The 141,747-nt window shown below is 36.6% G+C and overlaps 5 protein-coding genes and 2 pseudogenes across 13 annotated transcripts; 3 read left to right on the plus strand and 4 right to left on the minus strand.

Moving 5' to 3' along the window:
* Nucleotides 1-32,105: 32,105 nt before the first annotated feature.
* Nucleotides 32,106-34,525, minus strand: LOC135686560 (uncharacterized). Of its 2 annotated transcripts, none has more exons than XM_065202814.2 (2): nt 32,818-34,525; nt 32,106-32,254 (listed from the first exon to the last, which is right to left on the minus strand). In XM_065202814.2, exons 1-2 carry the CDS (start codon nt 34,054-34,056, stop codon nt 32,243-32,245), a joined length of 1,251 nt encoding a protein of 416 aa, XP_065058886.2. In that variant the 5' UTR covers nt 34,057-34,525; the 3' UTR covers nt 32,106-32,242. The 2 variants fall into 2 exon arrangements, with proteins under 2 accessions (XP_065058886.2, XP_088966096.1); XM_089109970.1 differs by lacking the exon at nt 32,106-32,254 and having other exon boundaries at nt 32,823-32,962; nt 33,445-34,056.
* Nucleotides 34,526-37,760: 3,235 nt separating this feature from the next.
* On the plus strand, nt 37,761-38,285 carry LOC148959752 (uncharacterized). The gene has a single exon (XM_089110363.1). It carries the CDS (start codon nt 37,761-37,763, stop codon nt 38,283-38,285), a length of 525 nt encoding a protein of 174 aa, XP_088966489.1.
* A 436-nt stretch (nt 38,286-38,721) lies between these two features.
* LOC135693670 (uncharacterized) lies at nt 38,722-43,066 on the minus strand. Its single transcript, XM_089110364.1, has 4 exons — nt 41,489-43,066; nt 40,996-41,068; nt 40,579-40,650; nt 38,722-40,347 (listed from the first exon to the last, which is right to left on the minus strand). Exons 1-4 carry the CDS (start codon nt 41,730-41,732, stop codon nt 39,459-39,461), a joined length of 1,278 nt encoding a protein of 425 aa, XP_088966490.1. The 5' UTR covers nt 41,733-43,066; the 3' UTR covers nt 38,722-39,458.
* A 144-nt stretch (nt 43,067-43,210) lies between these two features.
* Nucleotides 43,211-85,993, minus strand: LOC135693741 (uncharacterized). 8 transcript variants are annotated; one of them, XR_016144004.1, is made up of 6 exons: nt 77,465-85,993; nt 77,051-77,236; nt 76,501-76,738; nt 76,031-76,202; nt 73,564-75,885; nt 43,211-65,369 (listed from the first exon to the last, which is right to left on the minus strand). XR_016144004.1 is itself a non-coding variant. In XM_089109974.1 (6 exons), the coding sequence occupies exons 2-6, from the start codon at nt 77,831-77,833 to the stop codon at nt 75,738-75,740; spliced, it is 1,113 nt and encodes a 370-aa protein (XP_088966100.1). In that variant the 5' UTR covers nt 77,834-81,499; nt 82,316-85,993; the 3' UTR covers nt 43,211-75,737. The 8 variants fall into 8 exon arrangements, 6 of the variants coding, with proteins under 6 accessions (XP_088966100.1, XP_088966101.1, XP_088966099.1 ...); XR_016144003.1 differs by having other exon boundaries at nt 43,211-71,518; XM_089109974.1 differs by having other exon boundaries at nt 43,211-75,885; nt 77,465-81,499; nt 82,316-85,993.
* Nucleotides 85,994-87,870: 1,877 nt separating this feature from the next.
* Nucleotides 87,871-90,546, plus strand: LOC148959753 (uncharacterized). The gene has a single exon (XM_089109962.1). The coding sequence runs from the start codon at nt 87,871-87,873 to the stop codon at nt 90,532-90,534; it is 2,664 nt and encodes an 887-aa protein (XP_088966088.1). The 3' UTR covers nt 90,535-90,546.
* Nucleotide 90,547: 1 nt separating this feature from the next.
* On the plus strand, nt 90,548-92,160 carry LOC148959754 (uncharacterized; annotated as a pseudogene).
* Nucleotides 92,161-133,022: 40,862 nt separating this feature from the next.
* LOC148959755 (uncharacterized) lies at nt 133,023-134,466 on the minus strand (annotated as a pseudogene).
* Nucleotides 134,467-141,747: the final 7,281 nt, after the last annotated feature.

Below are 141,747 nucleotides of genomic sequence, written 5' to 3' on the forward strand. Positions count from 1 at the left end.
CTTTGCTTGTCCCCTCCAATTTTTTTAAAAACAAATTTTTATTGAAACATCAAGATTTCTTTCATAGCTTTTCAATTGTTTTTTTACTTTGATAGGGGTCTTTCTTTTTTTTCTGTCCCCCAGAAATGGAATGGCCCCCAAAACGTTTCTTTGCCCTTGCTTGCCCCCTCCCAGTTTTTTAAAAAAAATTTCTATTAAAACTTCAAGATTTCTTACATAGCTGTTCAATCGTTTTTTGACTTTGTTTGGGATCTTTCTTTTTTTTCTGGCCCCCAGAAATGGAATGGTCCAAAGAAAGTTTCTTTGCCCTTGCTTGCCCCCTCCCAGTTTTTTAAAAAAAAATTCTATTAAAACTTCAAGATTTCTTACATAGCTGTTCAATCGTTTTTGACTTTGTTGGGAATCTTTTTTTTTCTTGCCCCCAGAAAGTTTCTTTGCCTTTGGTTGCCCCCTCCCAGTTTTTAAAAAAAAATTCTATAAAAACTTCAAAATTTCTTCCATAGCTGTTCAATCGTTTTTTGACTTTTTTGGGAATCTTTTTTTTTCTGGCCCCCAGAAAGTTTCTTTGCCTTTGCTTGCCCCCTCCCAGTTTTTTTAAAAAAAATTTCTTTTAAAACATTAAGATTTCTTCCATAGTTCCTCAATCGTTTTTTGACTTTGGTAGGGATCTTTCTTTTTTTCTGGCCCCCAGAAAGTTTCTTTGCCCTTAACTGCCCCCTCCAAGTTTTTTAAAAATTTTTCTTTTAAAATTTCAAGATTTCTTACATAGCTGTTCAATCGTTTTGTGACTTTGTTAGGAATCTTTCTTTTTTTTCTGGCCCCCAGGAATGGAATGGCCCCCAGAAAGTTTCTTTGCCCTTGCCTGCCCCCTCCAAGTTTTTTAAAAAATTTTCTATTAAAACTTCAAGATTTCTCACATAGCTTTTCAATCGTTTTTTGACTTTGTTGGGGATCTTACTTTTTTTCTGGCCCATAGGTATGGAATGGCCCAAAGAAAGTTTCTTTGCCCTTGCTTGCCCCCTACCAGTTTTTTTAAAAAAAATTCCTATTAAAACATTAAGATTTCTTCCATAGTTCCTCAATCGTTTTTTGACTTTGGTAGGAATCTTTCTTTTTTTCTGGCCCCTAGAAAGTTTCTTTTGCCTTGCTTGCCCCCTCCTAGTTTTCTTAAAAAAATTCTATAAAAACTTCAAAATTTCTTCTATAGCTGTTCAATCATTTTTTGACTTTGTTGGGAATCTCTTTTTTTCTGGCCCCCAGAAAGTTTCTTTGCCCTTGCATGCCCCCTCCCAGTTTTTAAAAAAAATTTCTATTAAAACATCAAGATTTTTTCCATAGCTGTTCAATCGTTTTTCAATTTCATTAGGTTTACTTCTTTTTTTTCTGGCTCCTAGAAATGGCACGGCTTCAAGAAACTTTGTTTGCCTGTGCTTCCCCCTCCCAGTTTTTTTAAAAAATTTCTATTAAACATCAAGATTTCTTCCATAGCTGTTCAATCGTTTTTTGACTTTAATAGGGATCTTTCTTTTTTTCTGGCCCCCAGGAATGGAATGGCCCCTAGAAAATTTCTTTGCCTTCGCTTGTCCCCTCCAAGTTTTTTAAAAAAAATTTCTATTAAAACATCAAGATTTCTTTCATAGCTTTTCAATTGTTTTTTCACTTTGATAGGGGTCTTTCTTTTTTTTCTGTCCCCCAGAAATGGAATGGCCCCCAAAACGTTTCTTTGCCCTTGCTTGCCCCCTCCCAGTTTTTTAAAAAAAATTTCTATTAAAACTTCAAGATTTCTTACATAGCTGTTCAATCGTTTTTTGACTTTTTTGGGATCTTTCTTTTTTTTCTGGCCCCCAGAAATGGAATGGTCCAAAGAAAGTTTCTTTGCCCTTGCTTGCCCCCTCCCAGTTTTTAAAGAAACAATTCTAGTAAAACATCAAGATTTTTTAAATAGTTCCTCAATCGTTTTTTGACTTTTTTAGGGATCTTTTTTTTCTTGACCCTAGGAATGGAATGGCCCCCAGAAAGTTTCTTTACCCTTGCTTGCCCCTCCCATTTTTTTTAAAAAAAATTTCTATCAAAACATTAAGATTTCTTTCATAGTTGCTCAATCGTTTTTTGACTTTGGTAGGGATCTTTCTTTTTTCTAGCCCCCAGGAAAGTTTCTTTGCCCTTGCTTGCCCCCTCCCAGTTTTTTAAAAAAAATTCTATAAAAACTTCAAAATTTCTTCCATAGCTGTTCAATCGTTTTTGACTCTGCTGGGAATCTTTTTTTTTCTGGCCCCCAGAAAGTTTCTTTGCCTTTGCTTGCCCCCTCCCAGTTTTTAAAAAAAAATTCTATAAAAACTTCAAAATTTCTTCCATAGCTGTTCAATCGTTTTTTGACTTTTTTGGGAATCTTTTTTTTTCTGGCCCCCAGAAAGTTTCTTTGCCTTTGCTTGCCCCCTCCCAGTTTTTTAAAAAAATTTCTTTTAAAACATTAAGATTTCTTCCATAGTTCCTCAATCGTTTTTTGACTTTGGTAGGGATCTTTCTTTTTTTCTGGCCCCCAGAAAGTTTCTTTGCCCTTAACTGCCCCCTCCAAGTTTTTTAAAAATTTTTCTTTTAAAACTTCAAGATTTCTTACATAGCTGTTCAATCGTTTTGTGACTTTGTTAGGAATCTTTCTTTTTTTTCTGGCCCCCAGGAATGGAATGGCCCCCAGAAAGTTTCTTTGCCCTTGCCGGCCCCCTCCAAGTTTTTTAAAAAATTTTCTATTAAAACTTCAAGATTTCTCACATAGCTTTTAAATCGTTTTTTGACTTTGTTGGGGATCTTTCTTTTTTTCTGGCCCATAGGTATGGAATGGCCCAAAGAAAGTTTCTTTGCCCTTGCTTGCCCCCTACCAGTTTTTTTAAAAAAAATTCCTATTAAAACATTAAGATTTCTTCCATAGTTGCTCAATCGTTTTTGACTTTGTTGGGAATCTTTTTTTTCTAGCCCCCAGGAAAGTTTCTTTGCCCCTGCTTGCCCCCTGCCAGTTTTTTAAAAAAAATTCTATAAAAACTTCAAAATTTCTTCCATAGCTGTTCAATCGTTTTTGACTTTGTTGGGAATCTTTTTTTTTCTGGCCCCCAGAAAGTTTCTTTGCCTTTGCTTGCCCCCTCCCAGTTTTTAAAAAAAAATTCTATAAAAACTTCAAAATTTCTTCCATAGCTGTTCAATCGTTTTTTGACTTTTTGGGAATCTTTTTTTTTCTGGCCCCCAGAAAGTTTCTTTGCCTTTGCTTGCCCCCTCCCAGTTTTTTAAAAAAAATTTCTTTTAAAACATTAAGATTTCTTCCATAGTTCCTCAATCGTTTTTTGACTTTGGTAGGGATCTTTCTTTTTTTCTGGCCCCCAGAAAGTTTCTTTGCCCTTAACTGCCCCCTCCAAGTTTTTTAACAATTTTTCTTTTAAAACTTCAAGATTTCTTACATAGCTGTTCAATCGTTTTGTGACTTTGTTAGGAATCTTTCTTTTTTTTCTGGCCCCAAGGAATGGAATGGCCCCCAGAAAGTTTCTTTGCCCTTGCCTGCCCCCTCCAAGTTTTTTAAAAAATTTTCTATTAAAACTTCAAGATTTCTCACATAGCTTTTCAATCGTTTTTTGACTTTGTTGGGGATCTTTCTTTTTTTCTGGCCCATAGGTATGGAATGGCCCAAAGAAAGTTTCTTTGCCCTTGCTTGCCCCCTACCAGTTTTTTTAAAAAAAATTCCTATTAAAACATTAAGATTTCTTCCATAGTTCCTCAATCGTTTTTTGACTTTGGTAGGAATCTTTCTTTTTTTCTGGCCCCTAGAAAGTTTCTTTTGCCTTGCTTGCCCCCTCCTAGTTTTCTTAAAACAAATTCTATAAAAACTTCAAAATTTCTTCTATAGCTGTTCAATCATTTTTTGACTTTGTTGGGAATCTTTTTTTTTCTGGCCCCCAGAAAGTTTCTTTGCCCTTGCCTGCCCCCTCCAAGTTTTTTAAAAAATTTTCTATTAAAACTTCAAGATTTCTCACATAGCTTTTCAATCGTTTTTTGACTTTGTTGGGGATCTTTCTTTTTTTCTGGCCCATAGGTATGGAATGGCCCAAAGAAAGTTTCTTTGCCCTTGCTTGCCCCCTACCAGTTTTTTTAAAAAAAATTCCTATTAAAACATTAAGATTTCTTCCATAGTTCCTCAATCGTTTTTTGACTTTGGTAGGAATCTTTCTTTTTTTCTGGCCCCTAGAAAGTTTCTTTTGCCTTGCTTGCCCCCTCCTAGTTTTCTTAAAACAAATTCTATAAAAACTTCAAAATTTCTTCTATAGCTGTTCAATCATTTTTTGACTTTGTTGGGAATCTTTTTTTTTCTGGCCCCCAGAAAGTTTCTTTGCCCTTGCATGCCCCCTCCCAGTTTTTTAAAAAAAATTTCCATTAAAACATCAAGATTTTTTCCATAGCTGTTCAATCGTTTTTCAATTTCATTAGGTTTACTTCTTTTTTTTCTGGCTCCTAGAAATGGCACGGCTTCAAGAAACTTTGTTTGCCTGTGCTTCCCCCTCCCAGTTTTTTTTAAAAAATTTCTATTAAACATCAAGATTTCTTCCATAGCTGTTCAATCGTTTTTTGACTTTAATAGGGATCTTTCTTTTTTTCTGGCCCCCAGGAATGGAATGGCCCCTAGAAAATTTCTTTGCCTTCGCTTGTCCCCTCCAAGTTTTTTAAAAAAAATTTCTATTAAAACATCAAGATTTCTTTCATAGCTTTTCAATTGTTTTTTCACTTTGATAGGGGTCTTTCTTTTTTTTCTGTCCCCCAGGAATGGAATGGCCCCCAAAACGTTTCTTTGCCCTTGCTTGCCCCCTCCCAGTTTTTTAAAAAAAATTTCTATTAAAACTTCAAGATTTCTTACATAGCTGTTCAATCGTTTTTTGACTTTGTTTGGGATCTTTCTTTTTTTTCTGGCCCCCAGAAATGGAATGGTCCAAAGAAAGTTTCTTTGCCCTTGCTTGCCCCCTCCCAGTTTTTAAAGAAACAATTCTAGTAAAACATCAAGATTTTTTAAATAGTTCCTCAATCGTTTTTTGACTTTTTTAGGGATCTTTTTTTCTGGACCCTAGGAATGGAATGGCCCCCAGAAAGTTTTTTTACCCTTGCTTGCCCCTCCCATTTTTTTTAAAAAAAATTTCTATCAAAACATTAAGATTTCTTTCATAGTTGCTCAATCGTTTTTTGACTTTGGTAGGGATCTTTCTTTTTTCTAGCCCCCAGGAAAGTTTCTTTGCCCTTGCTTGCCCCCTCCCATTTTTTTAAAAAAAATTCTATAAAAACTTCAAAATTTCTTCCATAGCTGTTCAATCGTTTTTGACTCTGCTGGGAATCTTTTTTTTTCTGGCCCCCAGAAAGTTTCTTTGCCTTTGCTTGCCCCCTCCCAGTTTTTAAAAAAAAATTCTATAAAAACTTCAAGATTTCTCACATAGCTTTTCAATCGTTTTTTGACTTTGTTGGGGATCTTTCTTTTTTCTGGCCCATAGGTATGGAATGGCCCAAAGAAAGTTTCTTTGCCCTTGCTTGCCCCCTACCAGTTTTTTTAAAAAAAATTCCTATTAAAACATTAAGATTTCTTCCATAGTTGCTCAATCGTTTTTGACTTGGTTGGGAATCTTTTTTTTTCTGGCCCCCAGAAAGTTTCTTTGCCTTTGCTTGCCCCCTCCCAGTTTTTAAAAAAAAATTCTATAAAAACTTCTAAATTTCTTCCATAGCTGTTCAATCGTTTTTTGACTTTTTTGGGAATCTTTTTTTTCTGGCCCCCAGAAAGTTTCTTTGCCTTTGCTTGCCCCCTCCCAGTTTTTTTAAAAAAAATTTCTTTTAAAACATTAAGATTTCTTCCATAGTTCCTCAATCGTTTTTTGACTTTGGTAGGGATCTTTCTTTTTTTCTGGCCCCCAGAAAGTTTCTTTGCCCTTAACTGCCCCCTCCAAGTTTTTTAAAAATTTTTTTTTTAAAACTTCAAGATTTCTTACATAGCTGTTCAATCGTTTTGTGACTTTGTTAGGAATCTTTCTTTTTTTTCTGGCCCCCAGGAATGGAATGGCCCCCAGAAAGTTTCTTTGCCCTTGCCTGCCCCCTCCAAGTTTTTTAAAAAATTTTCTATTAAAACTTCAAGATTTCTCACATAGCTTTTCAATCGTTTTTTGACTTTGTTGGGGATCTTTCTTTTTTCTGGCCCATAGGTATGGAATGGCCCAAAGAAAGTTTCTTTGCCCTTGCTTGCCCCCTACCAGTTTTTTTAAAAAAAATTCCTATTAAAACATTAAGATTTCTTCCATAGTTGCTCAATCGTTTTTTGATTTTGGTAGGGATATTTCTTTTTTTCTGGCCCCCAGAAAGTTTCTTTGCCCTTGCTTACCCCCTCCAAGTTTTTTAAAAAAAATTTCTTTTAAAACATCAAGATTTTTTTCCATAGCTGTTCAATCGTTTTTTGACGTTTTTAGGGACCTTCCTTTTTTTCTGGCCCCCAGAAGTGGAATAGCTCCCAGAAAGCTTCTTTGACCTTGCTTGCCCCCTCCCAGTTTTTTAAAAAAATTCTAGTAAAACATCAGGATTTCTTCCATAGCTGTTCAATTGTTTCTTGACTTTTTTGGGATCTTTATTCTTTTTCTGGCCCCCAGAAATGCAATGGCCCCCAGAAAGTTTCTTTGCCCTTGCTTGCCCCTCCCAGTTTTTTAAAAAAAATTTCTATTAAAACATCAAGATTTTTTCCATAGCTGCTCAATCGTTTTTCGACTTTATTAGGTTTTCTTTATTTTTTTCTGGCTCCTAGAAATGGCATTGCCCCCAGAAACTTTGTTTGCCTGTGCTTGGCCCCTCCCAGTTTTTTAAAAAAATTTCTATTAAAACATCAAGATTTCTTCCATAGCTGTTCAATCGTTTTTTGACGTTTTGAGGGAACTTCCTTTTTTTCTGGCCCCCAGAAATGGAATGGCCCCCAGAAAGCTTCTTTGTCCTTGCTTGCCCCCTCCCAGTTTTTTAAAAAAGTTCTAGTAAAACATCAGGATTTCTTCCATAGCTGTTCAATCGTTTTTGACTCTGCTGGGAATCTTTTTTTTTCTGGCCCCCAGAAAGTTTCTTTGCCTTTGCTTGCCCCCTCCCAGTTTTTAAAAAAAAATTCTATAAAAACTTCAAGATTTCTCACATAGCTTTTCAATCGTTTTTTGACTTTGTTGGGGATCTTTCTTTTTTCTGGCCCATAGGTATGGAATGGCCCAAAGAAAGTTTCTTTGCCCTTGCTTGCCCCCTACCAGTTTTTTTAAAAAAAATTCCTATTAAAACATTAAGATTTCTTCCATAGTTGCTCAATCGTTTTTGACTTGGTTGGGAATCTTTTTTTTTCTGGCCCCCAGAAAGTTTCTTTGCCTTTGCTTGCCCCCTCCCAGTTTTTAAAAAAAAATTCTATAAAAACTTCTAAATTTCTTCCATAGCTGTTCAATCGTTTTTTGACTTTTTTGGGAATCTTTTTTTTTCTGGCCCCCAGAAAGTTTCTTTGCCTTTGCTTGCCCCCTCCCAGTTTTTTTAAAAAAAATTTCTTTTAAAACATTAAGATTTCTTCCATAGTTCCTCAATCGTTTTTTGACTTTGGTAGGGATCTTTCTTTTTTTCTGGCCCCCAGAAAGTTTCTTTGCCCTTAACTGCCCCCTCCAAGTTTTTTAAAAATTTTTTTTTTAAAACTTCAAGATTTCTTACATAGCTGTTCAATCGTTTTGTGACTTTGTTAGGAATCTTTCTTTTTTTTCTGGCCCCCAGGAATGGAATGGCCCCCAGAAAGTTTCTTTGCCCTTGCCTGCCCCCTCCAAGTTTTTTAAAAAATTTTCTATTAAAACTTCAAGATTTCTCACATAGCTTTTCAATCGTTTTTTGACTTTGTTGGGGATCTTTCTTTTTTCTGGCCCATAGGTATGGAATGGCCCAAAGAAAGTTTCTTTGCCCTTGCTTGCCCCCTACCAGTTTTTTTAAAAAAAATTCCTATTAAAACATTAAGATTTCTTCCATAGTTGCTCAATCGTTTTTTGATTTTGGTAGGGATATTTCTTTTTTTCTGGCCCCCAGAAAGTTTCTTTGCCCTTGCTTACCCCCTCCAAGTTTTTTAAAAAAAATTTCTTTTAAAACATCAAGATTTTTTTCCATAGCTGTTCAATCGTTTTTTGACGTTTTTAGGGACCTTCCTTTTTTTCTGGCCCCCAGAAGTGGAATAGCTCCCAGAAAGCTTCTTTGACCTTGCTTGCCCCCTCCCAGTTTTTTAAAAAAATTCTAGTAAAACATCAGGATTTCTTCCATAGCTGTTCAATTGTTTCTTGACTTTTTTGGGATCTTTATTCTTTTTCTGGCCCCCAGAAATGCAATGGCCCCCAGAAAGTTTCTTTGCCCTTGCTTGCCCCTCCCAGTTTTTTAAAAAAAATTTCTATTAAAACATCAAGATTTTTTCCATAGCTGCTCAATCGTTTTTCGACTTTATTAGGTTTTCTTTATTTTTTTATGGCTCCTAGAAATGGCATTGCCCCCAGAAACTTTGTTTGCCTGTGCTTGGCCCCTCCCAGTTTTTTAAAAAAATTTCTATTAAAACATCAAGATTTCTTCCATAGCTGTTCAATCGTTTTTTGACGTTTTGAGGGAACTTCCTTTTTTTCTGGCCCCCAGAAATGGAATGGCCCCCAGAAAGCTTCTTTGTCCTTGCTTGCCCCCTCCCAGTTTTTTAAAAAAGTTCTAGTAAAACATCAGGATTTCTTCCATAGCTGTTCAATTGTTTCTTGACTTTTTTGGGATCTTTATTCTTTTTCTGGCCCCCAGAAATGCAATGGCCCCCAGAAAGTTTCTTTGCCCTTGCTTGCCCCTCCCAGTTTTTTAAAAAACAATTCTATTAAAACTTCAAGATTTCTTTCATAACTGTTCAAACGTTTTTTGATCTTTTTTAGGGATCTTTCTTTTTTCTGGCCCCCAGTAATGGAATGGCCCGCAGAAAGTTTCTTTGCCTGTGTTTGTCCCCTACCAGTTTAAAAAAAAAATTTCTATTAAATCTTCAAGATTTCTTTCATAGCTGTTCAATTGTTTTTTCACTTTGATAGGGATCTTTCTTTTTTTTTCTGGCCCCCAGATATGAAATGGCCCCCAAAACGTTTCTTTGCCCTTGCTTGCTCCCTCCCAGTTTTTTAAAAAAATTCTAGTAAAACATCAGGATTTCTTCCATAGCTGTTCAATTGTTTCTTGACTTTTTTGGGATCTTTATTCTTTTTCTGGCCCCCAGAAATGCAATGGCCCCCAGAAAGTTTCTTTGCCCTTGCTTGCCCCTCCCAGTTTTTTAAAAAAAATTTCTATTAAAACATCAAGATTTTTTCCATAGCTGTTCAATCTTTTTTTGACTTTGTTTGGGATCTTTCTTTTTTTTCTGGCCCCCAGAAATGGAATGGTCCAAAGAAAGTTTCTTTGCCCTTGCTTGCCCCCTCCCAGATTTTAAAGAAACAATTCTAGTAAAACATCAAGATTTTTTAAATAGTTCCTCAATCGTTTTTTGATTTTTTTAGGGATCTTTTTTTTCTGAACCCTAGGAATGGAATGGCCCCCAGAAAGTTTCTTTACCCTTGCTTGCCCCTCCCATTTTTTTTAAAAAAAATTTCTATCAAAACATTAAGATTTCTTTTATAGTTGCTCAATCGTTTTTTGACTTTGGTAGGGATCTTTCTTTTTTCTAGCCCCCAGGAAAGTTTCTTTGCCCTTGCTTGCCCCCTCCCAGTTTTTTAAAAAAAATTCTGTAAAAACTTCAAAATTTCTTCCATAGCTGTTCAATCGTTTTTGACTTTGTTGGGAATCTTTTTTTTTCTGGCCCCCAGAAAGTTTCTTTGCCTTTGCTTGCCCCCTCCCAGTTTTTAAAAAAAAATCCTATAAAAACTTCAAAATTTCTTCCATAGCTGTTCAATCGTTTTTTGACTTTTTTGGGAATCTTTTTTTTTCTGGCCCCCAGAAAGTTTTTTTGCCTTTGCTTGCCCCCTCCCAGTTTTTTAAAAAAAATTTCTTTTAAAACATTAAGATTTCTTCCATAGTTCCTCAATCGTTTTTTGACTTTGGTAGGGATCTTTCTTTTTTTCTGGCCCCCAGAATGTTTCTCTGCCCTTAACTGCCCCCTCCAAGTTTTTTAAAAATTTTTCTTTTAAAACTTCAAGATTTCTTACATAGCTGTTCAATCGTTTTGTGACTTTGTTAGGAATCTTTCTTTTTTTCTGGCCCCCAGGAATGGAATGGCCCCCAGAAAGTTTCTTTGCCCTTGCCTGCCCCCTCCAAGTTTTTTAAAAAATTTTCTATTAAAACTTCAAGATTTTTCACATAGCTTTTCAATCGTTTTTTGACTTTGTTGGGGATCTTTCTTTTTTCTGGCCCATAGGTATGGAATGGCCCAAAGAAAGTTTCTTTGCCCTTGCTTGCCCCCTACCAGTTTTTTTAAAGAAAATTCCTATTAAAACATTAAGATTTCTTCCATAGTTCCTCAATCGTTTTTTGACTTTGGTAGGGATCTTTCTTTTTTTCTGGCCCCTAGAAAGTTTCTTTTGCCTTGCTTGCCCCCTCCTAGTTTTCTTAAAAAAAATTCTATAAAAACTTCAAAACTTCTTCTATAGCTGTTCAATCATTTTTTGACTTTGTTGGGAATCTTTTTTTTTCTGGCCCCCAAAAAGTTTCTTTGCCCTTGCATGCCCCCTCCCAGTTTTTTAAAAAAAATTTCTATTAAAACATCAAGATTTTTTCCATAGCTGTTCAATCGTTTTTCAATTTCATTAGGTTTACTTCTTTTTTTTCTGGCTCCTAGAAATGGCACGGCTTCAAGAAACTTTGTTTGCCTGTGCTTCCCCCTCCCAGTTTTTTTAAAAAATTTCTATTAAACATCAAGATTTCTTCCATAGCTGTTCAATCGTTTTTTGACTTTAATAGGGATCTTTCTTTTTTTCTGGCCCCCAGAATGTTTCTTTGCCCTTAACTGCCCCCTCCAAGTTTTTTAAAAAATTTTCTATTAAAACTTCAAGATTTTTCACATAGCTTTTCAATCGTTTTTTGACTTTGTTGGGGATCTTTCTTTTTTCTGGCCCATAGGTATGGAATGGCCCAAAGAAAGTTTCTTTGCCCTTGCTTGCCCCCTACCAGTTTTTTTAAAGAAAATTCCTATTAAAACATTAAGATTTCTTCCATAGTTCCTCAATCGTTTTTTGACTTTGGTAGGGATCTTTCTTTTTTTCTGGCCCCCAGAAAGTTTCTTTGCCCTTAACTGCCCCCTCCAAGTTTTTTAAAAATTTTTCTTTTAAAACTTCAAGATTTCTTACATAGCTGTTCAATCGTTTTGTGACTTTGTTAGGAATCTTTCTTTTTTTTCTGGCCCCCAGGAATGGAATGGCCCCCAGAAAGTTTCTTTGCCCTTGCCGGCCCCCTCCAAGTTTTTTAAAAAATTTTCTATTAAAACTTCAAGATTTCTCACATAGCTTTTAAATCGTTTTTTGACTTTGTTGGGGATCTTTCTTTTTTTCTGGCCCATAGGTATGGAATGGCCCAAAGAAAGTTTCTTTGCCCTTGCTTGCCCCCTACCAGTTTTTTTAAAAAAAATTCCTATTAAAACATTAAGATTTCTTCCATAGTTGCTCAATCGTTTTTGACTTTGTTGGGAATCTTTTTTTTCTAGCCCCCAGGAAAGTTTCTTTGCCCCTGCTTGCCCCCTGCCAGTTTTTTAAAAAAAATTCTATAAAAACTTCAAAATTTCTTCCATAGCTGTTCAATCGTTTTTGACTTTGTTGGGAATCTTTTTTTTTCTGGCCCCCAGAAAGTTTCTTTGCCTTTGCTTGCCCCCTCCCAGTTTTTAAAAAAAAATTCTATAAAAACTTCAAAATTTCTTCCATAGCTGTTCAATCGTTTTTTGACTTTTTGGGAATCTTTTTTTTTCTGGCCCCCAGAAAGTTTCTTTGCCTTTGCTTGCCCCCTCCCAGTTTTTTAAAAAAAATTTCTTTTAAAACATTAAGATTTCTTCCATAGTTCCTCAATCGTTTTTTGACTTTGGTAGGGATCTTTCTTTTTTTCTGGCCCCCAGAAAGTTTCTTTGCCCTTAACTGCCCCCTCCAAGTTTTTTAACAATTTTTCTTTTAAAACTTCAAGATTTCTTACATAGCTGTTCAATCGTTTTGTGACTTTGTTAGGAATCTTTCTTTTTTTTCTGGCCCCCAGGAATGGAATGGCCCCCAGAAAGTTTCTTTGCCCTTGCCTGCCCCCTCCAAGTTTTTTAAAAAATTTTCTATTAAAACTTCAAGATTTCTCACATAGCTTTTCAATCGTTTTTTGACTTTGTTGGGGATCTTTCTTTTTTCTGGCCCATAGGTATGGAATGGCCCAAAGAAAGTTTCTTTGCCCTTGCTTGCCCCCTACCAGTTTTTTTAAAAAAAATTCCTATTAAAACATTAAGATTTCTTCCATAGTTGCTCAATCGTTTTTGACTTGGTTGGGAATCTTTTTTTTTCTGGCCCCCAGAAAGTTTCTTTGCCTTTGCTTGCCCCCTCCCAGTTTTTAAAAAAAAATTCTATAAAAACTTCTAAATTTCTTCCGTAGCTGTTCAATCGTTTTTTGACTTTTTTGGGAATCTTTTTTTTTCTGGCCCCCAGAAAGTTTCTTTGCCTTTGCTTGCCCCCTCCCAGTTTTTTTAAAAAAAATTTCTTTTAAAACATTAAGATTTCTTCCATAGTTCCTCAATCGTTTTTTGACTTTGGTAGGGATCTTTCTTTTTTTCTGGCCCCCAGAAAGTTTCTTTGCCCTTAACTGCCCCCTCCAAGTTTTTTAAAAATTTTTTTTTTAAAACTTCAAGATTTCTTACATAGCTGTTCAATCGTTTTGTGACTTTGTTAGGAATCTTTCTTTTTTTTCTGGCCCCCAGGAATGGAATGGCCCCCAGAAAGTTTCTTTGCCCTTGCCTGCCCCCTCCAAGTTTTTTAAAAAATTTTCTATTAAAACTTCAAGATTTCTCACATAGCTTTTCAATCGTTTTTTGACTTTGTTGGGGATCTTTCTTTTTTCTGGCCCATAGGTATGGAATGGCCCAAAGAAAGTTTCTTTGCCCTTGCTTGCCCCCTACCAGTTTTTTTAAAAAAAATTCCTATTAAAACATTAAGATTTCTTCCATAGTTGCTCAATCGTTTTTTGATTTTGGTAGGGATATTTCTTTTTTTCTGGCCCCCAGAAAGTTTCTTTGCCCTTGCTTACCCCCTCCAAGTTTTTTAAAAAAAATTTCTTTTAAAACATCAAGATTTTTTTCCATAGCTGTTCAATCGTTTTTTGACGTTTTTAGGGACCTTCCTTTTTTTCTGGCCCCCAGAAGTGGAATAGCTCCCAGAAAGCTTCTTTGACCTTGCTTGCCCCCTCCCAGTTTTTTAAAAAAATTCTAGTAAAACATCAGGATTTCTTCCATAGCTGTTCAATTGTTTCTTGACTTTTTTGGGATCTTTATTCTTTTTCTGGCCCCCAGAAATGCAATGGCCCCCAGAAAGTTTCTTTGCCCTTGCTTGCCCCTCCCAGTTTTTTAAAAAAAATTTCTATTAAAACTTCAAGATTTCTTTCATAACTGTTCAAACGTTTTTTGATCTTTTTTAGGGATCTTTCTTTTTTCTGGCCCCCAGTAATGGAATGGCCCGCAGAAAGTTTCTTTGCCTGTGTTTGTCCCCTACCAGTTTAAAAAAAAAATTTCTATTAAATCTTCAAGATTTCTTTCATAGCTGTTCAATTGTTTTTTCACTTTGATAGGGATCTTTCTTTTTTTTTCTGGCCCCCAGATATGAAATGGCCCCCAAAACGTTTCTTTGCCCTTGCTTGCTCCCTCCCAGTTTTTTAAAAAAATTCTAGTAAAACATCAGGATTTCTTCCATAGCTGTTCAATTGTTTCTTGACTTTTTTGGGATCTTTATTCTTTTTCTGGCCCCCAGAAATGCAATGGCCCCCAGAAAGTTTCTTTGCCCTTGCTTGCCCCTCCCAGTTTTTTAAAAAAAATTTCTATTAAAACATCAAGATTTTTTCCATAGCTGTTCAATCTTTTTTTGACTTTGTTTGGGATCTTTCTTTTTTTTCTGGCCCCCAGAAATGGAATGGTCCAAAGAAAGTTATTTTGCCCTTGCTTGCCCCCTCCCAGATTTTAAAGAAACAATTCTAGTAAAACATCAAGATTTTTTAAATAGTTCCTCAATCGTTTTTTGATTTTTTTAGGGATCTTTTTTTTCTGAACCCTAGGAATGGAATGGCCCCCAGAAAGTTTCTTTACCCTTGCTTGCCCCTCCCATTTTTTTTAAAAAAAATTTCTATCAAAACATTAAGATTTCTTTTATAGTTGCTCAATCGTTTTTTGACTTTGGTAGGGATCTTTCTTTTTTCTAGCCCCCAGGAAAGTTTCTTTGCCCTTGCTTGCCCCCTCCCAGATTTTTAAAAAAAATTCTGTAAAAACTTCAAAATTTCTTCCATAGCTGTTCAATCGTTTTTGACTTTGTTGGGAATCTTTTTTTTTCTGGCCCCCAGAAAGTTTCTTTGCCTTTGCTTGCCCCCTCCCAGTTTTTAAAAAAAAATCCTATAAAAACTTCAAAATTTCTTCCATAGCTGTTCAATCGTTTTTTGACTTTTTTGGGAATCTTTTTTTTTCTGGCCCCCAGAAAGTTTTTTTGCCTTTGCTTGCCCCCTCCCAGTTTTTTAAAAAAAATTTCTTTTAAAACATTAAGATTTCTTCCATAGTTCCTCAATCGTTTTTTGATCTTTCTTTTTTTCTGGCCCCCAGAATGTTTCTTTGCCCTTAACTGCCCCCTCCAAGTTTTTTAAAAATTTTTCTTTTAAAACTTCAAGATTTCTTACATAGCTGTTCAATCGTTTTGTGACTTTGTTAGGAATCTTTCTTTTTTTCTGGCCCCCAGGAATGGAATGGCCCCCAGAAAGTTTCTTTGCCCTTGCCTGCCCCCTCCAAGTTTTTTAAAAAATTTTCTATTAAAACTTCAAGATTTTTCACATAGCTTTTCAATCGTTTTTTGACTTTGTTGGGGATCTTTCTTTTTTCTGGCCCATAGGTATGGAATGGCCCAAAGAAAGTTTCTTTGCCCTTGCTTGCCCCCTACCAGTTTTTTTAAAGAAAATTCCTATTAAAACATTAAGATTTCTTCCATAGTTCCTCAATCGTTTTTTGACTTTGGTAGGGATCTTTCTTTTTTTCTGGCCCCTAGAAAGTTTCTTTTGCCTTGCTTGCCCCCTCCTAGTTTTCTTAAAAAAAATTCTATAAAAACTTCAAAATTTCTTCTATAGCTGTTCAATCATTTTTTGACTTTGTTGGGAATCTTTTTTTTTCTGGCCCCCAAAAAGTTTCTTTGCCCTTGCATGCCCCCTCCCAGTTTTTTAAAAAAAATTTCTATTAAAACATCAAGATTTTTTCCATAGCTGTTCAATCGTTTTTCAATTTCATTAGGTTTACTTCTTTTTTTTCTGGCTCCTAGAAATGGCACGGCTTCAAGAAACTTTGTTTGCCTGTGCTTCCCCCTCCCAGTTTTTTTAAAACATTTCTATTAAACATCAAGATTTCTTCCATAGCTGTTCAATCGTTTTTTGACTTTAATAGGGATCTTTCTTTTTTTCTGGTCCCCAGGAATGGAATGGCCCCTAGAAAATTTCTTTGCCTTCGCTTGTCCCCTCCAAGTTTTTTAAAAAAAATTTCTATTAAAACATCAAGATTTCTTTCATAGCTTTTCAATTGTTTTTTCACTTTGATAGGGGTCTTTCTTTTTTTTCTGTCCCCCAGAAATGGAATGGCCCCCAAAACGTTTCTTTGCCCTAGCTTGCCCCCTCCCAGTTTTCAAAAAAAAAATTCTATTAAAACTTCAAGATTTCTTACATAGCTGTTCAATCGTTTTTTGACTTTGTTTGGGATCTTTCTTTTTTTTCTGGCCCCCAGAAATGGAATGGTCCAAAGAAAGTTTCTTTGCCCTTGCTTGCCCCCCTCCCAGTTTTTAAAGAAACAATTCTAGTAAAACATCAAGATTTTTTAAATAGTTCCTCAATCGTTTTTTGACTTTTTTAGGGATCTTTTTTTTCTGGACCCTAGGAATGGAATGGCCCCCAGAAAGTTTCTTTACCCTTGCTTGCCCCTCCCATTTTTTTTAAAAAAAATTTCTATCAAAACATTAAGATTTCTTTCATAGTTGCTCAATCGTTTTTTGACTTTGGTAGGGATCTTTCTTTTTTCTAGCCCCCAGGAAAGTTTCTTTGCCCTTGCTTGCCCCCTCCCAGTTTTTTAAAAATTTTTCTTTTAAAACTTCAAGATTTCTTACATAGCTGTTCAATCGTTTTGTGACTTTGTTAGGAATCTTTCTTTTTTTCTGGCCCCCAGGAATGGAATGGCCCCCAGAAAGTTTCTTTGCCCTTGCCTGCCCCCTCCAAGTTTTTTAAAAAATTTTCTATTAAAACTTCAAGATTTTTCACATAGCTTTTCAATCGTTTTTTGACTTTGTTGGGGATCTTTCTTTTTTCTGGCCCATAGGTATGGAATGGCCCAAAGAAAGTTTCTTTGCCCTTGCTTGCCCCCTACCAGTTTTTTTAAAGAAAATTCCTATTAAAACATTAAGATTTCTTCCATAGTTCCTCAATCGTTTTTTGACTTTGGTAGGGATCTTTCTTTTTTTCTGGCCCCTAGAAAGTTTCTTTTGCCTTGCTTGCCCCCTCCTAGTTTTCTTAAAAAAAATTCTATAAAAACTTCAAAATTTCTTCTATAGCTGTTCAATCATTTTTTGACTTTGTTGGGAATCTTTTTTTTTCTGGCCCCCAGAAAGTTTCTTTGCCCTTGCTTGCCCCCTCCCAGATTTTTAAAAAAAATTCTGTAAAAACTTCAAAATTTCTTCCATAGCTGTTCAATCGTTTTTGACTTTGTTGGGAATCTTTTTTTTTCTGGCCCCCAGAAAGTTTCTTTGCCTTTGCTTGCCCCCTCCCAGTTTTTAAAAAAAAATCCTATAAAAACTTCAAAATTTCTTCCATAGCTGTTCAATCGTTTTTTGACTTTTTTGGGAATCTTTTTTTTTCTGGCCCCCAGAAAGTTTTTTTGCCTTTGCTTGCCCCCTCCCAGTTTTTTAAAAAAAATTTCTTTTAAAACATTAAGATTTCTTCCATAGTTTCTCAATCGTTTTTTGACTTTGGTAGGGATCTTTCTTTTTTTCTGGCCCCCAGAATGTTTCTTTGCCCTTAACTGCCCCCTCCAAGTTTTTTAAAAATTTTTCTTTTAAAACTTCAAGATTTCTTACATAGCTGTTCAATCGTTTTGTGACTTTGTTAGGAATCTTTCTTTTTTTCTGGCCCCCAGGAATGGAATGGCCCCCAGAAAGTTTCTTTGCCCTTGCCTGCCCCCTCCAAGTTTTTTAAAAAATTTTCTATTAAAACTTCAAGATTTTTCACATAGCTTTTCAATCGTTTTTTGACTTTGTTGGGGATCTTTCTTTTTTCTGGCCCATAGGTATGGAATGGCCCAAAGAAAGTTTCTTTGCCCTTGCTTGCCCCCTACCAGTTTTTTTAAAGAAAATTCCTATTAAAACATTAAGATTTCTTCCATAGTTCCTCAATCGTTTTTTGACTTTGGTAGGGATCTTTCTTTTTTTCTGGCCCCTAGAAAGTTTCTTTTGCCTTGCTTGCCCCCTCCTAGTTTTCTTAAAAAAAATTCTATAAAAACTTCAAAATTTCTTCTATAGCTGTTCAATCATTTTTTGACTTTGTTGGGAATCTTTTTTTTTCTGTCCCCCAAAAAGTTTCTTTGCCCTTGCATGCCCCCTCCCAGTTTTTTAAAAAAAATTTCTATTAAAACATCAAGATTTTTTCCATAGCTGTTCAATCGTTTTTCAATTTCATTTGGTTTACTTCTTTTTTTTCTGGCTCCTAGAAATGGCACGGCTTCAAGAAACTTTGTTTGCCTGTGCTTCCCCCTCCCAGTTTTTTTAAAACATTTCTATTAAACATCAAGATTTCTTCCATAGCTGTTCAATCGTTTTTTGACTTTAATAGGGATCTTTCTTTTTTTCTGGTCCCCAGGAATGGAATGGCCCCTAGAAAATTTCTTTGCCTTCGCTTGTCCCCTCCAAGTTTTTTAAAAAAAATTTCTATTAAAACATCAAGATTTCTTTCATAGCTTTTCAATTGTTTTTTCACTTTGATAGGGGTCTTTCTTTTTTTTCTGTCCCCCAGAAATGGAATGGCCCCCAAAACGTTTCTTTGCCCTAGCTTGCCCCCTCCCAGTTTTCAAAAAAAAAATTCTATTAAAACTTCAAGATTTCTTACATAGCTGTTCAATCGTTTTTTGACTTTGTTTGGGATCTTTCTTTTTTTTCTGGCCCCCAGAAATGGAATGGTCCAAAGAAAGTTTCTTTGCCCTTGCTTGCCCCCCTCCCAGTTTTTAAAGAAACAATTCTAGTAAAACATCAAGATTTTTTAAATAGTTCCTCAATCGTTTTTTGACTTTTTTAGGGATCTTTTTTTTCTGGACCCTAGGAATGGAATGGCCCCCAGAAAGTTTCTTTACCCTTGCTTGCCCCTCCCATTTTTTTTAAAAAAAATTTCTATCAAAACATTAAGATTTCTTTCATAGTTGCTCAATCGTTTTTTGACTTTGGTAGGGATCTTTCTTTTTTCTAGCCCCCAGGAAAGTTTCTTTGCCCTTGCTTGCCCCCTCCCAGTTTTTTAAAAATTTTTCTTTTAAAACTTCAAGATTTCTTACATAGCTGTTCAATCGTTTTGTGACTTTGTTACGAATCTTTCTTTTTTTCTGGCCCCCAGGAATGGAATGGCCCCCAGAAAGTTTCTTTGCCCTTGCCTGCCCCCTCCAAGTTTTTTAAAAAATTTTCTATTAAAACTTCAAGATTTTTCACATAGCTTTTCAATCGTTTTTTGACTTTGTTGGGGATCTTTCTTTTTTCTGGCCCATAGGTATGGAATGGCCCAAAGAAAGTTTCTTTGCCCTTGCTTGCCCCCTACCAGTTTTTTTAAAGAAAATTCCTATTAAGACATTAAGATTTCTTCCATAGTTCCTCAATCGTTTTTTGACTTTGGTAGGGATCTTTCTTTTTTTCTGGCCCCTAGAAAGTTTCTTTTGCCTTGCTTGCCCCCTCCTAGTTTTCTTAAAAAAAATTCTATAAAAACTTCAAAATTTCTTCTATAGCTGTTCAATCATTTTTTGACTTTGTTGGGAATCTTTTTTTTTCTGGCCCCCAGAAAGTTTCTTTGCCCTTGCATGCCCCCTCCCAGTTTTTTAAAAAAAATTTCTATTAAACATCAAGATTTCTTCCATAGCTGTTCAATCGTTTTTTGACTTTAATAGGGATCTTTCTTTTTTTCTGGTCCCCAGGAATGGAATGGCCCCTAGAAAATTTCTTTGCCTTCGCTTGTCCCCTCCAAGTTTTTTAAAAAAAAATTCTATTAAAACATCAAGATTTCTTTCATAGCTTTTCAATTGTTTTTTCACTTTGATAGGGGTCTTTCTTTTTTTTCTGTCCCCCAGAAATGGAATGGCCCCCAAAACGTTTCTTTGCCCTAGCTTGCCCCCTCCCAGTTTTCAAAAAAAAAATTCTATTAAAACTTCAAGATTTCTTACATAGCTGTTCAATCGTTTTTTGACTTTGTTTGGGATCTTTCTTTTTTTTCTGGCCCCCAGAAATGGAATGGTCCAAAGAAAGTTTCTTTGCCCTTGCTTGCCCCCCTCCCAGTTTTTAAAGAAACAATTCTAGTAAAACATCAAGATTTTTTAAATAGTTCCTCAATCGTTTTTTGACTTTTTTAGGGATCTTTTTTTTCTGGACCCTAGGAATGGAATGGCCCCCAGAAAGTTTCTTTACCCTTGCTTGCCCCTCCCATTTTTTTTAAAAAAAATTTCTATCAAAACATTAAGATTTCTTTCATAGTTGCTCAATCGTTTTTTGACTTTGGTAGGGATCTTTCTTTTTTCTAGCCCCCAGGAAAGTTTCTTTGCCCTTGCTTGCCCCCTCCCAGTTTTTTAAAAATTTTTCTTTTAAAACTTCAAGATTTCTTACATAGCTGTTCAATCGTTTTGTGACTTTGTTAGGAATCTTTCTTTTTTTCTGGCCCCCAGGAATGGAATGGCCCCCAGAAAGTTTCTTTGCCCTTGCCTGCCCCCTCCAAGTTTTTTAAAAAATTTTCTATTAAAACTTCAAGATTCTTTCATAGCTTTTCAATCGTTTTTTGACTTTGTTGGGGATCTTTCTTTTTTTCTGGCCCCCAGGAATGGAATGGCCCCCAGAAAGTTTCTTTGCCCTTGCCTGCCCCCTCCAAGTTTTTTAAAAAATTTTCTATTAAAACTTCAAGATTTTTCACATAGCTTTTCAATCATTTTTTGACTTTGTTGGGGATCTTTCTTTTTTTTCTGGCCCCCAGAAATGGAATGGTCCAAAGAAAGTTTCTTTGCCCTTGCTTGCCCCCCTCCCAGTTTTTAAAGAAACAATTCTAGTAAAACATCAAGATTTTTTAAATAGTTCCTCAATCGTTTTTTGACTTTTTTAGGGATCTTTTTTTTCTGGACCCTAGGAATGGAATGGCCCCCAGAAAGTTTCTTTACCCTTGCTTGCCCCTCCCATTTTTTTTAAAAAAAATTTCTATCAAAACATTAAGATTTCTTTCATAGTTGCTCAATCGTTTTTTGACTTTGGTAGGGATCTTTCTTTTTTCTAGCCCCCAGGAAAGTTTCTTTGCCCTTGCTTGCCCCCTCCCAGTTTTTTAAAAAAAATTCTATAAAAACTTCAAAATTTCTTCCATAGCTGTTCAATCGTTTTTGACTTTGTTGGGAATCTTTTTTTTTCTGGCCCCCAGAAAGTTTCTTTGCCTTTGGTTGCCCCCTCCCAGTTTTTAAAAAAAAATTCTATAAAAACTTCAAAATTTCTTCCATAGCTGTTCAATCGTTTTTTGACTTTTTTGGGAATCTTTTTTTTTCTGGCCCCCAGAAAGTTTCTTTGCCTTTGCTTGCCCCCTCCCAGTTTTTTAAAAAAAATTTCTTTTAAAACATTAAGATTTCTTCCATAGTTCCTCAATCGTTTTTTGATATTGGTAGGGATCTTTCTTTTTTTCTGGCCCCCAGAAAGTTTCTTTGCCCTTAACTGCCCCCTCCAAGTTTTTTAAAAATTTTTCTTTTAAAACTTCAAGATTTCTTACATAGCTGTTCAATCGTTTTGTGACTTTGTAAGGAATCTTTCTTTTTTTCTGGCCCCCAGGAATGGAATGGCCCCCAGAAAGTTTCTTTGCCCTTGCCGGCCCCCTCCAAGTTTTTTAAAAAATTTTCTATTAAAACTTCAAGATTTCTCACATAGCTTTTCAATCGTTTTTTGACTTTGTTGGGGATCTTTCTTTTTTTCTGGCCCATAGGTATGGAATGGCCCCCAGAAAATTTCTTTGCCCTTGCCTGCCCCCTCCAAGTTTTTTAAAAAATTTTCTATTAAAACTTCAAGATTTTTCACATAGCTTTTCAATCGTTTTTTGACTTTGTTGGGGATCTTTCTTTTTTCTGGCCCATAGGTATGGAATGGCCCAAAGAAAGTTTCTTTGCCCTTGCTTGCCCCCTACCAGTTTTTTTAAAGAAAATTCCTATTAAAACATTAAGATTTCTTCCATAGTTCCTCAATCGTTTTTTGACTTTGGTAGGGATCTTTCTTTTTTTCTGGCCCCTAGAAAGTTTCTTTTGCCTTGCTTGCCCCCTCCTAGTTTTCTTAAAAAAAATTCTATAAAAACTTCAAAATTTCTTCTATAGCTGTTCAATCATTTTTTGACTTTGTTGGGAATCTATTTTTTTCTGGCCCCCAGAAAGTTTCTTTGCCCTTGCATGCCCCCTCCCAGTTTTTTAAAAAAAATTTCTATTAAACATCAAGATTTCTTCCATAGCTGTTCAATCGTTTTTTGACTTTAATAGGGATCTTTCTTTTTTTCTGGTCCCCAGGAATGGAATGGCCCCTAGAAAATTTCTTTGCCTTCGCTTGTCCCCTCCAAGTTTTTTAAAAAAAAATTCTATTAAAACATCAAGATTTCTTTCATAGCTTTTCAATTGTTTTTTCACTTTGATAGGGGTCTTTCTTTTTTTTCTGTCCCCCCAGAAATGGAATGGCCCCCAAAACGTTTCTTTGCCCTAGCTTGCCCCCTCCCAGTTTTCAAAAAAAAAATTCTATTAAAACTTCAAGATTTCTTACATAGCTGTTCAATCGTTTTTTGACTTTGTTTGGGATCTTTCTTTTTTTTCTGGCCCCCAGAAATGGAATGGTCCAAAGAAAGTTTCTTTGCCCTTGCTTGCCCCCCTCCCAGTTTTTAAAGAAACAATTCTAGTAAAACATCAAGATTTTTTAAATAGTTCCTCAATCGTTTTTTGACTTTTTTAGGGATCTTTTTTTTCTGGACCCTAGGAATGGAATGGCCCCCAGAAAGTTTCTTTACCCTTGCTTGCCCCTCCCATTTTTTTTAAAAAAAATTTCTATCAAAACATTAAGATTTCTTTCATAGTTGCTCAATCGTTTTTTGACTTTGGTAGGGATCTTTCTTTTTTCTAGCCCCCAGGAAAGTTTCTTTGCCCTTGCTTGCCCCCTCCCAGTTTTTTAAAAAAAATTCTATAAAAACTTCAAAATTTCTTCCATAGCTGTTCAATCGTTTTTGACTTTGTTGGGAATCTTTTTTTTTCTGGCCCCCAGAAAGTTTCTTTGCCTTTGCTTGCCCCCTCCCAGTTTTTAAAAAAAAATTCTATAAAAACTTCAAAATTTCTTCCATAGCTGTTCAATCGTTTTTTGACTTTTTTGGGAATCTTTTTTTTTCTGGCCCCCAGAAAGTTTCTTTGCCTTTGCTTGCCCCCTCCCAGTTTTTTAAAAAAAATTTCTTTTAAAACATTAAGATTTCTTCCATAGTTCCTCAATCGTTTTTTGACTTTGGTAGGGATCTTTCTTTTTTTCTGGCCCCCAGAAAGTTTCTTTGCCCTTAACTGCCCCCTCCAAGTTTTTTAAAAATTTTTCTTTTAAAACTTCAAGATTTCTTACATAGCTGTTCAATCGTTTTGTGACTTTGTTAGGAATCTTTCTTTTTTTCTGGCCCCCAGGAATGGAATGGCCCCCAGAAAGTTTCTTTGCCCTTGCCTGCCCCCTCCAAGTTTTTTAAAAAATTTTCTATTAAAACTTCAAGATTTCTCACATAGCTTTTCAATCGTTTTTTGACTTTGTTGGGGATTTTTCTTTTTTTCTGGCCCATAGGTATGGAATGGCCCAAAGAAAGTTTCTTTGCCCTTGCTTGCCCCCTACCAGTTTTTTTAAAAAAAATTCCTATTAAAACATTAAGATTTCTTCCATAGTTCCTCAATCGTTTTTTGACTTTGGTAGGGATCTTTCTTTTTTTCTGGCCCCTAGAAAGTTTCTTTTGCCTTGCTTGCCCCCTCCTAGTTTTCTTAAAAAAAATTTTGAAAAAACTTCAAAATTTCTTCTATAGCTGTTCAATCATTTTTTGACTTTGTTGGGAATCTTTTTTTTTCTGGCCCCCAGAAAGTTTCTTTGCCCTTGCATGCCCCCTCCCAGTTTTTTAAAAAAAATTTCTATTAAAACATCAAGATTTTTTCCATAGCTGTTCAATCGTTTTTCAATTTCATTAGGCTTACTTCTTTTTTTTCTGGCTCCTAGAAATGGCACGGCTTCAAGAAACTTTGTTTGCCTGTGCTTCCCCCTCCCAGTTTTTTTTAAAAATTTCTATTAAACATCAAGATTTCTTCCATAGCTGTTCAATCGTTTTTTGACTTTAATAGGGATCTTTCTTTTTTTCTGGTCCCCAGGAATGGAATTGCCCCTAGAAAATTTCTTTGCCTTCGCTTGTCCCCTCCAAGTTTTTTAAAAAAAATTTCTATTAAAACATCAAGATTTCTTTCATAGCTTTTCAATTGTTTTTTCACTTTGATAGGGGTCTTTCTATTTTTTCTTTCCCCCAGAAATGGAATGGCCCCCAAAACGTTTCTTTGCCCTAGCTTGCCCCCTCCCAGTTTTTAAAAAAAAAATTCTATTAAAACTTCAAGATTTCTTACATAGCTGTTCAATCGTTTTTTGACTTTGTTTGGGATCTTTCTTTTTTTTCTGGCCCCCAGAAATGGAATGGTCCAAAGAAAGTTTCTTTGCCCTTGCTTGCCCCCCTCCCAGTTTTTAAAGAAACAATTCTAGTAAAACATCAAGATTTTTTAAATAGTTCCTCAATCGTTTTTTGACTTTTTTAGGGATCTTTTTTTTCTGGACCCTAGGAATGGAATGGCCCCCAGAAAGTTTCTTTACCCTTGCTTGCCCCTCCCATTTTTTTTAAAAAAAATTTCTATCAAAACATTAAGATTTCTTTCATAGTTGCTCAATCGTTTTTTGACTTTGGTAGGGATCTTTCTTTTTTTCTGGCCCCTAGAAAGTTTCTTTTGCCTTGCTTGCCCCCTCCCAGTTTTTTAAAAAAAATTTCTATTAAAACATCAAGATTTTTTCCATAGCTGTTCAATCGTTTTTCAATTTCATTAGGCTTACTTCTTTTTTTTCTGGCTCCTAGAAATGGCACGGCTTCAAGAAACTTTGTTTGCCTGTGCTTCCCCCTCCCAGTTTTTTTTAAAAATTTCTATTAAACATCAAGATTTCTTCCATAGCTGTTCAATCGTTTTTTGACTTTAATAGGGATCTTTCTTTTTTTCTGGTCCCCAGGAATGGAATTGCCCCTAGAAAATTTCTTTGCCTTCGCTTGTCCCCTCCAAGTTTTTTAAAAAAAATTTCTATTAAAACATCAAGATTTCTTTCATAGCTTTTCAATTGTTTTTTCACTTTGATAGGGGTCTTTCTTTTTTTTCTGTCCCCCAGAAATGGAATGGCCCCCAAAACGTTTCTTTGCCCTAGCTTGCCCCCTCCCAGTTTTTAAAAAAAAAATTCTATTAAAACTTCAAGATTTCTTACATAGCTGTTCAATCGTTTTTTGACTTTGTTTGGGATCTTTCTTTTTTTTCTGGCCCCCAGAAATGGAATGGTCCAAAGAAAGTTTCTTTGCCCTTGCTTGCCCCCCTCCCAGTTTTTAAAGAAACAATTCTAGTAAAACATCAAGATTTTTTAAATAGTTCCTCAATCGTTTTTTGACTTTTTTAGGGATCTTTTTTTTCTGGACCCTAGGAATGGAATGGCCCCCAGAAAGTTTCTTTACCCTTGCTTGCCCCTCCCATTTTTTTTAAAAAAAATTTCTATCAAAACATTAAGATTTCTTTCATAGTTGCTCAATCGTTTTTTGACTTTGGTAGGGATCTTTCTTTTTTTCTGGCCCCTAGAAAGTTTCTTTTGCCTTGCTTGCCCCCTCCTAGTTTTCTTAAAAAAAATTCTATAAAAACTTCAAAATTTCTTCCATTGCTGTTCAATCGTTTTTGACTTTGTTGGGAATCTTTTTTTTTCTGGCCCCCAGAAAGTTTCTTTGCCTTTGCTTGCCCCCTCCCAGTTTTTTAAAAAAAAATTCTTTTAAAACATTAAGATTTCTTCCATAGTTCCTCAATCGTTTTTTGACTTTGGTAGGGATCTTTCTTTTTTTCTGGCCCCCAGAAAGTTTCTTTGCCCTTAACTGCCCCCTCCAAGTTTTTTAAAAATTTTTCTTTTAAAACTTCAAGATTTCTTACATAGCTGTTCAATCGTTTTGTGACTTTGTTAGGAATCTTTCTTTCTTTTCTGGCCCCCAGGAATGGAATGGCCCCCAGAAAGTTTCTTTGCCCTTGCCTGCCCCCTCCAAGTTTTTTAAAAAAATTTCTATTGAAACTTCAAGATTTCTCACATAGCTTTTCAATCGTTTTTTGACTTTGTTGGGGATCTTTCTTTTTTTCTGGCCCATAGGTATGGAATGGCCCAAAGAAAGTTTCTTTGCCCTTGCTTGCCCCCTACCAGTTTTTTTAAAAAAATTCCTATTAAAACATTAAGATTTCTTCCATAGTTGCTCAATCGTTTTTGACTTTGGTAGGGATATTTCTTTTTTTCTGGCCCCCAGAAAGTTTCTTTGCCCATGCTTGCCCCCTCCAAGTTTTTTAAAAAAATTTTATTTTAAAACATCAAGATTTTTTTCCATAGCTGTTCAATCGTTTTTTGACCTTGTTTTTGATCTTTCTTTTTTTCCGGCCCCCAGAAATGGAATGGCCCCCAGAAAGTTTCTTTGCCTTCGCTTGTCCCCTCCAAGTTTTTAAAAAAAAATTTCCATTTAAACTTCAAGATTTCTTTCATAGCTTTTTAATCATTTTTTGACTTTTTTAGGGATCTTTTTTTTCTGGACCCTAGGAATGGAATGGCCCCAAGAAAGTTTCTTTACCCTTGCTTGCCCCTCCCAGTTTTTTTTAAAAAAATTTCTATCAAAACATTAAGATTTCTTTCATAGTTGCTCAATCGTTTTTTGACTTTGGTAGGGATCTTTATTTTTTCTAGCCCCCAGGAAAGTTTCTTTGCCCTTGCTTCCCCCCTCCCAGTTTTTTAAAAAAAATTCTATAAAAACTTCAAAATTTCTTCCATAGCTGTTCAATCCTTTTTTGACTTGAATAGGGATCTTTCTTTTTCTTCTGGCCCCCAGAAATGGAATGGCCCCCAGAAAGTTTCTTTGCCTTTGCTTGTCCCCTCCCAGTTTTTTAAAAAAAATTTCTATTAAAACTTCAAGATTTCTTTCATAGCTGTTCAATTGTTTTTTTACTTTGGTAGGGATCTTTCTTTTTTTCTGCCCCCAGAAAGTTTCTTTGCCCTTGCTTGCCCCCTCCCAGTTTTTTAAAAACATTTCTATGAAAACTTCAAAACTTCTTCCATAGCATTCAATCGTTTTTTGTCTTTGTTGGGGATCTTTCTTTTTCTGGCCACCAGAAATGGAATGGCCCCCAGAAATTTTCTTTGCCCTTGCTTGCCCCCTACCACTCTTTTAAAAAAATGTCTATTGAAACATGAAGATTTCTTCGATAGCTGTTCAATCGTTTTTTGACTTTGTAAGGGATCTTTTTTTCTTTTGTGGCCCCCAGAAAGTTTCTTTGCCCTTGCTTGCCCCCTCCCAGTTTTATTAAAAAAATTTCTATTAAAACATCAACATTTTTTCCATAGCTGCTCACTCGTTTTTCGACTTTATTAGGTTTTCTTCTTTTTTTTCTGGCTCCTAGAAAGGGCATGGCCCCCAGAAACTTTATTTGCCTGTGCTTGGCTCCTCCCAGTTTTTTAAAAAAATTTCTATTAAAACATCAAGATTTCTTCCATAGCTGTTCAATCGTTTTTTGACGTTTTTAGGGACCTTCTTTTTTTTCTGGCCCCCAGAAATGGAATAGCTCCCAGAAAGCTTCTTTGACCTTGCTTGCCCCCTCCCAGTTTTTTAAAAAAATTCTAGTAAAACATCAGGATTTCTTCCATAGCTGTTCAATTGTTTCTTGACTTTTTTGGGATCTTTATTCTTTTTCTGGCCCCCAGAAATGCAATGGCCCTCAGAAAGTTTCTTTGCCCTTGCTTGCCCCTCCCAGTTTTTTAAAAAAAATTTCTATTAAAACATCAAGATTTTTTCCATAGCTGCTCAATCGTTTTTCGACTTTATTAGGTTTTCTTTATTTTTTTCTGGCTCCTAGAAATGGCATGGCCCCCAGAAACTTTGTTTGCCTGTGCTTGGCCCCTCCCAGTTTTTTAAAAAAATTTCTATTAAAACATCAAGATTTCTTCCATAGCTGTTCAATCGTTTTTTGACGTTTTGAGGGAACTTCCTTTTTTTCTGGCCCCCAAAAATGGAATGGCCCCTAGAAAGGTTCTTTGTCCTTGCTTGCCCCCTCCCAGTTTTTTAAAAAAATTCTAGTAAAACATCAGGATTTCTTCCATAGCTGTTCAATTGTTTCTTGACTTTTTTGGGATCTTTATTCTTTTTCTGGCCCCCAGAAATGCAATGGCCCTCAGAAAGTTTCTTTGCCCTTGCTTGCCCCTCCCAGTTTTTTAATCAAAAAACAATTCTATAAAAACTTCAAGATTTCTTTCATAACTGTTCAAACGTTTTTTTTTCTTTTTTAGGGATCTTTCTTTTTTCTGGCCCCCAGTAATGGAATGGCCCGCAGAAAGTTTCTTTGCCTGTGCTTGTCCCCTCCCAGTTTTAAAAAAAAATTTCTATTAAAACTTCAAGATTTCTTTCATAGCTGTTCAATTGTTTTTTTACTTTGGTAGGGATCTTTCTTTTTTCTGCCCCCAGAAAGTTTCTTTGCCCTTGCTTGCCCCCTCCCAGTTTTTTAAAAACATTTCTATGAAAACTTCAAAACTTCTTCCATAGCATTCAATCGTTTTTTGTCTTTGTTGGGGATCTTTCTTTTTCTGGCCCCCAGAAATGGAATGGCCCCCAGAAATTTTCTTTGCCCTTGCCTGCCCCCTACCACTCTTTTAAAAAAATGTCTATTGAAACATGAAGATTTCTTCGATAGCTGTTCAATCGTTTTTTGACTTTGTTAGGGATCTTTTTTTCTTTTGTGGCCCCCAGAAAGTTTCTTTGCCCTTGCTTGCCCCCTCCCAGTTTTATTAAAAAAATTTCTATTAAAACATCAACATTTTTTCCATAGCTGCTCACTCGTTTTTCGACTTTATTAGGTTTTCTTCTTTTTTTCTGGCTCCTAGAAAGGGCATGGCCCCCAGAAACTTTATTTCCCTGTGCTTGGCTCCTCCCAGTTTTTTAAAAAAATTTCTATTAAAACATCAAGATTTCTTCCATAGCTGTTCAATCGTTTTTTGACGTTTTGAGGGAACTTCCTTTTTTTCTGGCCCCCAGAAATGGAATGGCCCCCAGAAAGCTTCTTTGTCCTTGCTTGCCCCCTCCCAGTTTTTTAAAAAAATTCTAGTAAAACATCAGGATTTCTTCCATAGCAGGTTCAATTGTTTCTTGACTTTTTTGGGATCTTTATTCTTTTTCTGGCCCCCAGAAATGCAATGGCCCCCAGAAAGTTTCTTTGCCCTTCCTTGCCCCTCCCAGTTTTTTAAAAAACAATTCTATTAAAACTTCAAGATTTCTTTCATAACTGTTCAAACGTTTTTTGATCTTTTTTAGGGATCTTTCTTTTTTCTGGCCCCCAGTAATGGAATGGCCCGAAGAAAGTTTCTTTGCCTGTGCTTGTCCCCTCCCAGTTTTAAAAAAAAAATTTCTATTAAAACTTCAAGATTTCTTTCATAGCTGTTCAATTGTTTTTTCACTTTGATAGGGATCATTCTTTTTTTTCTGGCCCCCAGAAATGGAATGGCCCCCAAAACGTTTCTTCGCCCTTGCTTGCTCCCTCCCAGTTTTTTAAAAAAATTCTAGTAAAACATCAGGATTTCTTCCATAGCTGTTCAAATGTTTCTTGACTTTTTTGGGATCTTTATTCTTTTTCTGGCCCCCAGAAATGCAATGGCCCTCAGAAAGTTTCTTTGCCCTTGCTTGCCCCTCCCAGTTTTTTAAAAAAAATTTCTATTAAAACATCAAGATTTTTTCCATAGCTGCTCAATCGTTTTTCGACTTTATTAGGTTTTCTTTATTTTTTTCTGGCTCCTAGAAATGGCATGGCCCCCAGAAACTTTGTTTGCCTGTGCTTGGCCCCTTCCAGTTTTTTAAAAAAATTTCTATTAAAACATCAAGATTTCTTCCATAGCTGTTCAATCGTTTTTTGACGTTTTGAGGGAACTTCCTTTTTTTCTGGCCCTCAAAAATGGAATGGCCCCTAGAAAGGTTCTTTGTCCTTGCTTGCCCCCTCCCAGTTTTTTAAAAAAATTCTAGTAAAACATCAGGATTTCTTCCATAGCTGTTCAATTGTTTCTTGACTTTTTTGGGATCTTTATTCTTTTTCTGGCCCCCAGAAATGCAATGGCCCCCAGAAAGTTTCTTTGCCCTTGCTTGCCCCTCCCAGTTTTTTAAAAAACAATTCTATTAAAACTTCAAGATTTCTTTCATAACTGTTCAAACGTTTTTTTTTCTTTTTTAGGGATCTTTCTTTTTTTCTGGCCCCCAGAAAGTTTCATTGCCCTTGCTTGCCCCCTCCCAAGGATGGAAGTATGCAGACAACAAGTGACAAACGTAATCCGCCCACAATTCCGTCGCTGAATCGAAGGTAGAAAAACTTTGTATACCACCTGTAAACGTTTTAATCGGTTCATTTTCCTCAGATTTCCTAGCCATGGCTAAAATAGCCTGAAGTTGTTCCTGGTGACATTGATCCTGTCTCTCCATCATTATTCTTTGTTGGTCAATTTGCTGTTGAAAAAGCAGAACTAAATATTGCGCCGCCATCTCAAACGCTCGTTGAACCCTCACTGCAAAACAACCTTGTAAAAAGAGTCGTACTATGCGATAATCGTCGCCAAATCCTAGGACTGATTAGTAAATCGTTTTCCACAATTCTCGTCGCCGAAAATCTGTTGTGTTTTCGCCTAAACAGACATATAAGAACAAAAAAATAAGAACTGTTTTCCAATATTAAACTTTCAACAACAAAGCCGTACAAAAACAACTCAAAGAACAATGCTTTTGAAAAATTATGTTAGGTTATAGAAATGGTGTTCACTCACGCATTTTATTAACACCTTTAAATAAAGCGTCTTTTCTAAAACTACAACAGGGACGACCTGGGCAGGTGGGTGAAAAGTCAAGTCACAGCAGGCACATGAACTTCAACATCCAGACAAGTGCAGACCAGAAACCAAGTGACAATGAAGGAAATGCAAGATGCTATCTTTGTGAAGGGAAGCATAAACTCGATGTATATGGAGATTTCAAGGGCAAAACTGGTGTGGAACAACTCAAATTCATTCGTTGTCGCAAACTGTGTGACAACTGTTTGTCTTCGAGTCACTTCTCAGCTGGCTGCAAGCGTCGAAATGAGTGCAAAGTACCTGGTTCTCTTTTGAGAAGAAAACACATGACATCGTTACATGAGTTATGGTTTTTGAGAATAAACGTTGTGAGACAGCATCTGGAACAACTACAGATCAGCAGCAGTCCAGAAGTACAAATCAAAGTCAGTTCGTTGGAGAGAATATGCACACTGGGGCCGGATGTAGCAAAGGGTTGGCAGAGCAAGAAAATGATTGTGCCAGTCAAGATCAAAGGAAGCTGTCAGAGCAAGGTGATATGTAAATATGCTATGCTAGACACTGGCTCAACTGCTTCATTCTGCACAGAAGACATCTTGAAGAAACTTGGAATCTCTGGAACGCGATGCAAAATGTCATTGGCTACGGTCAACAATGAAGAGCAACACAAATGTGTCATGGTCAACTTGGATGTCATGGACGTGGACAAGAATGTCATGATTGATGTCCCAAATGCCTTCTCTGTGAAGAAACTGAATGTGTCGTTGGAATCAATCACGAAGCAAAAAGATGTAGACAATTGGCCTTACCTGCATGGTATAACAGTCCCAAGGGCACTTACGAATCAAGATGTTGGTCTCCTCATTGGTGTTGATGTGCCAGAGGCGTTGGAACCAGTAGAGGTTAGTGTTGGTACTCTTTTTCAAACTCTTGCTGAAATTCTTTTTCTTACATTGATCAAGAAGCACTCCGAAGAAAAAGGCGAGTTTTGTAAGATTTTACGTCTGATCACATCATACACTCGACTCGAATCATGCCATGCTAATACAAAAGGCAAATTAACAAAGCATCTAACAGCGTGACTCAATAAAATAAAAGGCGTTGAAAGCACTATTTAAAATACGTTAAGCGTTAAGAAATGGTTCAACAATCTGTTAAAAACCCTAAAAGCAACTAAATAGAAAACAAAAGACGTAGGCATAGTTTCCCAACACACCCCCCTCCTTGGCGCATGTTCCTATGCGTCAAGTAACTGTAGCATCTTAAGACGCGCGTTGTTTGCCGCAGCTCTTATGGATCGCTCCCCTGCGGACCTCTTATTCTCCTTATTCTCTGAGAAATTCTCTTTTTTCACTCCATCCTCCTTACTCATAGCTTCATTTCCACTCACTAAAGGATACAGTTTTTGAATGGGTCTAGTTAAAGGCTCATACTTACCTCTTCCAGCTTTGCATACCTTGGCACCACGTATGTGACCATCCTTACCCCGAATTACATCCTTGACGATTGCAATTTTCCATTGACCTCTCTTAAGATTTTCGTCTTGCACTACTACAATGTCTCCTGCATTAATGTTCGCTGGGTTGTTCTTGTTCATTCTGTGAGATTCTCTCAGATCTATGAGGTATTCCTTCTTCCACCTAGTCCAAAAACTATTCAACAATCTGGTTAAGTAAGAAAAGCGCTTACAATGTGATGAATGAAGATCGTCTTCATCAAATCTCAATTTACAACCAATACCTGTTGATAGCATGCTTAATCTTCTACCTACCAATAGATGTGATGGAGTTAACACTTCTCCATCCACCTCATCATATAAATATGTCAAAGGTCTGTTGTTAAGAATACATTCTACCTCCGACAAAACCGTACGTAATTCATCAGAAGTCACTCTAGCATTTCCAAGTACTTTACGCAGACATCTCTTAACACTTCTTATAATTCTTTCAAAGTGCCCCCCTTGCCAAGGACGTACCTCAAGGTTGAATTTCCAGTCAATTCTTTTTGATTCTAGAAAAGTGTGCACATTCCTGTCTCCATGAAGTTTCTTCAAAAACTTTGAAGTTGATTTAAATGTCTTGGCATTATCAGAGTTAATTACTTCTGGTGTGCCCCTTTTTGCACAAAATCTCCTCAAACAATTCAAGAATGTAGGAGTAGATAAATCTTCAACTAACTCTAGATGCAGGGCTCTAGTCACGCAACATGAGAATAAACAAATATATACCTTCTTTGTGGCTTGTTTTTGACTTTTCACATATAACGGGCCTGCAAAGTCAATCCCAACATTTGCAAATGGAATAGATTCTTTTATTCTGAAGTCTGGCATTTGGGCTGTTGGTGGTGGTTGGTATGGTCTTCCTTCCAATTTCCTGCAAACAAAACATAAATGTAAGACCTTTTTTACAAATTGCCTAGCCTTAGTTACCCAAAATCGGGCTCTGAGTTCTGCTAAAGTGCCTCTGACTAAACAATGCATGACTCTCTCATGACAATCTCTAACTATCAATTCTGTCAGCTTGTGCTCTTTTGGCAGAAAAATTGGATGCTTTGCTTCCAGGCTCAAGTCAGAGTTTTCTAACCTGCCTTTACAAACAAGCAAACCATTCTCATCTTCAATTCCCAGTGACGTTCTTACTTTCTCAAATACTTTACTACATTTCACCAATGATTGTGCATCTTTTATCCATTCTTTTTCAGCTCTTATAATTTCTTCTGCACTCAATTTGTCTAACTGCAAAGCTTTTCCTTCTATCTTTGCCTTTAAATTTCCAACAAATCTGAAAACGAATGATGTTACTCTAAGCAATCTTTTGAGAGTGCTGTACTTGCTGATATCAATTAAGCTACTTACCCCAGCAGGTTGTTCAACAGTTGTTACCATTACTCTTACCTTTTTTCTCTCACAGTTAACCTCTTCAGAGTTTGGAGCAATTTCCTCTTGTGAAGGCCAGTTTTCTCTTCTCTCTTTCAGCCAATGGGGACCTTCCCACCACAACTTGCTGTTCATTAGTTGGCTAACTTTTGTGCCCCTTGAACCAATATCAGCGGGGTTCTCTGATCCTTTCACATGTCCCCAATCATCTGCATTTGTCACCTTCAAAATTTCTGAAACTCTAAATTGGACCCACTGCTTACATTCACCTTGACCCTGGATCCAACTTAAAGCTGTTTTGCTGTCTAGCCATAGCTTTATATTTGTGATTTCCAATTGAGAACTGAGAGCTTTCACCACAGTGTCTACCAAAGTGGCTAAGAACTTGGCTGATAACAATTCTAACCTTGGAATTGTTATTTCCTTCAAAGGAGCAACTCTACTTTTTGAACACAGCAATGTTGTTTTAATGCCTTCAGGTGTTTCATATACCAGATATACCACCCCGCAGTATGCTTTTCTGCTTGCATCACCAAATGCATGAATTTCTACAGATCTTACTTTGTCACTATCAGCATCATAAAGACTCATCCCAACTTACATTTAACTTACACAGATCCTGAAACAAAATCTTAGCAGTTACACCAACAGGACTTAAAATACCATGAGGATCAAAAAGAGAAGCTAAAACACTCAGAACACCTCTCTTTGTAGGATGATATTTGTTTACCTTGTCACACATCCTAGTAAAGTGAAATTCCAATCTATCAGCCATATTGTCCCATATTACCCCTAAAACCTTACTCTTCTTACCTTCAGCACTTGCACCCCTAAGGCTTTCTTTTGCATAGGTGGAATCTTCAGCTACACTGTGTTTTGCTTCTGATTTGTTCTCTTCTTTAATCTCACTGTTTAGAGTGGGATCACTGCTTTTCCATTTTCGGAGTCTGAACCCCCCGGCTTGCATTCTTTCCTTTGCATTCAAATATAGCGATCTTGCTTCATTGACATTCTTTGTACCTGTAACTAGGTCATCAACGTAAAAGCTTTCTGTCAACTTTGATACAAAATTTGAATCAACATTTTGATACTTACCAATGTGGTGTCGCAAAACAGCGTTCAGGAGAAAGGGCGATGAATTTACACCAAAAACAACACGTCTGAATCTCATGATGCAAATTTTAGGCTCTGTTTTGTTTATACCATCTAACCATAGAAACCTCAAACAATCTCTGTCTTCTTGGTTAATCTCGATGTTGAGGAAAGCCTTCTCTATGTCTCCTACAAGAGCTACCCTACTTTCAAGAAAACGAAGCAAAATGTCAAAAATTAAAGGTGAGAGAGACAGGCCTACATGCAGACAATCATTTAAAGAGGTACCAAATTTTTTGTCTTTGCAGGATGCGTCATAAACAACCCTAACTTTTGTTGTCTCTGCTTCTTCTCTCACTACAGCCATGTGGGGAAGGTAGTGTACCTTTTCAGTGACATCGATTTCTGATACTTGTTCAACAATACCTAATTCAACCTGCTCTTTTATTATATCATCATATTTTTGCAGTGTAGAAGGGTCTTTCTTAAGTTATCTAATAAGGCTGTTAAATCTGGCTAAAGCATTGTCAAAGTTTGTAGGTAAAACTTTATTACCTGCCTTCCATGGTAGACCAACGGAGTATCGTTCGCCATTGAAAGTGATGTTGTCTAACAGGGTCTCATGTACTTCATTTCTTTCACGAATTCCAATTGTTTCAAGGTCCCACAACTTCTGAATTTTATCTTCTAATGCAGATCTGTCACATTTCAAAAGCAAAATTGGTGATTCAGATATAAAGTTGACATTTGACTCATTAAAATCTGATTTCTTACCTTGTAATGGGCCTGACAGCACCCATCCCATTGCAGTCTTGATGGCCACAGGTTCACCTGGCCCCCCTCGTTTAACTTCACCATCCATAAAACTTCATAGCCAGTCTGAGCCAACTAAAACATCAACTGTTAATGATTCCAACCTAGAAATATCTGAAAACCATATATTATGCAAATGGGTATAAGATTTCTTTACAACTTCTGGGTGAACATTCTTAATGTGAGAAATGTTACTTACAACAAAACATTCAATATCAATCTTCCTCTTTCCATCAAAAGATACCATAGCCACAATCACCACATCTTTTACCTCAAATTCTGCACTCACGGTCCCAAATGGCTTAAATCCTAATTTCTCTTCTCTCCTCACTCTTAATCCTAACCTATTGACAGCTTCTGCAGTTATAAAGGATTTATGGCTACCTGAGTCATACAAAAGTCTAACACTCTCTCCATTCACATTTGCTGAAGCTCTCTGTAAGGCTACATCCCCCCTGCTACCGGTACTTCCCACCCAAGATGCTGCAGTGGGGTTAAGCAGGGGTGCATTGGGCTTTTCTGCGTTAACTTGCAGACTACTTTGCTTAGGCCTATCTATGTTACTAACATTATGACAAATTGATACGTGATGTAGGCCATTGCATATTCTACAGTTATTCTTATGACGGCAACTGAATGCTCGATGACCAGATTTCAAACATATAAAGCATCTTGCATATCTTCTTAGCACATTCTTCCGGTTTTCCGCTCCCAAAACATTGGTGCATGTTTCAGAAGCATGGTCTCTTATACAGAAAACACAACTGTTTGCCTTTTCACCAACCAGTAGCGACGAGGCAGTTCCATCCTTGTTGAAGTTGCTTCTGGGCCTAATGTTGTTATTATTCGCTCGGCTTGTCAAATCTTTTCCGGCCCCCCAAACTTCCCAGAGGCATTTGGCACTCTTTTATCGAGATTTCTTTTTCAAAGGCACATAGTAATTCATCTATCGTCCACTTCAAATAATTCTTGTCCGAACTCCTAATCATCTGACCCCTGATATTTTCCGGTACCTTTTCAAGAAGCGATGGCACGACAACTGCAGAAAACGAGGAAGTGTTGACACCAAGAGCCTCGAGCCCGCGATAATGTGTCTCGATTTCGTCGTGCAGATTGCGCAATCGGCTGACGGCTTTGTCGTTGTAAACAGGGTGGAGCCCCAGGAGGTGGCTAATGTGGGCCTGCTGTATTACTTCCTGTTTGCCAAATCTTTTCTTCAGAAGGTTGACAGCGATGTCATAATTTTCGTCTGTCATGGGCATTCCTGTTACCACTTTACGTGCAGATTCTTCTAAAAAACTCTTCAAATATTTAAACTTATCACACGCTGCCAAATCTGGATTCTCGTGTACACTTTGAAAACCATCCCAGAATTCCGGCCACTCGTGTATTTTCCCCGTGAATTTCCGTAATTCCAATTTAGGCAGTTTCACAACGGTTTTTCTTGTGACATTTCTCGAACTTGGGGACAAACTTGATACTTCCGAATTTAAACTGTCCTTCGATACATTCCTCGCGATGCTGTTCTTTGGTTCTTCATGGTATTCAAAAGGCAGTTTATCAAATAAATAGCATTCAAAATCTTCTTCTTGTATTCCCCAACTTCGTCCATTTCTTTATCCAATTGCTCTTCCTCTTCAACATACTCTAAAAGCAATTCCAAAATTTCTTCATCACTCTTTTTTATCTCCGTTTGTTTCTCTTTAAGCTCGGCTTTTAAATATTCCAATGTTCCCTCTTTGATAGACTCGCTGTCCTCTACCAATTCTTTCACTCTGTTTGCGGTCTTTGTGACACTCGTCCGGAATATTTTTCTCCTTTTCTTCGCTTTTTCCAAACTTTCCATCTTGATTCAATACCTCCGACTCCGGTGGACCATCTGTTGGTACTCTTTTTCAAACTCTTGCTGAAATTCTTTTTCTTACATTGATCAAGAAGCACTCCGAAGAAAAAGGCGAGTTTTGTAAGATTTTACGTCTGATCACATCATACACTCGACTCGAATCATGCCATGCTAATACAAAAGGCAAATTAACAAAGCATCTAACAGCGTGACTCAATAAAATAAAAGGCGTTGAAAGCACTATTTAAAATACGTTAAGCGTTAACAAATGGTTCAACAATCCGTTAAAAACCTTAAAAGCAACTAAATAGAAAACAAAAGACGTAGGCATAGTTTCCCAACAGTTAGAAGAGCACAAAATTGTGGTCCTTATGCAGTGAAGACGAAATTTGGATGGACGCTTAATGGCCCACTTTGGAGGTATGGTAAAGAACGTAAGCAATGCTATCTTATTTCTTCATGCAAAAATGACGACATATTAGAGAAACCTTTCAAGCAGCACATCAATCTTGATTTTTGTCACTCAGCTACCGACAACTGTAAAGCAATGTTGATGGAAGATAAGAAGGCAGTGGCAGTAGTTGATGACACAGCCAAACTTGTTGATGGGCATTATCAACTTGTTATACCATGGAGAGATATCCAGCCATGTCTGCCAAATAACAAATCAGTGGCGGAGCACAGACTGAAATACCTGAAGAGGAAGTTGTCAAGGGATGTTGGCCTCAGTGAGAAGTATACCAAGTTTATTGATGACTTCATGGTGAAAGACCACGCAAGAAAGGTTCCTCAAGATCAGATCAGTAGAAATGATGGAGCAGTATGGTATCTCCCACATCACAATGTGATTAATCCGAAGAAGCCAGGGAAAGTCAGAGTAGTTTTTGACTGTGCAGGAACATACCGTGGGAAATCACTGAGTGACAATGTACTGCAAGGCCCTGATTTCACGAATTCACTTGTTGGTGTTCTACTCCGATTCCGTCAAGAATCAGTGGCACTGATGGCAGATGTTGAATCCATGTTCCACCAGGTCCATGTTCACTCTAAGGATGTGCAAACTATGCTCTGAGGAAGGCAGCTGTTGACAATGCAGATGGCCTTGAAGTCACACAATTTTATAGAGGAAGCTGCACAGTATCATAAATATACCTGTCCAAGCTTTGAAGAAAGTTTAGTTGCTTTGTGCCAAACATCAAGACTGTGCTTCAATGGAGATAATAAGTCATGTTTCCTGTAGAAAAATCCAAAACACTTTTATAAAACAGGCCTCTTACTTTGGTCAAAAAAATCTAGCAATGGCAAATGTGAACATATGAAACACAATTTAGGCATAGACATCTTGACATCTTGACAAATTGTATTGTTTAAAATTTTAGAATATCTTGGCAGGACACTGTCAAATGAAAGAGATCCACCTCTAAGGTCAGTGAATGAAAACTAGGTGGTAGCTTGGTAGCAAGCACAGGTCAAGGTTGCTGTTTTTTTCCATAGTGACATTGATTATTTCAGTTAGCCATATTGATTAGCATGTGTGAAATTAAGCAATGCTATATTACAGTTACCAACTCAACTAAACTTCTACTATAAGCCATGTTGATAAACCTTTCCTATAATAGGAAAGTATTTTAGGAAATCTAATTAAAATGGAGCATTTTGTGTTTCAGCTTCTTTTTTTACTATGCTATTATAAGTACTATTTGCAATGAGATCTACTGTAAACACAAATTGTTTTGTTGATTGGCCAGTATACTTTTGTTTCTTTAAAAATATATTTGCATTTGCCACTTACTCATTAAAGATAAAATACTAGTGTCTGCATCAGTACAAACTTCATCCACAAGCCCATCAAGTTTTTCAAGAATTCAATGCATGCATTTCATAAGAAGATGAACCTCTAACTAATAATAAAAATAATAATAATAATAATAATGGTACAATCGAGCATATCCACTACAAGTGTCGTGCAAAGTCAAATTACGGGTTCAAAAGTTAACAACAGTTACATAATTATAGAAAAAAGAAGAAATAATGTTTTTTAGTCCAATTTGTTGCTCGCTTTTTCAAATAAATGCTTCTTAAGTTGGAACAAAATGTCGTAAAGCAAGACTGAGATTTTATTGATTCAGGTAAGGCATTAAAGGACTTTGCAGCGGCATCTTCAAAAGTATCTGCTATTAGTGATGGCCTTATACGAGTTTTGTTACTACTTCACAGTACTCTGTTACAAGTTTGCAGATCGAGTTTATGAACTGTAGGCCAGTAAGCGTTGTGAATTGCCTTGAAAGTCAGTTTTAATAGATTGAATTCCCGTCTTTCTGCAATTGGTAGCCAACCAAGTTAACTGGGTAGATTTTAGATTGACTTCTCTCTTATCAACACATTCCATTGTTAGGTGCTTTTTACTTTCATAATCCATCAAGGTGTATGTTCCCTTCGAGGCAAAAAGACCACAGATGGTAACTTTTAAATTTCTACACTGAACTTCCTTGATGATCCTGTCTCGTTCCTCATTGAATTCCTGATCTACTGTTGGCGAAACACAGAGACATTGATTGGTGTAAAAGGAGGTAGTGAAAAGGAGGTGTAAAAGATTGCTGAACTTGCAAAATCGTTTGAATTGTGTGATGGAGCCACCAACCAAGAGTAATGCACCTTCAATGACATAGTTGATTGCAAGACCAGCAGCATAGAAACCACTAGAATACCATACTCCTCTGAGTCCCATTTCACAAAACCAAACCAGCTTAACACAATACCCACACATTTTGTCTTCAATCGATGTTATAGCTTTGCTGCAATGTTGAACTTGGCATTTGTCACCAAGGAGCACTTTCAGTTGCATCATTATTACAAAGCACTTAGGCTCTGCGACAGCCTTAATTTCGTCACCAATATCACCATATGAGACAGATTGGAAATGATCATGGCTGGTAAAGTTATCCTCTGCTGAATTTGACATACTCTCGGTTGTATCTTCTTCTTCTACAGCCTCTTGAAGAAAAGACTCTTCAGCATCCTCCAACATCAAATCTGCTTCAGGCACAAGCTCGTCGTCATCAACTGCCTTGAATTCAACTGTCCTTATTGGTGTTGACTGCACAATGTCAAATTGTGGGATACTTGTCAACATGCTGAAAAAATGAGTTAATGGTGAATACAGCTAACTTTGCAATTGTTTGCATACATTAACATAGTTATTAAATCATTTGACAAATGAAAGTATTCTTGAGGACTGTATTGAAAAAACCACTGTATGACAAGAAAAATAATACTTTGGTGAAACCCAGATCTGGGAAGCTCAAAAGATCAGATATATACAATAATCTTAGTGGAGTGTGACAGTAATCCCAGTAAGGCCTTACTCTTCCAGAAAATTATCATCTTGAGAATCCTCCTCTTCATTCAACACATCATCATTTTTTACTATTTCTAGCCTAGAATAAATAAAATAAATTTAGGAATGAATTAGAATAAGAAACTCTATCATGCAATATTAGGAAGGTTGGTAAAAGTGCTAAAACTTTGCTAAACCCTGTATACCTGTTCAACATGGGTGAAGGAGCTTGAAATAGTCATCTTTTATATACACTTTTTAGGGGCTACATAAACCATAAATATTGTTGTGAGATGAGTAGAATTTTAGCATAAGGTCTAGAACACAAAATTGGCCCAGGTCACCTGTGTTGGTGGGTAGAGTATTTTTTGTTACACCAATAGTAGAGCTACCTGCGTACACTACGAACTAGGAACATATATATAATTGATTAATGATGTAATACTCATTGTTTCCACTTGGGTTGATGTCTGCTTGTTTTGCAGAAAGATAGGCCTTCAGGCTTAAAAGCGTGTCCACTGATGTTCTGAGGGAAAAATTTACTCAAGAATTTACACCTGTTAGCTTTAAGACTTTCAATAGATAAATACCTACCCTTCTACAATAACTTCTACAATATGATGAAAGTACATTTCATATGGCTATATGAACAAATCATGGTCTTTGACAGGGTGCACAATTCCATCTTAATAACAAGCAGATTTTGTTACAAGTGTTATTTGCAAAGCTAAACAGGGAAACAAAAAAAACATTTTGGCATTGCAAAAACCTTTTGGCATGTGGCAAATGGTACTAACAAAATGTATCAAAAACAAATATCTTTTTGCAACAACATAACCCCTATCAAAAGATGTCTACATTTGGACTTGTTGTTGTTGTTTTCTGTACTTCTGGCTCAGAAATGGTATTGCCGCAATTCTGCAAAATCCCTGGACATCAGACGTCGTGTTGGCTATCAACTGGGTTTAAAATAGGCCCAATGAGATGAGTTTTGTTTATCTCCATTATAATCCATTTTAGCAGTTCAAAATTTGATTCACAATGGAGACGATCCTTCAATACATCGAGATCATCAGCAACTTTCTTTGCTTCATCGCCATAGCCGATGAAAAGGGAATATTTCTTCCTGTTTTGTTTCCGTTTTTGCACTTTCACAGGGGGAGAGACAAATTCGTCCGCCATTATTATCGATCAATTATCTCGCCACGCGTTGCTATGGCATAGAGAATAAAAGTGACCATGTGAAATGGTAGATGACACTTGTGATTGGTTGATGTTTGATTGACAGTTTGAGCTTGCTGGCTCGGAGCCACTTAAATATGCTTCAATTCCCTTTAATGAAACAAAATGAAGGCATACTCAGATAACGAAAATGTAAGGGATCTTTTTTTCAACTTTAAAATATACAATTATTTACATTTAAAAAATCTTGATTGGTGAAAAATGCTTAAATACTAAATTTGATCAAAACGGACATTTTTTATATTCCAGTAAAAATTTACAAGACAAGCAAAACGGACATGCTGCACCAAATAGATTTTCACTATTTAAATAATTTGACAAAGTTTACAGAATGCAACCTTTCAATTTCAATAGAAAATCTAGTCGATTTGATCTTTGAAAAGGCTCATGGCAATGAATAGATGTGCCTTCTTCATCAACTACTGCTCTATGTTCTATTATTAAGCCCCATTCTGCTATTTCTGGAACAATACAACTGTTTTTCAAATAGAAATCAGTTCAGTTTCATAATTATCGTCAGTTTTTATTCGGGACGTTTCAGCACATACATGGCCTGACAGGCCTAAATTTCCAATTGATGACTCTTACAGGATTCGCGAACTTTTGCATACACAGTCTTCTGCTTATACTATCGCATTCAAACTTACGTTTGGTGATATGAAACAGGAAATGAGATTAATTCAAAAAGATGTAGCCGAAGTGAAGGCCAGTCTTGAATATTCTCAAGTGAAATGCGAAGAAAAACAGAGCCAGTTACAAGGCATTGAAATCAGACTCAGTATGACTGAGGGGACGATGGTTGATTGAAGACTTGGAGGATAAGCAAGAGTATGCAGAGAATCAGAGTAGACATAACAATCTTAGATTGATTCCAGAATCAAGTAGAGAAGACCTGGGATGATACCAAGCGCACTGTCAAAGATTTGGTAAGGAAAAAACTTGGCATTCAAGAAGTAATTCAAATTGAATGATGCCACAGAGTGAACCATAAACCTGTCTCATCAGGGCATGACGAGAATAAACCCAGGCATATTGTTGCTAAATTTACACACTGGAAACAGAAGAAGATGATAGTAATTAAAGCAAGGAAGAAAAGCCTGATGGTATATTGTTCTATAATGACTACTCTGCTAACACCTTAGCTAGAAGACAAGCACAAATCCCTATGTTGCAAAAGATGAGAAAGCAGGGTAAGTTAGCATATTTAATAAAGGACAGACTGATTGTGAAAGTAGCCGGTCCTACTGTACAATTGCCAAACATGGGACCTCGGTGAGGCAGATCACGACGCGCTGGACGCCTGCCACAGAAGGCTCCTGCGGAGAGTGCTACGTGTTTTCTACCCAGCAAAGCTGCCTAACGACGAAGTGTATCGTCGCGCGGGTGTGGAGAAAGTGTCGACAGAGGTGGACCGGCGAAGATGGGCTTTCGTCGGGCATACCCTGCGACACGGGGGCCCCGCCCGCGCGGCGATGGAGATGTACGAGGAAACTGCCAAGGGCAAGAAAAGACGAAGGGGGCGGCCCGCGCACAACATCGCGCAGACCGTCTCAAAAGACATGGCGCAGAAAAACTGCACAGCGAAGGACGCCCAGGACCGGGCACTCTGGAGGCAGGCCAAAAAAGAAGAGCCACGAAGATCCAGCCGTAGCAGAAAGGGCCAAAGGCAGAAAGATCCCGACTTCATGTACTAACTCTCTTTTCTTCTCTCTTCTTTTTCGGAAGTTTTATTTTTATTTTTGTAAAAATCACAACTTGTCACCGAACCCAATGAATGAATGATTGTGAAAGACAAGCCACCAGACTGGAAATTTGCAGCCACCAATGCCAGGCCTGATGATGCTGATGATGCTGATGATGATGGTGAGGTTTCTGTCAACCTTCCTTGAACCCTTCTTGAAAGTAATGAGTAAGACATTATGAATTTGTGTTTCTGTGTTGTCTTTTCACTTGCCTACTTTAGTGGTAATTTAGTTGATTTGCTATCTGAAGCTATTCAAGTTCATTTTAGGATGTAATGGTTATAACTGATACCTTTCCTTGTGGCATTTGTCACAAAGATATACTTGCTCAAGCTAAATATGTTTACTGTAATCACTGCAAATTCTGGGTTCATATAAAATGCAATGCAATTTCTAGTTCTGAATATAAAGAACTGCAAAAAGAACCTGATGATGTGCCTTGGTTTTGCTTATAATGTACTAATCATGTTTCCCTTTGGTCAACTGGATAATGATGAACTTATAAATCTATATGATTTTGATTTTCCTTCATTTGTTGATTCGATGATTTTCCATCATTTTAAATAACCTCTGGTCTCTCAAACTTGCCTAGCCTGTATGATTACGATATTAATGAGCATCTACCTTCTAATATCAACTCAAGTTATAAAACTCTTCAAGAACTATCTAGTCTTAGCACTTCAAAATCGATTTTGCACTATTTCATATGAATGTTAGAAGTTTTTCAGTTTACTTAAATGAGCTTGTTTCAACTCTTGCTTCCTTGAACATTAACTTTTATGTCATTGGCGTGTCTGAAACTTGGAATTCTTTTACAAATCCCATAAAAATGAATGTTGAAATTCCTGGATTTAGTTACTTTCCATGCCAGTCACATAGTCAAATTGGTGGTGTTGCGCTTTATGTGAAGTCTGATTTAGGTATGGACAGTACTAATTTTGAGGCAGTTTGGGTTGAAGTTGAAAATAAAAATGGTAAAAATTATCTGTTCTTTTGTTTGTATCGAAACCTTGGTGACTTCAATGTCAATCTTCTGAAATATAACTCTCACACACTAACTACCAATCATGTTAACTTCCTTTTCTCAAACCAATTTCTTCCTTTTATTGTTCACCCATCTCGGGTATCCGAGAATTCTTCTACCCTTATTGACAATATCTTTTCTAACATATCTGACAATGAGACAATAAGTGGCAACATCTTGGTACATATAACGGATCATTTTCCTCAATTTCTGATTGTCAAGCATGCAGGCATATCCTACAAAAATTTGTCATATTACCAACATCACTTTTCTAAGTTTAATGAAGGAAATCTTCTAAATGATTTTGAAAACCTTGATTAAGCATTTTTAAATGACAGTTGCTTGGACATTTGGACATGAATGCTAAGTTCAACAGATTTCTATCCATTCTTGATGAACTAGTTGAAACTCATGCTCCTTTGAAAAAGCTAACAAAGAGAGAAATTAACTTTAGAAACAAGCCATGGATAAATGGTTTAGAAATCGAGTTTCAGATTCCTTGCAAGAAAGTAAAAACAGCTACTTTTACAATTATTTTCATAAAAACAGTAATAACATGAAACAATTATGGTCCGGCATTGAATCAGTTATAAATATTAGACAATCAAGTAATATTAAAGTGAAGTTAAGGACTCAAATGGTAATATTTCATCAGATCCGGTGGTTTTTGCAAATATCTTCAATAAATTTTTTGAAAATGTGTCTTATAATATCACTAAAAACTATACCAAGATCCAATAATTCACCTGTGAACTTCATGTGAGACAGAATTGGAAATTCATTTTTTACTGCACCTTCTGTTCCTTGTGAAATATCTGAGATAATCTCTCTTCTTAAAACTGGAAAACCTCTAGGACCAAACAGCATTCCTATGAAAATCTTAAAAACCCTTTCCCCACTAGTATCTTTACCTCATAAATGAATCATTTCAATCTGGGATATTCCCAGACAAAATGAAGTTGGCCAAAATAATTCCATTGTTTAAGAAAGGTTGTTCACTAGAAGCATCCAACTAAAGACCTATTTCTCTACTTTCTATCTTCAGCAAAATCATAGAAAAAGTCAGGTATAAATGTCTTTATAAATTTCTAGAAAAACAGGAAATACTTTATGCTTTACAATTTGGATTTCGCACTAGTAATTCAATTAACCATGCCCTGGGTAGTTTAACAGAAGCCACAAGAACTCATTAGATAATAAGAAAGTCGGTTGTGGGATTTTTATTGACCTACAAAAAGCATTTGATACAGTAAATCATCAAATTCTTCTGACAAAGCTTGAACATTATGGAATTCAAGGAACTGTCTTAGACTGGTTCAAGTCTTATCTCACAGAAAGAAAACAATATGTATCAATAAATGGATCAAACTCAAGTTATCTCAATGTTACTTGTGGAGTTTCACAGGGCTCAGTCCTTGGTCCTCTCCTTTTCCTAATTTACATTAACGATTTGCCATACTGATCCTCAAACCTAGCCTTCTACTTATTTGCAGATACCAATATCTACAGTAAAGCTGATGATCTTGATTTGCTTCAAAGAACAGTTAATATTGAATCCAAAAATATTAAAGTTTGGCTTGATGTTAACAATTTATCATTTAATATTGATAAGAAAATTTTTATTACCTTCAAGTCTATTCAGAACCCCTCCTTTCAAATAATCAATATCAAAATTGGAACTTTTCCTATCAAAAATATTTGCTATGTTATATTTCTTGGAGTCCCCTTAGATGAAAATCTTTCTTGTAAATATTATTTGACTCAGCTTTCTAAAAAACTGGCAAGAATTTGTGGCATGTTCTTCAAAGTAAGACACTTACCAATAAATGTTTTGATATGTCTTTACAATTCTTTAATTTTCACCTTTTAATCAATAGGGAATTTTAGTTTGGGGTCTTACATATGAAACTTATACAAGTCCAGTATTCCTATTACAGAAACGGGTTATAAGGGCAGTTACATTCGAGAACTTTACTTTGCACTCAACTCCTATCTTCTCTGGTTTGAAAATATTAAAACTGCATGATCTCTTTCAACTTCTGACTTTTGTGTATGAATCTGTCAATAAAATCTCCCCTACTTGTTTCCACAACTTGTTTAAATCTGTGGCGTCCATTCATCAATATGGTACACGACAGGCTCGTAAGGACACTATATAACCAATCAATATGGTCTCAGATCTATCCATCACCGTGGATCAAAGTGCTGGAATGAAATTCCTTTAGATGTAAAACGGTCACCATCTGTTCATATCTTTCGTCAGAGACTCAAAGCCTTTCTTTTTGAAAATAATTATGGTAGCAGATTATAGATAACAATCGTCAATATTTTCCTCAAAATGTTTCTAAATTATATTCATCAATTAAAATTTTTCTATAAGGGGGTGGCCTCTCCTCAATTAGCTTTGCTACTGAGAGACCTCCTCCTTAAAAAATTCCTCTTCATGCAAATTTTCTAATTTTTCTGTAGATATGTTTAGTCTTTAAACTTGCATTGTAACTTGTAGCCTATAGTGTATTCAATGTTTTGACAAAATTTGTATGTACTGGAATTTAAAATTATATGAACTGAACTGATAACATTTGGCAAAACGAAACAAAACGAAACAAAAAGTGAAATATTACAAAACAAACAAAACGGATAGAATGTTTGGTTTTGGAATGGTTTTTAAAGGAACAATTTGGAAAAGTGATATTACTGTTCCAAGTTACCGTAAAAGCTCTACTAAGCCCTCTTTTTCTATTAAGGTAGGTCACTGCCCCAAATATGTTTATTTTGGAGCAAAAAAGTGAATTTGAGATTTTTGTTGTTTTTGCTTCTACAGCCATCTAAGAACAGTTTCCATCGGTTCTTTTTCTTAAATATTGATCTATAGTCTTGAATTTAGCGAAATTAAGGAAGGTACATATGTTGAAAAGCATCTATAACAGCTGATTTTGAAATGCTATTTCACAAAAGTTTATCATAAGAGGAAGGAGGCCTACTTCTACGGATCATAGGTTGACTATATATGAAATGAAAGCTCATTTCTTCCAGAATTCTCATGTAGACTTTGTTTTCTCTTTTGGGCCTAGAACAAAAGATATCCGTTACCATAGAAGTAAGAGAAATTTTTAAACCTGATTGGCTAAAGCAGCAATTGCAAAACAGATTCTTCGCAAGAAGAGTTCTACATATTTGTAAAAAAGTCAGTCCTTGCAAGCATGTTCGCTTCTTTACTTTGCCCTAAATGTAAACAATCAGGACTGGTTTTTCATGCCTCGAATGACAGTAAGAGTGGATTCTCTGTATATTCAACTGTTTCATGTACAAAATGTGAACCATTTGTGAAGAAAGAATACCTATGTGAAGGTGTTGGAGGCTCCAGTTCTCCAAATTCATCTTTTGATATCAACATCAGCCAAGTTAAGTATGTGGGCAAGATTTCGTGTTGCACTATGCAAAACCCTCAACATGAGTCCAGAAGGGAATTTGGTGAAGTCAGCAGTGGCAAAGGACTGCAAGAGAATATAAAAAGCAGCTTCTTGAGTTGCAAAAAATAGAAGAAAGATTTTAAAATACAAGATGCAATCAAAAGACCAAAGAAAAAAATCTCTCGAAGTAGAAACATAGTCTGCCAGTGGATTTGACTGTTGATTAAGAGACAAATGAATTAAACGAAAATATGTCCCTTATTAAGTAATATATCTATCTTTTTGCGAACAAACACATCAAAAACTTTCAAACACAATTTTCCTCAGAAGCAATTTTTCCACTGCTCACGATACTTAGTGCACGCAAATTCAGTGGAGTGCAAATGATTGATGTCTATACATCAAAAGATTTGTTATGGTATGGACAGTGCACTTTAGACCTTAAATTTTCCCATGCACTGTGCCTATAAAATTTTGCATGGCCTTGAACAAACCTACAACATATCAGCTTGTAGAGAAAATTTTGATTAAAAGGGCAACAATTTTTGTGAGTTTAAAAGTGAAAAAAAATGTCCAAAGTGCACTCTCACACTTTCAGGGAGCTACTTTATGTATGATAAGATGCTTTACATTGACTCTTTTTCATTGAAATTTTTTACTACACGAAGCAAAGCATGTTTTTACCTTTTCTTTCTTTGTTGCCATAGAAACCATTTATTTGATTAAAATTTCAGTATCATATTTCAAATCAGCATACCTGATAACCTTGTGCCTGCAATTTTGAAAGCTCTAGCCTCAAAGACAAAATTTCTAGTATTTGGACCAGTAACCTAACTTAAACCCCTCCCTTTCAAGCAAAAACTTTAAATAAGACCCCACTTAAAATAACCACTGTAAATAAGCATTATGAAATACCTCTTAATGTACATAATCAGTTGAATGTGACATGACAATTCACGCCATTAGACATGGCCACATCAGCACAGGATCTTCTCAATCAAACCTCTCCAATTTGGTCTTGGTTCATAACTTTATGAACCAGGCCAGACTAACAGTAATCGGTTTGCAGATTGGCCAAATTTGCCAATTTTGAACATAATTTTGCATATTGAGAGGTATTTTTGCCGTTCTAAATTAAGAAGTTTTAAAAATAGATTTAGGTCCCTGGGAGGGGGGGGGGGGCTTAATCAAATTATGACGGCAACCACTTCAAAGCAGAAGTTTTGCCCTTGCTAGAAATTCGTTTTTGTTTGGTGCACACGTCCAAAAAAACCGATTGCATGAAGAACAAACTTTTTACAGTGCACTGTTCGGTAACAAACAGTCATCTGAAGATTATTGTTATCATAATCAACTTCCTGAAACTCAGCATTTTCATTTAAAAGACCAAGTATTTATGATCTTGTATTTAACAATGAAATGCCAGATTTTAAAGAAAAACAACATCTACTAAAAAATACCAAAATCTTCTGCCTCAGCATGAGATTTTTTCAAAATTTATAAATGTCATACACCTTTCTTGGGAGTGATTCATTAGATCGTGTGCATTAAATGCGGCCCATGTAAAGACTTGCACACCTAAGAAGTCAGTCGAATTTTGTTATGATAATAAAATGAAATTTCGTCAGAGTTAATTTCACAGGGGCCTTCAAGCTTTAACTTATTCGCATGAAATTGTTGTTATTTCTTATTGGTTATGGTATCTTGTGCCACGCTTCCTTGTGTTTTTCTTCTATCTGTTCTTCTAATTTTTTGGCAATGCGGCTGGTTTTCCTAGTCTTTCGGCTATCTATGCTTGTGACAACAAAACATTAGTGAGTGATGCCCTTAAAATTGCAGAATGGTTTCCGAACAACTGTATGAAGTTGAATGAGAACAAATGCCATCTAATGGACTTTGGGAATAAAAGTAATGATTTTCCATTGAATATCGGAAGTGTCAGGATAAAAGGGAGCACGGAAGAAAAGCTGCTTCGAGTGATTCTGGACAAAACATTCATAAAATAATAAAAAAAATAATAATAATAATAATACACGAATGTTTATACAGGAATAACCAAGCATACTGTTATCATTAGGATCCTGTGCGTAAGGAAATATACAAACTAAAAGGATTAAATTAAACTAGCTAGAAATTTCATATGCTTTAAAAAGCAACTTAGGTCCATTTGCAGAAAGGCTGGGCAAAAGCTACATGCTCTCTCGAGAACCTCTCACTTTCTTGACAACTTACAAAGATATGAAATGAGATTTTAGCACAATGTTACACAGAGACAATGCGGTCCCAATCCACATCAGGAATTTACAAGTGTTGATGATTGAAATTTATAAAACAAAATGGGAGCTCGATCCTACTTTCATGAAGGATATATTTATTGAAAAACACAGTGAGTATGGATTGAGAAGCTGCAACAATCTACTACTGCCACAAGCGCGCACTACGTGCTATGGCTTAGAGACAATATCGTTTCTAGGGAGTAGATTGCAGCAGGCACTGTTTTAGAGATTTAGGTCAGGACATTTGGAAGAAGACATCATTTGGGTTTTGATGCTATTAGGTTGGACTGATGCATCGGCTTTTAGTGGGAAAAAAAGGCTTTTCCGGTCCATTCCCTCCCAAGTATCCAACATATTTGGGGGTTATTGTGCAACTTCCCTTACTAACCCCTTTTTCATTTTCATTCAATATCGTAAAGTAAGCTGATTACCAGCTCATATCTTGTTGGAAAAGTATTCACGCCTACAGTTTAGAGTGATTTTCAAAAAATATTCCAAAGCTGCAGCCATGAAGCTCAAAATTGGCACGCCTCCACGATTAGCTTGCGCAATCCCAACTCGTTAGGATTATAGAGAGGCAACTTTTATATGATAAATCAATTTTGAAAATGGAAAGTTGAAGAAATGTTCTATCGGGTGTCCTCTGGACTGCTTGGAACATTGCATGGGGTTTTCATGTGCCTAAATACAGTGGTGATTTACACGAGAGGGCGAAGAGGAGGGTGGCGGAAGTTGGCGAAGCTCAAAATTCGTTTATTCATTCATTATATTACTTTAAGCACAATCTCGCCATTGGCGAACCTGTTAAAGAGTGTCTACCTTATAATCTTACTGTGTTGTCTAGATTTATCCTATTTTACCCGGAAAAAGTAAGTTAAACCATTGAAGATTGGATGGAGGTATATCTGAAATTTTATTAACACTGCCAATGTAAGATTTATTAGTATGGTACCACGCATACTATGATAGAAAAGTATGTCAGCAATTAAGTCAAACTTCCTTATAAGCCCAGTTTCAATTCATTTGAATGAAACATACAGAAAATGTTAGTCACCACCGTCCTTGGCATCACTCCATGTCATTAAATGTGTTCCTTAGATTGGAGACCACTCATAGAGACACCTAACTATATAAAGTGCATTGCAAGTATACTTCAGTGCTTTTACATCATGATGGCTCAAGCTAAGGTTCCATGACTGCAGACAATGCAAGAATTCAAGTCTTTCAACTTGATGGCAATTGGGCGTCGATTTGAAGACAATGACAAGGCTACAATTGCATGGTGCAGGCAACATGGGCTGCTTTTCCACAGAACAAGAGTGCGATGTATGAGAAGGTCTGTACAGACGCAGCATTGATGGGGTCAGCACTAGATCATAGTCAGCTAACGTACACGACGTCATACAAACTATGGCAACCTTGTGCGTAAGTGGTAGTATGATCTCATCGCATTCCAACCATTTGATGAAAGACTTTATTGCAAGCAGCATGAAATTCAATTCCTATGTCAACTGCCAATAACTCTGTCAATCAATGTTCTGAACACTAAACTATGGAAAATGAAGACTGACGCAATGCTTTTAAAAGGGACTTTAGGCTTGATTACACCAAATTTTGTCAGGGAACTCTCTTTTAAATGCTTGATAATGTTCTTATGCAGAAAAACTAGTTACCTGAAATTATAGCAAAGGCTTCATACATAATTATCAATGGCAGATACTCTGACTCAGGGGAAAACGTAAGAGAGAGTTTTTTTAGCTGCACACGCACCAAGACAAGTCCTTTAGATTCAACTGTAAGAAAGTGCTTCAAAACAGGGCATATTTAAAGCTTTAGAGTAGAATAGTCACTTTTTTCGTGTTTCTCTGTTTGTGTGTGCTATGAATTGAAACTCTTGAAGAAAAAGCGAAATTCCAGCTTTAGAAGAAAATTCCCCGAAACGAAGTTCCCCTGACATACACGTCCCTGTAGATTAAACAAACTACTGAATGATCTCCTGTGGTCATTTTCCTACATTTGCCTAAAACACTTAACTGTTCTGTAGGGATACATGGGCCCTGTTAATGCCACAGCAAACCACAGGCGAGTTCCGTCATTGCACTTAGTCCTCAGTTTCAAAGATGTATGATGTCATGTACGTTAGCTGACTATGATCTAGTGCCGACCCATTGATGGCATCAATTGGAGATGTCCAAAATGTAGAAAAACGATAAACGTTTGAAAAGGTAGCTTTTTCAAGCGCTCGCATTTAAAGCTGTTGCAGGTTGTCGGCTTGACATACCTGTGGGCTACAAGTGTGGGCTGCCCGAGGGGGCTGTCTGTGTTGCAGTGAAAATAAGCGAGCTGAAAATAAGCGACTGGAATCTGTTATGTCAAGATGTGGCTGTCCAGCATTTTGTTAACCACCCAGATCGTCTAGGGGGAAATGGACAATTGTTGAAATCAACAAAAGTCTGTTTGAGCGACGAAAGTACGAGGGTGGCCACCTTGGGAGAGAGCAGTGGATACTGGGCAGGTATAAAGCAGAGACGAATTAAGGGTTCCTGGTACCAGTCCCTGCAAGGGACCAAGCTACATTACTGCCGATCATCCAGCAATGGGTGGAGCCCAACAAAACGATATGGACGGATATGTGGGCAGCATATCGGACCTGCCACAGCTTTGGTTTGCACACAACACCGTTAACCTTGAATTTCCTTGCCCCCTTAACAGGGGTAACTACAAACAGAGTAGAGGCAATATGGCAGAGGGCCAAAGCGAAGTTCAAGGCAATGTACGGTCCAACAAACTGAGAAATGGTGGAAGATTACCTTTCTGAATCCATGTGAAGCCAGCGATTTAGTGTCAATCCATTTATTAATTTTTGGTACCAAGTAGCCACAGATTTATATCCTTTACAATAATAAAAAATATCTAAAGTCCAAAATGCATCTTCTTTGTTTACTAAAAACTATATAAAACATAATTTACTTCCGAAACAATTAATAAAATATGCCTTACCCTACCTTGGTGAAAAAACATTCCGAGTAAGCATAAATTATTGCGTGGTCTCTTGCAGATCGCATTTCTTCCATTGTACCTTTGAATTAGAAAGTACTGACAGTAATGATCTGAAGACCCCCGTATGAATTGTACCCTGAATATACTATAGATATAGGCACTGAGTATATATGTATACACTCATTTTTTAAAAGAAACAAAGGTCAATGTTGAGTACTCCAGTTTCTTAATGTTCTGGAAATTTCAATACTCGTTGTTTCTAAAGAGTTTCTTGATTATGATGTCATAAATTTTAGATTTGGGTTCCTTATATTTAATTTTTAAGTTTTTATGGCAGAAATTTAATTGAATGTTAGGAAATAATACAGAAGATGGAGGGATTTTCACAAAAAATTAGACTTGTCGATGTTTCTACTATTATGAAATTATGCTATGTTACGAAATGTTTGTGTCCTTTTTTAGTACGTCAAGAGATTCACTTCCGTTCTCATACTGTATTTAGATGCCGGAAGTATATCTTTATGCTTTGTGTCTTACGTTCTAGGCCAACAGGGCAATCATGTTCTTGGATTTTTTTCTTCTTCTTATTTTTGTCATGATTTAATATTTTCTTAATTTTTCTGCTTCAAGTACTGAAGTTTCTTTATTTTTCTGACTCTCCAGTACTCCTTTTTTAAAGCCAGTTTCTTATAGAAAATGATTTTATAAATGGGTTCTTTTGAAAGCAGATGGGGAAATAGAAACCTCCCATTGCACATGTATGGCTGGTCTGGGTGAAGCTTGCTCATATGTTGCATAACTCCTATTTTACGTAGAGGCATTTAATCGTTCAAAAAAAACAACAACATGTACCCAAGAACAGTGCAAATGAGTGCTGCCTAAAGCTGTAAAAACAGTGCCTTACTTACCTGTTGCAGAAATAGATTTTAAAGGAGCAACTAGGAAGATGCAAGATTTCAATTTGGGCAGTAAAGGTAAAGAAGAAAGTCATGGGCCAGAAGAAAATGGAAAATGCTTGCTACACTGATCAAGATAGAAGCAAAAATAATTTTTTAATAAGATTAGTTTGTGTGGTACTAGACCAGCAATTTTGTCAAAAACAAACCTTTTTATGAAAGTTTTGTTCCTTTTGGACCCATCAAGAACCTGTACCTACCAGAATTGTATTCTCCTTCAAACACAGGTTTCTCTTTTGACATTATTAAAAAACTGTGATAAAGTTGTTCTACCAGTATTGTCACATAACCATCTACAGAGAATTCAAGAAGAGACAGCAAGCCAATCAAAATCAAAGCTTTGGTTTAGGCTCCGGTCTGGCACAATCGCTGTTTCAAGATTCAAACAAGCTTGCAGTACTGATGTCTACAACCCAAGCAAGTGCTGGATGAAAAAGATATGTTACCCAACAGAGTGCATATTTACAAATGAAGCTGTAGCTTGGGGTTTGGAAATGGAGAGCATTGCAGTAGCTGCCTATGTAAAAGCTATACAAGCAGAACACAGAGAATTCCAGTTTCTTAAAGACAGGGTTAATTTTAAACAATAAATGGCCATTTTAGGAGCTTCCCCAGATGGCTTGATATCTTGCAAGTGCTGTTGGGAAGGTGTTCTAGAGGTCAAGTGTCCTTATAGCTCCAGAGAAATTTCATTAAATGTATATGCAGAAAAAGATGATGCCATGCTAGTGCCTTTACACCACTCATTTGCATTCAAGCATGAATGTATATTTGCATTCATTTGCACTCAAGCTATTATTTTCAAGTACAATGCTAACTAGCAATGTCTGGTGCAAAGTATGCTCATTTTGTAGTATGAACTCCAAAGTAGTATGTACTGAGACAATCTATCCCAACAAATCTCTTTTTGATGTTAATGTTAGTACAGCAGAAAAATTCTTCAAGCTATGCATCCTACCAGAACTACTTGGAAAATACTATACAAAAAAATGAAAGAATAACAAAATCAGACACAATTTTTTTATCTTAGTTATCTCTGTGAATTTTTATAAAAAAAGAAAATTAACCATCAGATGTTTGGTAATAAAAGCTTTAAGATGAAATTGGAAGGCATACAATATTTTTTGTGCAAACAAAAGAGTTTTCTAAATAAAAATAATAAGAGAACAACCAAGATAATATTAAAATGTATCTAAGGTAGAAACAATGATTGATAAATGTGTTTTTATCAGTTAGATTTTGCCAGACTGTGACAATCACAAAGTGAATAGAAAGCTATTTCTGTCTAGATAAGATAAGGCAGTTTTCCTTCTGCATTTTTTCCAATGACAACTCAATCAAAAAACAGCTGTGAGTGGTCTTGCTATTCTGAAATTTTTTTTGTTCTCCTCAATCAGGTTTAATTCCAACCCTAGGCAATGAATAGAAGTTAACTTGTAAAGTAAGAAACTAATTAAGAATGAAAATATATACAACAAGAAAAACAAATTAAATGGAACAACAGAGTCACAAAGGTTTGTACACAGCACACCACTTCTAATTTGTTTATTTTGGGACTGGATTGTTGACTATACAATGCTTCAATATGAAGAATATCACTGAGGATTTCGAAATTGCTGACGTACCAAGCCTATAACTCATTCAACATGAATTCTTACATTCTTACACGGAAAAGGCAACATAGGTCTATACAGAGACGACGGACTCGCTATCTTTAAGAACACCCCTGGTCCACAAGCAGAGAGAATCAGGAAGGACATTACAAAAACTTTTCAAGACTCACGGCCTCAACATCACCATACAGACCAACCTAAAAATTGTGAACTACCTCGACGTAACACTAAACCTAACAAATCAATTGTATTGTCCATACAGAAAGCCCAACGACCAGCCACTATACATCAATACAAAGTCCAACCATCCCCCCAACATCATAAAGCACTTACCTGGAGCAATCAACCGTAGAATAACTGACATATCATGCAACGAAAGTGAATTCAACAAAGCCAAGCCCATCTACGAAAACGCCCTAAAAGCCAGTGGATACCCCGACACCCTAAAATACAACGACCACACATCACCCACACGTAAAAGAAGAAACAGACAGCGCAACATAATCTGGTACAACCCACCATACAGCAAGAATGTACAAACTAACATCGGCAGAACTTTCCTCAAGCTCATACACATATACTTCCCCAAGAATCACAAATTCCACCAGATTTTCAACAAGAACAACGTTAAAGTCAGCTACAGCTGTATGGATAATATGCAAACTATCATCAACAAACACAACAAGAAAATTATCAACACCAATCCCACCACTACCAACGAGAAAACATGCAACTGCCGAAAAAAAGACCAATGCCCACTAGACAACAACTGCCTCTCTTCCAGCATCATCTACAACGCACATATCACCACAACCGAAGACACTGTCAGCAAAAACTACATTGGCCTAACAGAAGGAACCTTCAAACAACGATTTACACAACAAAAACTCTCATTCCGCAACCGAAAATACGCCAACAGTACCGAACTATCAAAATACATCTGGGAACTTAAAGACAAAAACAAGGATTATGACATACAATGGACCATCATCACCTCAGCCAAACCATACAACAACATTACTAAAAGGTGTGACCTATGCTTAACAGAAAAACTATACATCATCAAAGCAAATAACAACACCCTTCTAAACAAACGATCCGAATTAATCTCCAAATGCCGACACGAAAACAAGTTTTATCTCATGAACAATAGAACTCCACCTAACTAATTAACCTGTATTAAATAAAATTTCTTTTGTCTAACTTTATCACACCTTTAGTATATTTATACCGCGGTAACAGGAATATTCTTCATTATAGTCTGTCTGATGAGTGCGTAAGCACGAAACTCGGAGTAACGGAGAACATGTCTCATTTCTAGTATATATTCTATTTTATTATATATATTGCTTTGTGCTTTTGCACATCGAGCACTGTCACGTCAGAATAGACAACGCAATCTGGAATATTAACGCTCCTGCAAAGTCGAGCACTTTTGTCGAACACTGAAACGCAAGAAATGGAACAGACAAGGTTCAACTATTCAATGAAAAATATACCGATACCGCCAAGAAACAGCTACATAAAGAAACTTATCGAGAAAACTGAAAGTGTCATCAAGCGTATGAGATAGAAAGCCTTCTTCCACGAAAAGCCAAAGGAAGACGACCAACAAACCGAGGACCAAAACAAAACATTCGGATTCAAGTCTAGAAAATGTCCACCACAAAACGAAGACCTAGATGCATTTGAGTCTGATTTACTCAACATGATCAAGCACATCCAATTCAGGAAAACACACGACCAATTTCAAGACCAGCTACGCGAAGACATCAAAAAGATCAACGCCTCCACGAAAGCCTTCATCCCCGCTGACAAAACAACCAACTACTACAAACTAAATAGTGAACTACATGACAAACTACTAACTAACAGCATAACCACAACCTACAAGAAAGCAAACGACAGCGCCATCCACACAATAAACAACGAAGCACGGAACATCGCCACTGAACTCAACATCCAAGACCGAACAGAATGTATGGCAGAACGACAAGCATTCATAACTCTAAAAGACCATAAAGAAATTTTCCAGAACAACCCCACCTGCAGACTAATCAACCCCGCAAAAAGTGAAATAGGCTGTATCAGCAAACAGATCCTTGACAGAATCAACACGACCATCAGAAACCAAACTACCCTAAACCAATGGAAAAACACTTCGTCTGTAATCAACTGGTTCAACAGCATACCAAACAAGCATCAACATACATTTGTTATCTTCGACATTGAAAACTTTTACCCCTCAATAACCAAAAAACTCCTTACAGACTCTATCTCCTTCGCCAAGAAATACTGCAAAATCACCGAAAAGGATACCAACATCATAATGCATGCCCGCAAATCACTCCTATTCAGCAAAGGAAACACATGGACGAAAAAAGACAGCCATATGTTCGATGTGACTATGGGGAGCTTTGGCGGCGCGGAAATTTGTGAACTGGTTGGTCTTTTCATCCTCAATAAGCTGAGTGCAAAATACGGAAAAGGCAACATAGGTCTATACAGAGACGACGGACTCGCTATCTTTAAGAACACCCCTGGTCCACAAGCAGAGAGAATCAGGAAGGACATTACAAAACTTTTCAAGACTCACGGCCTCAACATCACCATACAGACCAACCTAAAAATTGTGAACTACCTCGACGTAACACTAAACCTAACAAATCAATCGTATTGTCCATACAGACAGCCCAACGACCAGCCACTATACATCAATACAAAGTCCAACCATCCCCCCAACATCATAAAGCACTTACCTGGAGCAATCAACCGTAGAATAACTGACATATCATGCAACGAAAGTGAATTCGACAAAGCCAAGCCCATCTACGAAAACGCCCTAAAAGCCAGTGGATACCTCGACACCCTAAAATAAAACGACCACACATCACCCACAGGTAAAAGAAGAAACAGACAGCGCAACATAATCTGGTACAACCCACCATACAGCAAGAATGTACAAACTAACATCGGCAGAACTTTCCTCAAGCTCATACACATACACTTCCCCAAGAATCACAAATTCCATCAGATTTTCAACAAGAACAACGTTAAAGTCAGCTACAGCTGTATGGATAATATGCAAACTATCATCAACAAACACAACAAGAAAATTATCAACACCAATCCCACCACTACCAACGAGAAAACATGCAACTGCCGAAAAAAAGACCAATGCCCACTAGACAACAACTGCCTCTCTTCCAGCATCATCTACAACGCACATATCACCACAACCGAAGACACTGTCAGCAAAAACTACATTGGCCTAACAGAAGGAACCTTCAAACAACGATTTACACAACAAAAACTCTCATTCCGCAACCGAAAATACGCCAACAGTACCGAACTATCAAAATACATCTGGGAACTTAAAGACAAAAACAAGGATTATGACATACAATGGACCATCATCACCTCAGCCAAACCATACAACAACATTACTAAAAGGTGTGACCTATGCTTAACAGAAAAACTATACATCATCAAAGCAAATAACAACACCCTTCTAAACAAACGATCCGAATTAATCTCCAAATGCCGACACGAAAACAAGTTTTATCTCATGAACAATAGAACTCCACCTAACTAATTAACCTGTATTAAATAAAATTTCTTTTGTCTAACTTTATCACACCTTTTGTATATTTATACCGCGGTAACAGGAATATTCTTCATTATAGTCTGTCTGATGAGTGCGTAAGCACGAAACTCGGAGTAACAGAGAACATGTCTCATTTCTAGTATATATTCTATTTTATTATATATATATATATATATATATATATATATATATATATATATATATATACAAATATGATTGTCTGTTAAACGAGTGTAACAACACAAACACAGTATCTCATTTTAGTTGCAAGCTTTCCATTTTCAAAATTTTCAACCACACTTTTCATAGCAAAAAAGATACCAAAAAGTCCCCTTTTCTTGTTATACATGTTTATTGTTGTTTTTTTCTTTCCATCCTTAACATAGATTAAAATTAAATGTGCTCAGACCCATAACCATGTAATTGAAAGTTAATCGCAGTTTATAATTTATTTGCCTGTCAAAGTCCCACTTTTCTTTCCATTCTAGCTGGCATTTGATAACTTTTTAGAGTCAACAACAAAAGACAAGTGCACTATGTTTTGTGACAAATCACTGATAAATAGAAAAAAAGGTTCGTAGCGATGTGAGCCAGAAAGTAAAAGCATGCAAATAGTTTTTCACCCTTGAAATTGAAGACAGAATCCTTGCTGCAATTCTTGCTGTCCTTGGTATAGCACCACATAATGATCAGCCTGATGAAAAGATTTTACCAGCAATTATTCACTTGCTGAAAAGAAACTTATTTATTTAAACATTCAGACTTATTTAAACATTCTATTTCGGGATTCTGACCTATTCGTGTAAAAGTGTTTTGGTAAACAATGGAAATGGAAGCAATGGTTCAAGAACTGCAAACTCAGTTGACCGCAGTTCAAGCTGGTATAGAGGGGAATTCCAGTCTATTCAAACCTCGCTCTTCTAGCCCTCTTCCCTCCGAAGATGTAAATGAATTGCTTGAAAAATTTGAACATTTTTTCGAAATTTTATAATTGGTCGAATGCCAGAAAACTTGGTGCACTAACCTTGCTTTTAGAAGGCCCCACATTAGACTGGTACCAAACATTACCGGATGAAAAAACTGGTAGTTTTGCCAACCTCTGCACCGCCTTAAGAGATCGTTTTGGTGCACAAAAATTAGAATTTCTCTTCAGGCAAGAACTCTACTCCCGGAAACAGGGGCTTGCGGAGCCTCTCACTGTTTATACCAAGGATATTCTCAACAAATTCAAGCCTTGCCTTGCAAGACAAGGAAAAAATGAACATATTTATAAACGGCCTGACTGAGGATCTTAAAACTAACGTTATTTTGAATCAGCCCAAAACATTCACAAGGGCAGAAAATTTGCCCACTTGAAAGATGGTCACATTAGAGAAGTCGAGGGTCAAGTTAATTTAATTTATCATTGGCCTCACAAAAGAAAACACAGCGATTACAAGATGGAACATGGAACATGGAACAATCCCATGGAACAACAGATGCTGTCTTGTGTTGATCTTCCTTTTTGATAGCGATCTGATGGTATGCATCCTTTAAATCCAAAACTGAGAAGACTTGCTCCATTTAGTGAATCCAAAATATCATCAGTACGTGGAATAGGGTACACAGTCGGTATGGTTTTTGCATTGAGTTGACGGTAGTCTATACACATGAGCAAAGTACCATCTTTCTTGACAACTGGGACAATTGGTGGTCCATAAGCCGAGTATGATTTTTCTATGTAACCCTTGTCTTTCAGCGTTTCTATTTGTCTCTCAATTTTCTTCACGTTGACTGTGCGGTATGCGCCTTGCCATGGCAGAAACTGGTTTGTCATCTGAAAGTGCTATTTCATAAACAATTGGGATATCTGTTGGCTTCATGAGTTTCTGCTGCATCACTTCATCATATTTCTGCACAACGTTTTGTACTTCTTCTTTCATTTATGGGTCTCCAATTTCGATTTCATCCAGCTTTAGTAAATATCCTGTAGTATCATTTTTTCGATTTCCTGCAGCGCCCCAATATTTTACCCTTTGTTCACTTTGACAGAATTACCTGAGTGATTAGTGATTGGTATTTTCACTGTCTTCCCTACATTTGTCCAATTGCCCAAAGGCGGAATTTTCACATCATTTACTTCGATAAATTCATCTCCTGCTCGCATATCTAGATACATGGACGCTAATAAACGTAAAATTTTAATGAGACCTTTTTTAATTAGCCAATTTGAATATTTTCCACTGGTCTTGATGTTCCACAGCAGGCACTTGAATAGTGAGATTAATAGAATACACGAAAGAGCTTTGAGAATTGCATGCAAAGAATATGAAAATTACTCTGCTAGAAAATTATGGCTCCGTAAATATTCATGTAAAGCACCTGCAAAATCTTACGATTGAAATATTATGTACTTAAAATTTGATGTATTTAATCTCGTTTGTATTTATTTGATGTAATAGTTTTAACAGTTGGCTTGGATTAGCTCATTTCACTGTAAATTGCTATGTAGCGCCAATTTTAAATAAATTTATTATTATTATTATTTTTATTATTCGGTATTTCTGACTGCAGAATAAATTTGTACCTTTCCTGAATTGTTTTATTCTTCGCAACTTTAAAAATGCATGGCTTATAAAGTTCTTGTTCTACTTAGAATAAAACAAGAAGCGCATGTACGAATAATGTATGGGCCAACAGATTTGTTTGAAATCAGCAAAGGAGTGAGACCAGGCAGTATTCTATCTCCATACCTGTTTAACTTATATGGATAAATTATTATAAGAAACGCAGGGCTATATGAAAACAACATCGGAATCAAAGTAAATGGTAAAACCATTAATAAATTAATTATGCAGAAGACACGACCCTGATTGCCGAAACCAAATAGACAGGGAATTTTGCATAACAATCTAGCAAACTGGGTAACCAAAGTTTTTAAAGTTAAAATCATAAGAGTAAAGTCCACTGATCATTTTAAGCCCTGGGAACATTCAGGCAAATGATCGGAAGTTGCGTTTATGGAAGCACGAAAAAAGCACGGTCAGCACAATGTCAATTTTTGAATTTTTCAAATCTGATGATACTATCGGAAAAACTTGCAAAACTAAGCAAAAGATTTAAAAAGAGAAATGTGATCTGAGCTATAAGCAAAAAGTTATGGGCGTGGAAACTTTTCGTTTTGTCAAACAACTTGCTTTCTCGAGTTTCCTGATAGTGCAGACGCATAGCAGTAGAATTGGGCATGTTATGATAATAGCATGAAGTTTGGTACAAGTGCACAATCCGATATGCTGAATAAGATGAAGTTCATATCAAGCTTCAAAAAAGCCCCCAAATGTTTGCTAAAGTGAGACTGTCAGGAAAACCAGGTCATATGTATAAGTTCAGGAAAGCTCCATTGACCCGGTTTCTTGTCACTGGAAGCAACAGCAATAGCAATGTTGAAAAAGATGCAGCAACAACTGGGAGTTCAGAAACCAAAAATTTTTCTCCAACTTCCAAGGTTCAAAAAAATGAGTATGATTTTCCTTTTCCAGATGACACCACACCACTCTCAGCACTACCCCAACATGACCCCCAATTGGAGAGAAAAGAGGGGGGTAAATGAGGGGGAGGGGGAGTGGTGTGAACCCGCCAGTGTTGTATCTAGTCAAATAGTATCCTCCCCAAATAGCCCCTCCCCCTCTCTAAAATCCTCCTGGGTGGGGGCAGGACACCCCAAAAGTTTCGTTTTGATACCTCAAGCGGTTGCGGAGATATTTAGCAGAAACCAGAAATTGTTTGGCTCGGTGCGCCCCTTTTTGGCAATTTACCCCATGATATGTAGCAATGAGCTGACATTTGTAGAGGAGGAGCTTTCTGTTGTTGAAACAATGATTAAAGAGATGCAGTCAATACTAAATGATATGGCGTATGTTCTTCATCAACTGCAAAAAAAGGTTTGGAGAGGGAGATGTTTTGCAGAGCGAGAGAAAGAGAAAAGCTAGACGAGCAATTGAACAAAGGGCCAAGAAACAGAAGAAAATTAAAGATGATGATGAAAGTGGTGATGAAATGACATTATGGAGTAGCATAAACATTTGACAAACAGATAACAAGACATTTTCTAGACATTTGTGAAATATTATAAAAGATATTTTTCATCTGAGAAAATGTTCAGTGTCTTGTTGGTAATAAAATTTTGTTGCATTGATGTATTTGAGGTCAGGTAGATAGTTCTTTTTTTTCGAAAATGTGCATTTTGAATAAATAATTGTACTCAAGCACTTTTTCTTTACCCAACCATTATTAGGCATTATTTATCCACTACCCAATCAAAAGCTGGTCCAATATTTTCATTACCCAACCATTTTCTCTTCTGCCCCAACCCCGGCCATAAATAATGACCAGTCCCTTAAATGAACATGGAATTCATTGCCATTTTTTGAGTCCAGGTAATCGTCAAGTTCAACAATTGCATGTACAAGTTGTCATTCTAGCTTCATTATACCTTCATTAAGTTCTAGTTGTTTTAGTCATGATTATTGCACAGTCACCTTGGCATCACAAAAGCTTTTGCCAAAATACCCGCACGTTATTATTAGCCGAATATGTTCAATGATACTGAACATTGGTGTAACTGTTGTTTTGATTGTGCAATGAAGAAGATACCCTGTTGACACCAAAAGGCTCCATTGCTACCTATTCCAGTGGAAGGAGACAGAGTGGCTATAGAATATTCTTGGTCCATTTCCAGAAACTCATGATGAAAATCGTTATGTTATCGTTATTTCCGATTATTATACTTGTTGGCCGGAAGCATTTGCCTTGCCTTGCCTTCTGTTGAAGTATACTGGATCCCATTCTCGCTGATGAAATTATTGCTTGTCACAGTGCTCCTCGAGTTCTACTATCTGATCCAGGGCCTAACTTTCTAGCAACAATTGTGAAAGAAGTGTGCAAAATTATGAACACACGATGTCAGCTCACCACTGCCTACCATCCACAGACAGATGGTCTTGTCGAGCGTTTTAATGCAACTTTGGCCAAGGATCTTTCTCTGACGTCAGCTCTAATAAAAAAGATTGGGACAAGTTGATTGGGAAAAACAAACATTGATTGCATCTTAATCTTGCCCAATCAATTTCAATGTTTGTACCGTAATAATGTTTGTTTTTGCGCTTTTTTCTCAACACTTCATCCACTGTAATGGCTACCCAAGCATCAGCAATTAATAGTGCCCATCTGAAAATAGCTTTGCAATCAGGTGTAAAAAAGAGACATAGATACAGGCTTATATTGCCACCATTCATTTCCATATGACGTCAACAGTAATAAAGAAGGTGCCAAAGATGAAAAAGTTTCAAATTCCGAATCTTTATCTATCAGGTAACCACACAACATTTCGTTATAATATTAATACCCTACTCATTTTATGTTGATTTAAAATCATACTGTAGGAAGTGTTTTGGTTTTGGCTCCCAAAGCAGCAAGACTGTTGCACAAATTAACACAATAAGCAGACTAAATGTGAATCCCAACATAAAAGTTTGATGTGTTTAACAAATAAGGATGCACCTCCAAATTTACCATCCTTCAACGAATCAAGATGGCAACCTTCAGAGAATGTCCAGAACCTTTTTATTAAGCCAAAATTCCTCTGCTTCTTTCATCCTGTATTCCTCTGGCACCGTTCGATTTAGTTGATAGAATTCGCAGATTTGGTTTTGGTGCTCATAAGTACATTGAATTCATTTATTACATAACAAACCTAATATCCTTAAAGTTATACATTATATATTTTTTTGGTTTAGGAAACATTAGAAGCATTGCAATTTGACGAATTGTTTGAGCTTGCTGTATCTGTATTTGAGGACAGAAAGTCCCTCCTTATAGATATCATTAACAACAAGGGAACTCCATCACAAACCACACATACTTCTTGCCCAAACTGGTGTTCTTTCTGTGACAAATGCAGAGAAATGCCTACAAAAAAAGAAAAAATGTTGCAAAAGGAAGGTTTGCCACACAACAGATCAGACATTTTATGAAATTTGCCTGAAAGGAACAACTTTGAAGGTTGCAATAAATTCAAGATGTGACATAAGGGTAGATATTCCAGCATTTGATAGAAAATCCCTTCAGAGGTGTATATACAAGATGGCCGACGTATTCTAGAAAGCTGCAACAAGCGGTGGAATACATTTACATGCGACATGCTAGTATGATTTTGTGGGTTCTTTTTTCTTCATCTTCCCTTCGTTACCAAGTTTTAGTAATAGTTAATGGCTAAGCCACATCATTGTAGTATCTATGCCCAAAATGACGAAGCCACGCCAAGGTAAATCTGACTCTCCCACTTCATCAGATGCATTCCCTGCAGGTTAAACTTCTTCATGGCCTCATGAGACAACAGTTTGAGAAGTTAAAATAGCAGAAAAGAAAATAAAATAGTGACAAAGGATTGTATTAGTAACTTTATGAAAATTATTGAAGATCAAAATAAGAAAATTAAAATATGATGGAAGATAAGGTCGCAGTCCTGGAGAGCCATATATAACAGCTCCAAATAGTAAACGATAATTTGGAGCAATATCAATGCTTCCTTTGCTTGCGTATTAGTGGCATTGATCTGCCGCCTCATGGCATGAATCTGTTGACGATTGCCTTGACAAGGTCAAACTTGTTTTTGCTGAACTTAGGGTAAAAGTTCCCGAAGAGGTTATCGATCAAGCTCACAGAGTGGGCAAGGTTAGGAACCATAATGGGAAAAGTGGCCGGCAGATGATTGTACGCCTAACTACATGGCGCCACAGACCCATGATTTACAGGGCAAGGAAAAACGCCACTAAATATCGAGTTAAGCTTGATTTAACGAAAAAGCAAAGCGAGGTCTTAAAAAAAGCGTACGATTATTTGGAATCAAGCAAGCAATCATTTGCCTTTGCCGACATTAACTGTCGCCTTTGCCGGATCCACCATGGCTCATACGAGTATTTTGATAATTTCGAGAACCTTCAAAAACTAAGGAATGCATGAATTAATTCGGTTTGTGTCAAATTGATTGAATTGTTGTTGTTTATTATAAATTGAGGCATCTACCATATGGTTGATCAGATGGCTTTAGGCATACGTGTTTAAAATTTCGCTTATTATTTGTTATTCAATTGCAAGCATTCGAGGGAAAAAAGGCCCTTGTCCAAAGGTGATAGAAACAGCATCCTGCCCAGCACTTTTAATTGATTCTTAAGAGTAAAAAGGCAGGTAAAAAGAGTATTCAAATTTATCTGTTTGTTGCACACACTGCCATTGGTATATTACAAACTTCTAGATTATACGTTTAAAAACTCCCAACTATCCTAAGCAATTTGACTTCCTTGATGCAAAAGGCGGGTTAACCTTCGAATGTCACTTAGGGCCACATTATTGACTAAGCATAGTAAACAATCTATAACAAACCCGGATCATAATGTTATTCTAAAATTGCTGCTTGGATGACAGTTTTTCTTAGGGTGTCATTCTCTCTTAATGGTTCCTAACTTAAAATTGTGTAATGTTAAATATTAACCTTTGCTTGTAGAATTAAATTAAATTACATTTATATGTTAAAAGCAGAAGGTCTCCAATTGGCCACATATATCGACAATTTGCCAAAATTTCAATGGAATTCGGATGTCAGGGGATTGCTTTATTTAAATGAATACGATATTGACGAACAACTTCCTCAAACTATCAACTCCAGGTACTTGACTGTTTCTGAACTGGTACCTTCAAGTTCTAATACTAACCAACTCTCAATCCTACATACACCATAAGAAGTCTGTCTGGTCATTGCGATGATTTGATAACTCTGTGTGTGAAAGCTGAACTATATACAAAGCAAAATACTTACTAAAATTGATGTAAATGGCTATAAGCTTTATGATACAGTATCAAAGAGCCAAAATGGAGGTATTGGTTTATATGTCAAAATATTGATATTGATAAAGATAATGATCAATTTCTCAATGGCGTTACTTTACTAGCCGAAAAGCATGTACCTATTAAAAAATGCACTAACAAAGAATCAAAACTTGGATTAACAGCAGATTACAAAAAATGATGAAAATTTGTAAAAATTTCGAAATTGCGGAGCAAGTGAACTGAAGAAAACTAAAATCAATTACTTTTAAGACTTCTTTGCAACAAATTGTAGGAATATGAAGAAGTTTTGGAATGGGATTAAGTCAATAATCTCAAATAAAGGCTCTGTTCAGTCAAATATTTCTCAAATTGAAGATGAATATGGAGACTTTATATCTGATCCTACCCAAATGTCGAATATACTTAATGAATACTTTATGTTAATGTCGCAGAAAACATAACTAAAAACATCCCGAAAACATTGAAGTCTCCCCTTCAATATCTTATAAACCCAGAATTGAAGATAACATATCAAATTTTGACTCTCCAAAATCTGTAGGTCCTCACAGTGTCCCAATAATGTTTTTTCTGCAAATGTCACCTTTGAGGTAAGATGCGACTTGGCTTGCTCTCGCTCAAACATCTTAAGGATTAGGCCATTTTATTTAAAGAAATGGATCAAGATAACGTAGAAAAGGTCATTACTCGGCTCTTAGCACCCATAAATTCCAAACTTGACGCTTTGCCAACGAAGAAAGACATCAAAAGTTCGTTACAAGCCTTCCATAAGGAATTATCTCATGTGGAAGCAAAAGTGGAGCAGGTTCATGGGGAAGTTAATAACTTGGCCCAATATATAAGGCGCCTTGATCTCCGGATCTTTGGAGTCTCAATATCTTCAGTCAAAGACCTAAATGTGGAGCGTTGGGTTACAAATTATTTTGAGAAGGATCTTGAAGTTGAGCTTCCGAATGATGCAATAGAGCGTGCCCATCGTACAGGCCGTGTGGTTGATGGTAAAGTACCAAAAAATGTACGTTTCAATTCCTGGAAAAACAGATGTTTAATCTATTCAAACTGTTTAATCTATTTCTAGGCATTTAACCTAGAAAGTTAGGCAGAAAAAAGGGAATTTCTCTGTTAGCCTAGATTTGACACAAGAAAACTACAGATTCTTCAAGGCCATTAAAGTTATTGCGGATCGATATCCCGACAAAGTTTCTTTCCTTTTTATCAACGTAAACTGTCGCATTGGAGTAAATTTGAAGGGTGGGTACCTAAAGTTTCCCAAGAACACCAAAGAGCTAATGGATATATTACAACAATGAGTATTTGACATTTTTTCCTGGCCTAATCCATTCACTAACGTTGATATTGAGGGCAGCCATTGGCATACCATTGGACCTCACCTTTGTATTTCATGTTGCATTATTTTTTTACTGAGGTGATTTCCGACACTATAATCTTAGGCGCAATAAGTTTATTCTACATGATTCTGATAATTTATGCACTGGTGAACCGAAATAAGTTTTCATGGTTTTACAAACAAAATGCATCTAAAACTAGGCTTTTTAGGTGTAAAATGGGTCCTATTATACACATCAATCATGTCTCCAAGCTCAGATTGTTTTGATGCTCTGTATCAAAGTTCAGACCATACAACTAAGCCAAGTGTCAATCTCCTATTTGTCGCATCTCTATATGATTGAAAACACTTTCATTCCTCCCAAAAGCAGCTTTTCAAATGATCTTTTTGGCTTTTATATAGTATTCCCAATTCATTCACCAATAGTTTCCAAGGGGAGAGAATACAGGAAAACCATTCTGTTACTTTTATTAATCTCTGGGGATATTCATCCAAATCCTGGCCCTTCCTCATGTCAGAAGCATACCTGCAGACTGTGCAATGAGCATGTTGACACAAAGAAAAGAATTATCTGTTGTGATGTTTGTGATGCTTGGTCTCATATCAGTTGCGTGAGAGCCAAACAGGTCGATTCTTGCCTTGCAGATACAAATGTTGCCTGGATTTGCGATCGGTGTGACAGCTCTAACTTTTCTCGTAGTTTTCGCTTATCTATATCTGATATAAAACCTAGTAATTATTTTACTCCTCTTTCAAATCAGCTAGGCTTGCCTGCAGCCCACTTTAGCCCAATAGCGAGTCGTGAGTCTTTTAACTCAGATGTGAAAAGTCTTTCAAATCTTCCATTAAAAATTCTTAATGCTAATGTAAACCATCTGCTTTCAAAGGGATTAGAATTAAAGCAATTTATAACAGACAATGATATTGATATATTAATCGCCTCTGAAACTAAAATTAACAACGACATGCTTGATTCAGAATTAGGTCTGGATGATTTTGACATTTATCGCCAAGATAGAAACCTACACAGAGGCGGGGCACTGATCGCAGCTAAAAATACATCAAATCAGTAAAACTAAATATAAATACAAATTGTGAACTAGTTTTTGGCAAAATAATATCAAACAATACAATCCCAGTCATAAATAGCTCATTTTATCGTCCACCATCATCAAATTCGGATATAGTGGAACTTGAGCAAAGCTTACTTAGCTTAACATGCTTGCACAATTGTAATGTTTTACTTTGTGGGGATTTTAATTTGCCAGATATTGATTGGACCAAAAACTGCTTGAAAAACAACAACCCAACCCGACCAGGTGAATCGAGGCTCCTCTTTGATATTTTTGCAGACTATGGCCTAACCCAACTTGTCAACTTCCCGACAAGAGAATCCTCTACTTTACACCTCATTATAACTAATAAAGAACACAGCATAAACAACATAAAATCCTGTCCTGGGGTTAGTGATCTCGACATGCTCATGTTTCATTTTTATGTAAAGACTCAAAGATTATCCAATTGTGCCAGAAAAATTTATCTTTACCACCAAGCAGACCTATCAAAATTCAAACAGGGCCTCACTCTCATACACAATGAAATGATTTCCAGACAAAATTACGAATCGATTGATAGGTTGTGGTGTTTCTTCAAAAATTCTATTAGTAAACTGACTGAGGATTTCGTTCCATTCAAATATGCAAAAAACAATTCCTTTCTTCCTTGGATAACTAAAAGTGTCCGTAGGGAAATCCGCAAGACGGAACGGTTATTCAAAAAAGCAAAAAAGTCTGGAAATCAAAATGATGTCACCAAATTTAAAACTCAGAGAAAGAAAGTAAAACAAATAATGAAAGTAGCTCATGATGATTACGTTAACAATTGCATTCGAAAAGACATAGATAAAAAACCAAAAAAGTTCTGGAAGTACATTAAAGCAAAAAAATTTTCCAGTAGTTCGATTAAATGCCTTACAAAAAATGGTCAAGCCTTTACAAAAACGAAACACATACCTAACACTCTAAATACGACATTCTATGAGGCATTTAGCAAAAGCGACTATGCCATTAGCGATACCAAAAACTCTGGTCATAACTTCCCTGTCATTCCCGATATGCCTAACGTCAAAGTATCGTGTACAGGTGTTGAAGCATTAAACGGCGGGCTTGATGATAGCAAGGCAACTGGTCCTGATAACATCAGCGCCAAGTTATTGAAGTTAGCCCCCGCAGAAGTGAGCCAGTGTTTAACTATTATCTTTAAAAATTCATTGAGAAATACAGGCGTGCCAGAGGATTGGAAAACTGCAAATATTACCCCAATATTCAAAAAAGGGGACAGATCTGACCCTCGTAACTATAGACCAGTATCCATAACTTCTATAACTTGTAAACTTCTAGAGCATATAATAAAATCAGAAATATACTCGCATTTGGAAACCTTCCAAATAATAACAGACAAACAGCATGGTTTCCGAAAGAAATATTTGTTTACTTCCCAGTTGTTGATGCTTGTAAACAGACTTGCAGAATCTATCAATTCGAGAGGCCAGACCGATGTTATATTCCTCGACTTTTCTAAGGCTTTTGATAAATGTTCTCACGATAAATTATTACTGAAACTACAAAGTTACGGTATACGAGGACAAATTCTTCTGTGGATTAACGATTTTCTTAGTGGTAGAACTCAAAGAGTTGTAATGGATGGAGAAAAATCGTCCTCTTATCACATGCTCTCGGGTGTTCCACAAGGATCTGTCGTCGGCCCCATACTTTTTCTAATATTCATAAATGACATTGTTAACGATGTTTCTTCTGACAAAAGTCTTTTTGCTGACCACTGTGCTCTTTATAGAATGATCGAAACACTAGATGAAAAAAATTGAATCTTATAAATATTTAGGCATTTATATCAGCAAAGATTTACGCTGGAATAAGACTGTTGATCAAATAGTAGGAAAAGCGAATAGATCTCTTGGTTTGATTTGGAGAAACTTTTCTAGAAGTCCACGCCAGGTGTGTGAAAAACTTTACTTCACGCTGGTTTATCTCACCTTGAATATGCATGCGAAGTGTGGTCACCGCATACTAATGAACTGAAACAACGAATCGAAAAGGTCCAAAGAAACGGAGCACGTTTTGTTTTGGGAGAGTACCGTCAGAGATCTAGCGTGACAGATTAAATGGGACTCACTTGAATCACGTAGATTACTATTTCAACTGAAATATGTTCATAAAATGTTTACAAATCAGGTTGCTTTGGACCCTAACGTTTTCTTTTCCCCTGCAACTTGTTCAATGACAAGGAACTCTAGCTCATTGAAGATCATGCCTTAATTCGGAAGGGTTGTTGCTGTTAGGTTTTCATTTTTTTATTCAATCGTTTCTGTATGGAATAGCCTGCCAGACAGTAATGTGATGCAGGCAAATTCGGATACCTTTTACAACCTATGTTGAAATCACCTCAGTAAATTTTAAAATTTTAATGTTGTAGTTGACTGGGCAGACATTTGTATGACCCAAAGGGTTGTTAAATGTAAATGTAATGATGATGATGAATACATTTTATAAAAATTCTTAAACAACATATCTCCCATCCACTTGCTGAGCTCATTAATCAATCTTTTCTAAACAGAATTTTCCCACGTAAATTAAAGTTGGCTAAAGTATTCCCTCTTTTTAAAAAGGGAGACCCTGAAGTTAGATGCAACTATAGGCCGATCTCGTTGTTGCCAATTTTTAGTAAATTGTATGAAAAAGTAATGCACAAAAGGCTATACTCTTTTGTTACTCTTAATAAAATCAGATATACTTTACAGTTTGCCTTTCAAAAAAATCATTCGATTGATCATGCATCAATTAGTATGACTGAAGCTATTATAAGTAGTCTTGACAACAATTATGAGTGAGGTATATTTATTGACTTACAAAAGGCCTTTGATACTGTAAATCATAACATTTTGCTTTCCAAACTCGAACAATATAAAATTAGAGGGAATGCACGAATGGGTGGTTCAAATCGTATCTTACAGATAGAGCACAGTTTGTTAATGGTAGAAATTCAGAGCAACTGAAGTTTACATATGGTGTACCCCAGGACTCATTGCTAGGACCCTTGCTATTTCTTTGATACATCAACGATTTACCAAGAGTTTCAAAACATTTAAAATTCTTCCTCTTCGCTGATGTCACGAATATCTACTTTAATCAGAAACACTTGAAAAGCTTACTTAGAAGGTAAACAAAGAATTAGAATATGTCAAACATTGGCTTGATGCGAATAAACTCTGTTGGAATATAAGTAAAACTAACTTAATAATTTTTCATTTTTCCTCAGGCTCATTACCACTAGACATTATAAAGGCAATCAACACGTGGTGATCTCTTCCTCGCTATGGCAAATACTTTATAATATGGCTGGAAATCAACTCGATATATGGGGGAAAAATTCTGGAACAATCTACCTGTAGAAATAAGAAATACTTCTTCTAAGTTCTTATTCAAAAAATATTTGAAAAACTATCTTCTAGAAACTATTTGAAAATCAGGGAGCTTTACAAAATTTCTTGTTTAGTCCATAAAGTAATTTAATTTAATCCAACAAGACATAATTATAGATGAACATATAGATCGCTAAAACAAAAGGGGGCCTTAATCTCGTTAGTTAACATACTTTGATGGCTTCTCCTTAAGAAATCTGCTTCATTTTCTCTTTTAAATAATGTTATTGCTGTTGTTGCGTTCTTCAGTTGATATTTTTATAATTTATATAGCTAACTAGCTTTAGAAATGTAGTAGAGTTTGAATGCAGTTATGTACAAGTGTAAAGAATGTTTTTTAAGTGAGTGACATCTGAAAGATCATTTTTTAATGAAACCTTGATAGCTTTGCCTCAAAAATAATAACCCATCACCTGCTTCATTGAGTCTCTGTCCTTGTTTCTTGCATTTAAAATCATGGCTGTAAGGTGACACATGTAATCATATTTCTTCTTGTTTTTACAATCATGGCCACCCAGAGTCCAGCTTTTTTGCTCCATCTTCTTGACCATACAGGCTCCCCATTTGCATTTTCTCATTTGTGACCGTTGGCAATGGTGATTGTGGTCAACGACTTCTAGTTTGCTTCTTGTGCAGTATGACGGATATCTGCAAATAGGTGTGAAGAGCTCAAACTTAAAGGAGAATGGCAGAACTTTAGATAATCCACTCTCTGTAGTAAATATATGTACGTAGATTCAAGATCCGAAAATTTTTTTTCTGTATCTCTTATCGTTTTGACGCGCGGGGCCGAGAAAGTGAGCAGCGACGTCCCTTTACGAAAAAGAGCGTTTTTGAGTGCGTCTTCTCCCGCGTTAGTTCAGGCAGCCCTTGTGACGTCACATGTGATTAGTGGTTTTAGCAATTTAGGCCTACGCATGCAGTAAAGAGGACAAGTTTTGTACATTGCATTTTGATTGTCGAGATGACTGAAACATACGAAGAAGAATCGATGGAAGATTTATGAATATATATTAAGGATAAAAATGTTAAACCGTTCATGTTCGAGCCTATGCCGGAATCACACGATTACAACGAGACAAATGAATTGTTGTCTTCCTCAGAGGAAAGCGAGACAGAGGATACAAACACCGAAAGAATCGGTAATACATTTTGGTGAGTAAATATATTTACGAGCTTACTAAGCACTTAACTAAATTAGCAAAAAGATTAAAATATTACATGTATTAAGGCCTACTCAATTAAACAATTTCCTTGTTCCTACGATGGCTAAGGCGAAGGACGAATCAAGATAAACTAGTTGAAATTGAACTTTAATTTTGTCACAGGTGCCAATGCAATCATTGTTCCCCAATGCCGACAGGTCGAGAGAGCTTGTGCTGCCGAGAAGTTTTTAAAGTAAGGACGAAAGCTGACAGTCAGGATGTTTTTTGCATCGCAGATGATGATGACTTTAAGACAGTTTGCCTAAATACAGCTGTGGTTGAGACAGCATTTTATCAATTCATTGAGGAAGAGGAATTCCTGGATAATACTTCTACTTCTGAGTAAGTCTGACATTTTCATGAAAAATCTGCAACAATTAATCCGTTAAATGGGTAATTAGTAGCCCTTCAGAAACAAAATTACTGACTTGCTTGTAAAAAATTGCTTCCTTTTTCTAAACCCAAGCTGTTTGGAACTTACTTTGCTCTATTTCATGATATTAACCCCAAGTCTTTTTCATTAGGCTTTTCAGGTACGTGAGCTACAGACAGTTTGTTGGCTGGGTATGTCACAAGCTTGGCAAGAACAGGAGAGAGATTTTACCAGCATGCGTTGTATCATCAATAGGTAACAAATTCCTCCCTGATAAATACACAGGGTTCAAGTATCCGAAACTAGACTATTAAATAGTTAATTTTTGGCGTATAATCATACCAGACTGCAAAGATTTTTTGTTAATCATACCTAAAAATTGCAAACTAGTAGTAATATGTATATTTTTGCATTTATTTTCTTATTTCAGGGGAAATAGCAATTTCAGATTATTTATCTATGGCATAAAACTATTTGGCCTTGGACTTTCTCACATTGACAAGGCCACCTTTTTGATCAAAGTTTTCCTTGGAGGTATTTTGTCAATCTTCCTTGTTGCTGTCTCGTGATTTGTATCTCTAGTTAATCTGGCAAACCTTTCCCGCTTTGCAGCAAGAGCCTCTTCTTTTGTCTCCTGGTTGCTACTGAGCTCAGGAAGTCAGGGATTTCCTGCAAAGCAGCAGCTTGCTCTTTTGCCACTAAAATACTTGGGGCTTGTTTTCGAAGCTTGACCAGTTCTTCCATCAGTTTGTTGACATACTCAAAAAAAGTCCCAAAGGGGATTTCATATTCAAATGATTGCAAAATGGAAAGTAACTATAAACATTCATTTACTCTGCAAAAATAAAAAAATTAAACTAAACAGTAAATTACTTCTCCAAGAATAGTAAGAATTGATGAATCTAAGATTAATCTAAATTAATTTATCTAAAATTAAGCTAAAATTAATTTAAAATGAATTTAATTGAATCAATGGGGAGATTAATTCAATTGTTGAACTATTTCTCACCTATGTGCATTTCTCTTTCACCTCTTGAACAACACCATCTCCACTCCTATACTTTGGGTATGATACATTCCACATTTTCTCCCCAGTCTCCTTTCTTTGCTGTGCTCGTTGCGAGTTTTCATTAAAATGCATAGCAGCAAGGAACAAGCTGGAAAAACAATATTCATACTAGTTAATACTTCTACCAAGTATGTAAAAGGCAGTTTCAGAGATAAAACTTGTGTTTTAACCCTCATCTTTGCATGACAAAATTAACAAAGTAAAACTCGAAAAAAGAAATAAAATATGGTTACCGTGCTTTCATGGCCAAGTAGAAAAAATGTGTGTTTTTTGGGGCAAATCGAATTATGACATTGTGGAAAGATTCCAAAGCACTTGTTTGTTCTAAAGGTGATAGCCTTGTAATGTCATTCACCAGTTTGGTTTTATTTAATGTTGCAACTAATTCTTTGTATCCTTTTGATCCTGCAATGATTAAAAGTAATTAACTTTAAAAAATACTGCTATCCCCTTTACCTAGAAACTATATAGGTTTCTATCTATATAGGTTTCTTTCTATCTATATAGAAAGAGGGTGTGGTAGATTTTACATTTTGGGAAACAAAAGGCTAGGTGCATTTTACATTTGGCGAATGTGAGATTTTTACAACACTTTGTGGATAAACTAATGCAATTCTCTGAAATGAATTTTTGCCTGGAATTATTGCAGTCTCGGCCTCTCAATCCCATACTTTATATGTTGTAACAGAGGTTTTGTTCCTACCTTTTTTCAACCAATCACGTTCAATGCTGTCATGTGGGCATTCCTTATATTCATTGCCATGGCCGGTGTGTATATCAACAATGTGATTGAAAAGAGAAAGCCACTTTTCCTTTATTAAGGTTGCATTACCACCTGATGAAGCAGCACACCAGTAGACATGGTTTTTTATACTTTGGACCCTTGAAGAAGCATACAATTCCCTTTTTTCTTGCCTATTGCTTCGACTTTTTCGCAATTGCTAAAAAGTATTTTAGGATAACATTCAGAACTTGCTTACAATAGCCATTTAGGTATCAAACAAAACATGAATCCTTCCATGTGGTATATAAAGTGTACTTAACAATAGTTATGCCCTAGATGATATTATTTTGAATTAAAACACCAAAAAATGTTGACACCAACAACTAGGCAGGAAAAGCGTATCAAAATTATAGTCGTTATAAATCAAAGGAAAATCACTAATAATTTCTAAAGAAAAGGGCTAAATGAAAAGTCAAAATGGGAACTATATGCATCTAGTTTCACGTTAAAGTCATAGTTTTTTACTTACATTTTGCAACATGGAATACATCAAAGAGATGCTTTGTTTCTTTTCTTTCTGTTCGCATAAATTTCTGACTGGTCCATGACGATTTGTGACCAAAGTACTGTATAACAAATGCTCACTTTCTAACAGCTGTAAACATCGTTTTATACCCTCAAGTTCCATGTGATTTGCACCACCAACTTCATTACTCTTAAAAGATAGATTTTTCTACATTTAGTTTCTTATGCTGGTATTGGCCCATTGCAAATGGAAAAACAATATTGAAATTTTGATGTAAGATTGAACATTGCATAATAATGACATAATAACGCCTTTGAAACAAGGCTTATTAAGAATGTTGCTCTTGCTTTTGGACATTTCCTATAATTTTGAAAATAATTAACAGTAAGTATTCATATAATTAACAGGTATAGTTACCTGAACTAATTGCAAATCAATGACCTTATTGGTGCCAAGGTCCATTAGAGAATAGGACCCATATTTTGCGGAGTGTCCTGGAGAGTCCATCCTTGCATCCCCTCCGAGTACAAGTTGCATGTTTTTCCTAGCCATAAACAGTTCTTGTTGACACTTTGCCCATACTGCATTTACTGTTGGTATCAAGTAGGCACGTTGTATGTCACTGTATGTACGGATTGCAATTGATGGCATGTTTAGGTGGTGGAAAAAAACAGAGCAGCTTGGAACACTGGGATCCCAAAAAGAGACATAAAGCAGCAATAAACAAATTACCCAAAGCCATCTGATTATGAAGCGGTTGAGACATCCATTTTGTTTCATGCCCATTTAGGCACTCTCCATGAATTTGCAACATGGACCCAAATAAACGTTTTCTGATTGAAATAACAGGTGCAAGACACAAACTACAAATAGCAAACAACTGCATTAGGCATGACTCAAAAACTAGAAATTTTCGCTCATTCCATCCAACTGGCGTAGTATTTATAGAGGCAACATATTCTTCCTCTTCTGATGCTGAAGATTCATTTGGTACCCACTCATTGCTATCTGAAGATGACATTCTCTCAGGGCTTGCTTCTGGATTCAAATTGGTACTTAAAGCAGATACAGCTTGAGAAACTGGTAGCAGCTCTGACAGGAAGCTGTCATTCACCTGAATGTATGCATCTCTTGTCCTGTACTCTGTCTGGGTACCTAGAATCAAACCTAGAGAATTTTGATTGTAGCTGAAGTTTCTAAAAATGGTCACTTTATACAGTTCTACTTACTAAGAGCATTTGATATTTTTGGATATTTTTGCTGCTTTCTGTTAGCCTGTAGATCAAATTCTATTCTCAATATTTTCCAAGACCCCAAAAGTATTCAAAAACAGCCTTCAATAAGAAAAAAGATATTTCAGATAATTTCAAATTTATGTTTTACCTTTTGACCATGATCTAGTATTTGTTTTGGTTCCTTTAAATTGCCAATAAACCAGGGTCTGTGTGCTCGGATTAGTTGCAGGGTAGAGCTGGTTTGAAATGACTGTAATTGGGTGGATGAATCACACATCTGTCTGTCAATACCGATTTCACTCTCTGAAATTTGTGATCCAACTTGTGCATAGGCAGTTACTTTGTTCCATAAGATTGACTAAGCGATTGACTGTGGTTGTTTGTAACATATCAGATACCAACTTTGGAAAAATTAGCTTGCTTGTTCAAAATAGGCAGATTATTATTTTGAAAAAACAAACAATGTAATAACATGTAAAACCCGATTTTATAAACTGAAAACGTGCTTAAAAAGAAACTCCTTTGCACCAGATTGCTTCTATTTATTATTTGAATGATATTTTCTCACATCAACTCACAAGGCCTCTGGAAGAGTATCGTTTCATTTGACACTGACACGTCAGGTAAAATAACTAAAATTAAACAACGGTGCATTTCTCATGTAAACAGCTCAAATTTTCATGAAACACTAATGATGGATTGGCAAGAAGCATTCTGTTGTTGTTTTTGCAATTTTTTACACATGCATGGTACAGACCATACGTAGCATTACAACAGCCATGAAAATTAATAAAACAAAGTTGATTTACCTTTAATCTCTGACGTTTTGTATAGGCCCCATATCTTTTCTTTGGGCTACGCTTCTTGGGACTGACATTACAAACAAACTCAGGCTGAAGCTTTGACTGAAGGACAATATTCTTTCTCTTGAATGTTTTTTTTCCTTTGACTTGACCACTCGATTTCGGCGACCCTCGATCAAATATCGTTGGAACAGCATCTTTTTTCAGTTTGATTTGTTTTTTACCAGCCAAACCAAGAGACTCTATAACATGTCGGCTTACCTCAAATTGGTCATCTGCGAAATGTTTCTCGCAAAGCCTTGAATGATCTTTAACAACAACGTTTTCCAGGCGCATATTTTGAACCCACAATCGACGATACACCGGGTCTTTCGGAAAACTAAAATCGTTATTCTTCTTTCTGATTGGGTACAAGAAGAGGCATTTACCTTGTCAGACGTCTTCCTACTGTCCTCCAAACAGTTATACGCATTGCAGTGTACCATTTTTCTGAAATTTGCAACTGATTCCTACTCGCAATTTATGCGGATTATATAGGCCAACATTGCGTTCATGAAAACCAGTGATCACATATGACATCACAATGGCCAGATGGATTCTCGGAAACGACGGAAAACGATAATTTTCCCTCAGAGGAAATTTGAACAATAAGCTCAATTCCTCGAAAAATATCATAGAAATACCAAAAATAACATCACGATCGTGTTAAGCACGACAAGTACCACTACCTGTAAAAAAACAAGAATATTCCGCCATTCTCCTTTAAAGATATGCTAATAAAAAAAAATGTATACAATCAATCAATGATTTACACTCCAGATAAAGCTGCATGTACCAAAAAGTGGCAAGATCTACTTTGAAATATATTTGCAACAATCGCCTACTTGAGAAAGATTCTCTTTAGTATAAACATCAGGAGATGATTGTGGAAGACTTCCAACTCTCCTGTGTGCCTTTGAGATTCAAATGAAAATTTGAGATAAACATTCTTAAAATTGTACAATGAACCAAAATTGATACATAATTAGCATTAAAATCTTAAAAATTGGCACAAAAATTCCAAGAACTTTACAATACAATTTAATGAATAAAGCGAGGTCAGACGGCTTCTTGAATTATATATTATAACTTCAAGCTGCAGACCCAATGACAAAGTTCCAGTATTATTTGAATTTAAAAAGCAATCTATGTAAAATATTTGCAAATTTAAATCATCTAGCCCCCATTTCCTTTAGTCTAGTAATTTTGAATCCAAATGGCAGGGTGGATGATTAAAATTTATATTTTTTGTATATATATATAGATACATACCTAAAATTAGAGTAGTACTAGAAGCTCTTCAAAAGGTTTTTGTCTAGCACCATTTCCTGTACAGTTGCAAAATCATAATCAGTGCTCTTTCTAGACTTTCTAGAGCATGCTTACAATCAAAATGAATATTGCACATATGCTTAAGCATATTTATCCAGTTGTCCAATGGAGGAAGATCCAGATTTGTTGCAATCAGTTTATTTGTCAAATATGGCATTCATCTTCAAAATTTCCACATATTTGGAAAAAAGCTAATAAGAAATATTACAAGCAGCATTGCCCGCCCATTTGCACAAAAGAGGATCTAAGGTGGCTTGCAAAGATTGTTGTTTACCAGTGAGTATCTAGAGCGAAGAGCTGGGCTTCTCTTTTGTTAATATTTGGAAAAAAATTGATTTTTGGAAAAAAATTGAGGCATGTTCTTTTTTTTGGCCTTGCATTCGAATAAAACGCAACCATGCTTGATACTATGCTTTGTTGATTTGTCAGCTGTGAAATAAAAATGGGGTCTTGATCCTGTGTTAGGAAGTGGAGAAGACAAATAATCATATATGCACATGTTTTTTCATCAATATATGCACATGCCACATATATCATGTCTGGAAATGATTTTCAGGAATGCCTATAATCACCCACATATGCTCCTCCTGCATAAAGTTCGGCTACTCTTGATTCAAACTGTATAGCAGCAGATTTGGTTTTGACAACTCCAACAGATGTTCTTAGCAGAATTTTCACAACAAGAGTTTCTTGCTTCATTTTTTTGTCAACTGACCTTGCACCGAGTGTTGCTTTTGTGTGTGTTTCAGAGGCAACATGGTCTAATAATTTTGCTTTCTGGTGATACCACTTGTCACAGTGTCCTTCCATCAGAAGCTTATTTATATGTTTGAACTTCAAGATGCAGACCCAATGACAAAGTTCCAGTTTTATGCCCTTTTGACAATCTCATTACAGAACCTGAAACAGTAAAAAATTTGTAGCAGGTTTGTAGCATGATAAACAAAATGCCAGCACAGTTTTCTCATGTCCACTTTTGTCTCTTTTTTTTACACTTGTAGATATATCTGTTGTAAAAGTCCTTTTAATCACGCGTGAAAAAGCTGCAAAGAAAGATTAAATTATATTTAAATGTAACTTCCAGGATTACATCAAGAATACACAAGCAAAAAGTAATGACGATCTAGACGATCTGCAATTTTGCGGGTCTCCAAATTCAAATTTCATTGAAAGCGTGAATTCCTAAGTACATACAAGATAAATTTTACAGTTGAGGAAGAATCCTGCTTAGCTGGATGAATAATTTTAATAGAAATTGCACAGCCACAACCACAGTTGAAGTGCGCAGGGGATTTATCCTGAAAGGCAAAAATTCAAGTCTGCCCAGTTGCCCCCCCCCTTGAGTCCAACATTCGACAAAAATACCATAAAACCCCCAATTTCTGGTATTTTTTATTCCGGTTTTCTTTAAAAAACTTTTTATTGACATTTCTACCGTCATAAATCACATAGTGAAATCTCTATAATGATGCAACATAATGGTGCAATATTTCAATCATTAACTAACAGGATAAAATGAGATCGCTTTTGATTAAAGAACCTTTTTCTAAACAAGCAGCATGCACATTAAAACATGGGATCCTACGGTCAATATAAACAAACAATAGTTTTCTGACCCATGCTGTGTGGTTAGGCATGCCACAAATAGTTACCTTTGTTACAACATTTCAGTGACTTGGCCATAGTTCATAACATTGTGTTAAGTCAACATGACATTTTTAATAAAACTTGAGAATAAAACTTCAAAATATTGAGAGTCTAGGTAGGAAGAGTATGTGGATCACAGTTCAATTACAACTTTCAAAAGAAGCACAATGAGCAACAAAACTTATCTCTTGTTAAAGCTGGTAAATACATACCTTATGAGGCTGTGGGTGCTTTGCGTAATCCCTTTGAGGCAGCAAAGAAAAGAAAGATTCAAATTCTTACTCATGAAAGGAAGCAAGTTGGAGATGCAGAAAGGGCAGAAATAGCAGACAGAAACAGGGGCAGCAAAGGTATAAAAAGATAAGAATAATCCAAGAATATCTTCAGAGAGTACAACTGTTTTGCCAAAATATCCAGTCCAGAATTCAAGCTAACTCTTATTTGACAAGTCCTTTTTGGCTTGTCATCTTATTTTCCATGTAAAAATTCTCATTTTCTTTTACTTTGAGGAGATTTCAATTGCGTTCTGTAGTGAAAATGGCAGTGAAGTTGCTTTGGAGCGACCCTTGTCTGACAAGACACGAGGAGGAGAGAGCAAAAATTCGATGCCAAAGCAGCAGAAAACAAAACAATCAAAGAATGGGATACAGATGCCAATTTTCAACGAAATTGAATCTTTGATTAAGGAGACTATTTGTAGTATGAAGGCTGATGAGATGATTTATCACATGTACCAAAGTGATATACAAAAACTCAAGACCCTCGACAGGAACTTATTAAATCAAAATTTTTTGAAACTTGGAAGGGTATGGCTACCACCTCAGCTTTTTACCCAAAGACCAAAGAACCACGTGAGCAAATTTGATCAAATATGGAAAGATGAAGCCTTTACTGAATCTGTTCAGAACTTTTTCTACATCACCAAAGATGTTTGCTGTTTTTTTTATTCACACTCTAGCAGACCATTACAAAAAGATTGTTTACTGATAGAAAACCAAATGATACTATCACAGAAATCAGCGCTCATGAAAAACACACTGTCACGTATATATGTGAGAGCATTCTAAAGAAACTTATCACAAAATGTTTTTATCTTAAACGAAAAAGAAAAGCCGAAGTCCATCCATTTTTGCAAAAGCAAATTGATACAATGCAAAGAATGCAAAAAAGTGGCTGGTGCTGTTTAGATCAACAGTAATAACAAATTGAATGAAACTCTTAGCAGGGGAGGCCTCGTGTATCCCAAGAAGCAATTTGTTGAAATATTTTTAAAAGTGGAGAGCATCTTCCGTGGTCGTCCTTCCAACATTTCAAAGTCTATCAACAAGGAAGAAATTGTGACCCAAGGTTTTGAAGGTACCTCAATCTCTGATCAATTTTTTCAATGACAGAATCTGTAGCAGAAACTGATGAGCACAAATGTGAACTATTAAAAAGCTGCATTGACTTGTACATTAAAATAAGGTCATTTGGACTTGAGGAGATATGCAAAAAAAATCAGACGCATCAACAAAATCCATGACAAAGAAAAGCAAAGCAAGTCTTGAGAACTGTACAACATCTTTATACAAAAAGAGAATATGAATTCCACTTCAAGAGCTTCTAAAATGCGACTTAAAGGGAAATCGAGCATTTAAATCTGGCTAAAACCATTTATGGTCAAATTCTACCCTTAATCAGATATTGTTATTTCCTGAAGATCAGTTACCCAGATATGGTGCTGCACATGTTATAGCCTCATGCACCGTGGAGCAGGGGGCTGAGGGGGGGGGCTTTAGCCTGAAATGTGAAAAATTAAGTAGCAAACTACCAGAAAATCCTCTTTTTATACGGTTTTAGCCCCTCTGCGGTGCCTGAGCCTATATTGTCTTTGCACAGCTATTTTTATCAAGGGTTTTTTATTTGCTTAGATTCCCTTTCAACAAAATATCTAAAAGACCATCCATTAAATATGATAAAATGGGGAAAAAGTGGGAAAAATTTGTCTTATTGAAAAGTGTACCAGACGGGGTGTCCACACCTGAAGTAGATCGAATTTGCCTTGTTCAAAATTTGGATATTTGGTAGAAGAGTAACACAGCCAATCTGCTAAATATTTTCTTCTGCATCTGACTGAAAAGCAAATCACCAGTTATGATACAAAAGAGGTGAAATAAAACTGAAATACAGTTAACTATTTTTAAACTAGCCATAAAGCCAAGTAAAGTTTTCTTTCGATCAATTGGAAAACAGCCCTCCTTAAACCCTTTGGTCACAGACCTGAAAGCCTAGAGTAAATCTACAATATTTATCCTTGCTTTATAATCAATCAGTTCTGTCAATTAATACTAAGGCCTGGGTAGTTTGCAAATTGTAAAACTGATTCTTCTGCCGTCTAAAAGGGTCTCTACAGTATACAGTAGTTCTTCCTTAGCTCAACAGATTATGTATATTGTGTTGTTTGGCAAATTTTTTAACAAAGTGATAGTATTCCTAAGAATTCTTAAGTTGCACAAGAATTATACTAAGTCTTAGCCAATAGGTAATACAATAGAAAGCTTGATGCTACTGCACCAAGTTAATTAAACTTCAGATTTTTTTTGTTTTTCGATTCTTTAATGGGCTAGGGGTAATTGTGATCTTTTCAGCAGGCCTTTTTACCCTTTTGGTATTTTGGTTTTGACCCTGAGGTAGCAATGCTGCGTTGCACTCCGAGTTTGTTCTCTTGAAATCCAAGGGCATACAAAGATAGATTGCAGCAATTAAAAAATCTGTCAATCATGAATATAAACTTGACTGTCTCAGATGCAGAATCTGGACCATAATTGCTCATCACCTTAGCAACTGTCTCACTCATCACCTGTGCAGCAAGATTCACCCTCATTTTTGAGTAAGAGTTCAAGTTTATGTGCTCATTTGACAACTTTGGCAATTTTCCAACAAGTGATATTCTATCAGCTTTGTAAATATCAACAATATGTTTCCATATAATTTCCTTCTGGTTCCACAACAGTCTACTTTTCTAAAAACCAGATGAAGCAAGATTGTTCCAGATAGAAAAGAAATATATTTGCGAGCAGATAGAAAATAAATATATTTCACGATAGACAATATGACCAGGTGTTGAATGCATCCTATAGAGCTTTTGATTAACACTTGTCTTGTCAGAGACAACACAAATAACTTTCAATTCAGCATAGGTTTCACAGAATCCAATGGACTTCCACAATAGAGGCTATAGCATGTACGCAGTAAGAGAGCGGGTACCAAATAGCCAATGCTAAATTTAAGTCTTGACGCAAGACCTACTACCATTGAATTCAGAGCATGTGATGCAATAGATGAAGTGAAATCAGTATTACTTGCACCTTCACCAAAAAGAACATTCAGATCGTTTCCCATCTTCACAAATCCAATTAATTCACCAGTGTGCTTATCAAAGATAAGATCATCCTTAATTGATACCTCATCAAATGCCAGAACCACATATTTTCCGATTCCCTGGAGTTAGATGCTTGGTGCTTCAAATCTTCAAAAGTTTCTTTCTTGAAACCTGGACTAGGATGGAAGACATTGGAGTAATCATGTAAAGTCCTTTCTGATGGAAGCTTGATGAAACTACTTTCCTTGAGAGCTTTGTAGGCAGAGAGGGACCGCAAATGGATGTGCAGTGCAAAGCGGATCACCATTGGGTGCCATCTTGTACCCGTTGGATCGCTCTGGAAAGCTTTCTGTTGCTGTTCTCAGAACAATTTTTCAAAAGAATCTTCTGGTAATTCCTGCTTTATATTTTGAATCAAATTCTGGCAGTCATTGTGTTATTTGAGTCGTGACAGCACAGGATGAACTCGTTGTTGGAAACATAGGGAGTACATCGTAGATTGAACATAAATGAGTGAAATATACAGCAAGGATTTATCAGTGAGGAGGAGAGCTGCGAGGGAAGTAGCAGTGATGCATTTTTAGAATTTGAAGTGGACGAAGAGGCTGAAAGGGGCGATGATGCTGCGGAGATTGTACTGTATATGTTTGAGCCATGACCACAGCCAGGAAGGGAAGGACCTATTGTACGGTACTTTATTATTATCATTCGTTATGTTGATTAGTAGTGGACATTTTAGGACAGTAGAGAACTGGGACCGAGTTTCAGTTATTTTTAGTTAGATCTTCGAGAGCACAAGACAAGATGGCGAATCTTAGAGTTTAGCGATTTGTGTGCGGCACATTTCCGTACATACGTGGCGACCCTGCCAGGACACATACCGGGAGAATCATGGCAAATCCATCAACAGAAACAGCAACAGGAGATGGGCAAAATTTAGGCCGAGAGATTGATATCGAGAAGGAAATAGCGAAGTTGAATTATTATACAGAGCAGACAGATGAGCTCATAGAAATTGGAGACACAGTAGAAATGGAGATAGCAACAAATAGGGTGAAGGTAATCCACAATAAGATAATTGATTTGACAGGGAGAATTGAAGAGATGAAATTAGAACAAGGGGAATCATCTAGGTCAGTTAGGCAGTGGAAAAAGGATGTGAAAGATAAATATACAGGAATGTTAGAGCAAAATGAGAAAATGTTGAGAGCTTTAACACAAATAGAAACTCAAACAAGAGAGGAAGGTCTGAGAAGGGAATTTGAAAGGAAGCAAATTGAGCAGCTAAGGGAAGATAAGAGAATGCTAGAAAGACAAAAGCAATTAGCAGACCATGAAGAGAAAATGAGAAGGGAGAGATACTTACAAGAGAAGTCTTTATGGGAGGAAAGAATGCATGCTGAAATTAAACTTGCAGAGAAAAAGCTAGAAATGGAATGTGGGGCTAAGGCAACCTTTTCAAAACTGCCAGAGCTGAGAGTCACACCATTTAAAGGCACAATAGCTGACTGGATAAGATTTGAAAACATGTTCACAAGTCAAGTTTTAAGTAAGGGGTTTAGTGATGAAGTTAAATTTGGATATTTGTTAGAGATGGTGAATCCCAGAGTAAGGGATAAAATTGCAAATCTGAAACCAGGAAAAGTTGGGCTTGAAACTGCCTGGGAAAGGCTCAACAAGGAATATGGGCAAAGGAATGCTGTGATAAACACACACATTGATGAAATTGTAAATCTACCTACCATAAAGGGAGTAAATTATGAGAAAATTCAAGAATTTTATGACAAGCTCGCAAAGAATTATGATGCCCTGCTGACACTTGATGAAGAAAACATGTTGAGAGGATTTGTGATGACAACATTAAACAAGCTGCCAAATGTCAAGTCTGATTTGGTAAGGCTGGATGATGATTGGGAAAGCTGGGGGATGTCAAAGCTTATTGATAATTAGCAGAAGTGGTTGAAAAGAAACAAAACAGAGGAAATAGGAAAGCCAGTGGAAAAAAGAGAAAAACACTGGTATACAGGTGAAACAAAGGAGAAACACTCAAGAAAATGTATTTATTGTGATCAAGATCATTGGAGTGATAAGTGCAAAACACAGGAAACTATAGAGAGTAGGAGGAGCTTCTTCAGAGAAAATAAGCTATGCTTCAACTGTGGGAAAAAAGGACACAGGGGGGATAAGTGTCTAAGTAGGGGGTGCTACTTTTGTAAGGCTAAACACCACAGCAGCCTATGTGAAAAGCAGAAAGGTGAAAGTGAAAAAGGTTCAATTTTAACAGGATTCACACCTTCTGTGGAGGAAACACTCCCACCAATTTTGCCTGTAAGAATTGATGGAAAGGTTATTTGGGCATTCCTTGACACAGGTTCAGGAAGGAATTTCATTTCTAAGGATGCGTTAATGATGCTCAAATCAAAACCTGAGAGATATGAAACAAAAGATGTAACAACTATCAATGGAACAGCAAGAAAAGCCATGCCAATCTTTCAGATGACCATAGAATCATTAGACAAGAAAGCCAGAGAACATATTGAGGTTGCAGGGGTAGGAATGCATGATTTCACAACAGTCAAAAGGCCAGATTTAAGGAAATTGAAACAGCAGTTTAGACACACCAAAGACAAAGAATTCTACATAACAGCATCAGGGGAACATAAAATTCACATGATTATTGGAGACAAAACATACAGCAAACTGAGAACAGAGACAGTTTTCAAGGGGAATGATGATGAACCAATTGTAGAAGGCACATCATTTGGTTGGATTATTCATGGAGGAGAATTTTCTAGCACAAATTGCATGTTCACCAGAGAGCTTGGAAATGAATATGAGAGATTATACAGCCTTGACATACTTGGGGTTGAAGACAGGGGAGAAGATGACCAATTAGATGTTTACAAAGAGTTCAAAGAGAACATTTCCAGACAAAATGATGGAAGGTATGAAGTTAATGTTCCATGGATACCAGGAAGCAATTTGGCAGAAACAAATGAGATGCAGAGCAGAAAGAGATTGAAAAATGTTGAGCGCAAACTGAGGCATGATAAAAAACTGCAGAAAGAATACACAGAAATTGTTGAGAATCAGTTAAGAGAGGGAGTTGTGGAGAGAGTTCCAAGTGAACCATCTGGAACAAGAATATTTTACATGCCTCACAAACCAGTTGTAAGAGAGAGCGCTGCTACCACAAAGGTGAGAATGGTATTTGATGCTAGTGCACACCCAACGCCAACAACAAACAGCATCAATGATTGCATGTACAAGGGACCTGCGTTGCAGCCAAATATTTGGGACATTATGGTCAGAGCAAGAATGACACCATATCTGCTGCTAGGAGACATACAAAAGGCATTTTTACAAATTGGAATTAAATCAGAGGATAGAGATGCATTCAGATTCTTATTCACACTGAGTGGGAAGGAAGAACACCTAAGATTTCTAAGGGTCCCTTTTGGGGGGGAAGCCAGCCCATTTATGTTGGGGGGAACCTTGCAGCACCATTATGAGAAATTTACTAACACAGAGCTAGCCAGTACCCTAGAAATGCTCAAAGAAAATACATATGTAGACAATCTGATGTGTACAGGAATGAGCATTGAAGAGCTTCAAAGATTTAAAGGAGAGGCATCTGAAATACTAGAGGATGCAAAGTTTCAAATTCATAAATGGGAATCCAACATAGAAAGCCTAGAAAGTGAAAATATGGAGAATCCAAGCAAGATTTTGGGGCATGTTTGGAACAAGGAAGAAGATATTTTGATGGTACCCATAAACAAAGGGGAAGAGGATAAGGTCTCAAAGAACACTGTATTGAGTCAATTAGCCAGAATTTATGACCCCTTGGGAATCATTTCACCAACCCTAGTAGAAGGAAAGAGAATCTTCAGGGAGGCCTGTGATGAGAACAAGGGAGGGGATGCTGAAGTTTCTGAACCCCTTATGAAAGATTATTTGAGATGGATGAGACAGCTGAGAGAATTAAAGATACCAAGAACTTTAGTAAGAGAAATAAGAGCAATTGATGCAGTGAATTTACACATATTTGCAGATGCAAGTGAAAAGGCATGCTGTGCTGTGATAATTGCAGTAGTGGAACAAGGATCAAGCAAAGTAAAGGGCTTACTCACTTCAAAGTCAAGAATTTCAAAGAGAAACACTTCGATAGCCAGACTTGAGTTGGTTGGGGGGCAAATGGCAGCAAACATGGCCAAGAACATTTGCAAAGCATTGAAGAATTGGCCAATAACATCAATCAATGTGTGGATGGATAGTATGGTGGCCTTATTTTGGATAAACAATCCAGGGAAACAATGGGAAGCATTTGTAGCGAACAGGGTGAGAAAGATTACAGAGATAGGGAATGAAATTGGAATAGAGTGGAAATACTGCCCATCAAGTGAAAATTTAGCAGACCTAGGCAGTCGGGGTGCGAACATAGAGAAAATGGTAGAAAAGAAGTGGTTTGAAGGGCCAGACTGGCTGCTAAATGAAGAAGAATGGCCAGAACAACCAGTGCTGAAGAGTTCAACAAGAAACTTGGAAGAACAAAGACCAATTAAAGAGGCAATCTTATTCACAAACGAGACAGAGAGTGATGAATGGGATAAGCTTTTAGAGCGTCAAAGCTATTGGAGAACACTTAGAACCACATCATGGTGTTTGAGATTTATCAAAAATTGTCTTGCCAAGAAGAGAAAGGAGAAGGTAACAAGAGGACCTCTGACCACAGAGGAAATTATGAGTGCAAGAGATCATTGGGTAGTAAGAGAACAAAGATACATTATAGAGATGAAAGAAACACCTGGATGGAAATTGATAAGAGACGAGAAAACAGGTATGCTTCGATGCCAGGGAAGGATTCAAGGGTATCAACCAATCTATTTGGAGAAGAGTCTCTTTACTGAGAAACTGATTCGACACACACGGGAAAGTTATGCATATGGGAGTAGCAAATACAATGGGAGCACTGAGAGAGACATGGTGGATACCAAAGATGAGAACATTGGTCAAGAGAGAAATCAGGAATTGCAATGTGTGCAAAGTATTTTCTGCAAAACCATTTGAAGCACCAGCAACAGCTGCGCTCCCAATGTTTCGTACAGTTCAGAGCCTGCCATTCCAGAACACAGGTGTTGACTTTGCCGGGCCTCTCAAGTGCAGGGGGAGTACAAGCAAAGGAGAGATCAAAGTTTACGTGATTATTTTCACTTGTGCTGTGATGAGAGCAGTTCATTTAGAGGTAACAAGGTCACAAACTGCTGAAGAATTTCAGAGGAAGTTAAATGCGTTCATTACAAGGAAAATGAGACCAGAGGTCATAGTCTCTGACAACGCAAGTGTTTTCAAGACAACAGCTGAGTGGATAAAATTGATACGAAAAAGTGAAAAATTGCAAGACCATTTGGCAACTCTAGGCATCACTTGGAGGTTCAACTTGTCGAAAAGTCCCTGGTGGGGGGCGATATATGAAAGATTAATTGAGGATTTAAAGAAGACATTGTACAAAACCCTTGGAAAAACGCATTTGCAATTTGAACAACTGGAAGCAGTCATCATGGACATAGAGAGGCATTTAAATAACAGGCCATTGACATATGTAGAAAGTGAAAGTGGGGAGGAGCAAGTGCTAACACCTAACATAATCATGTGGGGGAAGGATTCACATACATTTGAAGATGTGGAGGTAGACGAAGAAAGAGTGACCAAGATGTATAAGAGATTGAAGAATGCGAGAGAGCACGTGTGGTCACGTTGGAACAAAGAGTATATCAACAGTTTAATGGAAGTGCATCGTATTAACAGAAAGAAGAGTGCATGTCTGCCACGGATCGGAGAAGTAGTACTAGTTGTTGGTGATGAAAGAAATAAAGGGCAGTGGAAGAAAGCGAGAGTATAAGAGCTTGTGAAAGGAAGAGACGACGTAGTCAGGGGAGTGCTTTTGAGACACAAAGGACATCTCATAGAGCGACCGGTTCAAGCTATCTGCCCATTGGAGATTGGTTGTCAAGCGAAGGAGTCACAGACAGTGGAAACAATCAAAGGAGCAACTGATGACAAAGTCAATGTGATAACAGTTGAAACAATCAACGGAGCAATCGATGCCAAGGCCAATGTGACAACAAGAGAGAAGAGAAGAGCTGCGGTGGATGCAGAAGTGAAGACGAGACTTTGTTTGGAAGAAGATTGAAGAGGACAACTGCGTACCGTAAAGGTTTGATAAAATTTGACTCAGGTATGTTACTTTACTCAAATTTTAGGGGAGTTTGTGTACGGTACTTTATTATTATCATTCGTTATGTTGATTCGTAGTGGACATTTTAGGACAGTAGAGAACTGGGACCGAGTTTCAGTTATTTTTAGTTAGATCTTCGAGAGCACGAGACAAGATGGCGAATCTTAGAGTTTAGTGATTTGTGTGCGGCACATTTCCGTACACTATTTCAAGGCGCAAGAACAAGTCGATAAAGGTCCTCTTTCAGTCAACCATCATGGCTCAGAGTGCAAGCATATGCTGGAGCAAGCAAATACTTGATTCCCACAAAATAGCAGAATTTTATCTAACAGCAATTGGGAGTGATTTAAGGGATTGAATGAGGTTAAAAATGACATGAATTCATATTTTTGTTGCTTTATCGCATTTAAATGCATAGGAATTAGCTATTTTTTCAAAATCAAAAAAAATAAAAAATATTCGGTTCAACAATGTCTGGAGTGTTGAGATAACAAGCTAAATCATTTCATTTCTGCTTGAAACTTGCAAAATCAAAATCAATCTAAAAACATAAAATTGTCAAGACAATCGTCAAGACACACAAGAAATCCCCAAAGTAAAACTTTTTGGGCCTACGGGCAGACTTTCACTTGGCGAAGCAAAGGCAAATGTCATACTTCCAAGGTCTTTTTTTGTAGACACGGGGAAGTGTTGCTCTTTTTTGAGAATCTTCCCGTCAAATTGCGGAATCGTGTGAAAAATTCCAAATTCCAGTGCTCTTTGCTAAAAAAATTAAAGGAAACCATGAAAGATTGTAAGCCCCTTCGTTTAAAGTGTTTTGCTCAAGAAAGCATGCTAGTAAAAACGAAAACGCTTGAAAATGCCTTTTGGGCTTTCAAGTGAAAGACCGCCAGGATATCTCGTAAGTGTGCCCTCAGCTCGAACAGTTTTTTACCATTCTCTGAAAAATATTCACAATCCTGTCACTGTGTTATGCAGTTAATGCTTTTAGAAGACTCTAAAACAGTATTTTGCAGTAAGGCTATGTGCAGATAGGACATTATTAGTGTTGCTCTATTTTGAAAATCATTCCGTAAAATAGTGGAATCGTATGAAAAATTCAAAATTCCAGGGCTCTTTGCTAGGAAAACGATGGAAAACGATAAAACTGCCACTTGAAACCTCAACGAGTGGTTCAATATGGTTCGCTTTCTATTTTGGCATGCAAGTTGTTGCACAATGAAAAAGAACTCATAAAAAGTAAAGTTGCTCATTACCATTGTCTAGTATGTGGGAAAACTATTCAACAAAGGAGGTTTCTCATACGCAACATTTACAATCTCATTCCAGCTAGAAAACACAAATGAAATCTATGACAGCTAAAAAAACTCTATAAACATTCAAGAAACCATAAAAACTACAAATAGTTTTAATAGGGAGGTATCCATTGAACCCAACGGTGAACGCCACATAGAGACAAAACAAGTACAAAGAAAAAAAGCTTTGGATCGGGAACCTTGTCATCAGTGTGGTAAGTACATTACAGCAAACAATATGAAACGACATTGCAAAACAAAGCACGAAACTGATTTAGAATACACAGCCATCTGTTGTGACAGTAAACGGGGTATATATATGGTACACATAAGTCAAGTCATGGAGGGAAAGGTTATACAATTCATGTGCAAAAAATTTTTAATACCAGACAAGACACAGCTGTAGATTGTGAGGTGTTGGGTTGCAGGGAGGAAATGTTAATAGCCGCAAGAACTAACATGAAGGGAAGGGAGTGTGCGCATCTACTTACCTAACTTTGTAGAACTTGACGAAACCTTACTCTGTGAACTTGGGTCATCTGAAGAGTTCAAAATTTTGAAAAATGAGACTATAGAAATATTGAGCACAAGGAATGTTTAGTGCGGGAAGACACACCTCTCATTGTTGAATGGAATGATAGCAACTACCTGCATCTATCAATTTTGATGGGAAGTATATGGACTTACCAGTGCGTTCTAGGGTAATTGTAACGTTCGATAAAATAAAGCACCGGCTTGATTGTATTTGTCGACTTAATTTCTTTTGCATGCATAAGGCTTTGGCCCTCAGGTATCTTCACCAAAATAAAATACATGTGTATGTACCTGTGGAAGACGAGGTTCCCAATCCAAAAGACCTTTCTATGAATGAAGATGACAATAGGGGGCTTAAATTGGGAAATGATTGTCTCGATTTTGATACCGTTCTATATCCACCTAACTCAGACGAAGCCTTAATACAAATGATAGAGTATATGAAAGAGTACAAAAGGATCCCATTTTCTCTCTCTGACTGGATGACAAATTTAAACCCTTCCCAAATACCCGTTTCACTGAAGCTGAAAATTTCTGCATTAGCTCCAATTATAGTCTTTCAGGGCCTTATAGAATAACCCACAAAGCCAAAATTTTAATAATGCAAGGTCATTTTTTAAATTGTGCAAAAAATGTAATCGATTTTATAGATACCAAGAATATGCGGATGATATCCACAATTTTGATGATGCTTTCCTTTTAGAAATAGATATTTGCAGGTTTCTTCACGAAGTGACCCGTAATCATGTTCCCATTGGCACTAAAAGTAATATACTAGAAGGTATGTTGAAATCTCAGATAGGCAAACATAAGGTATTAAATTCTTATGCTCACTTTGAAGCGCTCAGTAATAGGATATACCAGTTCAACTGGCTGATTTATCCTTATGGCTGATTTAAACCGTAGAGTTGTTTTCAGGTATGAATCTTATCAAGACGACCTACCAGACATAAATGTCGCAAACACTGACTACGTAAATTGTGAAGATTTCTGGAAAGGAGTCTCGTCAAATATTTTAAGTAAAGTGTTCCTTGGTAGGAAAGTAAATTCATTTATCATTAAACCAAGATTGTCTTTTTGGTCTGCATACACTGGCCTAAACTCAAAAAAACAGCGATGGTGTTGGGAACAGCTAACATCGAAAAGTTCATAGGGAATCTGGGGAAATGGAGGCAGACTGTAGAGAACTAAGTGGGGACTTTTTTAAAAAAAAATTCTGAAAGTAAATTGGCTGATGTTCAAAAATTAAGGGGAAAAGTAAACATTAGTACCAAAGGATCAAAACTTGATATAATCAGTCGAATTAAGGAATCATAAGGCACTGAGGGGGCAGCATTAAACAAAATATTAAAAAAATATTTTGGTCGGTCTGGGGGCTGGCTAACTGTTACATGTAAACATGGTGTAATATACTGTGAAATTTCTTTTTCGAGCAGATAGTCTTTTGCGAGCAGAGATTTCAATCTATAATTGATTTGCAAAATGAGGCTCATAATCGCAATTTTTTAAAAGGAAAGGAGACTAATACTGGTTTACAGGTAAATTTTTTTAGGACGGGTCATATTTAGTAATAAAGGTGCTGCACTAGGCATTTCTAAAGAAATTGAAAAAAACAATGCTACCACCGAGGCAAATAGATAGTTCAGCTGAAAAAGATTTTGCGAAACAGGTAGAAGTTGAAGTGTCCCTCAATGTTGAATCCCCATGTGCTCTTTCAAACATACAGCAAGAAAACGTTTTTGAAAGAAATGGCGACTTCAGGAATGATGAAAGGGGCTGGAAAGAGATGCAACAACACAGTCTTTATCTCCATGTGTTTGCGCGAACTTTGAGAACTATGAAAAGTAGAACCGAAAATGAAGAATTTTGTGTAGGTTTACAAAACGAGCTTTTGTCTCCTGGTGTCTGCCCTGATAGACTTGTCTCTCATTCTGTTACCATACGCTTTGCAAAGAAAGGCCACAGAAGATCCGATCGCTGTAGAGACAAGCGAGGGTTTACTTGATGTAAAGATTATGGACTAACAAAGTGATTTAGATTACGAAGGGAAAAGAAATTCAGAGGAGTCAAACAAAACCGAAAACAGCTTCCCTAGTAGTGTCCCCTCCTTACAAAGAAGGTGGCTAGGTGTACTTAAGTTGACTGAGCACGATAAGTTGAATCTTTCCTCTTGAGACCCAGTCACAGCAGCGATCTGCGACGCAGCAATGGATATAATCAGAAGAAGGAACCGCCAACTGTCCAGACTGCAGTCATTGTCGGGAATTTATAAATACGCAGTGATATGACAGCAACAATGAAGTCAGATATCACCATAGTCACGTATCACTCGAAGAATACGCCCATAAACTTCTTAACATTAAGGTGGACAAATTATTAATAAATATTGCTGATGTAAATCCTCCAAATAAGAATGCCTTATGTGGTGTTGCAGCCATATTTCATGCAGCTAAAAATCTCCCAAACAATAGGCTTCCACCAGCTATTTGTTAATTCGCATACTCAAAAACAAAAATATGTCGGATAATTTAGCTCTTAGGACCGTCCTAGAATTCGATCGCCAAGATGCCTCTGAACCCCTTTTTTTCTTCCTTTGATTCACAGGTGTTTTGTTTGTAAGGAATGTAATGACAATGCCTTATATCCATATAGTATAGTTGCTATTCATATATACCGAATGTATATATTATTGAATAGACATAATAATAGATAAATATTGTTTTACCTTGCTCTTTATGGAAAAGAGATTAAAAATAATTCTCCAGAAAACCAATACAGAATTTCTTCTTCTTTGTTTTAATCACAAATTTACTAGCATGCTTTCTTCAGCAAAACAATTTGAACGAAGGGGCTTACAATCTTTCATAGTTTCTCGTCTTTTTTCTAGCAAAGAGTCCTGGAATTTTGAATTTTTCACATGATTCTGCTATTTGACGCAGGGATTCTCAAAAACGGGCAACACTAATAACGTGCTATCTGCAGATAGCTCACTGCAAAATACTGTTTTAAAGTCTTCTAAAAGCATCAACGGCATAACACAGTGACAGGATTGTGAATATTTTTCAGAGAATTGTAAAAAACTGTTCGGGCTGAGGGCTGACGAGATATCCTGGCGGTCTTTCACTTGAAAGCCCAAATGGCATTTTCAACCGTTTTCGTTTTTTACTACCATGCTTTCATGAGCAAAACACTTTAAACCAAGGGGCTTACAATCTTTAATGGTTTCCTATCATTTCCCTAGCAAAGAGCACTGGAATTGGGAATTTTTCACACGTTCCGCAATTTGACGGGAAGATTCTCAAAAAAGAGCAACACTTCCGCGTGTCTACAAAAAACGACCTTGGAAGTATGACATTTGCCTTTGCTTCGGCCAGTGAAAGTCTGCCCGTAGGCCCGAAAAGTTTTACTTTGGGGATTTCTTGTGTCTCTTGACGATTGTCTTGTCAATTTTTTGTTTTAGGTAGAAAACTTTTGATTTTGCATGTTTTAAGCAGAAATGAAGTGATCTAGCTTGATATCTCAACATTACAGACATTGTTGACTTCAAATATTTTTTCATTTTGAGAAAATAGCAAATTCCTACATTCAAATGCGATAAAACAACGACAAATATGAATTCATGTCGTTTTTGACCTCATTCAACCCCTTAAATCACTCAAAATTACTGTTAGAAAAAATTCTGCTATTTGACGGGAATCCTTTATTTACTTGCTCAGGCATATGCTTGCGTTCCGAGCCACCGTACCTCCTTTCAGTGGCACAACAAGTTGATGACTGGTAAGGCTACTAATCAATACATTTCTATCATAAATTAATATTCCAATTTTAAACATATTCTACATGTAATTTGCGACGCATACAAAGCCAGCATAACAGATGCCAGCTAATAATAGGGGGTATCTATTATGCTGTTTAAATGATACATGATATAACAACAAAAATTGATATAGCGGGAAACAGCGACATAAAATTATTCAAATGACCTAAATTAATTTACCATTCTTTTTATAAGGTGTTTGTGTGGGCATTGCCAGCCTCAAAAGTCCAGAAAGGAAAATATTTGCGGCTGCTCAATTCCAATCGTCTTGAAGTTGTAGGAAAGGGAAGGGGAACCCTTTGACCTGCATAACTGATCACCCAGGGTTTTCTGCTGTCTGTTCAAATGTGTGGACCCTGGAAACTGCCTGGCATTATTATAAACAGCAGTATGAAGATGCTTATGAAGGACACAGACATGAGAAATTTTGTCACATTGCATATCGCCAAATGGTTCAATGGGTTTGGCACTATCTTGGCAGGCATGTTAGAGTTGTACTACCTAGCTCTGCATTTGCATTCAACCTCATTTTCCACCTCCAGGAAATAGGGAAGAGTTTACTTTTGTAGGGTTCAAACTCCCTGATATTTAATTAGTTTTATTTACTTGTAATCTTTTTATGTCTAACAAAAATCATTTATAACTGATTTACATAAAGGTTATTTACAATTATTTTTTGCAAAAACGAGATAGAGAGACTGAACTGCTTCCTCATTACGTGGACGCTCATACCGACGACACAAAGGTTGCATGCGTTGCTCTGGAGATTCAGCAATACAATTTTCAGCTCTCGTCATCAGCTCTGCAAACAGTTTTCAAACAGTCACTCTCGGTAAAAGAAAACCAGAAGATGTTACAATATTGGCGCAAAAATAAGCATATCATATTCTCAAATAAACAGCAAACAAAAAGTATATTGTGCTACGATGGTATATATACAATTGGTTATAATCCTTCTACCTTTCTTATACTTCTTGTGCAAGTAGGTGTGGGAAACAACCAAATATAATGCCTTTAAACCCTAAAAGGTACTGAATAAATTTAAGCCAAGTTATAATAATAGTGGAGGTTAGTGGAGTCCATCCCAAATAATTAAGCCAGCTTTCAAATAGTCTGATTCATTTGAAATTCAATTATTTAAGGGATGAGCATGTAACTAACTTAATAGAAAAGCTGATTTCAGATTGTATTGGTTTTGTTTGAAGTGCTTTGGTGTAGTTTGCAAGTAGGAAATACTGACCCAAAATTAAATGCTCAGTCAATCAGCCCAAAAACCAATCCCACGAAAGGTAAATAAAAGTTATAGCCATCAAAAAGCAAGAAACATTGCATGTTGAAACACTCATCATCAAGCCTGAATGCATTATAATAGTGCTGGTCTGTGGAAGAATGCTTGGAGAAGTATTCTTCCTTTTGGATCCTTTAATGAGAGCATCCGCCACTCTTTGTCAATTTGATAAATAATTTCATTTGTAAGGCATTTTCTCACTTGTTCATGCCTCAAAGCAGCGTTTGCAATTTGGGTGTATGTCCCATGGCAAATCATGCTACCAAGAGGAACGAGATCCTTTGGCAAGCAGTATGTTTTGGTTTTTGACTTCCAGTTTACAGAGACGCTGACTGTTGTTTCATGGGAACCTGAAAAGTCTAAAGACCTTGCTGTTCTTGACTTTCCAGCCGGCATACTAGATTCACCCAATACAAACACTTTTGGTGCTGACAACAGGCTTTTTGGGGTGCTGGTGAATAATTTATTCCAAGCAGCTTCAATGAGCGATAAAGGCAAAGAGCTACTCTTTTCATCAACTTTTTGGTGGCCATCTTCAAACCTTTTTTCTAGGTTCTCTGCAAGTTCTTGGGCCTCAGCTTTAGTAAAACGCCTTTGACGTAACAAGGGAAGACAATCTTGCAAGGTATCTGGATTCGAATTTTGCATAATTTATGATCTTTCCAAATGATAGATAAAGTATATCTTCAGTGTAATTATTTTTGCCACTTTTTTGTAGTCAATTCCAAGAGACAGATTGCACACAGTGGCTTAAATGCAGACGCCATGAATACTGTTTGTTTGATCACTGTTGTTGCTATGTATCCATAGAAATAGGAAAAGTGCTGAGTTGGCAGAACAAGAAAACACACTCAGTTCCACAGATTCTACTTTCCTCTCATTTTTCTCCTCTGCGAGTCTTACGCAGGCTGGGCTAGATGGAGCTTGCAAGTTGTACGCTCTGCAGGCCACCCAAGAAAGACCCTGCTTTGTTTTAGGCAATAATTTTTGGCAAATCAAAGGTTACACAAATTTAAAAGTTGTTTAGTCCCAGAAACCAACTGATATCAATAAAATTGTTATAGAACTTTTAAATTGAGGAACTTGGGAACACCCTAAATTTGGCAACCAAAAAAAAAATTCGTTAGATCAGCTGGCAAAGGTGTCAGGTGACGTTAATGCAAATTTTATATGTCATATAAAAAAAACCAAAAAAATCTATATATCAAAATTTATAAAATCCAAATGTAAAATATATATGTCATCGTCATCGTTTGTTTATCAGGAAAACGAAGTGTACTTATTCTTCATACACAAAAAGCATGATTAACGCATATTACTCATACACATTTTCCTCAATAAAAAGGTATAATCTGAAAAAACAGCAGTTATGTTGGACCAGCGATTTTTAGACGAGCAAATTGTCAAGATGGCTGTTGAAAACTCAAATTCCTTATCGCCATCTTGAAGAAGTGGCAGCCATTGCTGGGCTGAATTCGGCAGCCATTTACAATGGTCACCACCGTCTTTGAAGAAAGAACAAAGAAAAATATTGAAGAAATTGCATGATAATCCTTAATCTAGAGAGCAATGTTTTGCTCTCTGAATACAAACTGTTTGTTTTACCTATTGTTGCTCTTTTCTTTACATGTATTTCTTTACTATATATATTAACTGTTCCTTTAATAACACCTCGTTTATAGGTTTTTTACCACAACCTGTTGGTTGCATTGTTATTTGCTTACAGTTTAGTTAACATCTAGTGATTTCTATTCCCAAGTTCTTGAACAGAAATGATGAAAACTTCAAAGATTCTGGACAGTTTTGTCTCCGTATTTATTTTTTATTGTCTCCCAGTCCAAGTCTTGATTGCCTCAGTTGACGAAATATAGCCTCCTTCAATAATGTTCTACCATTGAATAAAGGTCGTACAGATAAAGTGTGAACAGAACTGTTAAACAGAACAATGTTGAGCGGTGACAGTGTTAACAGTTGTGGACCGAAATGGCAGAGGCCAAATATAAGTCATCTTTTAGCTTTCAGTTTATACACTATCATACAAAACTGTATAAAGTTTCTAATAATGACTTTGAAGGAAGCATACATTATAAAACATACTAAAAGCTTTCTCGTCTGATACTCCTCAGAGCATAAAACGCCTGTATCTTTTCCGACTCCCAACTTAGACCAGTTGTAGATGGGACCCTTCACTGTCCAGATGACTGGTGCGTCAATTCTGCACCTGGAGGCCAGTTCAGACACGTTGCAATCAAACTAGCCACTGTTGGTGAAGCAATAAAAAAGAAACGTTCTTCAAAATGGGTTGCATTTGTGGTCGGTACGAACGATTTGGCCAAACACATGGTTTTGGATAGAGCCAAGGATGATTTCTGTCATTTGCTTGCAACAGTCACAAAGTTTTTCCTGACAGGTCTGTGACTAGTCTCAAATAACTGCCCGACTTGAGAATTTGCAAACATTATCAAACCATTTCATTGTAACAACATTGTTTTGGGTAATTTCCAAAAGTTTCGTTTAGGTACAATGAAAGAACGAATAGCGCCTTTGCAGAACTGTAAATTCGTTAGGGGTCTTAAATCTCAAGAAACAAGCAAATTTTCCGATATATGACATAATTTTCGAAAAATTTGTTTAAAGAATGACTCTAGCACAAGCTGGAATGGGGGGGGGGGGTGGGAGGTTCTCATGCCAAAATTGCAAAAATATCTATGTTCCTTTCTAGGGAGGCTGTAATATTATCATAATTACTGTCATAATGTGAAAATGAATTTTATTGGCTTAATACATAGCTACATCTTGTTGAAAAACTGTTAGCTATTTATTATTATTTGACAACTAATGCGATTTTGGAATTCCTCGCATACATCAAGATAATTCAAGTGCCTTTCCATTATAGGTTCTTGTAGTATCGATTCTGCCGTGGCTCGATGAGGCAGACATCCGACTCGGCCATTACAATCATATGATGGCAAGAGAGGCATCTGCTTCAAATGTTGCAGATGCAGACGATGATTTTGATCGCTGGGACCTTTCTGGTCGAACAAAGACAGCGTCCATTTAAGTGCAAACTTTGGTCTGCCACGACTCGTCTCATTAATCGTGGATCAACTTGAGAAAATAGAAGCGGAGGTTGAAGACACATAAAAGACGAGAGGGCCAAGGTTATGCCCTGCATTCATTTGGAGGGAGCTGAAAAACCAACACCCTCTTGGTGAGTTTTTGATGAAAGAAACTGTAAAGCACATGCACCTGAAAGATAGCAGCTTTTATCTGAATAAGATAAAAGTCAGTTCATGAGTCGATATGTGTTTGTTTGAGAGTGTTTTCCAGCCTTGGATTTTGTAATGTCAGAAAGAGCCTTCATCATTATGGCCTGATGGTTTTAAAATCATAGTTTAGCTGGAAAATACCTGCATTTCTCAAGTCTACGCTAATCATAATTGTTTCCATTTTTTTCCTATTTATTTGATAATTTTTTTCTTCAGGCAAACAATTGATCAAAGCTGAAGAGGAAGCCATGCCTTTGAAAGTAACAAAAATTGATAAAAGAAAAAGAATCAGCTATGTGTATGTCATTTTTGGATTCCATTAAACATTAATTCATTAAACGTTATGCACTTTCAGCAACAGAGAACCATGATTTCAAAATTATACATAAAAAATTATAAATTGTGCTCTCTTAAAAGATGCAATGTATCACTATTGTTTTATATTGCTTTTGCAAGCAAAATGTTAATAAATTTAATTACCAACTACCTATTAATTACATTTTATACTTTCTTGAAGATAAAAAACAAGTGCCAAAATTGGAAAACAACCCACTAAGAAGAAGAAGAAAAAAGCAAAAAACGGTATGTCTCTTCGATTTAATTTTACAGAATGAAATTGAAAATGATGATCTTCAAACGATTAAATGTTCTTTTGATGCAGCTGCTACACACCACATTAAAGAAATCGTTGATTGGCAAGTTTGCTAATTGAAGCAGCAGAACAAAAAGGTATCAGCTTAAATTTTGTAACATTAACGCAAATCTTTAGAAATTTTCAACATAATAACAATATGTTTGAGTTGAATTTACAGTTGAATTGCAGATCCTTTCGCAGTGAGTAATCGAAATGGCTGTGGACCCAAGAAACAGGACTGAACTGCAGACTGCAGTTTCTATGCTGGCTTTTATATCCTGTAATGTCAAGCTTTTGCATCACTCTGTTACCTAACATAACTTTTCAGAATTATTAAAAGTAGCTATGATGTTATAACCTCATACTTTAATATCTTAGACAATTGACCTGGAGAAGCAGCCCAAGAGAATGGAAGATCCTGCTCGTAGAATGGCTGCAGAAGGAGAGGTGCCGCCAGTAGTTGCTAGCGTTATACATAAGTGTGTCCCTTTATCAACAAACGTATCCGTAGACAAACACCTTGGGACTATATCGCCTGAAATACATATCAACAGTATGGTCGAAAAATTAAAGCAGCTTTATGACATAACAAGGCAGGAACATGCGGTTTTGTATGGTAATGTGTACCATGACTTAAAGTCCCTTGAAGTCTGCAGAAGTTTCATAAAGCAAAAATAAATTAAGTATAAGATAGAGATCGAAAATTAATGGCTTAGAAAGGTTTTGGGCTTTATTGAGCACCCTCCAGGTATAAATAGGCCTGATATATATTGCCTGCGATCTGATTACAAAAGTACAGGAAAGGCCTGACAATCACAAGTATCCCTCCTTGCAGTTATCTGTTTGATTGTATATTGTATAATAGATTCTATAGCAAATCTAATAAACCATGATATCAAAGACACATTTGCCCTTTACTATAACTTAGAATCTGGTATAGAATTTATTCCTCTATTGGGCGTCAAGCTAACCCTCACAAACCACACACCATTCGAACTGTAATTTCTTGCTCTTTTCAATGAGCCTACCATCTTTATTGGGTCTCCTATTGAGAAGGATAGAATTATGGTTTTCCATTGGTCGAAAAGATGCAAAACGTTCGATATTCAAATTTGATTGGCTAAAAATGATCACATGATCAGTATTCTATTGTTCAAAAACGGCGTCTTGCCTACCAGCAAAATTTGAAAGCTGTTGTGTGGTGTGGAGATACGTTCCCTACTTTCGGAGTTCGCGGTGAATCTACTTTACTATTTATGTTATCGCGTGTATTGGCTTTACTATCAACTGTTCCTCAAACTGACATATTCGAACTTCATGGCAAGACATCCCAAGCTAGGCCCCTTTGTTTACTCGTTGTTTTGGCAAAGTGAAAAAGCGTTGGTGTTATTCGAATTTCCTTTTTCGCCAGACTTGATCGGAATTGATTTCAAATCTTATTGTTTTCTGAACATGGGTAGACCACAGAAAAACAACCTGAAATATTGGTTGGACAAGCATCCACGCTTTATTTTTTGTGTGGAAGGTTAGCCCTCCATTCTTCAGATTTGTCCAGAAAATCAAAGCATTTTCAAGTAAATGACAGGCTGCAGGTTGCAACGTATGAAATTGGATGCCATTATGAAGCTGCAAGAAACTTCTGTGCCAATATGGACCTTCCACCACCGGTTTCATTCAAACCATTGAATAAGAACAAGGCAAGGATCCACGAGGCATTCAAAGCAGAGTCTTCCAAGAGCAAGAACAAAGCTGCTTCAGAAGTAAAAGTTGCCAAAGGGGATGATGTCACTGTCTCTTGTGATGGAACTTTGCAAAAGCGTGGATTTGCAAGCAAGAATGGTGTTGTGACAGTTGCAACAGTCAATGGACTTAGTTCCAAAATAATTGACACTGAGACCTTGACAAACCATTGCAATAAATGTAAAGCAACAACAAATGGCAATGAAACTGCACATAAATGCCAGAAGAATTATGAAGGAACTGCAGGGTCTATGGAAGGTGAAGGTGTCAAAAGAATTTTCAAGCGGTCACAACAACAGTATGGCTTATCATATGTTGGATACTTGGGAGATGGTGACTCAAAGAGCTTCAAAAATCTGAGTGAGGCAGTGTCACCAATCTACCAAGGGAAACAAATTGAAAAATTAGAATATGTTGGTCATATTCAGAAAAGAATGGGGAGAAAATTGAGCAATCTTGTTTTCAAATGTAAAAATAAGATTTTTATCAACAGTGATGGAAAAAAAGTGAAAAGAAATTGGAGGGAAAAGGAAGTTGACAAAAAGGACATTTACGGGATTCAAGGACATTATGGAGCAGCAATAAGAAAACATGTTTGAGATGAAAATAGAATGAGAAAGGCAGTTTGGGCCATTTTTCATCACAGATAAGGAGACCATTCGATGTGTGAAGAATGGTGCCTGTCACAACGTGGTAACCTTGAAAAGGCCAATGCCAGAATGCTGCCAAGTTTTGTCTTGGATGAAATGAGGCCTGTATTTGAGATCCTTACTTCAACAGAGCTCCTTTCAAGGTGCACGCATGGAGGAACTCAAAATGTGAATGAATCATTTCATCACCTCATCTGGTCCCTGTGCCCTAAAGAAATTTTCGTCAGCTGGCGGCGACTGCAAATAGCTGTTTCCTCTGCCACATTGCAATTCAATGAGGGAAAAGCTAGCAAACTTGCTGTATGTGACAACCTTGGCTTGTGGTCAACACGATCGTGAACTTACGTGGAACAACACACACATATAACGTTGGTTACTGCTATTTGATCTGTTATTATATAATGATTTTTTGCAAATAGCAGTGAGTAAATGGCTCTTTTATTACCGATATTTTTAATTGATTTACTTCAAGGCTCATTAAGTCTAGCAACTGATTTGTCACCACCATCAGAAAGTTTCGTTTCCGAAAAGGTGGACACTAACAGTTTCAATACCCCAAGTTCTAACATTGAAGATGAGCATCCAAGCAAGACTAAGACAGCCGATTCAGGAGCGAATTTTGGTGAACATTTAGATCGAAAAAACTGCCATGTTGACTTGGTAAAAGCAAGCGAAAATAAGAATGTTCCAAACAAAGTTCCGAAAATTCTTGGTACTCCTATAAAGCAGTCGAAAGGAACAGCGGAGCCAGTGATTAATAAAGGTACTCACCCATCAATATTTGACAACGAAGTAAACTTATGTCCTAAAATATCATTATGTCAAATAGTAAATCTCATGATGCATGCTGCAATTGTAATCGAACAGGTAAACATTTCCACTGTTCATTGTGCTTGCAATCGCTCACTTTCTCTGTTATCTCTAAAGCATTCCGCCACATCCAGCAAACCCACCTGGATAAAAATAATATGGCTGTTTGGAGAAAATTTTTTATCTTGCCGTGTAAATTAATCCATCTTGAAAGAAATTTTCCAGAAAAGATACATATCATTATCATTGTCCGGAATGCCTTAACATTATTCAACAAAAATTGTACATGTTACACTTAACAGCCATGATGAAAAGACCGATAAATACAAGAAATTCATACCTGCACACTCAACAAAGAAGGAAGTTATAATGCAGGGGAATTTTGGGAAAATTGACACAACAAAGAACAGAATCAATTCTATTCATGCGGTATGTGACCAGGCCCAAGGAATCAATTGTGACATTTATGGCTAATCAATGCATCAAAAAGCATTAGTTGGCACAAAAAGGCAATACACCGGGTGTTAAGCAAAGCTACAGCAGTATGCTGTGATCCCCTAGAAGGGCTTTATTTGGTCAAAAAATCTATAAAGGGAGGAATAGGTTTTTCCACTGCATGTTCAAGAGACACTTCATGTCAATCAAGATAAAAACTAGAGAGTGAAAGTGAGCTATGCAGGGAGTAAATGGTAATAGCCGCTTGGTCAGGGATGACAGCAAGAGAATGCTATCATAATAATGCATCATTTCCTGAAACTTGTACGTTGCAAGAGGAAAAACTTTTAGAAATGTCTAGTGTTTAAAGATACAGAATTTTAACCGATGAAACTATTGAAAGATGTCTCCAAAAAAATGACAAAAAAAGATGTTCAGACATCATCTACTATCGTTGAGTGGGATGACAACAGCAATTTGCATTTATCTGTCTTTGACAGGAACTGCAGCAACTTTCCTGTTAGATAACGTTATGTAGTCTCGTAAAATAAAGTAAGTGGAAAGCTGGACTGTAGATGTAATGTAAAAAGGTTTTTTGTTTGCACAAAGCAATGTCTTCTTGGTATTTACAGCAGACAGAAAAAATGAAAGAATGACAAAAAAACAAATCAATATGATTACCATAAGCATTAAAACATTATTGAGACAATATTGAAACCCATTTTATATCGATTTTATATCCACCCTATTATGAGGAATCTCTTCTAAAAATGATTGATTACACGAGGAGTCAAAAACGTATCCCTTTCACAGCCCCACGTACTTCAAAACATTCCAACGGTGCTGATGACGGTCGAAATTGCTTGTCACGAATGTCACACCAAACTCGCCGGTCTGTTTAAGATAACTTTTCATGCTGGAATACTGACGCTGGATGCTTACATTGAGGGTGTAGAAACATTTTTCAAAAAGTGCAATGTTTGTAGTAATTTTTGAAGATAGCTAAAATCCTCAGATGGTTTGCACAATTTAAATGATATTTTGATTGTAGGGTTAGACATATGTTTGTATTTCTGTGAATCACTAAAAAATCATGTAGAAGTAGGGACAGTGTCTTGAATGCATCTTGAAGAATTAAGTGCTAGAAGCTACTAGTTAACTTGTGTTCAATGTGGCTATTTTCCCGTTATATTGATAGCTGATGTTAATAGGAAGGTAGCTTTCAACAATGGTTTTACTGATGAACAGCAATTGAACAAATAAAACTTAAACGAACAAGTTGACTGTTTATATTTCTGGGAAATGTAGAAAGACATCATTTAAGCAAAGGTTTTGGATCAAGAGAAAGTCCCAGTTTGCGACCAAAACCTGGCTTATCGTTTTGGGCGCCGTATATTGGCCCTAAAACAAGAAAAAATAATTTTCTATTCAACACAAAGTATAGAAAATTAAGTACCACTACAGGGAACCAGAATGTCAGTGGCATGAATTGACAAAGGAAAGGCTGCTCAACACTGTAATGGAAGGGAACTTAAAAGATGTAAAAGATACTGCTGAAATGATTGGTATAAGCACAAAAGACTCGAGACTAGACATAATCAATTGTAATAAAAGAAGCATACATAAAAGAAGTGGACAGTTTAACAAAATATTCAAAAAAATGTTCGGTTGTTCGGTTGAATGGCTTTCGTGTAAACATGGAATAATTTATGCTGTTGAATTTCCTCTCAGGTCAGAGATTCCATGTGACTATATACACATTTTGCGGAGCCTAAAATACCAACCTAACATCTTAATAAATGACATGGCTCATATGGTCACCAATTTTGGAAACAGGGGTCATCCAGGTTTATTCGCCCCATATGCAGGAAGAGCTTCAGAAGCTAAATATGAAAAAATCAAACTAGCTGTCAATAACTCTTTACAAGTCTCCATACCCTGGCTTGAAAGTCATGGCCTGTACAAAACGCCACAAAACTGTAATGATGTACACCCAGTAACAGGAAGTGATTCTCACTTAGCACTCTTCAACAGATGACACAAGTCCAATACAAATAGGGAGGTAGAATCACTAAGAAGAGTCCAAAAGAGCTTTTTGGAAAAGTCAACAGTGAAGCAGCAGAACAGCTTCATAGCATTTTTCAATTTGAATATGCATTTTCTAAACCAAATGCATCCTCTAACCCATATTTTCATGTTTCGTTCGCTAATTGACTTTGAATTTCAATTGAGTTCTAAACATAGAGAATGCGACAAGGCTTAAGGTGCTGTTCGATACTTTCGATAGAATAACTGTGTCTAGTGACCCGTCCAAGCAAGTGAATTATAGATGTAAAAAGGAAACTTTATCAGTAATGACTGACTGTCCCCCTTTTGAAAACCGTATGAGCAGCCTGACTTCTGCAACTGGAATGCATTCACCAAGCCTATCCATAATGAGTCAACTTGACCACAAATTGGAACAATTTGAAGACGATTCAGAATTAAGTCAGTTAAAAATTTATCACCTGGTGTATGTGTTACTAAGCCGTATGGTGGCAAATCCACCCCCCTCCCTCCCCATCCCACAAAATATGACTGAGATGGTTTGTCAGAGGTATTTTTACAATGCAGGGAAGATGGCAAATCACATTTTTTATCCACAGATGAACCATTAACAAATCTTGTAGAAACGGATGGGGACCTACTCTTCACCAAATCGAATAAAATTATCGAGCCTCGGCTTCCATCACTAGGACTTGACTGCATGCACAAGGAGCAGATAAAGCAATGTTTACCTATTAGCGTTGAAGTTATGAATGCGGCTTTGAGCATTTTGCAATCAACCCACAATCCCAGGTCAACAGGATTTCAAAAAATCGAAGGTAATTGAAACTTTAGGGGGTATGGAGGCCCATTTATTCAATGCCACTCACTGAGCTGACAGAAACCTTGGTCCATTGGGGAACCTTATCAAAGATTTTTTCACCCAATGGCCACCTCAATTTATATGACTGTGCTAGAAGACAGCATTATAGGAGTGCAACGCAAGAAATAAGGTATGGTCCCATTATTGAAGTATATGCCGCTAAGCTAAGAAGTCTACCAATCAGTAAACTTGTGATTGATGTAGCTGACACTTAAACTGTAGGCAAAAATGCTGACAGTGGAGTGGCAGCTATTCGCATTCGCTCTTGTTAAGGGTGCTGACCCCAAAAAATCTATTTTAATTATAAAGTTCTAAGAAAGCAGCATGTTGTGGCACTTAAAAATTCTAGTTTGGATACCTTCACGATTTGTCTTGACGGCACACCGAAGTCGCACCGTGGGCCACTCTACACAATCAAAGTTCCCTTTTTCTGTAACTGTAAAATGCCTGATGCTGGCTCCCAAATGATTGCTTGCGATAGTTGTAATGAATGGTTTCACGTAGAATGTGTCCAAGCAGGAATGCTGAGGCACAAAAGTGGTTTTGCGAAAATTGCACTGCAGTTGGAAGCGAAACAGAATCACAACATGCCCGGCTGACTAAAGAGAGGAAGGAAATGGCTATGATTAAGAGTTCTAAAAGGAAAAAAAGAGTATGCAACCTTACAAGGGAAAAGAAAATCCATTTTTTTAAACCAGTTGAAAGCTCATGCGAAAAGAAAGTTGCAGTAGACATCAATTTGAAAAGCTTGAATAAATTCTTACTGGCTTCACTAAATAATGGGTCAATTGCAGAAAAGCTAGCGATGTTTAGGAATACAAAATTACCGTCTGTTTATGCAGAAAATACGAATTTAGTTAGAGAAAGAGTATATTACTCTAATGGAAGTTGAAGCATCACAGGGGGAAGGCTACGAGGAGGCTGCTGAAATGATTTCCCTGTTCCTAAATCAGAACTACAGTAAAGGGTTGAAAGTAAATAAATCCGACTGGGATATGTTGATAATTGCAACAGCCAAGATTTTAAAGGACTTCTTGTGAGAAGAAGGTGATGCATTTCCATAAATAAGAGCATTGTTACTAATATATTAAATGTGTAAACACCAACCTACGTAGAATAATATATATTTATATAAATGTTTCATGTTTCACTCTTTAGGATATAAATCTATGTATATAAATCAGGCCCATTGTAGGAAGGGTACAGCAGTCAACAAAAATACTGATGTTTATTTGTCCTTTCCAAGACATACAGCTCAACGCTAAACGGGCGAGCGTATGTATATAACTTTTCTACATCGACTACATTGACTTCCAAGAATGCATGATTAGCAAATTTTGGTAGCATAAAGTAGTCTTGCCTCCTAAAATGTTATTAGATTACAATTCGAAATTTGTATATTGTAACTTCAATACAGCCAAAAATTTTTTTTTACTGTGACATTCTTTAAATTTAAGAAAAATGTCAAAATAATGTCGATCTGTGTGTAATTATCTCTAAAGAGTATTTTGTATTCCATGACTCTAGATTTTGTATTTTAATACCAAATTAATTTTTCTATTCTGTTCTGTTTTGAGTTTATGATGAAGCAACAAATCAAAGAAGAAGATTTGAATTGTTTTCTTTCATCTTAAAGAGAACTTACACCAGTGGCAGAAATTATGCGATGTCGTCAGAAAATTCAGCGACGTTTTCGGAAAATACGTGCTTTCTTTGATAATTGTCAACCGCTTAACATGTTGAAATTACTTCAAGAAATCGTACTGAATAGGAATTTTACGCTAAACTAGCGGGTGTAATTGGCAAATTTTCTGCTCACTTTAACCTCTCTGTGACCTTTTTGCAAAATATGGACATAGATGTACGATCACCTTGTTATTCGTACACTGAAATTCAAACATATTTTGTTAAAGAGCACATCCTATAAGAAGCTTAAAGCCTTCCAATTTTTTTATGAAGGCTCTATAAAACGAATTGAAATTGCCAAGGATGAGAAGTTCACTTTTTTTGATGTGCGTGTAAAGGCTTCAATAAAAAGAACTCTGTATAAGACCATTGTTCAAGTTTAAAATTTTTCTGGTGATTTTTGTTCTGAAGCTTGCACATGTCCTGCTGGCATTGGGTTGGGGTGTTTTGATAATTGTTATCACATTGGTGGGGTTTTATTTGCTCTGGAAGATTTTAACCGCAAGGCCTACAACAGTCTCCAGATCCTGTCTCTTGCACTTCGAAATTGTCTGCCTGGAATTCTCAAGTGCTTCAACAAAAAATCTTAACCCAGAGCCTATGGACAAGGTTGTGATTCAAGATCAAGTTTGGGAAAGATAATGCTAAATCTGATGCACCTAGATATAATATCTATGACCCAAGATCATCTTCTGATAGGCAACTAGACTAAAGTAAGCTTCAAATTTTGAAAACAAAACTCTCTTCTTTGATTCCTAACAGTTGTTTTTTTGTTTCCATAACAAAGCTACGAATGAACAATATGGAAAAAATGAACTATCTTAACCAAATGAACCATTATCTCTTGAAATTGTGAGCTCTTTGGATGCACCATATGAATCTGCAGATGTTGAATTACTTGAACTTTCTGACTATATGATATATCATGTAATCCTTTTAAAGAAAAGATGGATATTTTTTTGGGATAATTTTAATTTAACCAAAGATGAAGTTGATGCTATTGAGAAATTTACTGGTAGTCAAAGTTCTACTAAAGAATGAAAACAGCAAAGAAAGTACAGAATTACTGCATCCAATTTTTATTCTGCTGCTGTGGACACTGTGGAGCCATCTTCTGAATTGAAATCTATGTTTTATGTCACATTTACTTCTGCAAGTACTAATCATGGAAACAGATTTGAAAGCCATGTGAGAGATCTTTATAAAAAGACCACAATTTATCAAGGTTTTCCAATTAATGTAGCTGAAGTTGGTTTAAAAGTCTCACATACATAACCTTATCTTGCTGCTTCCCTGGATGGCATTGTATCTTGTAAAAGTGAAAAATGGGGCTTAGAAATAAAATGCAAATTTTCTAAATATAATTCTTCTTTGGTTGATGCTATCAAGGACAAAAATTTATTTTTAAAACAAACTTCAGAAGGAGTCAAATTAAAGAGGAGGCATGAATATTATTTTCAAGTTCAAGGAGAGATGTTTTGTGCTAACCTGAGAAGAGTTGATTTTGTGGTATGGTTTGGTGACAACAAACCACTATTTATTGAAAGTATCTTCTATGATGTTTTAAATTTTATTTTACCCAGGCTGAAGTTCTTTTACTGTAGAGCTGTTCTCCCAGAGTTCTTTACAAGGAGATTTCAGCGTGGATTAAAGCTTTACTTGCAAGATGGCTAGGAAAGTTATGAGAAGAAAAAGGCAAAGAAATAAAAATTTATTTTAAAGTTTGAAATTAAATATTCTAGGCTTACAAAGTCCTTTTACAAAGTTATTTTGCATCAAGAGCACATGGTGCTCCAAACACTTTCAACATTACAGATATATGGTAACAAAGTTTGTTCATATGGTAACAAAGTAACAAAGAGAGTATAACATTGAAAATTTCCTGAGGAAGGGACATACGTAAAATTCTGAGTTGCAACTTATAACTGTCCTGTTCTATACACCTTGAATATGGCTCTGGGGTTGAGGTTAGACCTTTAGATACAAGGGTAAGTGGTTTGGGTCACTGATACACAAAACTATCACTTGAAGCGAGGACAGTCACAAGCTCTCTGTATTACCAAGCATAGGAGTCACAAGGTGTGGTCATATCGAGAGGAAGAACCTGGCCCTGCTTGATAAGCACAGTTTCTCAATGTCTTTAAATCTACCTTTGAACAATTTTTGGGGGTACAGAACTTGAAAATGGCTTTGAAAAAGGAAACAATTTCTCAACATACTACTACTTAAAGCTTTTTCGTCTCACACTCCTCAGAGCATAAAATGTTAGAATAAGGGGCTGAAAGAACACAATGGAAAATATATACCCAGTTGTGGATCGAAATATGCCAATCAGAAAATGTCTATATGGCATCAGGCACTATATTACAGACAGATGAACATTAAATTTCATTGAATTGTCATATCTTACTAACTTGCATTTAGCAAGGTGTGCTAAATCCGGCAACGATGAGCAGCTGGTAACTGTGAAACCCCCGTTTCTAATGGCTAATACAGGAATTTTCGTGGGGGACCGGAAGACCAAGCTACTTATGAAATACTTATGAAATTGGTCATATCTAAAATATGTTGTTCCAATATGTGTAAAAATATTGTATGCAAGCAAAAATACATTCACATATACACTACTGTAAAAGTGACTTATATAAAAAAAATTGCATAAATACTAGAAATTATCAAATGCAAAGTGAAAGCAAAGATCAAGATTTTTGTCAACAATATTAAAGCTTACAAAGTATTAAATCTAATAATCAGAGCAATAGTCAAATTTATTAATCTTTATTAAGATTTATTGTTAGAATTATGAAATAGAAATGGCTGAAAATTATTTAGATGGCAACATACTGAAAAAATTTGGTTTAAAATAGGTTGTAAACTTAAAGATATGACTCCATCCAGGATATGAAAATTCTTTACACAACCAATAGCTCTTTTAGACCAGGCGAGGAAGGGGGGGTAACGTCACCCATCGAGGGAATTTGCAAGACCAACTCTATAGCTTAATAGCTTTTGCTGAAACTTTAGCTTTGTATTTTCCTTAGTTGTTTTGTTATTGATACATAGTTGTAATTGTAATTGTAAAATTGTAATTCGCTGTAGTACTGCAAGCAGTTAAGGGCCATCTCAGCCTAGATACTTGAATTACAAAAAAAGGTTTTATAAAAAAATCATCAATCTAGGCTCATCATAAACAACGCAACATTTTAGTTACACATGTTCTTTTTCATTACACTGGTTTGAATTTGGTTGAATCATTTTGTTTTGATGTAAATAATTTGGAGAAATGAAACTGGCTATATTTTGTTATTGCTAGCGGTGAGCTACACAAATGTCTTTCATGTACGGCTGTTACAACATGGTAGCTTACTGAATGTATGGCTGAATGTCTGGCCAAGAAGCCGCTGTGTCTTGAAATAACTTCTATCTATCATCGCAACGATAATGCACTTAATTTTGAGGAACAATCCCTATAATGGGCGCCCTATACTGGGGCGCCCTATATTGGGGGAAGCGTTACCAATATGGTTGGAAAAACTAATGGGTGCATACAAATGACCACCTTAGAAAGGAACTACTTTTTTCTTTACTTTTTTCAATTCAGCAAGCATGATTTTAGAAACCGCCGTTAGTTCTTTGTCCTTTCAGCTAAGACAATGAACCTTGGTATACTCTTATCTATTCTCCACATTTTAATGCTATTCTTTTATTTTTAAGTCACGTGGATCAACGGTGATGTCATTATAACATTGGCCTACTGGAGAAAAAATTTAGAAAATTTTAGAAAATCTTAAAAAGTTCATTTAAGTCATTCAAGTCTTAAAAAGTTCATTTAAGGCTTAAAAAGCCTTCAAAATCATTTGTATATGACTATCATATACAACTAAATGAAGTATGTAACAATTTTTTAATGATAAAATAAGTTCATTTTATATACCTTAGCAGACAAACTAATCTATACTGTCTTGGCTCATGCCATCAGCTTGCACTTCATTTCAATTAACGCCTAGAAATGTGTCAACAAATGTGTGTGCACAAACTTTGTTTTCCAGGAAAATGTCAAGGGCCAAAAACAAGGTTCTACATGGGATGTGAACTGCGCATAGATCTTTACAACGATAATCTTTTCAAAAATCATTTGAGATACTTCATTTAAGTTGATGTACAATGTCCTCTGTGATGAAAAAATTGCAGCAGAATTGAATGGAAAAACCAATTTTTTGATTTACACTAAATAACATTAAAATCAAAGATTTTTGACTTGCCAAACTGCTTCCTCGACCCTTACAAGCTGGAAGTGAATGCTGCTGCAAAGCTTCTTTGTCTCCACCATTACAGGCTCTTGAACAACCAACTCAAAAGACTCAGACTGGGAGCCTGGTTTTTAGGCAAGTTACTGAAAAACGGAACAGACGGAAGGGCAAAGTAAGGACGAAGAAGAACAAAGTACTATGCATGACAAAAGAAAGGCAATTCTGTTGAGAAAAGTTGTAGTAATGGCAAGGTACTTGTACATACTCTATCTATCTTTTTCTAATTATTATAGGTTACCCACAATGTCTCCCAAAAGTACTTGGAACACCAAGCAATTTGCGTTTTATTTGATATCTTTGAAACCAAAACTTTGTTCTATCCTAAGGTTTTAGTTGGTTCTAATCTCACTGCTGCCAATGAAAATACAATTTGGGGTGTGGGGGGAGTCGGTTGGAACTCTGAACGACTGATAAAGTGGATATCAAAGTATTGTTATATGTTACAAAAAACATTCTACTGATTTTTCCGTCAATATCTTTTAATTTTTTTATTGAATACAAGTATTTTGTGCAGAATTCGAACATGGGTTTAAGAAAACAAACATTTTCAAAAGCAAAAACATCAAAGTTTTAGTACTTTTTTTACTAAAAAGTCCCCTTATTTATGGCTTAATTGTTGATTGAAAAAACAAAAAATCCATGAGAATATCTATAAACTATACATGATATGCGAAAATGATTGCGAAATGCTGGTGAGAAACTGTTTAAATGGCTAAATTGCATCTACCATAATCCTTCCAAAACTATATACGAATTTTCCATTCTTAAAGTATGCTAGGAATTGAAAAAACATTCCTTTCCTAATGGACATGTGGCGTAGTATGAAAATGCCTATAGCCAATGGTTACCAGCGGTCTACAGCCACAGTCTATACATTTCAAATGGCCATAAAAATCATATTGTTAAACGAAATTAGGCAAAACCTTGTGAGCTGATGTGGTTGGTGAGTTCAAAGAATATCAGTGTTGACTTTTGGCAGGCATTGCAGGTCGCTATGCCCTTTACTTTAACAGCAAAGCAAAACATTTTCCTTTAGCAATTAATCTAGTTTGCAATTTGACACAAAATTAATTTGATGTTTTCTGGATCTTGTCTGAAATGGTTTTAATAAGTTTTTGGTTCAATTTTTTTAGATGTTGTAGTAACAGAAGAGATCGCTTTTAGGTTAAAATGAAAGGTTCATGCAATATTTTGATACCTTCTTTGAATAGATTTTTCTCCTGATAAATGACATGAATAGGGAATCGTAAATTTATGCAACGTCAAAGCTTTGAAGTAAACAAAATGATATTTTACAATTTTACCTTCTTTTTTCTGTAAACATACAGTAGTTCCATTAATAAAGTTTGAGTTGGGGAATGTTCTAGTTAACAACTGTTTGTGTCATCCACTGTGTGCAACAAAAAATGAGTTCTAAGAGTTCAAGTTAGTCTTCTGTGTGACTTCTGTGTATCTGTATAAAAAGTAATAGACTCAAATCTTGTTGCGAGATCACTTTTTTTATAAATGCCACCCTCAATTTAGCACACCTCTTGCATATGTCTGACAACCCAGATCTGCCTTCCTGGAAGATGATCCATTCAAACTTGTCTGAATCTGTTTTAAAATGAAGTTTGTCATAGTTACACCAACTGGAACCATAACAGTCTTTTAAAAGAAAAGGGAATCATGAACTGGTCAATGTTGGTTAATGCTCTTGCTTTTTATTAAAATAATGTGTGATTTCAGGTTTGTTTCCAGAAATTTTCTCACGAACTATAAATCTAAATCAAACATGCATAGCGATGAAAACTGTCACTAATTATTTAAATAATTCCAGCACTTGAGATTATTCTTTATTCATACATAGGTTCTAAAAACAGGATTATTTGACAGTCTACTTTCAGAAGGAGAATCAACCGCCTAGATATGAATTCACCTTTTTGTGACACTCATTTGCAAGCTATTTAGTAGTTATTTGTTACGACACCATTAATTTCTTTGGTATTGCGCCATGCAATGATCCTCTTTTCTTTTCATCTTGGCTTTCTTTAGATTAATTGACATTTCTGTATTGAAAGGGTGTTTGTTGCATGTTATATTTAAAGATTTTGCTCGAAAACCAAGTTAGTCATGTTCAAATTACCACTAAGTCAGTTTCAAGGTTATATGCAGTTGTTTGTGACCATGCCAGCATGTAATACGCTAGAGCTTGTTCTACAAAGCGGAGCTGCTGCAAGAACATGAAGAATTCGTTGTCAGTGCTTTAAAGGAACTGGTAAAAATTCAAAGCCCAAATTCTGAAAAAGTGGTGCTTCTGGGAAGCAACACCGCTCCATTAACTGACCAAGTCTTCAGCTTACAGAGAAAGCTGAAGACTTGGTCAGTCAATTCAAGGTAGACCTTAGTTACCTCTGAAATTTCCACATTTTGTTATATAATTTTCTCATGGGCTTGTGAAATTACTGCCTGATCAATTTTATATATTTTGTTTTTACCTGTCTTTATAAAGAGGGAATACTAATAGTTTTGGACAGAAAGTCTAATTCCTTTGCCAAGTTAACTTTTGCTTACCTTGTTTTAACAGGTCACAGTGTTCTCTGACTCGCAGCTACACCCACTTGTTCAGGGGGACGTTCCTGTTCCTACAAACTGGTACGTTAATTCAACGTCAGGTGGTTGCTTCAGCCATGTAAAAAAAGAAATTCTGGCAGCCAGAATTCCCGAAAGCAAGACCCCTTTGTGAGTCATTCTTCTTATTGCTTCAAATGATCTTTCCAAGCATGTGGTTATGGATAGGGCCAGAGGTGACTTTCATGGGCTTCTTCTCGCAGTTAAGAAAAAATTCTGGCTTTCAAAGGGAGCTGATAATTTTATCAATTACATCTCTATCAATTTATGAGACATTCGAATATTTGTTACCAGATCTTCGATTCTTCCTTTTCATAAATATTAAGAAAGAAAGTTCAAAAAGCGCTTCCTTTTGTTGTTAATTTTTATACTTTTTGGGATTTGTATATTCTTATATTTCATACCCGTTAGATTTCCACTACAGTAGATTACATCACATTACATTACGTGCCAGTTTGGTTAAACAATTTGGACTCATAATGCCACACAGGTCTGAAAAAAATTGGCAAAAAATTCCTCAAACGTGATCAAAACTGTACCCATAATTCCACGCAGCAAATAACATTGTCCCCCCTCCCCCCTGAGGTTTAAATAGCATTTTAATTTTTCTTTATAAAGGTTGTTGCACTATCAATGTTGCTGCGTCTAGACAAATTTTGGATTTGCGAGGCAAAACACAAAGAAGTAATGGACCAAGAGTGCCAGAAACTTAGGGTTCGCTTCTTTGACGTGACACTGAACTTTTAAGTCAGGGATCCACATCTTTGGTCGTGGAAAGGCGGACTTCACATAAGTGAAGACAAAGGCATCCCACTATTGTTGTGTCTTTTGAAGAAAGAAATAAATTCACTTAAAGCTGCTGTGGTCCAGGATTCATCGCCATCTCCTCCACCACAACCTGCTCCAGAGCCCCAATACCCAGCGTGGCTATGGAGAGAACTCCGGCACCATCACTCCGAAGGTTAGCCATTTCTATTGAAGAGTGATATTTGACTCGGAACAAAGGCTTCTTTTTAAAGAAAACATCACCTTTTTAACGGAAAGATTGATATGGAAAAAAAGAGTCTCATCTGTTTTGTACCTCAGCGCGAGAATTTTTTCCTTATATCCCCTATAGTTCCTTGAAAATATGTATCCATTAATCGTGAAACAAAAGGAAAATGATCAACAAACTTTGAGAGTGCAGTTATTAAGCTTATTATAAACATTAAATTTTCAGTTGAATTCTTTAAATAAAATAAATATTTGTAAAAACATATGTTTAGCCACAACTTTTTAGAACCTTTGATGGTAAAGGATTTATTTTCATGTTTACCAACTATAACGCTGTTTCATATCTGATTAATTGATGCTAATAATGGCTTGGCGCAAAATTGACAACTCCAGTGAATTTCCTTCAAGGTCACCCAGCACCACCAACAGCAATCAGATCGCCGCCAGCCGTTAAAAAAAGAAGGAACACTACCTTCAAAAGGTAATTAAAAATCTAATTCACCAAAGCAGAATGCCGACGTTGGGGGCATTATTTAATATTTTTTGCTAAATGTTTATTACCCACCCTATCCTGTCAACCTTGAAGTGAAGCAAAGTAAGATTTAAATATTTTCCAAGGATATAAACATTTACATATAGCCACAAAGAATTGTAACACCCCTTATACCGGCAGATAGCCTTATTTATTTAGCCACAACTATCCACCATACTCAAACAAAACCTTGACATACTACAAAACTCTAACGCATGTAAAGAAGCCTTTCCCGACACACCCATACTTAGTTACGGCAGACCGAAAAACCTCCGGGATTTACTGGTTCGTGCTAAAATTAAAAATGCCCCATCCAGTGATCCCATAGGTTCGTACAAATGCCACTCGCGACGTAACTGTTTAACATGCCAACATATCACAGACGGGACTACAACATTTAATTTTTCTAACACTGACAAAAACTATGACATGAAACAAAGACTGGACTGCAACTCCACCAACGTCATATATGCATTACAATGCAAACGCTGTCTACATAACGGAAACAAAAACTGCCAATACATCTGACAAACTAGCAGAAGACTTAAATGAACACAGACGAGACAATATCAACAAAAAAGAAGACAAGTCTGGTGTTGCAGAACATTTCTGCAGCCCAGCACACACCATCCACGACCTTGCCATCACACCACTACTTAGACTTAATGACAAACGAGAGAGTGTTCGTCGAGCTAAGGAGCAATATCTCATTAGCATGGCGAACACCCTCACCCCCAACAGCATGAACAGAACTACCGACCGTTAACTTTACAAAACAACTTATCACCTATCATGCCGCCCTCACAACCCACACCATATTTTCCCTACCCATTGTAATCATCAAAACCACTATTACTACCATCAACATTCCATTATTCTCAGTTCCATCAAAAATTATTTTTTTTTCTCATATTCACAGTCATCATTATCATCTCATTGCATCAATCTCCATAGCACCACCCACATCCCCTTACATCACCCACCACCTTTCTCTTCCCCACTTCCATCATCCCATTTTTTCTCCACTGCGCTGCATTCACACCATTCAACATCCACCCATCCGGCACCACCATCTCACATTTCAAATCCATTCACTCATTCGTTTCATTTACTCTGATGAAGCCCTGTATGTCGGGGCCAAATATTAGTATACTCTTCAAATTTAATTTAGTTTGAAAATTTTATTTCGTGACATTGGATTCTCGTCGTTGTATTGCTTTGTTCCTGTATATCTCTTATTTATTTGCATGCTTTTTTCTAAAAGAGTAACCAAAAGGTACATAGAAGTACCCACGATAAAAAGAAAAAATTGGAGTCAAGTGACAAGTCGCGGTATTGTCATGGACAATTTCTTATTGACGAACAAGAGTCCTGGTCTCTACCTGACTGTGCCTTCCCAGGTAAATGCTTGCAGAATAATACCTTCAACTCGGTCTTTATTCATATAACCACAAATAGCACCACATTACAGTTTAAGTTTACAACATATCTTAAAACTTACAACTCTTTATGCATTTTTTATTAAGTACAAAATGTTCGTGAAATTCAAAAATTTTAAAGAGGGGCCAGAAAGTGCAACATCAAGGTGCAAAAGGTGAGTGCAGCCTTTTCGACTTTGTTTAACAACTAACAAAGTAATCAATTATTTTGAAGAAAACAAAGCTAATTCCAAATATCATAGTTCCTGTATATATTTAAATATATAGATATCTATCATAGTGACATCAATATTCTATTGGATTAAAAGCAAAATTGATCTATTTCTAGCGGAAGTTCATCAGCATAAACGAAGGCAAATTATGCAAGATTCAACCGATCAACCGAGTTAAACCAAAATAGAATACGTCCTTATTCAGAACCTACCAATATGTAATATATATCTGAGTTTTATATCCGAATATCGAAGAAATTATAGAAATTATGAATTTCCTTCCTAGAACTCAATAGAACGAAAGATGCCAAGAAAAGCAAGGCACAACTCTGCTTTTAAAGGTATCAGTGATCTTTTTTATATCTAAGGATGTTTATTTGCGCGAAATTTATTCTGATTTATCACCTTTCTATCAGTATCTACCTTTATATAACTTTTTCCTTCTGTCCCCAATCAGCTTTTAAGCTAAATATGTTTTACACAAGAATAGGGACTTTCGTTGATTTATTGATCAATGGATTGAATAATTTGTCATATTATTTTATATCGAATTTACAAAAGACAAGCAAAAACTACTGACTTGCTATTAACATCCTCCCGATTGCCATAAGGATTTTAAGAATAATAAAAAATCGGTAACGCATATTTTTTCTTAAAAAAGGCAAACTTCGCATCTCAACAGTTCCACTGAAACACTTTCAGCGTTCATACTCAAAGGTTGTGCAAGGAGAAAGTATCACGAAAGATCGCCAAGAAAGGTTGCAAGTTCTATCTACATCCTTAAGCTTACATTTTCTTCGTATTTCAAACTCATATTCATATAGTGTTTATAATAGAAAAGCAATTATAGGAAAGCAGCTTTAAAAATTTATCATATTTTATATTCCCTCAATCGTTCAATGAAGTTCTAATACAATTCTCCCTTTCTGCCTTCTTCAGAGAGAATCGGAGCCAGTGCAAGGGGCAGTGAGCAACGCCTCAGATGAGAATAGACAAGTTGAGGTTTGTAGTAATTTTTTCAAAATCTTCAATTTCGTGGCTAAGTTTAGCTGTTTACATTGCTCAGTATCCACTCAATATCCATTGTTTTACATTCCCTCAATCGTTAGATGCAGTTCTAATACCATTCTCCCTTTCTGCCTTCTTCAGAGAGAATTGGAGCCAATGCAGGGGGCAGTGAGCAACGCCTCAGATAAGAAGCATGACAGAAATGGTAATGCTATTGAAATTTATATTTTTCTATTATGAAGCAAGCAATGTTAATTTGAACAGATAAAATTTCTTTGTAACTGTAGTTTTTTTTTAGGAAACTCCGTATTTTCAATTTCTTTTTTTTATTCGCGGTTGGTAAATGTCATTGTAAAAGTGGTATGCAGTGGTGGGAGAGTAAAGAAAAACTCAAATCACAGGAACGTAAAGTTGTTGGCAGAAGCGGTATATCATTCTTGTAAAATCACTACTGATGGTATGACTTTGACTAGGCAGCTATTTTTAAAAAGTATCACGGAAGGTCCTAGGCTAATCATCCCAGCACACTCAAAAAGTTTTGTTCCATGTATTACAGAAATAAGTCAATTATTGGTAAGGTAATAAATTAAATTCTGTTAATCGAGAACAACTTCCCAGGGCCAAACAATAATTAAAGTTTTGTCTCTTTTGATGCCAAAACAATTTCTGAAAACAAGGACAAGATTGAGACTTTTTATGATGACTCTGTCTGTGGGCAAGTTTCTGAACAGAATACTCTAGTTAACTACGAAAATAAGTGGGGGGGAGAAAAGGCAAGCAATACAAATATATCTTTCACCAAGTCTGCAATCATATCTAGTACTACGAGCAAGTGTGTTCCCAAAGAACCGTCCTTTTGTTCTGAAAAATTTGAAGGAAGGAAACTTTCTAAGAATAAAAATATAGCACAACAAGGAAAGGAAAAGATTCCCCCTAGGAAAAGCAATAGCCTTTTAATAGAAAAAGCGAAAAACAAGTGCTTAAAAAGGTAAATGAAATCACGTAGGCATGAAAAGGCAGTAGGGGTTATCTTAGGAGAGGCTGTGTCAGCCTATGCAAAGCGTATTTTAGGAAGGTTGTATGAAGATACAGAGAATTTTTGTGTAGAAACTGATAGTGGAGATGCTTCTTGCCTATTGCAAGACAATTTTCACGTCGATAGTGACACTTCCATTGAAGAAGATCCCCATCTTAATCAACTATACTCCCAAGATCTTATAAAAGCTTTGTCCAGATTAAAGTATGGCTTAAAAAATATCAGGGCCCATATTAAAAGAAAAAGCATAAGATTATCTCTACCAAAAAATTGGCAAAAAAGAATGTGTGTTTATAGCATAAACAACAGTCAGGAAGGCAAAAAACTCATCTTTCATCCGAGGGAATAGGGAAATGGTAGCTAAGACCAATAAACTTTGCGTTTTGATTTTTGGCTTCACACATATTCAAAAAACATGCTCAAAAAAAATTCAAATATTCGGGCTTGCAAGGCTGAATGTACAATACCTGAATGTCAGTTTGAAGTAACTTTTTCCATACTAAATTTCTTGTCAAAACGCCTGTATTTTCACTTTGATAGTAACGTTTATCATCGGAAGGATTCTTTAGCAGCAAGGAAAATTTCTGATGAAGAAAAAGAGAAGCTAACATCTTTGTTTGTTGAAAACAGATCAATTTTGCCATCTGAAAAACACAGAGTTTTAGACAGAGGTCTAATTCCTTTTCCAGAGTTTTTAATTCATTTTTATTGCAGAAATTAATAAATAGCAAAGAGTTTTTCCCACTGTAGGGAAGTTATTTACAATATTACAGGATCAAGAAAGAGCCCAGTTAAAACACATCTTGAAAAAGAAAAGAGAAACCAAATTATGAAAAAGAGAGCTCTGACATAGAAAATGATTCAGAAATTACGGAGACACGGGGTAATCCCAGCCAAAAGCTCATGTTAATCTCCCAAGAAACAGACACACAAGAAACAGACAATGATTTTGAAACACTGGAGAAAGACGGAAATTTTGAGCAACAAGAAATTGGTAATGCTAGAATTAAATTGAAATCTGAAGTCTCAAAAATAAAGGAAAAATGTTTCCAAACGTTTGGTGAAAATGGTGAACCAATAACTGATCCAGCTAAATTTGAAAAGCTTTGTAACGAAGCAGGGGCAACAACAATTTTTCAAAATTAAGGAAGAACCTATGTCAACTGATAGACAAACAGCTGAAAGAAAAAAAATCAATATAAAAAGAGCTGTTTCAATTATATAAAGCCTTGTCTACGGTCAGTCACAAAAGGCTAACTTTTTTCAAGTGGCAACTGCCAGAACTTTAAGAGACTTTTGGGTTACAATTAGGGTCATGGAAACAAGTTTTAAAGCACACCCTCGCACGGTTATTAACACCAATGAAGACATTGCTGCAAATCATAGCAAAACCGTGAATGATTTTTTTACAAATGCAGCAGAAAAGGGTATATGGTGATAATTTTGATAAAATGACTACAATAATATCCATGCTAATCGGCGTGCCACTACTTCTGTCACATCCTAAGTCACTCTCATGGCAACACTTCTATTAAAGTCATTCCAAAGTGTTGAAGCAATAATTTCATTTTTGTTGGAAGTGCTATATGGTGGTTGGACGTTGGTTAAGAATGAGATCATTGCTGCATTTCCAAATTGTAAAGATTTTGAATATCTTACATTACTCAATGTCCTTGACAGTTACATTTCTATAACACTGAGTATTTACTCAATGGTATTCAAAAGTAACATGGCAACTGAGTATTATCAATCTTTATTTCGTTGCTGGGTAATGTTTCTTGTGTTCAGGAGAAGACATTATGACAAGGCTCCTTTCATAGCTCTTTCCAACATTGAGTACTGGAAATTGATTGGGCATCCAATCATCATTCCAATTTCTTCCTCTTTCCAGCTTTTGATGAATACCCTGTTGAAAATTTTCACTCATTATTATGAGCAAGTACCACAGAAACTGACAATGCTGAACAAATATCACGCAAGGCACTGAAGCATGAGCTCCATGACTTTGGAGCAACATTTGTGCCACCAAGGAGGCCAACATATAGTAAAAAGAGCATTGATAACTTTGAAGTTGAGGCAGCAGAATTTCTCACAGAAAAGTTTGCCACATCGAGCTCTAACATGGGACAAGCCACAAAAGTTACAAAAACAAGAGAAGGAGAAAAAACAAAAGAAGCAAAATGGAGGCTACCAAACTTATTTGGGCAGAAAGTTGTAGTTGATGAGTTTCTTCCTACTGGCTGGAAACTTCCTACTGGGTGTGAGACAAATGCTCCAAATCCAAATCGGTATGGTGCTACAGTCTCTTTAGTTTAAGAATCTGAATTTGTTGAAATATTAGATTGGTATATATAATATATATTGCAGGTATACCTCTTCATAAAAGATATATATATACTTCTAGTATCAAAGCTATTTCATTCTGACATTTTGTAGTACCACAACCTGGTGCTTCTAATTTTTTCTTCATTCTTTACCAATTTTCGCGTTTTCTTACCACATCAGAGTAACAAAACCACATCAAATTAACATAATGCAATTTTAAGTCTGAAAACATTTTAAGTTCTGACAACCTGGATGACAATTAGAAAAATGCACATTTTGTTTTACAACAAAAACTATAAAATCTAACTAATTTTCCATCAATGTTTTTATCTCAAATAGAAAATGTGATAAAGAGGACTGCAAGAAAGTATACCACACCTGGTGTGTATTTACCTGTGGCCACTTCTTTTATGTGCAATGCCTTCTGCATGCACTCAGCACATGTTTCACTTCCAAAAAATGCTGTCAGAGAAAGTACAGTTGCTCAGGGATAAAATTAGCCATTCTGTTTTCGACACAAATGGCTGTGGTGAGCATCAAATGATGGAGCCGATTTTTCCAATGCAGAGAATGAGGACAGTGCTGAGGACCACAATGTTCCTGGTAATCTCGAAGGCTACACTGGCGACACTGCTGAAGCAAACATTGACAAAGAATGAGCTGGTGTGTTGAGTTCCTCATCTACAAAGTAGCCAACTGGAGGTGACCTATCCCAAAAATGGACTAGTCATTTGTTTGGCCATTCTTTTAGGGGTTTTTGCTGATTCTAACACGTATTTTAACTAGCGTATTTTTTGCGTATTTTAACTAGCTAATTCAAAGTCCATCTTAATTATATCAGAAATCTAAAAGTCCAACCTTTCCCGCACTAACAGCAGCTGCTCAAAAGGCGTCCACCAAAAAAGTTGTCCCTTGAAAACTACTCACTGTGGCATAAAAAGATAAGTTGCCGGTTAGCTAGGTATAAAACTTGTTTGTGATCTAAAATTGGCTGCCAATGTCTCGCAGAGACCAACTACCAGCTCGAGTGGACTTCATAATAACTAAGAGGCTTTCTAATTTGCATTATCACACCATGATGGAAATCCCCTTTCCTTGCATTGGTGCCTTAGATTTGGGCAGTCCCTCAACTTCGGCATCAGAGGGATGTATTTTTGACGGACCACAAGGGTCATTAAGGTAAATGAAAAGAGACTCATACTAGCTACAACACATTCGTTAAATTGAATGAAGAACCAAATTTTGTAGACTTGCCCCCTCCCCCAGAGATAGGAGAATTTTAACCTAAGATTTTAGGAATATTACGTTGAGTTCACTCAAAGGCAGCTGTAGTTTTTTAGTAAATTTAATAAACATTGTAGATTTTTATTTGTCGCTGATTTTATTTAAAGGAGACCTGCAAAATCAAGAAAAGTTATACTCTGTTGAAAGCTTATGACCTGATCAAGATGAAAATGATAATTATTGTTTTGAGAACTTAGTTTTTCTTCGCTTTTGAAATTTTCCCTGCCCAGGCTTATGACATCAGAGGTTTCAATCGCAGTCAGCCAGACCACCCAAACGGTCATTTTCGTCCTAAAGATGGTCGGTTGTGCAACTTATAACTGTTTCAACTTATAACCCATTAGCAGCCAAGAAACATTAACAAGAAGCAAAAAAGAGATAGTTTTTAACATTAACAAGAGGATGCGTCCCCTTTAGCTTACTAGTTTTGCATCTCTGTTTACCATATACGTATACTGCATGAGAAATGACTTTGTTTTCAATTCCACATCTCTTAATACTTAAGGTTATATAAAATCTACTCCAAAAATGCAAAGACCCCCAAACAGCTACATCGCAAGCACAGTGTCAGAACCAACCGAAAATGTAAAGCTCAACCGAAACAATAGTGATAATGACGGAAACAACTTGCTTCAAACGATTTTAATTTCTAAAACAAGCTGTCAAGGAGAAGATACCGGGGAAAGGAAAAAAAACTAAAAAAACGTTGACTAAAACATGATGTGAGTAATGATGGTACGCTTCGGATTCAAACTTCTTTTGTTATAAGACGATCTTGATGAATTTATACTTTTATGATGATAATCCAGGGTAGGGTCTCATGAATTGCATCAAAGCTCTGAGACAGGGTATCAAAATTGAGAAAATTGTTTGGGACAGGGCATTTACAGCAAAATATAAATTATTTCAATAATCTGCTCCGACAAACTATGTGTCTTTGTGCTTTAGCATTTTTGTGCCATATTTTTGCACTTTTGATGAGACAGGGTATGTATTTGGAAAACTTTTAATAGGACAGGGTCTGGTTGCAAATTTTTTGCGCACCCCATTACTTTCTAATCAAGCGACCCCCCCCCTTGGTGGTTGGGATTAATAAATATAAAACCTTTTAAGTTTTTTGTAAGTAGTCCCTTTAGCGATTGATGGTAAATAACCATTTTTCAGCTATCCAAGTCTCGTTTTGTGGGGACAACAAACAAACACAATGTTGCATGCAGAAAATTGAAATGGTTGACCAGGAAACACAAGATGAGCCCCTTTTTAATGTTGATTTAGCTATTGCTGATTTGCCTGAAAGTCGAAACAACCATCATCATCAAACATCAGAAAAAGAAGACCCAGAATGGTTGCCAGAGAACGATGAGAAATCAAATTATGAGTATGACTGTGAATATAAGCATGACTGTGAATATAAGCATGACTGTGAATAGAGCAAAATCCACAGTCATACCACCAGGAAAGAAAGTTTATTGTTAATGAATCTTTGCTTCAGCAACTTCTCATGAGATGCAACATTTGCTCTGCACCAACAAGAATTGAGAAGAAAAGAACTCATGGTACAATGCTAATTGTTAAATCGATATGTTTAGAGGGTCACTCAACTGAATGGAGGAGTCAACCTGAGCATATAATGCCATGGAGAAACTTCTCTTGGCTGCTTCCACTCTCTTTTCTGGTTCTCAACCAGCTAAAGTATTAACCCTTTTCAGGCACATGAATATATGCTCATCTGAACGCCTTTATTCCTTGATCCGGCATGCATACCTCCTTCCAAATGTGTTTAAACAACAACACAGCAATCAGCGCGCTCTTCAAATCATTGCAATATTGCTCAATCGTACTGTACAGCTATTTACGATTTAAAATATGGATAACCTTTCAATTACTCAAGAAACAAATACAGATACTTCTTCAAACAGTCGCCCTATTTTTTTTCAAAACTCTAGGCCGGGGCAACTTGCTGTATTACACCAAAAGCCAGAAGCTGTCGATATGAGAAGAGACCTAAGAGTAGGCCTATGTGATGAGATCCCTGAGAAGCAATCAACAGCTGGTGGATTTATGTGTTGCGTGCCAGGTTGTTTCAGCAATAGCAAAAGAAATGCAACTCTTAGTTTGTACCAGTTTCCGTTTGGAAATCCGCAAGAGAAGATCGACCTGAGAAGATCGACCTGAGGAAAAATGGATATCCCTTATCAGTCCCAAGGACTTCAAACCAACGAATGGACACAGGGTTTGTTCGGTACACTTTGTTGGTGGAAAAAAGACTTACATGAACAACGTGCTGCTCATCGTTCCAAAGGCAATACGTCCCAGCATAACAAAACCAAGAGCCACATTTAAATGTCGTAACAGAGCCCTCATGGAAGAACGATTCCATCGAGAAAAACTTGTCGAAGTAATTGCAAATGGTGATGAGAACTTTCCTGACAGGCAGTTAATTCTGACAATCGAATGAGCTTGCTGCTCTGGGGAAGAAAATGGAAGCAAGGGAAAGACAGCACACAAATCTTTTTCAAAAATATTGCGTCAGGCTAAAAAAGAAAATGAATCAATGAAGCAAAGATTGAACAAGCATCATTTCATGTTGATGATATAAAGGATGATACTGAACTATTTCATTTTTAAAACTGGTTTCCAAGATCATGAAACATTTGTGATATTTTTCTAATGCCAGCAGCACAGAAGCCTATATACTATAAGTCAAACACAAATGCAGATACAATTTGCCCTGAGAATCCAAAGCGTGGAGCAAAGAGGACACTGGCACTAGAGCAAGAGTTGTTTCTCGTCCTTGTACATTTACAGTGTGGACTTTTAGAAAAGTGTGGACTTTTAGACATAGCTTATAGGGCAGGTAATTCTGTTGGGCATTTTCAAGAATCTTCATCACCTGGATTGATTTCCTATATACAAGGTCAATTAGACAGCTGCCAATATGGGCATCAAGGTCAACTATTGATGAAACAATGCCGAATGCATTCAAAGAAATGTATCCAAGTACACATGTGATATTGGATGCTACTGAAATATTCATGGAAATGCCTAGTTTACTCAGATCACAGAGTGAAACATACTGTAACCAAAAATATTGCAATACTGCCAAGGGCTTGCTTGGTATTGCACCTTCAGGTGCAGTAACATTTGTGTCACACCTATATGCTGGCAGATGCAGTGATAAAGCAGTCAGAAGGGATTGTGGTATACTTAACCTAAGATTGCTAGTCAAATGGTTTCCGAGATACTGAAAGCAGAAAGACCCGGGTACCATGTACCCCAAAGCCAAGATGCCCAGAATGGATGTGGCGTGAATTTCGACATCATAACCCGCTCGGTAAGTACTAACTTATTCTAGGTAATCTGCTTACCAATACTTTAAAGATAGCATTTTCCTTTAGTTTTTGGATTGAAGGAGAAGACTTTTGCTTTGCGATTAAGAAACTGATTAGCTAACCTGCAGGAAGAAAAGGAGGAAATGAAATAAAAACAGATTCATGTTCTTTTAATTACATTCGTTTGAAGCTGGTAATAAAGATGATGGGACAATAAAACTGCAACTTTTTTTCTTTAAACTTTCTTCCAATTTTCTTGATTCAGTGCAGGGAAACTACTGTTATCAAAGACCAACCCTGCTGTTGTCTTGAAGCATCCGGTTATACATTGCAAAGTTCCCCAAGCAAGACAAGAAAGAAGAGTCATACCTCAGAGGTATGCTCCAGAGCTCATCCAGTTTTTCTGTTTGTGGGCCTACATTCTCTGTATCGTTGTGTTTTATCCCCTCTTATATAAGTCAACTCAAAGACTTGCTAAACTAAATTCAGAGTAAACGAACATGTGACAGAATTATGGTTTCATTGCATTTCCGTGGATTTTTTGCTACAGAAGCTGAATGAAGATCTTTGTTGCAACCTTTGGCAGCGCCACAGAGAGCCTTGTCCCCTCCACAGCTCTGTAGGATGCACTTTGTTGTTTTTCTATTTCTATATTCTATTAGCTATCCCAGTATGGCGGTCTGACACAAACACTGAAATATCAACAAAAATTAAATTGAGAATTATCCACAATTTGTTACAAAAGCTATATAAACATCTGATTAAATTTTCACCTTGATATGTGTTTAAACACAAAAAACCAATTACAAACCTGCAGAAGTTCAAAATGAACAGTGTTGGTGCTATGTTTTTAAAAAGGGCATAATCATGTGCTCACATATAATACGTTTGACTCCATGGCCTCGTGCTCTACAACTAACTCTAAGTACCGTTACGTCGTAATATGTAAATTTATTCAAAACATTACATCTCTCCCTTTCTTCAGATTAGTCTCTGGGGCTAAAATATAAAGTTAATTAAAGTTCAAATTAGCAAGTCCAAACTTTCTAGTAGTAAGATAACTAGGTCTACACGACAACAAAACATTTTTTTTAAACATCTGAAAATCAAATAAAATAAGTGAAAGCATTAAACTCACAGTACTTTCTGCTTACGTATCATGAATGTTTTGTCCAAAACTCTTCTTCTTATTCTTTGTCGATATCTGGCATTATTCTGGGTGTCTGCTTCTTCTTGCTGCCCTTCTCCGGTCGCAGGTATTTCTAATGATTCTTCATCATCCGCATCATTATAAAATTCCAAATCCTTTCTTTCCTGAATTGGCTTGAAAAATGAAATGTTCCTTGTTACGTATTGTCCATTTCTACAAGCTGTGATCATCGTTCCTTTTATTTGTACTATACGAAAAGGCTTCGGATCGAATTTGGATGTTAACTTGTTTCTCTTTTTTTGTCGAATTAGTACCAGATTGCCAATACTCATTTTATGTTCCTTAGCTCCTCTTTTCCAGTCCGCATTTTGCTTCATCGTTGCCTTTGCCTGTGTGTCGTTTTTGCGAATTTCTTTGTCCAAGGGCGATAGACTCTTTTCCACTGTGTCTGGCAACTTTCTTCGAATTTCGCGATTAAAAAGTAGCACGGTAATTTAGAACGAATCTATAAAGGGTTATTCCATGTCAAATCATCCAGTGAAAGGAAAATTTGTGACCATCATGTCTTGGATTTTGATTATATTTTGCACAATCAAAGCTTCTAATGAGATAACAAAAACTGCGAAATTTCAGCTTTATACCTTGAATAGTTTAAAAGTTATAGCAATCCGAAATTTATGCTGAATCAGCAAATATGCAGAAAATTGGGCGTGGTACGCACTGACCCCTATCTCCTTTAACAGTTACAATTCAAAAACTATTGCAGATATCAGGCTAAAAATTGGCAGGAAACCAAAAAACTAGCTGAAAATTTCAAAAATGCAACTTAAAAATATCTGTGATGCTTATTTACTTGACAAATCAGGCTTTTTCCTAAATGATGAAAAAATTGAGTTGTCCGCAAATTCCTTGAAATTTAAGGGTGTGGCCAAATAGATACAAGCCCACCTTTAAGATTCATTGAAACATAATAGTTTTCTCTTAATTTAGCACAATTTTCATCAATTGTATGTGAAGGCACAAGGAGTACCAGACGTTTGAAAATTACAGTCCATTTTCACAGAATAATAGCTCTGAAACGTTAGGTGTAGCCTCATATATTTCCTCAAGATTTCAATTTATCAAAAATTGTCAATAACAGCTCAAGATTTATATAAATCTCAATTTCAATTTATTTACCACGATAATTGAACTACCAGAAAGCATCCATAACATCATGATAAAAAATCTTCAAATTTCCTGTTGATATTGTTCAAATCAATATCGCTTATAGTGTAAACCCGACCAGATGTAGTGTTGGGGGGCTCTATTTTACACATTATTTGTGTGCAAGGTACCCAGCAGACATCATCTCTTGCTGGCCATGTAAAGTTTTTACATGGTCCATGTGGACGAAGGAACTTGACTTTTGCATCTCGATTCTCATTGTCTATCTCTTCGACTAAACCTATCCACCATAAGGCATCATAGCAGCAGGCAATGAAGTCCATGGTGTTGACAGCTGCAGGTTGAGATATTTCTTCTTGCTTGTTGTTGAAATAAAACACACCACTAAACTGATCATCTTGACTTAGGCGTTTAAATTGCACACCAAAGCCATCTTGCAAAGGTTTAAAATGGTGGTAACTTCTAGTACCTGGTACAGTTTGGCCTAGCATATAACGCTGTCTTTGCAAATTTCTTACAGCCACCATTTCCTCCTTTGTTGTAATGGCAAATTCAATCTTTGGCATAGCTTCTTTACAGAATTCTACCATCGATGTAACATTAAGTATCTGGCCGCTTAAAGGCCGTTGTAGGCTAGCCCTAGCTGTTAATCTTTTGATTGCACCTCCAAGCCCATCACATGAGGATTTCCTGTGTGAAGTTGCAAAAAAAGACCATATTGCAGACAGACCAAAATCATCTTCATGTTTACAGAGATTGACAAAATTCTTAAAGTTTTTGTATTGTCCACCACATCCATCTGAAAAGTAATGCATTTCTTTGATATGTGGAAGCTTTAACTTGACGTACTCTGTAGTTATCTGCTGAACTTTGTGGACCAATGGGTATCGTGGTTTATGTCATCTGACAAAACACAAAGAGACATCTCCTTAAGCTGGTCAAAACTATCTTTATGATAGATGATAACAGGGTGCAAGGTACACTGTTGATTGTTCCAATGAAAGCTCTGCACCTCATCTTGAACAACAAATTTGTAATTTTCTGCAAAATCAAGAACAACGATACAGCTTGTTGGTGAAAGATTTTCTTTGCAACTCTTGAAAAACCTACTCTGGCATTTGGCAACAAATGAATGGGTTGTCAAATAATTTATTTTGTCAACAAGAGTGTCTAGAAAACTGTCAGTGCTAGCTTTTACTGTTATCAGAGTTGGTCGATCAGTGCTTTGCCATTGACTGTACTCTATTTCATCAATTTCTTGTCTCGCCAATTCTGCAGTTATGAATTCCTGAAGTGGCTTTGTTCCAGGGCACTCTGGGCAGCGATGTATCATGCATTCACTGTTTTCAATATCACATACAATCATCTTCATCAAATCCTTGTATGTATGACTAACGCCTAAAGCACTAGCTAACAAGATTGCATTTTGATGATATGTGCAGACACAAACAGCATGAGAACCAGGAGTCCCAACAGGTACACACCATTTTGGATGCAGACTACAAAACTTGGAAAAAATCTATTTTCATGTGTGAATTTCTTTGTTTAATGGCAATATAAAGTTCCTTGAGGTTACAAAGCAATAATCGCTTTTGCACATGCTTGTTTCTTCCTACACTGACAAAATCCTTCTTTCCTGGTAATAACCTTGTATATTCATCATCTTCATAAAATAGACCTACTGCTTCCTCTACATAGACTTCAATGGATTTTCCATTCTTAGGCTCAGGATCAGCTAATATACCCTTTGTTTCTTTCAATGAACGGGCAGTTCGGATAAGATACTCTGAAACACCAAAGAATCTTGCAGCATCTTTTCTTGACCAAGATTCGGGCACCAGAGTAAGAATTTTAAGTTTCTCTCTGTAGGATGAAACATTTAACTTTTCTTTCAAAAGGTACATGAGCTTGTCAAAATTTTCAGCTTTACCTTCAAGTAATGTATTTGACTGTTGTGTGCTACAGGTTTGCTCTAAATCTTGAACATCAACACCAATAGCATTTGCTGTTTCAGTTTCTTGTGCCCTGAACACTCTGTTAAGCTTTTCCTTTGCAAACGATACTCTCCTTCGTTTCTCGATGCCATGAAACTTTATCGGTGAAACACCACATAGTTCCAGACTGGTATTTACAATATCTCTAGAAATTTCAGCATCATTGATTTCTACATCCTCTCCCTCTTCCTTTTCTTCTTCATCAATCATATGTGAGGTTTCAGACTGGCTTTTATCATCATATTCAAGTATTTGCTGGTAGCAGTTCCTGCAAAGCTTCCACCCAGGCAAAACATTGAACCCCATGGAGGAAGCATTTAAATGATGTGTTAACTATCATTAAATCAATTTACACCTAAGCATGATTTCCTATTACTTAACAATCTAGTCTAGGAATCAATTTAATACCCAGCTTGCTTTAAACATAACTGTGAGCACAGAAGAATTTATTGCCTTGATAGAGAAACCTGAAGCTAAATGCTAACTGTAAAAATTTACTAAAATTTCTGACAGAGCAGAAATATTTGAAATCTTCTTACAAATTTGGTGTTTTGGGGAAAAGGGGGTAATAGCTCAAGGCTAGAGCACTCTGCTACCCCAGCCACAGTTCCCTACATTTGCTGGAAATATTGTAAACAAAACAGCACCAAGAAAATACTTCACAATTTAAATGATATGGATTTGAACAAACCAACAGGACATTTTGTATTTATATTGATGCTTTGCATACAGCCTGTTATGGCTGTAAATGAATTGAAATTGAGATAAATATATATAAATCTGAAACTGCCAAATAATAGTTTTTTTGATAAATTGAAATTTTCAGGAAACATTACAATGAAATTTAGAGAGATATGAGGCTACACCTAATGTTTCAGAGCTATTATTCTGTGAAAATGGACTGTAATTTTCAAATGTCTGGTACTCCTTGTGCCTTCACATACAATTGATGAAAATTGTGCTAAATTAAGAGAAAACTATTATGTTTCAATGAATCTTAAAGGTGGGCTTGTATCTATTTGGCCACACCCTTAAATTTCAAGGAATTTGCGAACAACTCAATTTTTTCATCATTTTAGGAAAAAGCCTGATTTGTCAAGTAAATAAGCATCACAGATATTTTTAAGTTGCATTTTGAAATTTTAAGCTAGTTTTTTGGTTTCCTGCATATTTATAGCATGATATCTGCAATAGTTTTTGAATTGTAACTGTTAAAGGAGATAGGGGTCAGTGCGTACCACGCCCAATTTTCTGCATATTTGCTGATTCAGCATAAATTTCAGATTGCGATAACTTTCAAACTATTCAAGATATAAAGCTGCAATTTCGCAGTTTTTGTAATCTCATTAGAAGCTTTGATTGTGCAAAATATAATCAAAATCTGAGACATGATGGTCACAACCTCTGGATGATTTGACATGGAATGACCCTAAAGCCCTTCTTTCCAATTTCTCCCCTCCACTTGTGCTGTTTTGATGGCTTTAGTCATTGGTTTGTTAAAGTTCTCAGCTTCGGAATTGGCTTGGGGCCACAACGGTGTTATGGGTTGAAAATGTATGCCATTTTCTTTCATGTAATCCTTGATGTCACCACTCTTAAATGGTGGGCCATTGTCACTTTTAACAACGTGGGGCAATCCATGTGTTGCGAAAATTCGATCAAGTTTAGCAATTGTCGCAGAGGCTGATGTGGAATGCACAATGTCCACTTCTGGGAATCTAGAGTAAGCATCGATGACTACGAGAATATATTCTCCGGTAGGAAACGGTCCATAGTGATCAATGTGTACGGTATGCCAGCGCTTCAGAGGCAATTCGTTCATAGGTAATGGGGCAGGCCTATTTTCCGGACCAATGGCTTGGCATGGTAGACAATTTGTCGATGTTAGGAAACCAAATTTTCGTAAACAACTCAGTTTGTTTTGTCTGGTCAAAATATGCCATCACCCTGTCACTAGTCAATGCCAACGTGATGCTATCAAATGACTTTTGTTCCTTAGGGGTCCACCGGAAAACACTGTTTTTCTTTGTTAAATTTTGCAAGGGCTCGCTGATATCACTGAATTGTGAAATAAATTTTGCAGAGTAGTTTGCCATCCCTAAGAAACTGCGAATATCCTTGACTGACTATGGCGGCAGCGTTGTGAATTGCATGGGGTCGGCAGAGATTCCTGGGTAAGAAAACACAGCCAAAAAACGTGATCTCCTTTTTGTTTAACTCGCACATTGCCTTGTTTAATGTCAACCCCATATCTTGGGATCGTTTGCATACCGCATGTAACGCGCGGTCATAATAGGCTTGGGTGTTACCATAAATGATAACATCGTCGCTGATATTTACGGCACCCTCAATGTTCCGAATTTGTTCGTGAACGGTGTTCTGAAAAATTTCGCTTGCTGACGACGTTCCAAAGTTAAGACGTGTATATCTTCGTAACCCTTTATGAGTAGCGAAAGTAGTGATGTGACAGCTTTCTTCTGATAAAACCAGTTGGTGGTAGCCAGAGCGAAGATCTAACTTTGAAAAAAACTGTAGCACCATTTAATGCGTGTATAAGGTCGTCGATGGTAGGGGTAGGGTGGCGTTCCCGTTGAATCGCGCGGTTAGGCATTCTCATGTCCACGCATAAGTGAACAGTTCTGTCGTTTTTTGGAATGACGACCAAGGTTGATACCCAGGGGGTGCTTGTTTCTGCCACTTTTTCAATAATGCCTTGGTCTTCCAAATCAGGCAGAGTTTGCGACACTTTTTTCCGCAAATGAAATGGTATACGTCGTGCAGGCTGAACGACCGGCGAAACGGTGCTATCGATATGCAGTTTGATTTCATGGTCTTTAGGCTTTCCTATTCCATCAAATAGTTTCGGGTATTTGGCTTCCAAATTCTCGGTAGTGGCAGGGGTAGATCGTCCTGTTTCCACTGGATTTAGCTTAATCTGAATCAAATTTAAGTCAGCAGCCGTTGTGTAACTGAGCAAAAATCCAGAATTGCCCCGAACCACATGTAGACAAACGGTTCTGTCCTTTGTTTCGATCGTGGCATGAAATTTTCCTAAAACTGGAAGCTGTTGTTCAGAACCATATGCAAAAAGCTTTGTCATTGAACGAGAAAGATGGATATTATTAGCTGCCTTGACCTGATGAAATGTTGATTCATCCAAAATATCAATCAATGCTCCTGTATCCAAAATTATTTTCACAGGGGTGTTATTAATTTTTACACGGACTAGCGGCATCTTTATTTCGCGTTGATCATCGCACGTAAACAAATAACCTTTGTCGCTGCTGGACTCTGGAGTAGGCTCTTGTGTATGTTGAGGTGCTTTTCCATGTACATGATGTATTTTTCCTTTTTGATTTGCGAATTTATGACCTCCTTTCTTATGGTTATGCGTAGGCCCGTGGTTAACGGCACGCGGTTGTTTCGCGCGGCTTTTACAGACTTTAGCAAAATGTCCAACACGCCCACATTTGCATCAACTTTGAGTCTTGGCGGGGCAAGGGGAAGTACGGTGAGGCAATGAAAAACCACAGTTGAAACAGGTTTCCAGCTGAGGCTTACGAACCACCTGAGCAGTTTCCACTTGCATGAGACTTTCTTCTATATCTTTAGCTTGTGTATTGCTGGCTTCCAGATAACAAGATAACTTTACCAAGATAACAAGATAACACTTCCAGATAACTTTAGCTTGTGTATCGCTGGCTTCCAGATTTCACGCTGTGCTTTTGATAACAACACAGCAAGTGTAAGCTTCTCTTCCCGCAAAGCAAGCCTTCTGAGTTGCTTAGACGAGCAGTTTTGTATAATCGCAGATTTAATTTCCTTATCTAAATCTGTAAATTCACAGTTTGTAGCAAGTTTGCAAAGTCGTGTAGCAAATTTATCAGTAGTTTCTCCAATCTTCTGTTTGGCTTGGCAAAATTGAAAAATTTCAAAGTCAACATTTTTTTGCGGGGCAAAGTAAGTGTCAAGTTTTGCCAACGCTGTATTGTAATCTGTAGCTTCATCTTGCTAAACTGGGAATGAATCGAAAATTTCTTGAGTGGCGGCACCTGCTTGGTACAAAAGCAAGGCACGTTTCTGAGCATCATCAGTTATATTCACGGCAAGTAAATAAGTTTCGAAACGGCGTTTCCATTGTTGCCATCGTTGGCTTATGGACGTCGTGTAGGACACAGGGTGGAACGGTGGAAGCGGTAATAAATCTAATTGTGCTGCTGTCGCCATCTTAAATTTTGAAACTTAACAGAAATGGCATGTGCTTTCCCTCCACATTATCTGCTTTTTGTTTTAATCCTCGCCGCCAAATGTTATGTTGTTAAAAAGGGCCTAATCATGTGCTCACATATAATACGTTTGACTCCATGGCCTCCTGCTCTACAACTAACTCTAAGTACCATTACGTCATAAGATGTTAATTTATTCAAAACATTACAGTTGGAATGGGACGTGCAATACATGGAATATATGCCATATTTTGCATTGTAACCCATGGAATCAAATCTGCCATCTCCACTCCAGATAGGATTCTGCATTGGTCTGAGGGCTGCTAACATTGTTTCTCTGCAATTGTCCCAGTAACTCAGAATCGTTGTGAACAAAAACTTTTTCTGATGCTTTAACAAATTCATGCAGTATAGCAGCATACACCCATGTGTCGCAAAATGAGCAGAACTTTGCTGATAGATGCACTTGCAGCAAAACTAACGGCTGGCTGCCCCATAGGAAGGGCCCTTTGCAGTTCTTACAGGCTTAAATGACCTTTACCATTGTCCTGTACTTTGTAATTTTCAAGAGCTGGTTTCGCCACATTTAAAACAGAACAAAGAGAAAAGTCTAACCAACATTGACTGGAATACAATGAATTTGGGCTCATCTTGGATAGGGACATTCTCATCAGTGCTGTAGAAAAAATGTGACTGTAATTAGTTAACTGTATCAAAATGATGGAGTACTTGACAATTTTAGATTTCAGTGGTGGGAAGGTAATTCTACATCAAGTTTCATTCTATAAACAAATGGGCTGAAGGTAAAGGGGCTTGAAAACAAAACTGTAAACAAATGTGTTAACACCACGTTTCCATTGTTCTCAATTTTTTTAAGGAATTTAAACTGACTTTTGCATTGGCAGAGCAAATAAAAACAAAGGGCTCACCCATTGAAAATTTTGGTTTGAAAATGTTCCCAAATCAAAACCTTGGTACTATACATTTCTACTCGGTTTTTTATTGAAAAGATTCTTACTTGATTGCATTTCCTTTTCTGTTCCTGTTAGCCTTTCCAACTTTCTCTGGGGACTCTGGGTCAGAATATCCTTTTTCATCATTATCAGCATCACTGCCACTGGAATCTAAATTTGTACTATACTCCAAAACATCGTACATTACATCTTCATCTCCACTACCATATCCATCTCCACTACCATTACATCTTCATCTCCATTACATCTTCATCCCAATCTCCACTATAACTGGAAATGAATCCCAGCATTTAGAAGACCCGCAGTAAAACAATAATGATACGAGCATCAGGAATATCATTTTCAAACAGACCATTTTTATTGTTCTATCTGAAAGTATTTTGCCCTCTCAAGTAGGTATATTTGTATCTCATATGTAGTTTTATTTTAAATTTTTATCACACCCATGTAGAGCCTTGTAGGATAATTTGTGTACCAACAAAGAAATTCTCTAAAGCAGGACTACAGTGTATGACAGTTTCAAACGAGATCTTTGGTGTGCAAGAGCAAAATTTAAGTGTGCAAGTGTTATTGTGCACAATAGTACACCCAATTTTGTTAGATTCCGAGAATATTCATTAGGAAGGGAATATTAGCAATGTACATGATTGATGGTTATTTTGTTATCGAATCAATGCAAGATTATGTTGATTTTAATGAGACTTTGAATCTTCATTTGCCCTAGTCCATGGGTTACACTCATGTCACGCCCAGGTTTCAAATTTCACCCCTTTACAAGGTGTGCAAAGACATTTCAAAAAATTATCTCGGGTGTGCACTTGCAATACTCTGCAATCTAGCTTATAAGCCTTGGTACTTGGTTTGGCTCAGCTAAAAAGTGTGAGTATTAAGAAAATTGGCAGCCCTTCAATATCATCTGGTCAAGATTTTAGCAAACAAAGGCAAGAATTGTTTACATATACCTGCTTGTTTCGCAATTCCTCTATCCTCTCCTTAAACGCATCAACCTCCTTCTTAAATCTACTGTTCCTCTTCTGACATGCTACAAGTTTTCTAGACAGTACGGGACACTTGAGGCAGCTAAAACTTGTATTGATGTCAAAAATTCATTAGTTGAGATTTCCAAAAGCATTTCATCAGAGGGCAGTTCTGCTACGTTAATTCCAATCTCGCTTGGACGCTGCTCTAATGGAAGAACGAACAGGTCTTCTCTGGCTTCTTCACGGTCAGGACCGGTGCTCCTTGGCTTTTTTACAGTAGCCCCAAGAAAATGAACATTCAAGGGAAATCCTATCAGAATGAAAGATCAAAAATCAATCAAGAAACCTTGAGCTTATTTTAGTCTTTGGAATAGAATTTAATGCGTTCTTACTGTTGTGTTGTGCCTTTCAGATTAATATCCAATACGAAGACCAACTTTTTGAGCATCATACTCCAAACACAACCAGGAAGAACCTAACAAAACAATTATACCAAACCACCGGGGGTTACCATACTGTAAATCCTTGAATTAGCCCCCTGGCGGCTTATTTATTTTTGATATTTTTGTTTAGGGGCTTATTCGAGGGGGGCTCATACAAGGGGGGGGCTTATACGAGGGGGGTTTATACAAGGGGGGTTATACGAGGGGGGCTTATACGAGGGGGGCTTATACGAGGGGGGGCTTATGCGAGAGGAGGGCTTAAAGAATCATTGTTGACATTAAGAAGACATTATTAAAAGACCTCGTTTATTTCAGTGGAAATTTCTCTATAAGCATTTAATTAATTACTATCAAAAGTATGATTTTGTTGCTGTAATTCAATAAAACTCCAATGGCAAAAATCATCAAATTGAGAGGTCAAATTTGAGAATTGACGGTAGTAGTGGAGGCTTATTTGAGGGGGGGGGGCTTATTGACAATTTGTAGTTCTAGGGTGGGGGCTTACTCGAGGGAGGCCTTTTTTGAGGGAGGGTGAATATTAGCATCCATACAACAACAAAACAATACAGCACTTACTGCAGACTTCCCTTAGATGAAACTGTACGATTAACGATGAAGATGCTCTTGCAGCCAAGGGGCTCGTCACGCATGGGCTCGTCACGCAGTTTCTAGACTCCTTAGGCGTGTCTTCATGTGGTGTGTCCAGAATCATAAACACTCTATTATCTTTCAAAATTTTTCAATAAGGAAATCCTCAGATTTGAACTCTAGGTTTTTTTTCGCTGATTCCCAGGCTTCTTTGTTGGTTCAATGGATGACTATAGCAAAGAATTCTTGTAGCCAATGCTTTCTCGGATCAATCTCCTTTACTTCCGGCATCAAAATGCTTACATCTTCATTGGACTTTGTCCTGGCTCTCAAAAACGAATTAAAATTTTTGACAATAGGAGATCTAGAATGCGCT

The sequence above is a fragment of the Rhopilema esculentum genome, chromosome 9, assembly GCF_057945365.1.
Source record: "Rhopilema esculentum isolate cy_ngs chromosome 9, ASM5794536v1, whole genome shotgun sequence".
In the NCBI taxonomy this organism is placed as follows: domain Eukaryota; kingdom Metazoa; phylum Cnidaria; class Scyphozoa; order Rhizostomeae; family Rhizostomatidae; genus Rhopilema; species Rhopilema esculentum.

What these genes read in the sequence shown, in the direction of transcription:
- LOC135686560 (XM_065202814.2), bottom strand. Translation starts at nt 34,056, where the DNA reads ATGAGTCTTTATGATGCTGATAGTGACAAAGTAAGATCTGTAGAAATT.
- LOC148959752 (XM_089110363.1), top strand. Translation starts at nt 37,761, where the DNA reads ATGTTGATGGAAGATAAGAAGGCAGTGGCAGTAGTTGATGACACAGCC.
- LOC135693670 (XM_089110364.1), bottom strand. Translation starts at nt 41,732, where the DNA reads ATGGCGGACGAATTTGTCTCTCCCCCTGTGAAAGTGCAAAAACGGAAA. An exon ending in TGATAGCCAACACGACGTCT is followed by an intron (nt 41,069 to 41,488) that starts GATGTCCAGGGA and finishes TCAGAACATCAG; the next exon opens with TGGACACGCTTTTAAGCCTG. An exon ending in GATGATAATTTTCTGGAAGA is followed by an intron (nt 40,348 to 40,578) that starts GTAAGGCCTTAC and finishes TCATTTTTTCAG; the next exon opens with CATGTTGACAAGTATCCCAC.
- LOC135693741 (XM_089109974.1), bottom strand. Translation starts at nt 77,833, where the DNA reads ATGGGCATGAAACAAAATGGATGTCTCAACCGCTTCATAATCAGATGG. An exon ending in TTGATTTGCAATTAGTTCAG is followed by an intron (nt 77,237 to 77,464) that starts GTAACTATACCT and finishes CTATCTTTTAAG; the next exon opens with AGTAATGAAGTTGGTGGTGC. An exon ending in ACGTGATTGGTTGAAAAAAG is followed by an intron (nt 76,203 to 76,500) that starts GTAGGAACAAAA and finishes TAATCATTGCAG; the next exon opens with GATCAAAAGGATACAAAGAA.
- LOC148959753 (XM_089109962.1), top strand. Translation starts at nt 87,871, where the DNA reads ATGATGCTCAAATCAAAACCTGAGAGATATGAAACAAAAGATGTAACA.